The sequence below is a fragment of the Marmota flaviventris genome, chromosome 18, assembly GCF_047511675.1.
Source record: "Marmota flaviventris isolate mMarFla1 chromosome 18, mMarFla1.hap1, whole genome shotgun sequence".
In the NCBI taxonomy this organism is placed as follows: Eukaryota; Metazoa; Chordata; class Mammalia; order Rodentia; family Sciuridae; genus Marmota; species Marmota flaviventris.
Window position 1 is genome coordinate 1,892,030 of NC_092515.1, and position 134,179 is coordinate 2,026,208.

General features: G+C 55.4%; 12 protein-coding genes and 1 long non-coding RNA gene across 31 annotated transcripts in view; 5 read left to right on the top strand and 8 right to left on the bottom strand.

The window, feature by feature from the left end:
* Nucleotides 1–2,727: 2,727 nt before the first annotated feature.
* Epn1 (epsin 1) lies at nt 2,728–21,848 on the bottom strand. Of its 2 annotated transcripts, XM_027921069.2 has the most exons (11): nt 21,750–21,848; nt 18,518–18,840; nt 11,121–11,370; nt 8,255–8,379; nt 7,837–7,911; nt 7,240–7,323; nt 5,691–5,994; nt 5,053–5,163; nt 4,841–4,924; nt 3,471–3,728; nt 2,728–3,330 (listed from the first exon to the last, which is right to left on the bottom strand). In XM_027921069.2, the coding sequence occupies exons 2-11, from the start codon at nt 18,743–18,745 to the stop codon at nt 3,122–3,124; spliced, it is 1,728 nt and encodes a 575-aa protein (XP_027776870.1). In that variant the 5' UTR covers nt 18,746–18,840; nt 21,750–21,848; the 3' UTR covers nt 2,728–3,121. The 2 variants fall into 2 exon arrangements, with proteins under 2 accessions (XP_027776870.1, XP_027776871.1); XM_027921070.2 differs by lacking the exon at nt 7,837–7,911.
* Nucleotides 21,849–22,336: 488 nt separating this feature from the next.
* Nucleotides 22,337–38,773, bottom strand: U2af2 (U2 small nuclear RNA auxiliary factor 2). 4 transcript variants are annotated; one of them, XM_027921073.3, is made up of 12 exons: nt 38,586–38,773; nt 34,713–34,848; nt 33,893–33,937; nt 33,479–33,582; nt 32,969–33,120; nt 31,611–31,727; nt 30,621–30,759; nt 26,993–27,072; nt 26,789–26,911; nt 26,422–26,520; nt 25,918–26,166; nt 22,337–23,100 (listed from the first exon to the last, which is right to left on the bottom strand). In XM_027921073.3, exons 1-12 carry the CDS (start codon nt 38,632–38,634, stop codon nt 22,966–22,968), a joined length of 1,428 nt encoding a protein of 475 aa, XP_027776874.1. In that variant the 5' UTR covers nt 38,635–38,773; the 3' UTR covers nt 22,337–22,965. The 4 variants fall into 4 exon arrangements, with proteins under 4 accessions (XP_027776874.1, XP_027776875.1, XP_071460889.1 ...); XM_027921074.3 differs by having other exon boundaries at nt 26,434–26,520; nt 38,586–38,772; XM_071604788.1 differs by lacking the exon at nt 38,586–38,773 and adding an exon at nt 38,276–38,421 and having other exon boundaries at nt 26,434–26,520.
* Nucleotides 38,774–39,667: 894 nt separating this feature from the next.
* Ccdc106 (coiled-coil domain containing 106) lies at nt 39,668–45,351 on the bottom strand. Of its 3 annotated transcripts, none has more exons than XM_071604789.1 (6): nt 43,895–45,351; nt 43,174–43,430; nt 42,940–43,047; nt 42,672–42,848; nt 41,169–41,375; nt 39,668–40,645 (listed from the first exon to the last, which is right to left on the bottom strand). In XM_071604789.1, the coding sequence occupies exons 2-6, from the start codon at nt 43,202–43,204 to the stop codon at nt 40,329–40,331; spliced, it is 840 nt and encodes a 279-aa protein (XP_071460890.1). In that variant the 5' UTR covers nt 43,205–43,430; nt 43,895–45,351; the 3' UTR covers nt 39,668–40,328. The 3 variants fall into 3 exon arrangements, with proteins under 3 accessions (XP_071460890.1, XP_027777062.1, XP_027777061.1); XM_027921261.3 differs by having other exon boundaries at nt 43,186–43,430; nt 43,833–45,351; XM_027921260.3 differs by having other exon boundaries at nt 43,833–45,351.
* Nucleotides 45,352–45,457: 106 nt separating this feature from the next.
* On the bottom strand, nt 45,458–49,396 carry Znf581 (zinc finger protein 581). 2 transcript variants are annotated; one of them, XM_027921289.2, is made up of 2 exons: nt 49,319–49,396; nt 45,458–46,506 (listed from the first exon to the last, which is right to left on the bottom strand). In XM_027921289.2, exon 2 carries the CDS (start codon nt 46,485–46,487, stop codon nt 45,894–45,896), a length of 594 nt encoding a protein of 197 aa, XP_027777090.1. In that variant the 5' UTR covers nt 46,488–46,506; nt 49,319–49,396; the 3' UTR covers nt 45,458–45,893. The 2 variants fall into 2 exon arrangements, with proteins under 2 accessions (XP_027777090.1, XP_027777091.1); XM_027921290.2 differs by lacking the exon at nt 49,319–49,396 and adding an exon at nt 46,852–47,003.
* On the bottom strand, nt 47,375–49,404 carry Znf580 (zinc finger protein 580). Of its 4 annotated transcripts, none has more exons than XM_027921291.2 (2): nt 49,319–49,404; nt 47,375–48,345 (listed from the first exon to the last, which is right to left on the bottom strand). In XM_027921291.2, exon 2 carries the CDS (start codon nt 48,331–48,333, stop codon nt 47,815–47,817), a length of 519 nt encoding a protein of 172 aa, XP_027777092.1. In that variant the 5' UTR covers nt 48,334–48,345; nt 49,319–49,404; the 3' UTR covers nt 47,375–47,814. The 4 variants fall into 4 exon arrangements, with proteins under 4 accessions (XP_027777092.1, XP_027777093.1, XP_027777096.1 ...); XM_027921292.2 differs by having other exon boundaries at nt 47,375–48,403; nt 49,319–49,397; XM_027921295.2 differs by lacking the exon at nt 49,319–49,404 and adding an exon at nt 48,884–49,022.
* Nucleotides 49,405–67,197: 17,793 nt separating this feature from the next.
* Znf784 (zinc finger protein 784) lies at nt 67,198–70,163 on the top strand. The gene is made up of 2 exons (XM_027921301.2): nt 67,198–67,314; nt 68,517–70,163. The coding sequence occupies exons 1-2, from the start codon at nt 67,237–67,239 to the stop codon at nt 69,408–69,410; spliced, it is 972 nt and encodes a 323-aa protein (XP_027777102.1). The 5' UTR covers nt 67,198–67,236; the 3' UTR covers nt 69,411–70,163.
* Nucleotides 70,164–72,812: 2,649 nt separating this feature from the next.
* On the bottom strand, nt 72,813–82,280 carry Znf865 (zinc finger protein 865). 6 transcript variants are annotated; one of them, XM_071604657.1, is made up of 4 exons: nt 82,181–82,280; nt 79,205–79,275; nt 76,364–76,528; nt 72,813–76,189 (listed from the first exon to the last, which is right to left on the bottom strand). In XM_071604657.1, the coding sequence occupies exons 3-4, from the start codon at nt 76,373–76,375 to the stop codon at nt 72,983–72,985; spliced, it is 3,219 nt and encodes a 1,072-aa protein (XP_071460758.1). In that variant the 5' UTR covers nt 76,376–76,528; nt 79,205–79,275; nt 82,181–82,280; the 3' UTR covers nt 72,813–72,982. The 6 variants fall into 6 exon arrangements, with proteins under 6 accessions (XP_071460758.1, XP_027776877.2, XP_027776879.2 ...); XM_027921076.2 differs by lacking the exon at nt 79,205–79,275; XM_027921078.2 differs by lacking the exon at nt 76,364–76,528.
* Nucleotides 82,281–83,663: 1,383 nt separating this feature from the next.
* Znf524 (zinc finger protein 524) lies at nt 83,664–86,689 on the bottom strand. Of its 3 annotated transcripts, XM_027921272.3 has the most exons (3): nt 85,625–86,284; nt 84,037–84,931; nt 83,664–83,831 (listed from the first exon to the last, which is right to left on the bottom strand). In XM_027921272.3, exons 1-3 carry the CDS (start codon nt 85,650–85,652, stop codon nt 83,783–83,785), a joined length of 972 nt encoding a protein of 323 aa, XP_027777073.1. In that variant the 5' UTR covers nt 85,653–86,284; the 3' UTR covers nt 83,664–83,782. The 3 variants fall into 3 exon arrangements, with proteins under 3 accessions (XP_027777073.1, XP_027777074.1, XP_027777072.1); XM_027921273.2 differs by lacking the exon at nt 85,625–86,284 and adding an exon at nt 86,589–86,689 and having other exon boundaries at nt 83,664–84,931; XM_027921271.3 differs by having other exon boundaries at nt 83,664–84,931; nt 85,625–86,283.
* A 732-nt stretch (nt 86,690–87,421) lies between these two features.
* On the top strand, nt 87,422–94,808 carry Fiz1 (FLT3 interacting zinc finger 1). Its single transcript, XM_027921265.2, has 3 exons — nt 87,422–87,483; nt 88,950–89,301; nt 92,547–94,808. The coding sequence occupies exons 2-3, from the start codon at nt 88,984–88,986 to the stop codon at nt 93,735–93,737; spliced, it is 1,509 nt and encodes a 502-aa protein (XP_027777066.1). The 5' UTR covers nt 87,422–87,483; nt 88,950–88,983; the 3' UTR covers nt 93,738–94,808.
* A 6,440-nt stretch (nt 94,809–101,248) lies between these two features.
* Znf579 (zinc finger protein 579) lies at nt 101,249–104,757 on the top strand. Of its 2 annotated transcripts, none has more exons than XM_071604426.1 (2): nt 101,249–101,352; nt 102,688–104,757. In XM_071604426.1, exon 2 carries the CDS (start codon nt 102,690–102,692, stop codon nt 104,352–104,354), a length of 1,665 nt encoding a protein of 554 aa, XP_071460527.1. In that variant the 5' UTR covers nt 101,249–101,352; nt 102,688–102,689; the 3' UTR covers nt 104,355–104,757. The 2 variants fall into 2 exon arrangements, with proteins under 2 accessions (XP_071460527.1, XP_071460526.1); XM_071604425.1 differs by having other exon boundaries at nt 101,251–101,352; nt 102,645–104,757.
* LOC139702688 (uncharacterized) lies at nt 101,702–129,843 on the bottom strand. The gene is made up of 3 exons (XR_011705255.1): nt 129,767–129,843; nt 101,867–101,932; nt 101,702–101,775 (listed from the first exon to the last, which is right to left on the bottom strand). It is a non-coding gene; the product is annotated as an uncharacterized lncRNA (long non-coding RNA).
* Nucleotides 122,625–126,484, top strand: Sbk3 (SH3 domain binding kinase family member 3). Its single transcript, XM_071604879.1, has 4 exons — nt 122,625–122,669; nt 123,113–123,263; nt 123,705–123,907; nt 125,672–126,484. The coding sequence occupies exons 1-4, from the start codon at nt 122,625–122,627 to the stop codon at nt 126,482–126,484; spliced, it is 1,212 nt and encodes a 403-aa protein (XP_071460980.1).
* The window catches only part of Sbk2 (SH3 domain binding kinase family member 2), a 6,184-nt gene continuing 665 nt past the window's right edge, over nt 128,661–134,179 (top strand). The window contains exons 1-4 of the mRNA XM_027921308.2: nt 128,661–128,724; nt 130,300–130,554; nt 132,695–132,897; nt 133,971–134,179. The exon at nt 133,971–134,179 is cut by the window's right edge and continues 665 nt beyond it. Of these exons, the coding sequence (XP_027777109.2) occupies nt 130,302–130,554; nt 132,695–132,897; nt 133,971–134,179 (665 nt within the window). The 5' untranslated portion in view covers nt 128,661–128,724; nt 130,300–130,301. The remainder of the gene's footprint in view (nt 128,725–130,299; nt 130,555–132,694; nt 132,898–133,970) is intronic.

A 134,179-nucleotide genomic window follows, 5' to 3' on the forward strand; every position in this document is an offset into this window, starting at 1 on the left:
GGTGACTTTTAGGGAAATACTGTCAGCAAAATGCAGGCTGTAGTTAAGTGCACCCCACCGGGGAGACGGCCTTCATGGTGTTTCTCTAGCATGATCACTTGCCAATTCCCCGTGTCTCCGATCTCTCTTTACATAGAGTACCTCAGCACAGTATTTTCCTCAATGTAAACTGCTCTTAAAATAATCAGTTTTTTAATTTAGTGACCAGTCTTGTTAAATTTGTGTATTTACCAAAAACCACAGGATTGGAGTCTCACCTTGAGGGCCAGTCAGCGATGGCTGCTTCACAGTGAAGTATACTGGCCACCTGGCCGTTCAGCTGTTGTGGGCTTAAGATTGTTAAGGCACCTTCAAATGTCTCATTTTTTTCTAGGTTGTCAGTAATCACTGTTTGTCACATAACTTTTGAGGCAATGGAACACACCTGAACTAAGAATTATTTCATTCTACCCTTTATACTCACTTAAAATCAGGCATCCCATCTAAAACAAATAAGTACCTGGATTGAAACTCTTGTACTTCCCCCAACAAGGTCAGAAACAGGGAAGAGGGGGGAAAAAATTGACTAAGATATGGAGTTAGGAAAGTGAAAAAAGATCACTTTTTATGTAGACATTAGCTTTTTGTAAATATTGTAACTGGTGAGTATAAAATACAAAAGGTATAGTTAAAACATTTTCTCTATAAAACTGCTAATCTTTAAAAATATAACTGCTGCTAAAAATAAGAGCTCTTATTTCAGGAAAATTGGTGCTGTTTAGAAAACGAGATCTTGTGCCATAAATGCAGCTGAACTAAATATAAACATTAGTTCACACGTTAATGCTGTCGATGGAAGGAGTAAGGTAGAAAAACTTAACCAGTGACATCTTTTCCTAAACTATGTAGTATAACCATGTGATCATCCAGAATTTTTATTTTTCTTTGTTCAGATCACAAGTTCCTCAGCAACTTAGGGAGCCCCAGTCTTAAAATTTTAAAAGTGGGGGACTAAAGATATAGCTCAGTGATACAGTGTTTCTGGGTTCAGGAGTCAAATGCACTCTGCACGTGCATCCTGGACTGGGGACTCCCTCGTGCCACCCCATCTTGGAGGGCCAGCACACACCAAGGTGCTGAGCCTCAGAGGGCTCCCTTAAATGGTAGCTCCTACTAACTCTGGTAGCTGGAATACTCTGGGGAAAAGAATGAACAAACCAAGCTCGTTGGTGCTGCTTTTTACTTCATGCTGCAGCGACCAGAGCCTTACAACACTCCCGCTGGGCTGGCCATTCCTCTCACTGCCGTTTTCCCTGCTCCTAACTGAAGCACAGTGCCCACTCAGGCATCTATCCCAGAATACCCTGCATCAGGGCAGAGGGGCTGATGTGTGGCCACGCTGCTGCACCAGAGGACAACTCTGCAAGAGCCTTGGTCTTCCTGCCCTGCTGCCCCACCCACAACTGCCCTACCCTGACTAGAGTGGGTCTCAGGAAGCCCAGGTCCATTTCCTCCTGGGGAGTCCCCTCAGACCAACATATGCAGTCTAGGAATCCAGGTGCAAGAAGGGGGCTGTTTTCCTGGGTCAAGCCAGGGATACTGGCAAGCCAGCGGACCCACCTGCCCTCTTCTGCATGGCATGGCTGGCCAGCTCCTCCATCCCCATCCCCCTCCCAGCACCCTGGCCTGAGTGGGGAGAGAGAGGATGTCCCAGACACCAAGAGGTCAGGGCACACTTGGCAAAAAGTAGAAGACCCTAACTCATGTCACCACAAGACACTCTTATTCCACTCCAAGGCTCCAAGGTCACACACGCTTTCAGCAACATCCACATAAGGGAGACATCAGGGAGCAGGGGTGTCACAAGCCATCCTAGAGCTGCATCATGACCCCTATGAGTGGCCCTCGTGGAGACCCTGGCTGGCATGGATGCTGTAGCAAGCACCCATGACAGTCATCTGTCCCCTCAACCTGAGCCTCTCCAACAGAAGAGGCAAGAATGAAGTGTTACTAACGTCCCTGTGCCTGGCTTCCATCCAGACTTCACCTGATGGAGTTGTAGTCACCAAGAAAGAACCTAGTAGTCAGGACCTGACTTTACAGAGTAAGAGGAGATCCCACACAGAAGGGAACTCGTGGAGGACATGGGCCCCCATCACTGAGGACCTGGGCTACAGATGGCCAATGTTCATCTGTATGTACAGGTGACGGTGGCACCCACCTTGCTGGGCCAGTCCTCACCAGACAGGGTCCAGCACACAAGAACACACAAAAATGGCCAACAGGTGGCACCTGATGGTTCACCTGACTCAGCCAGCAGAGGCTGACTCCAGAGGTGCCAAGGGGTACTGGGGTGGGTCAGCAATGCTTGCAGCAGGCACAGGCAGCAACAAAGGCACAGACGCAAGGCACATGCCACCAGAGCGATTCTTGGTCTCACCACCACCAAGCTTTCCCTCAACAATGCTGACCTCAACACAGTGCCACTGACTGGAGCAGGCCTCATGCCTCAAGCCCAAGGACACCAGCTCCCCAGAGCACAGTCCCCCGAACCCTGAGTGTGTCTGGCAGACTCTCGGCTCTCAGCCAGCCTGCCCCAGGAACTAGCTCAGATAAATCAATGCTTCTGAGAGAGGGACAAGTTTCCAGCTGCCCCTAAGAGGGAAGACATTCCAAGCTCTGGATCCCCCAAGGAGAGAAGCTTCTGAGGGACACAGGAACTGTGAATGGAAATGTAGGAGCCACACCCGTGAGAATTGCCATTTATTCCCCAAGTTGCCCAAATCATCACCAAGGGTTCACCACGGGGTGCAAAGGGGGGAATGAGGAGGCTCAAACACTGACGGGGGTCAGGAATTTGGAGGGAGGGGGAATGGTGGGGGGACCCCAGCTGTCCCTCCCTCTTCTAATGCCACAGAAAGGGGTCCTCCTCTGGCTGGCTCCCCTCCCCATCCCCCATGTCCAGTTTCTCTGGGGGAAATGGGTTGGGGATGTGGGAAGAGGGCGTAGTGTGAGTGGGCCCCAGAAGGGGGAAGGGCGCTGGGGTGGGAGTGCCCCCATTTCACATGCACTCACAACACTGTCTCCCAGGGAACAGGAGTGGGGGGAAGTCGGCCAGGCCAGGTCCCCCTCCTGCCCTGGATTATAGGAGGAAGGGGTTAGTGTTGGGTGCTGGGGGACCTGGGGGCATCATTGGGGGCAGACCAGGGCCCCCACCAAGGGGAGAGATGTAGGTAGGTGGAGCTCCAGGGGCTGGGGGCACAGGGCTGAGACGGAGCTGGTTCAGGGTGAGCGTTGCAGGGGGCGCTGGCTGGAAGGGATTGGTGACAGAGGGGCCGGTGGCTGGGGCTCCTGTAGAGAGAAAAGGAGACAGGGTGCAGTCAGCAGGTGCTGGCTCCGCCAGTGTCTGCACACAGTTGGGGGGTGGAGGGAAGCATCCCTAGCCCATGAGGCACTGGCTCTGGCTGGCCTGCAGGGGGTGCCACACTCACCACTTGGCAAGAAGGGATTGGAAGCCTTGGCTCCTGGAGGAGTGGGGCCGGGTCGGCTCACCAAGGAGTCCAGATCGACGAGGGCTGCATTGGGCCCCAGGAAGGATTCTGGCGTCTTCCGTGTGGGAGGTGTGGGGGTTGGGGCAGTGGCAGGTGGGGAACTTCCCACAGCTTCAGCCAGAGACCCCCCAACCCCACTCATGTCAAATGCCCCAGGGCTGCGGGCGGGCACCTCTCCTGCAAGCAGCTCCAGCTCCCCTAGGAGATAAGCAGGGTCACACAGCTCTGAAAGGAGCCAGGCAGGCTGGGACTTCCTTGAGGACGTGAGGCCCAGAGGGATCATGATCTGTCCAAGGCGGGCAGCTCAAACTCCAGAGCCCAAAGTCAAAGCTACAGGGGCCTAATTCCAGGGAGCAAGCACAGAGGGAATGTGGTGTCCCTGACAACCAGGGCAGTGACTCTCAGGAAGCAGCCATCTAAGAAGGGCCAGGTGCTGAAAGCAGGATGGTGCTCACAGAGCACCTTCAGGCTCAACACAGGCTCCTCACAAGAAGCCCACCTAGGGGCTGGGGATGTGGCTCAAGCGGTAGTGCGCTCGCCTGGCGTGCGTGAGGCCCAGGTTCGATCCTCAGCACCACATACCAACAAAGATGTTGTGTCCGCGGAAAACTAAAAAATAAATATTAAAATTCTCCAAAAAAAAAAAAAAAAGAAGAAGCCCACCTAGCACGCGGGCCCCCCATGGGGATCTCACAGTGGAGGAGCCATGGCTGTCGCCATAAGCTGATGACCTCTATTGGCCTGAGGTCACTTAAAAAAAAAAAAAAAAATCTAAAAATTCTAATGTTAAAAACTACACAAATTTGTAAGGGGAGGAAAGGCTGAGAAGAATGCCAGCTGCAGACCAGCGGGCTGTCTAGGTCAGCGCCACCATAAGGGAGGAGGGGAGCTGGGGTCACTCTTTCCCTCCAGACCTCTTCAGTGGAAACGCTTCTACACCAGGGCTGGCACTTCAGCAGGAGTTTGCTTAATTCAAGAATTTTTTAAAAGTGGACAATGGCTGGGGACACACTCTGGTAAAGAGCCCTGCACTGGCCTGCTCCAGACGGATGCCTCGGGCAGAGAGGGACCAGAGGTGGGCGACCGGGTAGGCGATCACCAAAGGGAACTCTTTGTACTGCTTTGGCAACTTTTCCCCTCTGACATGACTCCCAACACAGCCACAGTGTCCTCTGTGAACAGGGTCTGGCTCATTCTATCTCACCAACTCTTCTGTCTTAAAGACATCCTGTCCTGCCTGGACGAGGAAAATGGGACAGGCAGAGACGGCGTGGGGAGCTTCTGGGGAACAAGGGGGGCAGGCAGCTCACCCGTGCTACTTCCAGAGGCTGGAAGGACTGTGCGGAGTCGGTCGAAGTCTGAGAATTCATCAGGTTCTGGGTCGAAGCCTCCAGCTGTTATGGGGGTCAGGGTGTTCCACTCAGCAAGCACCTGGAGGCCCTGCCTCTGCGCCCCGCACCCTCAGGACCCAGGAGGTGAACGTATTACACCAACATGCACATACAGCCCAGCTGCCCAATACCTGCAGTGCCATTGGTGCTGGGTTTGGCAGGTGACCCCCCCCAGGGGTCAGAGAACGCAGGTGCAGGAGCCCAGGGATCAGAAGCTGGGTGTCCACTGACCGGAGCCCCACCTAGGTGAGGAAGGAACAGCGGGGGGGAGGGTGGCCTCCCTGTTTGTGTGGCTGGGGGTTGCTTCCTCTGAGCCCGTAGCCACTGAAGCAATGACCCTAGCCCACGTCCATGCCTCCTCCAGGCATATACACCTGTACACCCATCGGGGTGCAGAGCCTGGGCCTAGCCTCACCAGACCTGCCACTCCTCCAAGCCTCCAGTCTTTGTCCAGACAGGCATCCAGCCCCTCCACACCCTAACCCAATCCAGCTTCACCCGCCACCCTCTCCAGGTACCCAAAACACACTCAGACTCTCCTGCGCAGTCCCTGTACAGCTGCCTCCTCCCCAGAGGCCCTCCCAAGTCCTCCAAGACTCAATCTCACTTGTCCTCCTCTGGGCCATCTCATCTGACACCCACAGTGTCCAGGGCACCCTCCACTGCCTGGAACCCCCTGACTGCATTTGTTCCCCCTCCTAAAGGCATGGTTGGCTAAGGGTTGTACACAGGGCTGAGGGGCTGTAGTGGAGTGGCCTGTGGCACTCACCATCAGAGCTTCCCCATGGGTCAGGCATGGGGCCCTCTCCAGCTGCAGGGGCTGGGGTCCCACCCCAAGGGTCAACAGAGGGTCCTGCAGGGGCAGCAGGCCTCCAGGGATCCCCAGAGGCTGGTGTGGGGGCTGGACCACCCCAAGGATCAGCAGCTGGAGGGACAACAGGTCCCCCCCAGGGGTCTGAGGCAGGGGCGGCCGTGGGGATGGGGCCAGCCATGGGTGCTGGGCCCCCCCATGGGTCTGAAGCCGGTGGAGGGGCCGGGGCCGTGAAGACATCAGCAAGATCCATGAGAGATGACTGCAAGAGAGAAAAGAGAAGAGCACACAGGTGCAGGAGGGACCGAGGGCAGAGGGTAGGGAAGGAGGGAAAAGGGTGGGGAGCCGGAGGAAAAGACGGTGAGGACCTGGAGGGAAGGAGTGTGGGACCCTAAGGGTGCAGAGAAAAGACGAAAGAAGGGCCATCTCAGATGCCCTGCAGTGCCTCACACCACTGGTCCTGCCCATCTCCATCCACCTCCACCTACCCACAGCCCAGTCACCAAAGGGCCTGGGCCTAGTCCCCCCACTCTGGGCCCCTCCACTACCTGCATGGCAGCAGGTGGCCATTCACAACCTCTGATCAGCCCCTCAACCTGCAGCAGCTCAGGCTGCCCCACATACTGCGCCACATCTGATCTCAGCAGACTTTGCCTACCCTCCTCGTGCCTCACCCTGGACACCCTCCCCAAGCCCTGTTGTCCTGCAGCGACCGTGGTACACTGGGCCTCCAGGCGCTACACGTGTGAGAACACTTGAGCAGTGTCCAGGTGTGTGGGGGTGGCAACTGGGGCCCCATCTCTCTGCAAGTGGAGGTGCCCCACATTCATACACATGCCGCAGGCAGCACCCACGAGGCAAACAGCCTCAGAGAGACAAAAGAGCCACGTCCTTCTTCCTGGTCAATCAAGAGTGGAAGGAACAGAGGGGGCAGCTGGGGCAGCTGGCGCAGCCAGATGAAGACCCTGTAGGCTGAGGCCGGCCTGAGCAGGCATTTTTGTCCATCAAATTGGCCCCGCTAGCTGACTACCCATGGCCACAGCTATTGCTCTGCATGTCCTCACATTTCAAGTCAGGACTGGCCTCAAGATTCCCTTGCCCGAAGGGTGGCAGTGGGGTCCAGAGAGTCATGGAGATGCTCAGGGCAGACCAGTGAGTGAAGAGAGGTCACCAGTGGAGACTGGACGAGAAGGTCAGTGTTGACCCTGCAGCCAGCCCTGAGGGACTCAGCCCCAACACCCAAATGAGCCCCATCCACCCAGAACCCTGATAGATGGAAGAGGAGCTTCTGGGAAGGTCTGGACACAGCTGCACAGCTCCGCCTTACCATGCGTTTCCCCAGAGAGGACACCCCAGGCAGGACATTCAACCCATGCCCTACACCCCACCCACAGCCGCGCAGGCTCTTGTAACATTCTGGGCCTTCTCTCTTCAGTACACCATGCCCAGAAATCACCTCCAACCACAGGAGAAGCCGGACGTCCCAGGGGAAGAGCACCCCACTCACTTCCTCCTTGCCTCCAGTCTCTCTCTTGCTCTCCTCTATTGCCATCTGCAGCCTTAGGTCGTCCCCACGACGGATTCGCTCTTCCTGTGGGGACAGAAGCACCAGCCAGAGCAGGAGTCAGAGCACAAGCACTGGGCAGACATGGCTTACCGCGGCCTGGAAGGCCCCACCACCCTTTCTCCTTTTGGAAAATTAAAATGGGATGTGGACAATGAATGAAATGGTGTGGGACACCTGGGCCAAAGGCGGGTGGGTGGCAGGGAAGCATGTGTGGTCCAAGATGTGAAGAGTGTGAGGTGCCCCAGGGGGGCAGGGGCCACCCCACTGCCCTGGCCTTCTGCCAGGGCATGTGACTTGGTGGTGCTGCCTGCACTGGGGGTCTGCCACGCCAGGACAACCCTAGCAGGTCTGCCTCACTTCCAGGGCATCTCTACCAGACCCTATGCTACCCGAGGTCCTGCAGCCAAAGACACTGAGAGCTCAGTGTGGACCAAGCCTGTGGGCTGGGGGCACTCCAGGAAGGGGTGAGGGGTGGGACCCAAGCACCTGAGTAGGGTGTGAGGGGACCCCTGGGCAGGGCAGGGAGGCCACTCTGACCTTATCGTGTTCCTCTCGGCTCAAACTAAGGGCCAGCTGGAGCTGGACGTCATCCTCGGGGCCGCAGGACGGGGGCTGGGGGAGAGAGAGTGTGAGGGGCAGAGGTGGGGAAGCCAGAGGCAGAGGCAGAAGGGAAGGTCAAGGAGGAGGACAGAAGACTGGAGAGGGTCAGAGAGGGGCACAAGACCCCCCAAGCCAGTGAGGGATGGGCAGAGGGAGATGCAGAGCACCAGATGGCGGAGATCCAGGACAGCTCCCAGAAAGGAAGGAAGGACAGAAACAGAGGACCAGGGCAAGCAGAGACTGAGCAAGGGCCAGGGAGGAGGGCTGGCAGGAGTGAGGGGAGCAGTGGAGAGTGAGGCATGGAGACAGGATGGCAGGATGAGATCGGCCCACGGCCCACAGCACCACCCAGTACCTGGTCAGCCTCCTCCTTGCTCATGGCCAGGGCCAGCTGGAGCTGCAGCTCCTCCTCCCCACTGCTCTGCGGCCAGGCCTGCTCTGCCTCAGGCGGGGGCCCGGAGCCCACTGCTGCTGAGGAGGCTGGGGGCAGGAAGAACACAAGACAGATGGACCAGGAACCAGGGACCTGGGAGTAAGAGATGGCAACCCCAGGGAGGGAAGGCGGGTGCTTCTGCTGCCAGATATCCACCACCAAGGCCTCTGCAGGCCAAGCCTGGGGCAGGGGTTGAGGAGCTAGGGTTGCAGAGAGAGGTGAAGGCAGACCCACCCACAGGAGGAACAAAGGGAGGACAGGAGCAAATTGCTGAGGAGGAGAGGGAGGGACGAGGGTGCTAAGGACACCTGAGCCCAGGCCTGTTTGCCTTGAGGTCTGCCCCAGAGCTGGGCAAGAGGTTCTTCTTCCCTGTCCCCTCTTAGCCCCCCACCAACCCTGGCAACCAGGGATGGAGGCCCAGAGCCTCAGTTTCCAGGGGCTCATGGAAGACTGTGGCTCTGGCAGGAACAGCTGGAATTCACAGGGAAGGACAGTGTCAGTTCAGGCTGTGGGACCCAAGGCTCAGTAAGAAGAGAGTAAGTAGACAAGGAGCTCTTGGTTCCGGGAGTAGAACAAGAAGGGACAGCTGGGGACACATGAAGCTGTCTCCGGGGCTGGCAGAAGTTGGAGAAGACAGTGGTAGGCCCCCAGGAGGGCTGACAGAGCCTCTGCAGTCAGCATCTCCTCACCACCCCTCCCTCCCCAGCGCCAAGTCTGCTAAACTCCCCTATGGGCACGGCCTCGGCAGCCCCCAGAGCAGACCCTGCACTCCCCTCTTCTCCCCACCCTAGCAAGTTGTCTCCTTCAGCTCTAGGTGCTGGGTCCTGTGCTCCTGGTCCCACCCACCCTGCATCCAGGCTCTCCTGCAAGTTGTCGGAGGGTCCACCGCACTCTATCAGGGCAGCCCGGAACCAGATCAGCGCAGTACTACAATGGGCCGCCAGGAGTCCCCATCCCACTGCCAAACCTTGGCCCCAGCCAAGGTGGGTGGGGAGCTTCAGGTCCACCTCATTCTGTCAACCACAGCATGGGGGGTTCACCCTCATTAGCCACCCTCCACAGGCGCCCTGTGGCTGCCAGCCCTGCCTGCTTCTACTCTCACCCTAGGGTGCTCCTGAGCTGCCTCCCACAGCTTGCTCCAGGGCAGGACCAGCAAACTGTGGCCTTTGGCCAAAGCTGGGCTTCTCACTTTCAACCAGCAGAAAAAACAAATGATAAAGAATACATTAAGACAGGGGCTGGGGCTGGGGGTCAGCGGTAGAGCACTTGCCTGCCATGTGTGAGGCACTGGGTTTGATTCTTAGCACCATTTACAGATAGATAAAATAAAGGTCTATCAACAACTAAAAATATATATTTAAAAAAATACATTAAGACATATGAAAATTACAGGAAATGCTGGGAAGTAAAACTGACCAAATTATAGTGTCATATTGTGTGTATGTACAAAGATATAATCCCACCAATATGTACAATGATAATAAACTAATTAAAAATGGAGGGGGAAAAAAAAAATAAGAAACTCAAATTTCAAGGTCCATGGTGGAGGTTTTGGGGACAGGGCCAGGCATGCTCACTTATGTGGACTGAGTAAAGTACATGCCATGAGATGGTTAAGGCCCCCAGTCTTTAGCCAATGCCCTGCCCAGCCCAGCCCTTCCCCACCAGCCACACTGGCCACTCCTGAGTCTCCCTGACTTCCTTTCCTCCCTGCTTTAAACTCCAGCTACAGGTTCATGGCCAAGGCTGGAGCCCTGGGCAGGTCTGTATACATGCTGCTCTGCCCTCACCTCTCCAAGTGGGAGCTAACAGAGAACTCAAACATGACACAACCAGACAGAAACACCCGCAGCTGGAACCCCCTGGCTCACAGGCTCCCTCCTGCTCCCTCTGCTCCAACAGGTCCAGCCAATCTCATTTCCAGGCAACACTCCATCTTCCCCATCCAGGAACAACCCCACTACCAACGGGGCTTTCCTAACCCAGGCATACGCGCACTACCCCGGAACAGCCAGTCTCCTGCACACCCTACTGGCCCTCCCTCCCCTGTGCGGCCAACTCCTCTCATAGCTGTGAGCATCCCCCCATCCAGAAAGAATGCATTACCCTGCACAATCCAGGGCCCACACGCCTGTCCATGCTTCAGGGAAGATCATGACCTTAGAATAGGGGATGAGCTCCAATTTCCTCTTTATTGTACTTCTACCTTTTTTAAAATGTTGGTCACTACCAATCAAGCTGAGTGTATCACTTATGAAGATCATCCTAAAGTCCCATGAAGCAGACACAAAGGCCTGTGGTGACCCTGGCTGATCCCCTCCTCCACAGCACTGGCCCTCCATCTCTGGTTCTCTCCGCCCACTCCAGAGCCTTTGCCCCACCTCATTTCTGCACAGGACAGCAGCACCCTTAAGTATGAGTCTGCATGACCTCCTAGCCCCATATCTGGAGGCCCTCTTACCTGGCACCAACCACTCCCCAGAGAGACCTGTGGGCACACCTGTCTGCACCTGCTCCAGGGACACTGCTGGCTGCCCTCAGGACCTAACGTACCTAGCCCTTAAAGAGGCACTGGGAGAATACTGTGGGAAAACTGAACAAATTTCAATTCTAGGGTTCCATGGCAACAGGCAAGGAGAGGCCTGAGGGGAAGGAAAGGACACAGGCCCACCAGACCAGGGTCCGGGTGAGGAAAGCCGGGCCCCTGATGGCTGGAAGGCAGGAACTCACAGGAGAAGACCCGATCCGAGGCTGTCAGGGGCTTCAAGGGAAAGGGAAGGGACCTCACCCGTGGCGGTCTGTGCAAGCTTCTCCTTGGTCTTGAGTGCGTGGGCACGTTCTTCCCGCAGCCGGTCCTCGTCACGCAGGAGGGCCACCAGCTGCTTGGCCTTCTCACGCACATTCACACCCTGGTCCTTGCCATCACGATCCACATACTGGAAGTCCTTCAGTGTTTGCACAGCATACATGTTCTCCTTGCACTGCTGGGACACACGCTCTGAGCCAGTCTTGATGAGGTACTCCATCAGTGTCATGGCCTACAGGGCAGGGACACACCAGTCACTCAGGTTGGGTATCCCAGCAGAGCCTGCAGAGAAGTACCCAGACACTCATGCAGCCTCCTGGGTGCAAGTCCCACGGCCCATGTCATCTCAGTGGTAGACATGTCCATCCGCACAGTAGGAGCATGAGGTGGTAGGAAGGGTGAAGTGACGACACATGCGCAGAAGGAGGCGAGACAGAGCGTGTTCAGAAAGTAGCCACGCGCAGCGGTCCAGAGTGGTCACCGAAACTGCCTGCAGCCTGCCAAGGGCTGGGGAGGCTGAGTAGGGAGGGCACCTTCAGTGGGGTGGGGGTCCTTTCAGCATGATGAGAAGTTCGGTCACCAGAAAGGGGTGGCTGCCCAACACCGAGTGCACCAGATGCCGCCAACTGTTTGCTGCAAAGGGGTGACCTGGAGATGCAGCTCTATCTACCTGAATGAAAACAGCAAAGAGGATAGGGCGGCCGCAGCCACTGGGTGGCCTGGGGTCATCTGCTGCCACCAAGCTTTCTCCACATCCTTCAAATCAGAATACGAGGAACAGGGCCAAACAAAAGTGCACCTGTCAAGGCACTCTAGAGGTGCCTTGGACAGCCTGCGCCTCGGTCTGTAAGTCTGAATGTGCCCTCACTCTTGAGAGCCCACGCTCTGCACACTGACAGGAGTCTGGGGTGACCAGGTGAAGTCCTCCAGGAAGGAGCCCACGCTCTCAGACAGAACACCAGGATGGCAGCTGGGGCTGGAGCTCAGTGGTAGGGCCTTGGCCTTGCACATTTGGGGCCCTGGGTTCAATCCTCAGCACCACATAAAATAAATAAAAACAAAATAAAGAAACTGTGTCCATCTATAACTAAAAAAAAAAAAAAAAATTTTAAATAGAAAGAAAGAACACCAGGATGAAGAGGTCAGGGCGGAGAAACACTGCTGTTGAACCTGCACCCTTTGGGCCTTCTATATTTTGTAACATATGAATAAGTTATCGTTCAATAAACTAAAACTGAATGGGGGATAAAACACATCCTTGGGCAAGGCCTGGACCCAAGACCCCATCTACAGAGCAAGGTTCCAGGTCCCTTTAATACTGGCGACCGTCCTCAGAAAAAGGCACATCCCAATTTTACAGGTGATTTTCAGGGGCTTCGTGGAGCCCCCAAAACCCATCCAGGCTCCCAGGTACACAGCAAAGTGGGGGGGAAACGGAGGGATAGGGCTTCAGTTGTAGCTCAGTGGTACTTGCCTAGCATGTGTGAGGCACTGGGTTCGAACCTCAGCACCACATACAAATAAACAAAGACATTGTGTCCATATAAAACAAACCAAAAAAAATTGGGGGGAAAAAAAAAAAGGAGGCAGCTGCTGCAGCCAAACTCTGTCTAAACTGTGAATTTGCCAGAAACTGCTGCTGTGGGCCATTAGCATCTGCCCAGCCTTCTGGGGGAGAGAGCCTAGGTTTGGCCAGGCTCTCTAAACACGTGTTAGGAGCACTTATGGATGAGACTGGAGACTAATCTTTAACTGGCCCTGGAAGTGTTTGCATGTAGCAGGGAAAGGAAAAAGCACAGTGATTTCTATCCAGCATCACTCCCTATCCTGAGAGGCAGAGGGGCAAGCTAGGTCCAGAACTCCTGGGGCCCAGCACTTTGGAATCCAGAATCTCCCTGATTTACAACAGGAAGACTGTGCACATGCCACCCTAAGAGAACTCTCAGAGGAGAGTCACGCCAACTCACAAAGTGAGACCAACACACACTCTATTAAAGGCCCCACCTTGGTCAGCATCAGACTTTGCACCAATGGATTATAACAAACTTTCACTTTCAGAGCTCTCTGGACTTCGGAGTTGCAGTTAGATTGTGAACCCAGGATCTAGCCCCAAAACCCAGCCACAGTGAAATGCGTACATCAATTGAAGTTAAGTTCACACAGTGGGGTAACCATATACACAAAAATAAAAGAAAAATGAACTGCTACATGCAACAATATGGGCCAAGCCCCTAGACCCGATAGTAAGCAAAGGTGGACCTCAAGCAGCCTTCTAGTGTTCTAGATCAGTCTTGGCAGGAAGCCACGGTGCCTCTGGGGCAGAGATGTTATGAGGGAGGCTACCAGCAGCTGGACACACCCTCTGCCTCCCTCTTGACAGGACACACAGGTGTGCAGGTAGGCAAAAGCAAATCACACTACACACTCATGATCTGTTTGGTATGCCACAACTCAGAAAATCTTAAAACTTTAATGTAAAAGCAGGCAACTGAACAACCCAACACTCCCTGCTAAACTTTGAAACAGCTTTATCAAAGATGTCCTACATCACAATGAACAAGGGGTCAGCACCTACTTTCTGTAAAGGGCAATGCATGGAATTTGGCCTAAGGCCTACAGCTTGCTCACCCCTGAGCTACTTCTGCCTTAGTTTACTGATCTGAAAAATCATTGAAAAGGAGGGAAGAACCTCCTTCACTGGGTAATTTGGAGGCTGTGCTGAGAACCTGTGTTTGACAGAGGACCATGCCTAAAAGTGGAGGATAAACACTGAACCTACTCATTCAAGATTCATCCCTGGGGCCACTCGGAGTGTTCTTTTTCTGCAGGGGCAGTTAGACCCCACGAAATGAGGCCAGGCAGGAGCATTCTGGCTTTGGAGAGATGAGCCCACGTCCCAGACCACTCCCCAAACTCTGAGCCTCAGTTTTCCCACCCATCCAAGGCGACAGAGGTGGGAATGAGAGGTCCTCCCCAAGCGGGCAGGAGTCAGCAAAGGGGCCCTGAGGGCAGAGGGTGTGCCCCAGGCTCCTGGCAGCTCAGGGACACTGGGTCTCTGGGATTCCATCTTTATCACACACACTTCCAGGAGGGAACTGTGAAGCCCAAAGGAGGTGCCAGTCAGATGCAGACAGTGGCCCCTGCTGAACCCTGGCCAAGTGTACACTTAGATCTCCACATGTGTGGCAGCAGCTAGAAGAGCAATTCATAATGACTTGCACGGCCACGTGCAGGTCAGCATGGGGATAGAACTGGCTCCAGACGCAGCAGGGTATCACAGATGCCATTAATTCTCTGGGGACTCCTGAGCACTCAAAGACTAACATCCACAGGCTCTGTCACAGGGAAAACAGAATCAGAAGCAGCTGCAGAATTGGAGAGCAGAGCAGGGGCATTTGGGCCAGGTCAGGGCATGGAGAAGGAAAGCCAAATGTCACCAGGGGCCAGGTGTGGTGGCACACACTTGTAATCCCAGCAGCTCAGGGGGCTGAGACAGGAGGATCACGAGTTCAAAGGCAGCCACAGCAACTTAACAAAGCCCTAAGCAACTCAGCAAGACCCTGTCTCTAAATAAAATATTTTTTAAAAGAGCTAGGGATGTGGCTCAGTAGTCAAGTGCTCCTGGGTTCAATTCCCAGTATACAAAAAAAGTCATGGGGGGCGGGGGGGCCTCAGCAGCAGAGGGCTTGCCTAGAATGTGCCAGCTGCTGGGTTCGATTCTCGGCACCACATAAAAATAAATAAATTAATAAGATAAAGGTATGGTGTCCAACTACAACTAAAAAAATTTTTTAAAAATATTTTTAAAGGGCTAGGGATGTGGCTCAAGCGGTAGCACGCTCGCCTGGCATGCGTGCAACCCGGGTTCAATCCTCAGCACCACATACAAACGAAGATGTTGTGTCCGCCGAAAACTAGAAAATAAATATAAAAAAATATATATATATATATATTTTTTTTTTAAAAAGTCATGGGGGACCTTCCCAGGGTGACAAAAATGTTGTGTCTTGACTTTGATGGTAATTTAAAATACACCCATCTATCAGAATCCCGAGAGTGGTATCTAAAAAGGTTTTACTATTTACAAAGTAGATCTCATTAAGTCCATCTTTTAAAAATTTTTTAAGGGGCTGGGGCTGTGGCTCAGTGGTAGAGTGCTCACTTAGCACGTGCAAGACCCTGGGTTTGATCCTCAGCACCACATAAAAATAAATAAAATAAAGGTATTGTGTCCAACTACAACTGAAAAATACATTTAGGGATGAGGATGTGGCTCAGTGGTAGAGCACTTGCCTAGCATGTGTGAGGTCATGTGTGAGGCCCTGGGTTCAATTTTCGCACCGCATATAAATAAGTAAAAATAAAGGTCCATTGACAATAAAAAAAGGAAAAGAAATGATACTTTAAAAAAAAAAAAAAAGCACCTTCAGTGTCCAGCCCTGCAGGAAGGATGAGGGGTGGGAATAGCAGTGCCTGAGGCCAGGGCTTGGGACTCTGAGCCTGTGGCTACATCTGGGTCCCCTACCAACATGGGCTTCTTTTCCTTTCCCTACCATTTGTGGGGGGACCCCTATACTGGGTTCAATTCTCAGCACCACATATAAATTAATAAAAATAAATAAGGGTCCATCAACAACTAAAAAAAAAAAAATCCACGGGCTGGGGTTGTGGCTCAAGCAGTAGCGCGGCTCGCCTGGCATGCGTGCGGCCCGGGTTCGATCCTCAGCACCACATACAAACAAAGATGTTGTGTCCGCCGAAAACTAAAAAATAAATATTAAAAAATTCTCTCTCTCTCTCTCTAAAAATAAATAAATAAATATAATCCATAATTTTTTTAAAAAATTAAAAAAAAAACAGGTTAGAAAAGTCAGGAAGGACCTGTGACTGGCCTGGCGGCCTCTTCAGAAGTCTTCCCCTATCACAACAGCTTCAGAGTCCTCCACCATCCCCACAAGCCCCTCTAACTTAGTTAGAGTTGACCACCTCTGTCCCGCAGCTGTTGGGGGGCCAGAGCAGGTCCTTAGCACCATCCAGCAAAAGGCCAACCCAACAGGATTCAAGACACAGCCTTGTGTGGACTCCCCACCACCCTCAAGAAGCACCCAGGCCTACCCGCCCATCTCTCCTGCCACTTCCCTGCCCTGTGTGCAGCCCACAGCCACCAGCCTGGAACATTCCCAAGACTTCCTGACCCTGCCCAAAAGCCACCTGCTGCATTTTGCCACCAGCAGCAATATACCAGCTACTGGTCAGGAAGGATCTGCTATCCAAGGCCTCCAGCCCCCCACCATGCACTCCTCTCTTCCAACCCCATCAGCCCATCCTTTCTCCCTGCCCCCACACAGACCTTGCCTATCCTCTGGGCCTTGCCCCAGTTCTCAGCAGGAGAAACGCCACTCAGTCCATCATTTACAGTCCATCACAATAAGTACCAATAACTGACTCCATCTATGATCTACCCAAGTCATGACCCAGCCTGGTGTGTCATGTAAGTGGGCCTCAATTCCCCATCCAATCCCTAGTGCTGCCCCTTCTCTGGGCCTCCGCCTTCTCACACTGGAGCAGGGGAACCATCCCTGCCTTGGTAGCAGTCCCTAAGGTCAGCCAGGACAGAGGGGCCTTGGACCTCATTGTGTCCACCAAGACACAGAGCAGACCTCCACAAACAGTCAGGGGAAAACACAGCAGCAGGGCCCTGCAATGCTCACCAGCCATGACCCAAGTTAGAAGAACAGCACTCCTTGGACCCTCCCACGAGGGAGGTTCAGCGATGGGCCTAAGGTCCCACCCACAGAAGTAACCCAGCCACCTGGCCTCAGTCCATGCCCTTGGTCTCTCTGCCAGAAGACAAGGAACAGAGTGACCTAAGGAGGGAATGCCAGGCTCTCAGCACCCAAAGCAGCGGTCGAACCAGAAACCCACTGACTGAGTCCTGCCCACAGACACAAAATTCCCTTCAGCCCAAAGCCGAGGCAGTGAGTCTGTCTCGGTTAGGGCAAGCACACTGGACCACATTTACCAAAATTACACGTGCACATGCCCTCCAACCAGCAACTCCAGCTCTAGAAAATAGCAAACATACAAGGACATTCTTGCTTGAAAAAGCAAAACACTGAAAACCACTTTGAAAGAAAAAAAAAAATCAACACAGAATTAAGGAATTAAGGCCAATCTGTACAGCAAAATATTCTGTAATTGTAAAAAGAAACACTCTCTCACTTTTTCTTTCTTAAATCAGGGTCTAATTTACATACAATTAAACCTACTCTTTTTTTCAGGGGACTGAGGCTTTAACTCAGGGGTGCTTTACCACGCAGCCCTTTTCATTTTTTGAGACAGGGCCTCACTAAGTGGCTGGTGCTGGCCTTGAACTTGTAATCCTCCTGTCTCAGCCTCCTGAGCCACTGGGATTAGAGGCACGCGCCACCCAGTCAAACCCACTCTTTCTAACATACAGTCCCAATTCTGACCAAGTGCCCCAGCACATAACCACCACTGCAACCAAGATACACAGCTGTTCTGTCACCCAAAACTTCCCTTTGCTGCCCCTCTCTCATCACCCTACCCTGACTCCTGGCAAGCACTCACCTGTTGTCTGTCTTGGGGTCTGCACATCAGACCCTAGTAGTTGCTGCACAGCAGCAATAAAGAGTATAGCCGAGAGGTCTGACCTCTTAAATCTCAAGAAAGGCAGCTGAGATTCCCCATGCTTCTCTGACATGCCCACAGCCCAGTGTCATCTGTGTAAAGGGGTCCCGTGCTTGGATGGGGACGCAGATGAGAATGTCCTTGGATGAGGGAACTATGGGCCCTCTTAAATCCTTAAATCTCTGAGCACACGAACCTTACCGATATTTCACTCATTCAAAAGTAGACTTACACAAGGGTCAAAACTCTTTAGAATGTTATAGATCTGCTACTCATGATCCACAGGTTCCACATTCCCAGATTCAACCAACCATGGACCAAAATATCTGGAGGTAAAAACTGTTTAAATGTGTACGGAGTTTTTCTGTTGTCATTATTCCCTAAAAAATATAGTATCAGAGTTACTCACATAACGTTAGCATTGTGTCAGAAATCAACAAGTGACCTAGAAGTGATAAACAGTACACAGAAGGATATGGGTAGGTTATTTGCAAATACCACTCCATCTGCAGAAGAGACTTATGCATCCTTGGATTAGGTAAATGCAGGGGACCCGGAACCAATGCCATAGGGATACCAAGGATCAACTGCATTTGTTGCTGTCATTAAACAAGAGACTTTACATACAAGCACAGCATTTCAACTCCTCTTGGGAACCAGAAGCTCCCCTGTAGGGCACACCCTGCTGTCCCAGTTTTCCAGCCCCAGGGGACAGACCAGGTGCTGACCTTGTAAACGTGCCGCCAGTTCTTGCCATGGTCATTGAGCCGCTTCCAGATCATGCTCATGATCTCCGAGAAGGCCACGACATTGTAGGTGAGGTCGGCAATCTCAGACATGAGAGAGCTAGACGGGCCCCAGGGATCATTGCTTGTGGCCTCACGGACCTTGATCTCCGCCTCCGAGTAGTTGTGGACAATGTTCTTCATCTGGCGCCGTAGGGACGAGGTCGACATGGTGCCCGGCGGTGGTGTCAGGGGCGTCAAGGGGCGTGGAGAGATGGGGCAACTCACAGAGGGAGGCTGCAGCAGATGCTGGCAGACTGCTGCATCTGAAGGGGGAAAGGATCTTTAAAAACACAAACCAGACACAGGCCAGCCAGAGCCCCCTCTCTCCGGCCTCTCCCTGAGGCTGCCTACTCCGCCCCTAACTGTGGCCTGCAAGGTTCTGTCCCTTGTTAACCTCTGTCTGAAAGTCACCCAAGCCATCTTTCAGTTCCTCAAATGTGCCCAGCTCTTTCCTGCTTAGGTCCCTGCTCAGTGAGGCAGAATATACAGCAGGTCACAGGCACAGAAGTCATACTGCCCTGGGCCACACCCCAACTCAGCCCCTTCTTAGCCAGGCTAACTTGGGCAGGCCTCAAACTCCTACCCTCTCTAAAACGGAGATCTGTGTGGCAGTCCAGAGAACGGAGAGGACCTGGTGAACAGAAGACCTCCGTAAAGACTGGACAGGCAGGTCACGAGACTATCACCCTGCCCTCATGCTCTCCTCCTTCACCAGACTCCCAGTCCCACACGTGCACCTGAACATCACGATCACGGTTTCCCAGGGGCCTCCCAGAAGACTCTGTAGCCCTCATGATGTTGAGTTCATTCAATTGATTCTGAGGCTGAGGTCAACCCACAAGCCCCACAGGGCAGAAACCATATACATGTGTTTGGACATGGCTTTTCCTACAAACTCTGAAAATCATAGAATAAATGGTGCAGGAAGGAAATGAAGAAAAGAGGGCAGGGAAGATCTCTGGATCTGGATAGAAGAAGCAGAGAATCCAGGGCAGAACAAGGACACAAGGGAGAGGAGGCTGGTGAGGGACTGAGGAGTTGGTAGGGAGACCAGAGTCACTCCAAGGCAGCAGGAAGTGGGGGATGCCTGGAAACCAGGCGTCCCTCCCAAGGGCTGGAAGGAAAACTCAAGGAAGGAGACATAAGGGATATAAGAGCCCCACTGATGGGCCCCAGCCATGTGTCAGGCCTCACTAAGCATAAGGCATACATTATCTCATCTAACACTGCATTAGACACTGCGCTCTGGAGGTTAAACAACTTGGCCACCGTCTTATCAGAAATGGCAAGGCAGGCTCAACCAAGGCCACCTGAGCTCTAAAACTTACACTTTTAAATTAACCTAAATTAAATGAACCTGTTGAGACCAACTGATGAGACCTGGACAGAAGGCAGAAATCAAGCTCACGAGAATAGTACCAGCAAGCATTTGCACAGCTCTCACCTCATGACAGCCACCTTCTAAGTGCTTCACACCCATTAACTCAACTAATCCTTACATCTCCATGCAACCCAGCCACCTCACATGGGAGGAAACAAACAGAGGCTAACTCCCTTGCCTAGGACACACCTCACACCTAAAGGAGCCTGGGTCCAGAAGAGGCTCTGACCACCAGTCTATGCCTCTCCAACAAACCATGGAGATTTACTGAACCCTACCATGACCTAAACCCAGGGGACACACTGGTGAATAAGAGTGGCTGCCTTGAACTCAGGCAGAGAACCTTGCCCACAACTAAGTGGAAAAGGCAGCCAGAGTCCCAAGATAAGCCAGGGACACGAAGATGAAGAGATAATGTGACAAATACAGACAGAGAAAAGGAATGACAAGGATACTGGGAGAGAAATATGGAGAAACTTGGGCAGAGGGGGCTGCCCTGAGGCATGTTGAGACAAAGACACAAGGATCATGCAAAAATATGAGAGGAGAGCAGGGCAGGAGGATAGGGAGAAAAGACAGGCCGGAAACAAAAGAAAGGCTTGGGACCGAGAAACAAGAGACAAAAAAAAAAAAAAAAAAAACAGGATATAATGGGAAAACAAACGAAATTGAGATTCAAATTCTGAAGCAACCAGCAAAGCAAGCCTCCTTGAGATTTAGTATGCTCAATTCTGAAACGAAAGAATTCCTACCTGGCATGGTTGTTGATTAAGTAAGATGGGTACACAAAGTGCTTGGCTCTGTGCCCCACAGATAGTAGTCGCTCAATAACATCGTCTGCAATCATTATCAGAGGAACACAGAACATTTCCAAAGGGTGGCATCCCAAGATAGGCTATCTTAATGCCATGTACTTACTTCAACACTCTTAGAAAACACACCTCTCGAGTCAAAGATCCATAGGCACCCTTAGAATGAAGCTGTTTTTCAAATCAAACTGATACAAAGGGAACTACTGAATTAAGCTGAATACAACTGCTATATCAGACAAACTTCGACAAGGGAACTCAAATGACCAATATAAAACATTTATTGAGACAAAAATTTCTAATTAAAAAATAAATAAACAGAGCTCCCAGCTAATCACACACTGTTCCAGACACACTGGGCACTTTTCAATACCACCTCAATGGAGAGGCACAGACCCCTGCGTGTACCAATCACACACACATTTAAGACTAGGAAACTAAGGTCTGGAGAGCGAAGTCGCCTGCCGGGTATCACAAGAGCACCAGGACCAGAGCGGGCGCTCTTCACACACCGAGCCCTGGCACCCCGAAAGGCGCAGGTCCCAGACCCAGCAGGAGCGCGCCGGAAGGACGTGAAGGAGACCGGCGAAGGGGACGGGAGCGGGGGAGGCTCGGGAGAGAAAACAGAACCCGGGAAGACGAGCACAGGAGCCTGACAGACAGACAGACACACACAGGCACTCCAGCTCCAGACGCTTCTGTAAAAACACCGACTCGGGCGACGAGAGAGCAACCCAGGCAGAGGGGCAGTGGAGACGGGGACGCTGACAGCCGGACCGAGAGAGGCACAGACAGCGGACAGACGAGCCCGTCCGGACGCGGAGGCACAAAGGCCGCCACGGACGACGGCGGACGAAACCCAGAGGAACCGGAGAGAGCAGAGGCCCGGCCGGAGCCCGCGCGCCGCGGCCGAGGCCCGAGCGCCCGGCACGGGGCGGGCAGAGAGAGGACTGGCGGCCCCGGGTACCCGGCCCGCGCTCACCTTGGCCCCTCACGCGGGGCTCCGGGGGGTCATGGCGGTCAGCCCCCTGCCCCCGCTCGGCCTCGGTGTCGCGGGGCGCGCGCCGGCTGCGGGCGGCGGAGGCTCACAGCGGCGCACACGCGGACGCACGGAGAGCCGCACGCCGACGGCCCCGCCGCCCCGGCGCCCGGGAGGGGCGCGGAGAGCCGGGCGGGGGAGGGGAGCCGCCGAGCGGACGGGAAGCAACCGAAGGAGCCGACGGACCGGAAGCGGAAGTGATCGCGCGCCCCGCCCTCTGCGCTACTCCCGGCTCCGGCGGCCCCCGCTTCCGCGACCAAAGCCTGCCCGGGCAGCATCATTTCCGGCACACGAACCCTCCAGGTTAGGCGCTCTTGCGCCACTTCCGCCCGTCACCGCCCCCTCCGCGAGGCCCCGGACCTGGCCACAACGCGCGGGAGCCCCCTGGCGAGGTAGGAGCCCACGTGGGACCCCTACACCCTCCCACCCAGCCCGGGTATCAGGAGAGAGACCCTCCCAAGGGCGAAATCTCCAGCCCGCACCCGCCGCGCAGGGCCGAAACACAGTGGACACAGATTATCTCCATAAAGTAAAATACAACAAAATGTTTAATGAGCAAATTCGTCTTAGCAAATATGAAACTGCCACAGAGAGGAGGAGAGGGACAGGGGTCACGGGACTAGGGTGGGAGCGAGTCAGGGAAGGCCATAGAGAACCAACTACTTCAGAAACCAGGGAGGGGACCAGGGAGGACCAGAGGACGGGAGCTGTGGTCCTGCAAAGGGAAGAGGGCAGGGCACTGAGGGCCGGACAACAAAATTCAAAATAGTTTGGCCATAAAATATAAACACGCTATGTTCCTACCATGGGGAAGGGGAGGAGAAAAGGGGTATAAGGGAGGAAAGGCTGTATTGGGAGGGGCCGTGGGGGTCCTACCCACCCTGCTGTGTGCCCGTCCCCATCCCAACCCCTTCCCTCTGTGTCTGTGTGGGTGCGTGTCTGTGTGGGCCTGTGTGCACTTCCCCAGTCCCTTCCCTGCCCTAACCTCCCAACCCCCCCACCCCCCACCCTTAATTGCTGCCATTCCAGTTGCTGCCGGCTGTCAGGCTGTCATTCGGCTGTCACTCCTCTGCCCATCATCTTCAGAGGGGGGAAAGGGGGGGACAGGCGGGGAGAGAAGCCTCCAGCCAGCCCTGCCCCCACCCTCCCCAGGCCACCTCTACCAGAAGTCCCGGCGGTGGTAAGAGTCGGGGTCACAATATTTTGTGACAACCACTCTGTTGGCGAATTTGCGACCCGTCAGGCCCTGCATGGCTTTCTGGCAGTCAAACACAGAGGTGAACTCCACAAAGATCTGTGGGGAACAAGAGGCAGGTCTGTGAACAAGGCTGGCCTCCCAGTAACCTACCAACATCCATCCAAGCCCATGACTGATACAGCGAGAAGGGAAAGAAAAAGAGCCTCTTCACAGCTTTCTGAAAAATTGCAACTATAGGTACAGTTTCATAAAACAAGGGAACACAGATCAGATACTTCACAGGCATGGAAAGAACAGAGGCATGCCTGAGAGTCACCTGAATCACACAGGGCAGCTGGGAAGGTAACCAAATGCCCAGAGAAGTCACTAACTCTGTCTACTCTGCACCAGCCACCTTGTGGAGAGCATCCAGAGCCACCGACGGCCATGCTTTTTTCCCCAGATAAGTAAGGGATGAAGTAAGGGAAGCCAGAAGTTAGAATTCAAATCCAGGATGATAAAAACTTGAATCTATTCAAACTTCTAATTGTGTTTCAACAACCAGTTTAGAGAAAATGGAGCATATAAAGAGCCTAAATTCTATACAACCAATGACCCTATTTCTTCAACACATAAAACAGCTTGACTTCAAAAGTGGGAGCGAGATATGGGGATAAAACTGATGAGAAACTTGGTAAGAGGGGATCTTGATTGAATCCTTAATTCAAAACACATTTTTTAGACAGTAATAAATTTGAACATAGGTAGATACCAAGAAATTAATGTTTACTTTGTTATTGTAATGAGTATATTATGATTTTGTTAATCCCACCCCCACCCCATACTGGAGCCTGAACCCAGATCTACCTACGACTGAGCTACCCAGGCTGGACTCAAACTTGTGATTCTACTGCCTCAGCCTCACAAGTAAATAGGATTATAAGCATGTACCACACCAAACTAAAAAAAAAACATTTTAAGGTTATTTGGTTAGATCAACGGTTCTCAATTAGGGGGAGACATGTCCCCAGGACATACTGAGCAATCTTCAGATGTAGGAGTTGTCACAAAAAAGGGAAGTAGCACTGCTGGCCATCTAGTAGGTACAGGCTGGGGATGTAGCTAAGCGCCTAGGATGCACAAAACACCCAAAGCAGAGCTAACTAGCCCGATATTAACTGAGAAAAAGTTTATTATCTCAGGCAAAAGACATCTAAACTATGTTTGAAATAAACCTCAAGGCTAGCTGTCCCAACACTGGCTGCTGAACCCTTACATACCAGCTCATCAACCTTCCTTCTCACCTGCCACTCCCAGCATCTCCTGGACCTCCTCCTTCCCTGTCCCAACATACCCAAACCAATCACCAAGAACTGGAAATTTAAAGGCTTAACTCTCTCACAAACCCATCAATTTGCAGGTGTAATGGCTCAGCCTGTTAATCCCAGCAGCTCTGAAGGCTGAGGCCCTAAGCAACTCAGACCCTGTCTCTATATAAAATACAAAAAAAGGGCTGGTGATGTGGCTCAGTGTTTAAGTACCCCTGAGCTCTACCCAGTACCCCCCACCCCAAAAAAATTTAACTCAAACCCATCAGCTTCCCTCCACCCCCTGCAACTAGTTGGTCCATTTCACTACTGTGACAAACTGTGTTGGCTACCCTATCAGCAAATAATATCACGGAAATAGAGTCTTAACAGAACCATGGCTCTTTATGCAGTCTGTCACAGAAGGAAGTCACTGCATAGTACATGACTACACCAGAACAGCCAATATATTTCACACAGATTACTGCAGGAAACTCTTCCTCCATCACCCTACTCTTGTTGGATCCTTTCTACTTCACTTTCCAAACTGCAGTAGACATCACCAAAAACATGAACATTGCCTTCTCTCTTCTTAAAAACCCACCACGACCAGGAAAATCCCAAGCTTCTTCCACAATTTCATGAGTCCTCCCTGACAGAGCTGTAGAGCCAGACTCCTGACAATTGTAGTTTTGCTCACTGCGACCTCAATGAACCTCAGTGAACCCCAAGGACTCCACCACACTTCTATCCTGCAGGGCAGGGCAGATGCCTGCTTAGTACCCATTATAATAGTCATCTCTACCTGCCAGGTTCCCAGCAGCTACCTTCCCCTTTCACTCAAAACCACAACCCAGGGTCTACCAGGATCCACCTGGCCACCTGCTCTTTGAGCTCATCTCCCACTGCTCTCCTTGGCTACACTGGCCTCCTCACTGTCCCCAAACACGTCCAGTCGTCTCTGCTTGCTGTGCATTCTACCTACGGTGAGGGTACTGAACCTCACTGTTGTCTTCTTAATGCCACCTCTCGATTTCAATGACCCCTTCTAAAAAGGGCATCTGGGCCACCCCATTTCCCACCCAACATGGCATACATTCCCTGACAACAGTGCCCAGGACTTCAGGTACTTGAGGGCAGGAGTTTTCTGCTTAGACAAGAGTTTGGTGTAAGAATTCCACTGACATACTGAATACATCAGTGAGTACAGTGACCTGAGGCAGAGAGCAGGGGTGACATGACTGTGGGCTCTTAAGTCAGACTACAGGGACCTGGACCTGTTTGTGTGGCATGTCACCTCTGTGCTTTGTCCCCTCCCATGAGAGTGCCCTAGTCTCAGAGCATCTGGCACACCAGAGGCACAGCATAATCGGGAGCTGGAATACCCTCACAGCCTTTCTCTCCATCTCATAGACAAGGCAAAACACGGCACCCGACAAGGGAGATACAGAGCCAGGCTCCAGACCAAAGGTGCTTCCACAGAGCCTAAGTTCTCGGCCCCAACAGCTCATCTCCATCAGAGGACCCTGATCCTCTGGGTCACCAGCATCTCCCCTGGCCAGGCCAGAGGGACACTCGGTAAGGGTGCAGGGGAGGGAGGGCATAAGCTGAGCCAGGATGCTCTGACCTTTCCGCAGCCAGGCACCTCGACGCCATCCACAGGCCGGGGGATCTCGATGGACTTGACAAGCCCGTACTTGCTGCACTCATCCCGCACATCCTCCACAATCTCCTCGTACTCCTCATCATCCAGCAGCTCCTCTGGCAGCACCATGTTCATGAGGCACAGGACCTCAGTAGGGTGGCCGCCCATCTGTACCTGTGAGCTCATCAGGCCCGGCACCTGCAGCGTCACTGGTGTCTGATTGATGGTGCTCTGTGGGAGGAGGGGCAGGCGAGGTGTCACAGGGGATTCAGACTAGCCTCCCTCCACTCAAGGCCATGCCCTTCAGAAACCAACTCAGAGGAAGGCCACTCCTCCGCCTGAACACATATATGCCTTACTCCCCAATACTGGTTCTGATGATCCCCCAAATCCCCTCCCGCTAAAGCTGGGCAGAGCTAAAGAGAACCTGTCCCCTACCAGCCCTTCCCACCCCCAGGGTCCCTCTAGCCAATGAAGATGACGTGCCGGGGGGCTCACCAGCGTGGCGTTCTTGGCTCCTACGCTTGCCCTTTGGACAAGCAGTTTTTTATCCCCCAGCTGCATCCCATTCAGCCCAGCAATGGCCTGCAGTCAGAAGGTGAGGGGTGGGAAGGGTGCAGGAGATATGTGGGTCAGGGCCCAGGAGCCCAGCACCTCCCCAAAAACCGGGGCATTGGTGGGCAGAGGGGAAAGCAAAGGGGGTTGAATTTGGAAGGAGCCAAAATCAAAGGAAAGGTGGAGAGTCCCATTCAGGGCCCCAAGCTCCCACCCTATGCCCTGAGGAGAGACCTCAGCTTGGAAACTGAGCAGGGCTGGGAAAGACAGAAGAAGCAAAACAGCTGCCAGGGCTCACCTGATCCGTGACGTTGATGTCCACGTACTCACAGAAGGCATAGCCCTTGGAGAGCCCTGTGGCACTGTCCTTGACCAGGTTGAAGGCCTTAAGAGGCCCAAACGATGTCAGTAGCTCTTTTACCTACAGCAGTTCAAGAATCCATCAGGGCTCAAGTCAGGCCAGGCAGGGGGAGGAGGAGAGGGAAGGGAGCAAGGGGTTTACCTGGTCATCATTCAGGTAGTTAGGTAAGCCCCCAATGAATAGCTTGTGGGCAGAGTCAGGGACCACAGTGGACACAACTCCTAAGGAGAGAAAAGGATTTCAATTGCAGTAGGAGGTCATCTCCCAGATGACAAGATGAGCCCTTCAGAGGCTTCACCCTGATAAAGGTGGAAGTATCACTCTCATCTCCACTCGAGCCTGAGAAGGACACAAGCAAGGAAGCACAGCACTCCCCATGTGAGAACACAGGGTGTCTCCCAAACTGGTCCAGTCTCAGAGGAACCTCAAGCTAGCAGCATCCCCCCACCCCCGCCCCCAGAACAGCCTCCTGGCACCTAGACCCACATGCTGGCACACACATGCTGCTGTGTGACACCGAAAAGTCACCTTAACTCTGGACATACTGCTGGGACACACACCAAACCCCTCCTTCACCCCTCAGGTCCCAACTGACAATTGCCCAGGAACATCTTCCCCATTAAATCATTCAATCCTTTGCTTTCAGGGACCTATCCTCAGAAGAGTGAGTTGTCTCTGGGCCCCAGTTCATCTGGGACACCACAGAGGTGGCCTGCTCTCAGGCTGCTCAAGTAATCTGTGTCAGCTATTCCAACCTCAGTGGAAACTGCTGACTCAAGATGGGGTGCTATATTCAGGGTCCATTAGGATTGAAATGTCACAGCCCATGGTGACACGAGCTAAGTGAATTCGACAGCCCTCAGTCCTGCCCTCTACTCTAGACTCAGACAAGTGTCTGACCGATGTTTCAATATGGCTTCCAACACACTTGGCCAACTTTATCACTCCATTCTTGGAACTACCCTGTCAGACAAGAGCTGTAAGGCTCCAGCAGCCATCCACCCTGACCGCCCAGTTCAAAGCCTGGCCACATAGCCTCCCATTCCTTAGCAGTCCCCCCACACCAACTACTAGTGGCCCATCCCACCTCCATCCTGATCCCAGGGAACATCAGGAAAGGCAGAAAATGGAGAAAGGCCCCATAACTTGAGCCCCTGGGCCCCACCTACCCTCTGGGCTAATGTACTCTTTCTTTCTCTCCCTGCCCTTTTGGCACCCACAGAATTGTAGGCACCAACCCAGCTGGCTCTGTCCCCTAGAGCTGAGCCCCAGCAGATTGAGGGAGACCACAGGGAACCCAGCTTGGATGCCTCTATGACAAGCAGAAACATCCTGGAAGCAACAACACATTTAAATGCTGGCCACAAGCCAGGCATGGCCCAATCTCTTTCAATCTTAGCTCAATGTGTGCAAAAGCCCCATTTACAATACAAAAATGAGTAAACTGAGTATGGGGCAAAGCCCCAAAGGCAGGAAAAGGGTGGCCTCCAGGTCTGTCCACAGGCCATTTTTTGGCCACACACACTCAGAGGCAGTCCCCTGCAGTTTTTTCTGACACGTTCTCCTTTCTGCCATCTATCCCATCCTTTCCCCCACATCCCTCCCATGGTCGCTGTTCTTTTATTTTTGATTGCCCTGACCTCCCCCCACCTTCCCCACCGCTCCTCTCCCCTGCCCAGGGGAGTCTGGCAGGTGATTAAAAAAGAGGGTCATGTGTCCCCAGGCTCCAAATCCAAGCTTAATGACTGTGCTGCACCTCAGGGAGACAGCAGTGAGGGCAGGAGAGCTGGGCTCCCTGGGGTCAAGCGGTAGTTGCCAAGGGCCCAGCACCTTCACCTACAGAACGGGAGGACGCCAGTGCACACAGACAAGCACAATTCATGCTACTGCCAAAGGTGAGCTTAACCCTGGGTGAGCTGGGGCCCACTGTGGGAAGCTTCGCCTGGGCTGGACCATCTTGCACAGCACCCCTTCAGGTGATATCAAATACCCCTTCATCAAGGTGAGAAAATTGTCTTCCAGTTTCCAACCTGTCTAATCAAGAGATCTGTTCATTTTATCAAATACTTTCTCTTCTTTAGTGTCTTTATAGAGTAATGTCCTTCTCTGCAGCACTAAAAGGGGAGATCAAAATACAAGCTGTATCAGAAGGAAAGCTACACTGGAAAATACTTAGCCTACAGACAGAATCACATTTCCTAACTCATCAGTCCAACCACAGGTAAGAACTGGACAAACAGGCCCCCCAAGGTGCACATCCCAGACAGACTAACGAGTGATCTCCCCAGTTTATATAGTAATGGCCACGTCTGGAAAAGCCTGCCACAAAGGAAGCATAATCAAAAGCAACTGTCCCCCTGCACACCTCTGCTTTCAGAAGAAGAGTAACAAGTATGTAGGAGGCAGTGCATAGAATGGCTGTTCATGGATCGCAGGGTCAAGCTGAGAGAGGGAGACACAGAGCGTAAGTAGTAGCCCAAGACACTGGTTTCAGGACATTTGGCAGATTATCAATCACCCCTTGCCTCACTTCTGTCCTATGTAAAATGAGAGTCACATCTAATATAGGAGTAGTCAGCGAACTTTCAGAGTAAATAGCTATGCAAAAGGTATTTTTGATTTTGTAGTCCATTCAGCCTGTGCAACAATTATTCAGCTTGGCTACTACCAGCACATAAGCAATGCGCAACAAGACTCTGTGCCCATAAATCTTCATCTATAGAAACAGGGAGTGACCAGATGTGTCCCTCAGGTCTAAACTGGTAACACTATACCTGACTGTTGTGAAGGTTTCAAGAAGAGCTGGACAGTGCATTTGTGCCAGTACCTGGCACACAGCAAGCACCAGCAGTTGGCAGGCTATTTACATAAGTAGAAATGAACTTAAGCACACTGAGTTCACTGGTGGAGACCCAAGGGAGATGCTCTGTAGCTGTCTGGGAGAAGTACCCACACACAGTCACCAGGTGGTGCGCTTAGGTAGAGCTGTTTCTACAGGATCAGCTAGCAGAACCCCACATTCTCAACATTCCAACATGCCTGAGACAGGCACCTCACTCACTGGGACTCCAGCAGCACTGGCCCCTCCCAGGATCAGAGTGCTTTCACACCCCAATGGGCCTCAAACAAGCTTCAATCCTCATTGATACCTACTGTCAATACAGGATGAGAGTGGTCCAAGGCCTCTACCTCCAAAGCCCATAAGCTTTCTTAAAAAACTTCAGTGTGCCTACCTCAACAATCACAGATGCTAGGGTACAATGGAACACAGGCACCAGATCACTTAGGTCCCACACACAAATATTTGCCAAGCCCTGGTTGTCTTTAACTACCCATCAGAAGTGAGACCAAGCACAAGGTAAAAAATCCACAGCACAGATTCAAAGCAGAGATTAGAAAACCATAAATGAGTGAATACTGAGGTGTCGGACCCCACATGAGGAGCTTTACCGAGGTCTTCTGATGTGCACCAGAGTGGCGCACACGAGCACTCTGAGACCCTGCAGTCAAGAGACCCTGGGGCAGAGACAAGTCAAGTAACAGATTATAAGCCCTGTGCTTTCCAGAGCACCTCTGGTTTGGTCCTGACCTGCCAACTTACAAGCTGTGTGTCTGCAAGGAGCTCACAGCTCACAATCTGGGCCCCAGAGACCACACTTGCCATGCTGAGAGAAGACTTGCACATCCAAAGCAGCACACTACTTCCTGAGTAGCTCTAGCTACGCTGGCGACGGGAAGGGTAGACACAAAAACTGGGCTCCTCACTCACCAGGCACATAGACAGACGGATTCTCTGACATGCCAGGCAGTGGCTGGTAGTCATGAGGCCTACGGATCTTCAGTGACTGTCCCTGGAAGATGATGCCATCAAAGGCCATGGCCTGGGTAGTCTCATCCACTGAGCGGAACTGAAGGGAAGAGAAGGGGTGGTAAGGGGCAAGGGTCAAGGACTAGACCAGGCCTCAGCCCCCAAGGCTCTGTGATAGGCTATGATTTTCTTTCTTTTCACTCATATGAGCAGACACCACTGTGCCCGCCCTGTGCTGGACAATAGAACATCCCTGGTCCTAGAGGCTCTCTCCCCTAAGTGCAGTCACCAACACCCAACACAGATGCAGAGGCAAACACACAGCTGCAAGTCTGATGCGACCGAAGGGGAACAGAGTGTTGAGAGGACAGAGTGGGGATGTTAAATACATAAGGAAGTGAAGGCACTGCAGGCTGGTAAGTAGCACTTAAGCTAGAACCTGGAACTGTGGAGTTCAAAATGAACTGCAGCGAGGCCAATGTGGAGAGTCAGAGGCAGCACCTAGAAGCTTTCCCAGCAACCTGGTGTTGCTGCAATGCCTGGTTTTTGTAAGAACACTGGCCCACCCAAAATCAAAATTTAAAAACCAAGGTCCTCTACCAGACAGGTTGAGAAACAATGACAAAGAAACATGGTTAGAAACACGGTTAGCCAGGCAGGATGAACCACCTCAGTCCAGGCCCTGGTGGGGGCCTGGTAGGTCCTGGAAAAGGTCAGTATGGCCAGAGCAAAGTATGGCATCAAACTGGTCTGGAAGAGGTCTGCAGGCCTCCCAAGCCACATAAAGAACAAGGTCAGGCAGGAAGGAGGATGGGATTTGCCAGAGTTTTTTAGCTCACTTTGGCAACCAGAAGAGACAGCAGAGGGCCAGTGGTAATGGGCAGCACAGGGAAGCACAACATGCCAAGGGACCACACATTCCCCTCCCACCCCATCACTTGCCCAGCTCACCTCCAAAAAGGCAAAATTCTTGTCTTGGTTAATCTGCACAGCCAAGACCGGGTTGCCAGGGGCCTGGGTTAGCCCCCCCAAGCGCATCTGGGCGTTGAAGAAATCCATCATGGCCTCCTGCAGAGGGAATAGGAGACAGGGAGGGGCGGGGAGGGAGGTGGAGAGAGGAGGGGAAGGGTGAGAGAGGGAGACACAGAGGGGTTTGGGGTAAGGGGAGAGGGACAAGGGAAGGGAGAAGGGGAAGGGAGGGAATGGTGGAATATGGGTGGGGCGTAGAGGTCAATAGTAGGAACAAAAGCAGGAGAAAAATGAGAAAATAAAGAAAAAGAAGTAGCAAAAGGCAGTGAAGGACAAGAGATGGATACAAACAGGGCAGTCAGGACAGGTGCAGGGGGAGAGCCCCAGGGGCCCCCCCCAAACAAATCAAGAAAAAGAAGGAAAATCATTCAAGAAAAAAAATGACAACAAGGAAAGGAAGAGAAAACAAACCGAAGGCAAGAAGACAAGGAGGAACGCAGTGCAGACGAGACGACAGGGACGGCCAGAGAGCGGCAAGCAGGAAGGAGAGAGACCAGCACAGAGCAGGGAGGCGGAGTGCAGGGTGGGAGGGGGGCGGGAGGGGAGGAGAAAAGAGTGATGTGGAGGGACCTGGCCCTGGAGTCCGGGGGCTGGTTTATCAAATGTAGCAAAGTGCAGGTTGAGAAAGTCAGAATGGACCTTACTTGCCTTCGACGATGGTAGCAAACTTTTTGTTGCTACGAGGGATCTCAGCCCCACAATATTTCACTTTAAAGAGAAATGGAAACAACTCTTTGATCTCGGGATTCTCAGGGGGTGCCACGGGAGGGGGTGGGGGAGAGGGGCAGGGGAGAGGAGCGGTGGGGAAGGTGGGGGGAGGTCAGGGCAATCAAAAATAAAAGAACAGCGACCATGGGAGGGATGTGGGGGAAAGGATGGGATAGATGGCAGAAAGGAGAACGTGTCAGAAAAAACTGCAGGGGGCGTGCGTCTGAGTGTGTGTCCGAGTGTGTCCGAGTGTGTGTGTCCGAGTCTCCCTCTCTGTCTCTCTCCGAGGTACGAGGTATGATATATATAGGTTCATCGTGTGTGCACGTGATCCCTGGGTTGCTGAAGGAGGTTGGGGGGAAGGGAGAGGGGAGAGGGGAAGAGGGAGGGAGGGAGGGGCCACCCCCAGCCCGGCCCCTGGCTGGCTCAACTCCATCGGTCCGTCTGGGAGGGGGCCGGGGGGTCTTGCAGGAACAGAGTCTGACCCGTGCAGGGTGTGGGGAGGGAATGGAGGGGAGGGGAGGAACAGGGTGGGGGAACAGGGGAGAGGATGGGGCAGGGGAGGGCAGTACCTCAGTGATGCCAAAAGGGATGTTGCCCACGTAGAGGCGCCGGGCTTGTCTGGTCATCTGGCTCCCAACCACAGGCACTGGCGTTGGGGTCACAGCCAGACCATCAGGGGTCATGGTGGGGAGAAGGGCGGTAGCTGGAATCTGACCCGCAGCTTCAAGAGGGGTGGAAACAAAGTAAAATTACATTAAGGCAACCTCGAACCTGAGCTTTGGGACCACCCAGCACTCTTAAACTCCCCCACCCCCAGGGTTTCCATTACCAGACCCCAAAACCCAATAATGGATGCTCCTCAGAAGCCATGTTTCCTAACAGCATCGGGTGGAAGCCTCAACCCAACTCCGCTACAGGTACCTCAGATCATCTCCTCCAGCAGAAGCCAGAAGCCCAGGGATGTGACCCTTCATCTGGTTTAACTCAACCCCCCAAAACACACACAGAAAGACAAATGGAGACAATTGCCCCTCACCTCCATGCTTCACCCTCCAGAGCAGACCACTCAGGGGTCCTACCTTGCATGGCCTTGTACTGCATTGGGGTGATGTGCTCAAAGCCAGGTGGTGGCACGTCCCAGTATTTACGAACCTTCTTCTTCTTCTCATGGCGGGGGGAACGACTGAGGGAGGGGAAGGGAGAGTGGGGCAGGGCAACCTCAGTCTGACCAAGAGTGGGCCTGCAGGCCCCACCCAGGAACCCCTCCCAGGCTCCCCCTCAATTCCCCACCACATAGGCTCAGCTCTCTCCAGGAGGGAGAGGATCCGGGTCAGGGCAGGGCCCGGGACTGGGGAGGGGCGCTGGTTTCAAGGCAGGCAGACTCTTCCCCAGTGCTTGGGCCAGGGTGGACACAGGCCGGGCAGGGTGCACAGGACGTGAGGAAGGTGAAGGGAGTGGACTTCAGGGTGGAAGGGGCAGGAAGAGAAGCTCACATCAATCCACCGTGCTCCTCTTTAGCGCCTCTGGTCAAAGGTTTGCTGGGGGTGGGAGGGAAAGGTATGGGGAGGGGTGACTGGGGACCCTCATCTTCCCCACGTGCCACACCCCCCCAAGAGCACTAAGCCCCAGGGCTGGGGCAGGGCCGAGATGAAGAGTGGCATGCAGGCCCCCCTCGGCCCTGCCAGTCCACATTCCCCAAGACACTCCCACTCCCACTCCCAGGAAAGAGGAAGTAAGGGGAGAAAGGGGCCAAGGAAAACCACACTATGAAGATACTGAGATGGGAAGGCAGAAGAACCTCCACATACCCCACTCTCTCTCATCTAATAGAGGCAAAGAACAGAGAGAACACCTGAGAGAAGAGCCCTTCAAATATAACTGACAGCCCCGAGCTTGAAATTAAGCCCAGGCTGGGAGTACTGTCCCACTCCAAGAACACCCTTATTCCTGGGAAACAAAGAAACAGAGACCAACCCTTTTGAAGACAGTCCCCAAAAGAAAAGGAAGAATATGAAAGAAGAATTTAGTCCCTCAGCATCAGGGACAGAGAGCAGCCTTTCAGAAACGGGGATCCCCGTCTCCAGACAACCAAACCACTGCACCCCCAACAATCCATCAATATCCCCAACACAGAACACAGAAATAAACCTGAGAAGTGAGGAGAAAACTGAATTCAAAACAAACCAAGCAGCAGACAACTCTCCCAAGGCATAACAAAATGACCCAGACACACCCCTGATCAGATCACAGCCTGGGGCTGCAAACACCCCCACTCCCAAGCAGGCCCAGCCAGGGGTTCCTGAGCCCCTATACCTTCGTCGTCGCCGGTCCCGAGAGGCACTGCGCTGGTCCCGGTTGCGACGATCCCGACTCCGGCTCCTGCGTTTGCGGTCCCGGCTACGAGAGCGGCTGTGGCTGCGCTTCCGATGACGGTTCTCCTTGTCCCGTTCTGGACAGAGGTGAAAACAATGGGATGGGATAAGCAGAGGAAGGATGCAAGCCCAGCCCACCCTGCACACTGGTGCTAAGTCCCAAGCCCCAGGGAGGCCACCCCCAAAGGGAAAGGAGATAGCAGGCCTCCTGGGTCCACACACAAGTCCCCAAGGACTCTGAGGGGACCAGGGGGGGCAGGGCCTGAAAATGCCCCCGGGGTGTAAGATACCTGAGGATGCTCAAGAGGAGCGGAGGAGCCAGAGAAGACAGAGGAGGCTGGCTCCTGGTCCCCCTCGAGGGCTGAGGGGCCTGACCCCAGGGTCGTCCCTGAGAGGGGCAGGGCTAGAGGCTGGGGAATCAAGAGACCCAATGATGTTTTCCTGAAGGAACCCAGCAATCCCTCAGGAAAGACCTCCGCAACCAACTGGCACCCACAGCCCCACCATCAGGCCCAGGGGCCAGATGCCAGGCAGGATAGGCTAACCCCAGGAAGGAAGGAAACTCAACTCCATCCCTTCCCAACCAGGTGAATAATGCAGGAGCACCCTCCCCCAGGGGAGGGGCCTCTTTCTGAATGTGCAGACTGAAGAGGAAAGAAGCCCCAGCAGGTGGAGAAAAGCCACCTAATCCAGACTGGAAGCCCAAACCACCCAACCTTCCCTGCCTCACACCCTCATAGCCACAAAGGAAGGTCTAGAGTGAGACCTGTGTCCCTGCCAGGACTCAATCTGCTTTCTCAGCTTCATCTGCCTCTGAGTTGGTGGCTAAAACGCAGCACAACCTTGCCAGCAATACCACAGAAAGCTCTGCTCCCACCAGATCCTTCACCTTCTGAAGGAGGAAGAGGGCCCTTCAAGGTGGAGTAGGAGCACCACCACATACTATTCCCTTAATTCACAGGCACCGTTGATATCTGCACAACAACCCCTCAAGCACAACAAAAGATGAACACATCAAAAAACTCCTAGTTCACACGTATGCCTTGTGAGTGCTGTGTTCTGGGGGCAGCAAGAGGGAAAGGCAATGAGAAGAGCCTGTCAGGTTAGATTTCTGGGCCTTACAGCCTGCCCATCTTAGGTGTCGTCTAACACATCTTTCCAATGTGATTAAACACAAACTCCTTGTAAATTCTTCTCAATTCCAGAACCACCAACGCTCAGGGGAAAAAGGGCACCCAGAAAGATTCCCTTTTGGTAACACTGAGATGCTTCTTACAATCAGAATCCACACTACATAGTTTTACTCTCATTACTGCTTTGAAAACACACTGGTGGAGATTTCACATAACAAATGAGGAAACTGAGGCCCAGGGAGATCATGACTTGTTCAAGAATTAACAGCTAGGAAATGATGAAACCTGCACCAGGCCATATTCCTTAATGAGCGCCAGGCACCAGTCCTCTCAGAATTTTCTCTTCAGAGGCCAAAACTAAATTTAAGACTGGAATTGGGAGAGGAGAGAGTTGGGGACAGACCACCACTGTGGAGTATTAGGGCAAACACAAAGGCACAATACCCAGCACAAGGTACAGTTCTGTGAGCCCCAAGAGCAGTTCCTGCTGAAGTTCAGAAACAGACAAAGAAATTCCCTGTACACCTAGGTAGCTGAAGGGCCCTGAAGCTCAGAGATGTTAGGAGGATAACCCACAAAGAAAAGAAGCATGCGCAGAGCTTCCCCTAGGGGAAGAACTCTCCCCCACACTGATGCTGGACAGCTAAGAACAGAAAGGAAGCTTCTTCCTTTGCTAAAATGCTGTGCTGTAGGAGGCTGTGGGACCTTGTGGGAGCAGGTCCAACAATCCAGAAGTGCCCAGGTCTCAGGCCCTGGTGATCCTGCACCAGCAGGGACACCCCAGGAGAACGGAAGTAGTCCATTTTCAACAGCCTCCAACACCCTCTAAAGCAGCTCCACTTGGCAGTCCAAAAGAGTGAAACAGCTCTGCATAAAACCTTACAACATAGTGTTTATAGTACTGAGAATTAACCCTGCCACTGAACTACACCCCCAACCAACAACCTCAAGAACTTCAAACACTTTGTTTTCTTTTAAGTTAATGTCAAGTATAACACTACCCCAGTGTTACAAGGACTTGGCAGAATATTTGGAAAGCGTATTTCCCAGCCCTTCCCTAACCCTGATACCATGTCTATGTGAAGACATGCCTTTCTACTTCCTTTCTAAGAATGCGACTTCACAATGATAAACACCACTTATTAAGTGCTTAACATATAACCAGCCACATGCTGTGCACTTTACACATTACCCCATTTAAACTTAGCGCTCCTGACCACCTGGAACCCTGGAAAGTTTTTAAGCTTTTGAGCTTCAGTCTCCTTTCCACTATAAAAGAAGTAATTATTTTATCCTCGGAAGGCTGTTACAAGGATTCAGTTAGATAAACTATGCAAATTGCCTGACACGTGGTAAGCTCTCAGAGTCTAATTCCAACTACCAACATCATTCTCATGAACCCTCTCAAATCTCAACGGCAAAATAGTGATGTCAGTGTACAGATTAAAAAAAAAAAAAAACCCAAAGAGCAAAAGTATTCAAATCAAATAGATACCAAACAACGAAGAAGGTATTCGGACTCATAAGCAGTACACCACCTAGACAGGACCAGAGTAGGCAGGGCACTCCCTAGGCACCTCTTCGAGCACTGTTTTCACTCCCGCATCAACTCCAGCTTGGGTTCCACGGAGAACTGAGTCACATTCCGTCCTCCAAACTCCAGCTAGGAACACAGCTCAGGCCTGAAGTCGCCAACCTCCCCTACGCCTCGGTCCCTTCACTCACACCAAACCTGGACACATGAGAAACCTGAGGACTACCCAAGGGCTCTGGGCCTTCTTGGAGTCCCTAACTCGAGCTGCGCCAGCATGGCCCGAGCTCGGTGCTGCCAGCCTCTGTGAGGGGCACTTCCCCACGAGCGCCCGCAGGGGCAGCGCCTCGTCGCGCTGCCCAGGGCCTCAGTTCTCTCGTCCCTCCACAGATCATTTACAAGCCTGAGGCTAGGCGTCCGGGTTTGGGCTCGGACAGGCGGGGGGTGTCTCGACTGAGGATAAGGGACACAAACGCTCCACAGATCGTGAACGTCGGGCCCGCAGAAAGGCCCCGGACGCGCCGGGTGCACGTGCGAGGCACAAAGAGAGCAGATGCTTCCCGCTTCCGCGAGAAAACAGGTGTCCCACACGTTTTCCGAGGCCCCAGCGCCCCGATACGGAGTTCCCAAGAAGCCGGGAAGGGACCGGCACGAGAAAGGCCGCGGCCTGCAGAGGGGGCCGTCCACGTGAAGGAGGGAAGGAGGCCCCCCCCAGTCCCCGCCACCGCCATTTTGGAAACAAAGGGGGCGTGGAGTCACGGCCGAGAGCTTGGCCGGAAGCGGAAGTCCTTAGCAGCGGGTGAAAAAGATGGGATTACAGGATTTAAAATCGTCTCCTACCCAAAGGGAAAAAGCGAACTTTTGCGTCTAAGACCTTGGCGCGCTGGCACCGCTTCCCCCGCGAAACCTCCGCCAGGACCACGTGGGACCAGGACGGCGCGGCGCGCATGCGCCACAAGCCGCGCCCGCCGCCCCTTCCCTTGCCGCGCGCGACGGAACACGGCGGTCACGTGAACGAGGCGCGCGCCGAAAGCGGGGGGGGGGCCCACGGCGCGGCCCTGAGGAGGGGGCCGCGAGGGGAAAATGGCGGGGGTCAAGGAGCGAAGCCTGAGACGGTCCCGCCACCGCCCTGCGAACCCGGCGCCCTCACCTTGTTTATTCTCGTTGAGCTGCCGCTCGAACTCGTCGAAGTCCGACATGCTGAGGCGGCCGCGTAGGGCCCTGTGCAGCTCTCGCCTCGCCTTGCCGCCCGCCCGCTCTGGCCGCTTCGGCTACTTCCGCCGCTGGCTTCGGCTACTTCCGGCGCCGCCGGCGCTTCGTCGCCTACCTAATCAAGCCCCCAGCGCCCCGCCCCGCCCTGGCTCCGCCCCCTCTCCCTGCCCGCCACCCCCCCGCCGCAAGCGGCCCCTCTCCACCGAGCCTGGCTCCGAAACGCGTCGGCTATTTCCGGACTGCAGATCAAAGGATAGGCTGGCAGCGGCTTCGGCCACTTCCGAAAACACCCGAAGCGACAGTTCTCCCGCTTCCTAGGTTTCGGTAACTTTTCGGAGATTAGGGTCTCAACATTCGGAGGTTTCCGTGGGTCTCGGTTTCCTCAGCGCCCAGCCCCCTCTAAGAATTCGGCTTCTTCCAACAATTCAAACCGTCTCAGTCTTTGGCTTTGTCCAAAGATTCACCCCGATCTTTTTCGCCGACTCTGTCCAAGCCGTCGGTCACTTCCGACAATCCTAACCGTCCCAGACTTCGGCCCTTTTCGAAGGTTTCCGGCGCTCGCCCACGGGCCCCTACAGAGATTAAACTGGATTTCAAGCTTCGGCTCTTTCCGGAGGTTCTACTCGCTCGCTCCACCCCTTCCGGAGAACTTCGGCTCCTTCCGACCGCTTCGGGAAGGTCTCACTCTCGGGAAACACCTTCGGCTTTTTCCGTCGTCACTTCGGCTCCTTCCGGCGTCGAGAATCGAAAAGGGGAAGGAGGACGGAGACAAGTAGGGTCTGGGAAGGGATGCAGAAAAGGGGGCGGGGTCCCGGCTCTCGGCACCTGGCTCTCCCTGTGGGGAGAGCAGAAGAAAAGAAAGCTCAACCTCAGGGGGGCTTTGAGTAGGAGCGCGAGACAAAAGCAGCCAGCCAGGTGAAAGGAGCGCACGGCCGCTGCAGAGGTTGCCAGCGCGCCTTTCTGCGCCTGCGCACGATGGCAGAGGCGGGGGGGGGCGAGACAGGCGTCTGCGCCTGCGTAGAAATCCGTCCGAGGTGAGATTTCTGGCTGCTCCGAAAGCGAGACGGGTTCCAAGGTCCACAGTGCGCATGCGCGAAGTTTTTACCCTCCCACTCCCAGAATAAAAGTGCTGAATTCCCGACCGTTAAGCTAGACATCCCTCTCCTCGATGCCTTAGCTAGCGCGTGAGCACCTCTCCGCGGAAGCGCGGGAGACAGTGGGAATGCCACTTCCGGGAGAAGGACCAATTCGCATGCTGCCCCCTGGCGGACTAGCAGCAGTATAAACCCACACATCCCGGTCCCCCAGGTGGCCGCTCCCGCCGCACCTCTGCCCAGGTAGCCCAGGGGTCCGTGTCACGCCTATTTTCTGGAGCCTCATCCTTCGAGTTTCTTGAGCAACAGCTCCTGCCCTCCACTCCTACGTCTCCGGGGCTAATTACACCCTGTCCTCCCCAACCTCCCGGCTCCGCCTGGCCGTCCCCGTCTCCGTGGCAACGGTCGCCCCCCTCCTAAGAAGAGCTGGGCCCAGTTTATTCCAAATTTTTTACGCCTCTTTAATTTAAATTCTCTGAATAACTCTGACTCCGTGGAGTGCGGTGGCAGCCCTGGGGGAGCGGGCCGCCGCAGGTGGGGTGGGGTGGGGTGGGGCGGGGCGGCGGGAGGGCCGCGCCAGCCGGGCATCACCGCTTGAAGCGGTAAGTAATGGGCAGCAACAGCTTGCTCTTCTTGAGGGCCTGAACCTTCTTGAGCGTCTCGTCGTCCAGTGCCAGGAAGCAGCGGCGCGAGTACTCAAGCAGGCGCTCCTTGGACGGGTCGAACTCGCCCACCTCGGCCAGCTTCTCCGGGGCCACGATGAGCAGCTCTGCGATGGGCGTGGTCAGCGCCACTGTGTTACGGTCCACGCGGTGGTGCTCGAAGGCCCGCGACATGCTCTTTAGCTTCTGGAAGGTACCCAGGATCTTCTTATAGCGGCAGAGAACCCCATCAGCGTCCTTCACTGCGAAGCCAAGGAGGGCAGACAAACGGACAGGGGCAGGGAGAAATATAGGGAAAGCGGAATAGGAAACAGGAGGGCAGACATGGGAAGGGGTGAGGGACACACAGGAAAGGAAATGGAGGCAGGGAAGAGAAGATCAAGAAGGCAGAGCCGGTGAGGGCAATGGAGAAAGACGAGGGAGCACAGACGGAAAGCCGGAGGAAGAGAGCGCACGGGAGAAGATTGGGCCAGGGGGAAGTTGGAGAGGGCAGGCCAGAGACAGAAGCAGAGAGGGCTGTCAGCCACGCGTTTCCAGACCCGCCCACACTCCTCCCACTTAAGTGAATCCGCTTTTGAGCACCCTATGAGAAAGGAGCTCCTCTTTCTGAGGAAGACACCAAGGTCATGAAGTTGGGGAGAAGGCTGCGGGATGCACCCAGGTCTGGTCTTTTTACACACGGAGAGGCTAGCTAGGTCGGGGCTCTGCGGAAGTCACAGCGCAAGTCTGGGGCCCAGACCTCTAGGACACCTGCATCCTGCTCACCCCGCTGTCTCTCCCGAGCCTTGGGCTTCCCGAAGCGTCTCCGGCCTGCATTTCCCTTCTGGTTCCGCCTCTTCCTCTCGCCGGCACTGCCTTCTTCAGACACCCCGCTGAGTGAGGAGGCTGCTGATTCAGGGTCTGAGGCCTCGCCACCAGCCCTGCTGTCCCCCTCAACCCTCCGGGGCCCAGGCTTCACCCGGCAGTGGTCCTCTGGGGAGACAGAGACACATGAACTGGGACTGCAGACCTCACATCACTGGTCCCAGGGGAAAGAGAAAGGGCCTGAGCACCTGGAGATCATATCCCACAGTGAGAGACTGGACCCCCCAACCAGGGTGCCCCCACCAAGACAGACAGACAAGGAGTGCATTGCACATGGTGGTGACAATGCTGAGTAGAGTAGGCCAGCTGGAACTTAAGAAGAGGTGGGCATGGATGGACCCCTTTCCCAAGCTCCTAAAGTTGGAGACCTGGATGAGGGCTGTTCCAGAGGTCTGGGGACCTGGACTTCAGGCAGATCTTAACCATGTGGGGTTCTCATGAGGAGAACAGGCTTTCCAGGGACCCAGAGGAACCTCCAGAGTGTTAAGTATTGAAACTCAGAAGCCAGATAAGGCCTTGGTCCTGCCTGGTGGGTGGTGTGAGACCCCTAAAAACCAAGTTTCTGGCTAAGGATACCCAGACAGCAGCCGAGACCCAGAGAGTCCTGTCATCCAAGGCAGTCACCCAGGATGAAACCCTCAGTGTAGAGAGACAGGAAAGTACAGATCCATAATCCTATGGTCACTAGTAACAGACCTCAAACACCACAGGACCCTTGCCCAGGCTTTGGAGGCAGTTACCAGCTAGGAAGTTTGCAAGGAACCCAGTTGAGGTTGGGAGGTGCACAGTGTTGAGTTCTCCAAGATGGGCTCAAGATCTGGCAAAGGGAAGCCCTGACTCTCTAGGGAAGGGGCTGGAATAGTGGTCAGAACATTGCCAACAGGGCAATCACAAACTGGCCTTGGGAGGCTGCTGCTGGCCATGAATTACAGCAGAGTTAATCCCCAGGTTAGAGGCTGACTCCACTTGCAGAGAGTTGAAGCTCTTTGAAGAGGAAGGAGCATTAGCCAAGATAGGGGACAGGGTAGGTAGGAAGACAAGTCACTTTGGGGCACAGAAGGCTGGAGGCCTGGATGCTTGAAAAGACAGCTGGGATGCAGGGCAAGATCCCCTGAAGAACCCAAAGAACTGCAGTGGTCCTCTAGGGAAAAGGAAGAGGAACCTGGACTCAGGTTCCAGATTACCCTAGGACACAGGGGCTGGGGGCTGATGGGGTGTGGGGCAGTCCACTGGAAAGGAAGAGATCCTAGGGGATGGGAGGTCCTGGATTTCAAGCAAGATGGAAGCTGAGCAGTAAATTAGCAGACAGGACCGAGATGCCAGGACCCCACCAAGCCAACCATACAGTGGGGCCTCAGCCTGTGGGTGGGACGGATTGGGGGCAACTGTGTCAGTGCCCCCCACCTGTGTCCATCCGGGCAGAGGAGATGAACTTGTCCAGCTGACACCGCAAGAAATCCCTCTCTTCTTCCAGGTCCTCAATGCGCTTCTGCAGCCAGGAGTTCCTCTCCAAGGCCATGTGCAGCTGGGCCTTGACGCCATTCATCAGGGCCAGTGTGGGGGATGCAGCCTCTGGAGGCTCTAGGGACAGCAGGGAGGGAAAAGGGTCCCCAGTCACACACCACTACAGGGCAGCACCCCAGCTAACCAAACCTCCAAGCCCTTAGCTCACCGTCGAAGTTCCCCCGGGAGGGGCTGAGGCTGTAAAAGATCTGTGAGTCTAGGCGCTGTGCCTCATCAAAGGGGATGGAGATCTCCAAAGACTCCTCGTCCTTCTTCACTGTAGAGGAGAGGCCCGTGGTGGTCCCCTAGGGATGACTCAGGGCCTCTCACCACCCCCAACCACAGCAGCCCGGGAAGGAGGGACAGGGATGATGGGCCAAGTTGGGGAAGGGAGGCTCCTCACTTGTCCACCTACGGATGTTTCGGTCATTCATAACGAAGCTTCCTGCAGACCCAGCAGCTGAGCGCCTCAGGGGCACTGGACAGAAACAGCAGCCACAAGTGGGGTCAGTCCTGGCTTCACTGCTCGGAAATGAGAAAGGACCCGGACTCCCAGGTCTGAGGGAGGAAGGAACCTATACTCCAGACTCCTCTTGAATGAAGGTGCTGAGGACCCAGACACGTAGGTTCTGGGGAGAAGTTAGCTGGAGCCGTGGACCCCTGTTACATAGGGAGAATTGCTGGGTTCCCTCTGGGATCCACACAGCAGGGTCACACTGGCCTGAATGTGAAGGACTCCCACCACGGACCATTTTCCGCTCCAAAAAAGCCTTAGGTACAGTGAAGGGAGACCACCCCAACTTCCAAGCATGGGGTGGCAGTCCAGCCCACACCGCTGCCTCCTCCCTCAGGCACCCCACGCCCCTCCCCCGCACTCGCGTGGGCAAGCAGGGCCTTTTCCCCGTGGCGGGGGACACGTGCACAGTGTGGGAGAAGGTCACGCGTGGGGATGCGCTCCCCCCCCCGCCCCCGCCCTTTGTCCCGCGAGTGGGAGGGGACAGTCATAGAAAAGGGTCCCAGCAGGGCGCGCTCAGGCCAGGGGTGCGAATTCGGCCACCATACCCCACCAATGGCTTCCCGGGGTCCGAGGAGCCGGGGGTGGGGGGCTCCCCGCGCTCACCCACCCGCGCGCGGAATCCGGCCCAGGGACCGACGGTGGAAGCGGCGACCCTGCCTGGCGCCGGGGAACGTCTGCAAAGTGTCACAGGGAGCGGAGAGAAGCGCCCACCCGCGAGCACGCAGGGGGTCGTCTCGGAACTGGGCAGCGTAGCCGGCAGGGACGCGGGGACTTGCCCCGTCCAGCCTGCCTGGCGCGCCTCCTCTAGAAGTCCCAGCGCCCAGGTGAGGCCCGCCGTTTGCGCGGAGGCTAAGGCCGCACTTGCGCGATGGCCCCTTGAAGTACTCCCCGCTCCGCCTTCCCCCATAGAACAGGCAGGGAACGTCAAGAAATTCCCATCCTGAAGAGCTGGCGCAGCTCCGGGGGTCCCCCAGTGTCTAGTCGACTGGGGAAGTCGCAGGGAGAAGGGAGAAGCAAGCCAGGAAAACTGAAGAGAGGAGAATCCGCTCTTAGCGATTCTCCAGGAACTGGCTGGTATGATCCCATCTCTCTCAGCCAGAACCCAAGGTTTCCAGGGATGTCGGGCCAGGATGGCAAATGGAGTGAGAGTTACCCCTCACCTGGAAATGAGGTCCAAAAACAGTCACCACCAACCCCATAAAGGTGACCAGGAGCTTGCTGTGGAACAGTTGGAGTCCAGTCCCCAGCCTCCATGTACTCACCTGTTAAGTGGGGAGATTACAATCCCAACTAGGTTCCTTGTGAGAATGCTGAGATGACACACAAAAACTCAGCCTAATACCTGGCCACACACAGGGCTCAAGATCTCAGCGCTGTTGGTTTTATCTAAGGTCAGACAGAGGGGTGTGAACAGTCCCTGGGACGTTCTTTCCCACTCTGGGGAGTGCATACGGGACATTAGTTTTTCTGCCCCAAGAGGTCGGAACAGGAAAGTAAGCCCAGCACAGTGCCTGGCACAAAATAGGCAAGGAAGATGCGCTAAGAAGGCAGATATTTATTAAGCTCAAAGCTCAATTCCACCTCCTCTCCTCCCATTCACCAGCAGTATCTGTGCTCTGGGACCATGAAGCCCTTAAGAGAGCAAGGTTTCAACCCTTCGAAGAGAGTCTGAATGTCTGCTCCAAGCAAGAGAACTGCAACCATCCCCCTCCTGCTTCACTTACAGATAAATTGCAGCCTGGATCAGAAGGTCCAGGGGGAGCCATCTGCCCTAGATCAGTGTTTTCCAAACTGCAGGTTCATGGGCAGAGAATTTAATATAGTAGGGTGGACTCTACATTTAAAATAAAAATAGTAAAAAAAGAAAAGAAAAAAAAATCAAGGGGCCCTGCACATACTAAAGATGGCTATTGTTGAAGAAACTCGTTTTACATACATTTTGTGTATCTGTATATTGGGCTTCATATAAAACATGTATGTTACAGTGGGTTATGTTTAAAGAAAGTTTTAAAACACTCTTCCAGATGACACAAGTCTTCAGGAGCTGAGATGAGCCTGACCCTAGGGCAGGCCAACAGTCCTATTCCCTAACCAGGACAGCCAAGGCCCACAGGAGGCAGGTTCTACTAGAACAAAGAAGGTCCAAGATGCAGTCTCCAAGAACAAGTGCTCAGAATGGGAAGCTGTTTATTGGGTGTCCAGCCTCAAGTCCTGGTTGGGAAAAGAAGGCAGGTCTGGACCCTGCCCAGTGTCAGCATAGTGGCCTCAGGAAGACAGTGAGGCCTCCCAAGGGCTGCTTTCTTGAAGGGGCAAGTTTTCAGGCACAACATTTTCTCCCTTGGCCCCTCCAGTCAGGGCTCTATCATGGACCACCCCAGGTCTTCAGAGCCAAAGGACCCCATTCTGTGTGAGGGCTCACTTGTGCCCATCACAGCTCTAAAGCACGGAGCTCGCAGCAATGGCTTAGGGATTCCTCCTCCAGGAAGGGAATCACTTCCAGAGGAGGCCAGTTTCATCTGTGTCCAGGGCCCTGAGAGCAGGCCTGCACCTCCACAAGTGTCTCAGGGCTTCAGTAGTCCTACGACCCTGGGATGCCTGATACCAGATCATGGATGCTTCCACCGGGCATGCTTCTGCAGCGTGTTCTGCTCCATAAAGCGGCGCGGGCAGTGTGGGCACTGAAACGGGCGCTCGCCCGAGTGCACGCGGCTGTGCTGGGCTAGCTCCCCCGCATCCCGGAAGCGGCGAGGGCAGAGCGGGCAGCCGTGGGGTCGCCCACCCCCGGCTCTGTGAATGGAGTGGTGCCGTGCCAGGTGGCTGGCCCGCTTGAATGCCTTCCCGCAGGTGTCACACTCGAATGGCTTCACCTCTGAGTGGGTGATGCTGTGTCGCTGAAGGTAAGACATGTACTCGAAGACCCTGGAGCACACAGGACAGCTGTAGCACTTTTTCTGCGCCGAAGCCCCATCAGCCCCAGGCTCCCTCTGCGACTCCTCGTCCACCAGCACTGTGTAGGGGACACCCTGGGTGTCAATGAGAAGGTAGTGGTTGGGCCTTGGAGGGGACGAAGTCTGGGGAGATCCAGTGGAGGAGGAAGGTCCAGGTTCAGGGGACCTGCCTGTCCGAGGGGGAGGGGCCTCCATGGCCTCAACAGAGGGAAGCGCCAGGGGCTGGGGGCAAGGGGACGGCAGCACCAGCATCCGGAGGGGTGGCTGAGGCCTGGTGGATGGGAGAGAGGATGAGAAGTTTGCACAGCACAGAGGAGCACGGAACCATGGGTTCAGTTCTTTCCCCTCTATGTGCCCTACCAGGACCTCTGCATTTTGCTGCCCCTCAGTCTCTCTACCCAGTACTGTACTCTGTGACCCTCTGCAAGGCGGGCGAGGTCTCCTGTCCTCTGGTCTCCACTGCCCACCGTACTCATAGGCGCTCTCTCTTTGATGCACAACCGGGACCTTGCTCCCCTTTCCCCCCTCTGCCCTTCTCAGGTAACTGCCCCTCTATGGCTCCGGCCTCTCCCAGGCTACGGCCCGACCCGGGTCTAGGTGAGGGTCCATCCTGTACCTCCAGGCTCCCTCTAGTTCGCGCCTCTCCACCCCACACCTCTTCCTAGGCCCTGGAGCTCTCCACCGGCCCGCCCCGGTCCACGGTCCTCGCCTGCCGCCTGCAGAGCCTTTTGGCGCCACCAGCCGGATTGGGACGCCGCGGGCCGGGCCTCCCAGCCCAGCACAGGTGCCGGGCACGGCCCCGCCCCCGCTCGGCTCCCTCCCGCCCCGCCCCGTACCCGGTGCAGCAGCCTCTAATGTCCGGGCGGCTCCAGACGACCCCGAGCTGCCTTCGCAGCTTCAGGCGGCGGCGGGACGGGGACCTCTGGATATCCCCAGGAGCTGGCGGCACTGGGTGAGGGGAACGAGGGTCGGGGGAAAAAGATGAGGGTCCAGGGGAGGACGGTGGAGGCGGGGCACCTGAGAGCTAGGGAATGGGCGCCGGCTGGAAACACACACCGAGAAGAAGGTTCCTGGGTGCCCAAGGTCCGGTCTTAACCCCCTGCCCTGTCCCAGTACACACGCAAGTAGGAGCCTGAAAGTGGAGTGAGGAATGTTTATTGAGCAACGAATTGGGGAGGGGGGGTCATGGGCAGAAGGGGGAGGTACTGAGACGAATCAGACCGTGCCGGTGCTCTTTTCTCTGCCTTCTATGCAGACAACAACCATTCACCACTTGAGAGAGCCGGAAAAACAAGGCTCAGAGAGATCGCGTCGTTTGCAAAGGCTCACAAAGCACAGCCAGACAGGAGCCCAACTCCTACTGGCTCCCAGGCCCAGGGAGGGGCAACAACTTTGGTCTACATCACACAGCTAGGGGGGAGGGGGAGGAAGGAATGCTGTTTTTTCCTTTGGGTACACGGGGAAACCGAGGCACAGGGTAAGGCAGTAACCTCGGCAGAACCGGGGAGTGTATGTGGGAGTGGCGCTGTGTGGGTCAGACGTGGTGGCCCAGAGAGGGCAGGGCGGCGCAGGTTCGGGCTCAGTGCAGGCGCACGTGCTGCGCCAGCTCCGCGGCGTCCTGGAAGCGGCGCGGGCAGAGCGGGCAGGCGTGCGGAGTGCCCGCGCGGGCGCGGTGCGTGGCCCGGTGCCGCGACAGGTGGCTGGAGCGCTTGAAGGCCTTGCCGCAGGCGCCGCAGGTAAAGGGCTTGAGGTCCGAGTGCGACACACGGTGGCTTTGCAGCCGAAGCGGGCTGGCAAAGACACGGGCGCACTCCGGGCAGCTGTAGCCCTTACGGGGGCCGGGCTCTCCCGGGGGCGCCTCGCGCTGGGGCGGTCCCCGGGGCTCCTCCTCCAGCTGCACCGTGTACATGTAGGGGACCCCGTTGGCGTCGATGAGCAGGTGGCGGCCCAGCCGCGGGGGCCTGGGCCCCGCCGCCGAGGAAGGCGTGGATGAGGGGCCTTCCGCCTTGGGGAATGGGGGAGCCTTGGGGGGCGGTGGGTCCATGACCTCCGGAGAGGAGGACCGAGCGTGGGGTGGCCGCGGCGGCAGCAGCAGCATCTGGAGCGGCAGCTGGGAGCGGCGGAGGGGAGAGAAGTTAAGATCGCCTCTTCCTTTCAGGAAAAGCTGCCTAAAAGGGAAGGCGTCCCCATTCTCGCGGCCTGTCACCCTTTCCGCGCCACTGACCTACCGCTCTATAAAATAAGAACGCACTCCAGCCCAGATCTCCAGCCTCCCTCCATCTGCTCCGGGCCACTCCAACCGGGCTTACCAAGTCCTGCTCCACCCTGCCCTTCCTCCTGGCTCTCCCTCTGCAGGCATCGCCCTCCCGTTCCCCACGTGGGAACCAATGTCCGAGCAGGGGTGTCTCCTACCTCACCCCCCTAGCCCTGTGGCCTCCAGGACGTCCCCACCTGTCCATTCCTGTCCCCACCGCTCAGCTGCAGCTGAGCCCGGGCTGCGTCTTTCCCTCAGGGTCCCCACCTACTAGATGCCCTCGGGGCCTCCCCATCTCGGCCACCCCGCGCCTCCCCGGGTACTTCCCCAGAGTCCTACTAACCCAATTCCCCACTTTCACTCAAGGCTCCTCTGCTGTCCCCACGAGTCGCACCTCAAGGCCTCACCCTGCTCTCTCCACTTGGCCTCTCTTCATCGACAGCCCCTAGGACGCCTCACCCGCTTCTTTTGTACATCCAGCCCCCCACCTTGCTACCTGCTCCGTTCCCCCGAGGGTGCCCCCGCCGCTATCGATGACACCGACATCTTTATTTCCTCTCCCCCGGGCCGCCGCCCTCTCCCGCAGGCCCCTCCCGAGCCCCGCGTCCCTTCTTCGGGGTGCAGCTGGCACGCCTCCCCTCCCCGCCCCTCCCGCCTCTCGCCCCGGCGGCCCGGCGCCGGGCGCCCCCAGCCCCGCCCCGCCCCCGCGGCCCCCGACTCCTCGCCCCGCGGGGCGCCCTGCCCCGGAGCCCCTCGGCGGCGGCGTCCCCGCCCCACCGCCCAGCCCGTCGGCCCCAAAGCCGGCTCCTCCCCCATCCCTGCCCCGTACCCGGTGCAGCGGCCTCTCGGGTCCGGGAGCGGGCCGAGGTCCCGGCGGCCCGGGCTTGCCCTGGTGAGCGCCGCGGTGGGACCGAGCTTCCGGGCAACTCCGGGCCGGCGGCGCCGGGTACGCGGGACTGGGGCGCGGGGGCGCGGGGGGCGGCGGCGTCCCTGGGAAAGGGCGCCGGCGGGGAACACGCGCGCCCCGCACGAAGGTTCCGCCGCCGGAGTCGGCCCCTCACCGGGGGACAGCCGCGGAGCTTCGAGGGGCCTGGAGGACCTGCCAAAGGCCGGGCCCGGCCCGGCTCCCCTGCTCCGATCCACCTCCCTGGCTGAGCAGTTCCGTCGTTCTGAAGGCCCTCAGGGATATTTCTGTCGATGGAGCAAATGGGGAGACAGCGGTCGAGGCCAGCCGTTTGCTCTGATGTGAATAGCCACGATTCTTCCGTCCGCAAATGGGGAAACAGAGGCCCAGGAGGCCAGTTGCCAGATGTGCGGGTGGGAACATGTGATATTTTGGGTGGGCACATGGGGAAACTGGGCCTGGGGTTCGCTAGATTTATTGGTGGGGAGGTGTGATACTTTCTTGTGGACGCGCGGGGACCTGAAGCCCAGAGTAGGCCAGTCACTGCTGTGTACAGAGGTGTGAAGTTGTGCGCTTCCCACCGAACACGCGGGAAAACCGAGGCCCAGAGACGGCCAGGCAGTGCGGGATATGCAGGGGGGAAGGGCGGGCCTCCCCACCCGGCAGGTGGGGAAGTGGCCGCCCTGCAGCAAGCCTAGCGCCCATGTGCTTACTGCCAGCCGGCTGTGATCTGGAAGGGCGTCGGCAGAGCGTGGGATGGGGCCCCGGGTGCGCCTCCCTGGCACAGAAGCACTGGGAGGCCCCGGGGTCAGCAGTGCATGCGGGGACCCTCTCGGGCTGCTGGAGCCCTGGCCCAGGCGTACGTTGAGAAATTGCAGGGTGTGCAGAGAAGTGATGAGTAGGTAGGCGCTTCACACAGAGCGCGGCCACGGAGCCACGCATCACCGACACAGGAGTGGGGGCAGAGCGGCAGTAGCAGCTGGAAGCGGCAGAGGAAAAGAAGGGAACCCTTCTCTCGTGCCCAACTCGAGGACCAGAACCTGAACCCCAGCTCTCCTCTTCTAGGGAGCTGTCCAGCACATCTCTAATGGCAGTAATGCTCTGTCTACTCTGTGAGGTCATAGCCCCTAGCCACGTCGGGCTCTTGCTCACCTCAAATGAGGTTAATGCCTCTAAGGATAAGTACAAATTTGACTTCAGTCCTCAGTTTAAATCTATATAGCCACAGTGGGTACTAGCTACCTATCCTATGGGGTCACTACATATTCCACCCTCAACCAGTTCAAACTTGAAGCCTGAGGGCCAAAATGGGATCATTATGTTTGATTTGATTACAAAGGGTATTGTGGTGGTGGTGGTGGTGGTGGTGGTGGTGATGGTGGTGGTTGTAGTTTTGGTTTGGGGCTTTTTATTCCACTATTTCAAATGCCAGATATTTCAAATTTCAAATGCCAGAAAGTGCACAGATTCGAATTCCCAGGCACACATGGAAATAAACATCCCCAGATGTGGCAACAATCAGCTGGAACTGAAAAAGTCTCCTATCTTCTCCAGAAACCCTCAAGTGATCCAAACAATTTTATATTAAGCTAAAATTAAAGTTCCCTTAACCTTGTGCTGTCTAGAACAGCCATCCCTGGCACTGAGCACCTGACACATCTAATCTGCAATAAAATGTGCTTAAGTGCAGAATTCCCTACAGACTCCAAAGATTTAGTGTTGGGGGGGGTAAACTATCATGTGAATAATTTATATATATATATATATATTTTTTTTTTTTTTTTTTCTTTTTGGTACCAGGGATTTAACTCAGGGGCACTTGGCCACTGAGCCCCAACCCCAGCTCTATTTTGTATTTTATTTACAGACAGTTTCTCACTGAGTTGCTTAGCACCTCGCTTTTGCTGAGACTGTCTTTGAACTCACAATCTTCCTGTCTCAGCCTCCCAAGCCACTGGGATCACAGGCTTGTGCCATTGCGCTCAATCTAATTTTTATATTGAATATTCTGAAATACAATTTTGGATACATACTGGTTTACATGAGGTATGTATTAAAATTAATGTTGCATGCTCCTTTTCCTTTTTAGCATAACTACTAGAAAATTTAAAATTTCATATGTGGTTCATTCTACCTCTACTGTACATCATTGTCTTAGATGTCCTCCTGCTTTGGTAATTTTATGTCTAGAACAGCCATCTCTGACACTGAACACCTGACACATCTAGGGGAAAGGGAAGTAGTAGGGACATTGGAGACAGGTAAACTAAGGGCCTGCCTGGTCTAAAGGGCTCCACCCCTGCTCTGGTCACCTGACCCACCTCACCCACCTGTTCACTTGCTTGCACATTGGAGACACTTGAGTTTGTTACCCTTTCTGCTTTCTGGGTCACCATTCCCACAAACTTCAACTGTTCCCTCTGTCTAACCAGGCTTCTCGACTTCAGCAGTGACATTTTGGGCTGGATCATTCATTCTGGGCCCATCCTGTACACTACAGGATGTGGAGCACAATCCCCCGAGCTCTAGTGGTGACAACTCAGAAGTCTCTCCACATTGCCCAGTGTTCTCTAGGGGCGATACTACTCCTGGTTGAGAATGACTGGTCAACAGGAACAGCTACCCAATCTGAGTCTCCCACCCTGATCCTGCTCTCAAGTTTCCATTAACTAGTTGCACCCATGAGAGCTATACTCGCCCCACCCCAGTATCAGAAAATAGCAACAATGACCAATATTTATTAAGCCCTTATTCAGGGACAGTCATTGCTAATGTGCAGAACACTCAAAGCAGACTCACCAATTAAATGCCACGAGGATCCCTATTTTACAGAAGATATCACACAGTGGTTGAAGATCACACATCTGAAGGTGAGACGGCACCTGCATCTGCCTGGTCCCAGGTTAGGAAAGGCCATCCTATTGGCTGGCACCTCACACTTCTCCCCAACCCACCCCATCAACATTGACTCCCAGCTCATAGCAACACTGTCTCCATCACCAGTCCCTTCCTCTAGACCCTGTTCTCCGTGGCAGTACCCAGGTGGTATCCTTTAAGCCCATGGAATCTTATCATAACCTGACTTGAAACCTGAGCTTACAATCAACCCCAAAGCCCTTGCAGGCTGTGCAGACTGGCTGGCTTTCCTTTCCTGGCTCTATCACCACGGTTGTGCCATTGTTCAACCTGACAGCCTTTCCCACTTTGAGGGCCTCTGTTGCTATTGTCTCTGGAATGTTCCTTTCTGCCACTCAGAAGGGTAGATTCTTTCTGGCCATTCAGGTCTCAGCTAAAGTAACATTTTGCACTGAAACCTTTGGTGGGGGTGTCAGTTCACATAGGCAATAACTTATCTCATCACTTTACTTCATGTGCACCCCACATCAGGATCCAGCATGGCTTTGAACACTTATGGATCTGCTGTTTCACTGTCTGCCTTTCTCATACTTCAAGAAGGCAGGCCAGCTCTGTCCTGACATGCTAGCATGATAGCATCACCAAAGGCACCTGGAGAAGGTAGGGGAATAGTAGTAAATAGTAGTTGAATAAATGAACGAATGAGTGAATGAATACATTTGAGCATCCCCTCCAAAAGTCAAAATTTTTAATATTTTTCTTCTCCCTTAAAAATTTTTTTATATTTCTCTTCACCCTTAAAAAGTATCACTGTCACCCTCATGGGACAGGATCTTGATGAAGCCTCACATCTGCATAAGTCCAAACCCTTGAATATCTTCATTCCCTCACTTCCCAAAGCCAGACAGCCACCAAGTTCTAGTGTGTCCACACCCTAATAGGTTCTTTGAGCCATAATCTTCTGTTTGTTCTCTAAGCCCCATTGCTGGCCCCTCCCTCCTTCATCTGGACCCCAGAGCCAGACTTCTTCCCGGTTCCTTGGCTGCCAGTTCCCTTCCCACACTGGCCTAGCATAGTCTTCTCATAACCATGTGGAATGTGACTTATGTGCCACTCACAGCTCCCAGTGGCCTCAGGACCAAGTTCAAGTTCCTCAGCCTGGAAGCTGAGACCCTTCATGAAATGATGCGGCCACTTCTCTGCCTTGTCTCTCAGTGGTGCTCCAGACACACTTGGCACTTCACAGCCCGCTGGGCAGACAGTGAATTCACAAGGCTCCAGGTGCAAAGCCTTGTTTGTCTCTGCCAGGGAATTCTGCCTCTGCCTCTGCTGGCACCCTTACTCCATAGCCTTCAGGAATGCTGAGGACTCTGACCTTCCGAGCTGCTAGACATATTCAGCATGCCCAGACCACCAGTCTTCCAGAACCGGAAGGACCTTTCTAACACCCTCTCTGCTTAAAACCCTCCCATGGACCTACCCCTCCACCTGGCATTCAAGGCCTCTCACAACCTAGCATCAGCCTCCTTTCCCACCTCTGCCATCACCCAACCTTGACCAGACAGCCCAGTCAATCACTTGACGACTTCACTGTCCACACCTCCAATTTTGGGCCAGTATATCTGGGCTTATGCTCAGTCCGAGATTCCCCTCCCAGGCTCCAATGTCATCACATAAACTCCTTTTCCCTCAGCAATCACTCTCTCTCCAGCCTCACCCATGACCAATTATCCATTCCCCCAAACTTCATGTCTAGCATAAACCTCAGCACTCCAGACAGGCAGACAGGGATACTCCATGTCCTCAAAAGGAATAAGCTCACTTCAGCCCTGCAGCCCCAGAGGCCAGTGACACCCAGCCCAGCACCTTCACCTTGCTCTAGCTGCCCAACCCCTCCCAGCCTGCAGCCTGGGCCCTGCCTCCTTCAGGAACCTCTCCCAGACCATCCCTTTTTCTCAGTGTCTGTGTCTCCCATGTTATCTTGCCTCAGAGGAGGAGAGTGATTTCCAATCCACTCCTCTGGTTCCAACAAAACTCTCCCAGGCTTTCTGCCTTCTCTATACAGGCCCCGGTCTTCCCTCGCAGGACTTCAGTCTCCAAAGCCCACTGTCTGGGAGCCACCTCCATTGCCAAGACCCTCATTGCGCCGCCTAGCAGGACACTAAGGACACTCCTGACCCGATAGGCCTTGGTCCAGCAGCACAGCCAACTTCCAGGCCCTGATATGGCTGCAGGAATGCCTTCCAGGGATACTCTGACCCCGGGAAAAGGGGAGGGACCACCTTAGGGATGCGGGAGTGTCAGGACAGCACTCTGGTCAGAAACTCCCCGCAAAAGAGAGGTTCACAAGGTATTGGGGTTCCACTCTACACCAACAATTAAATAAGAATCAAAAGTAATAAAAATAAAAACTTATTTAGTATACATAAGCAATAGAGCATTAAATGCTACCTTTGTACAGTAGGTGATATTTGTACACCACCTAACCACAACTTATATTCAGCCATCTCCCATTCATCCTATGCATCCTGGAGAGAGAATCATGTCCTATTTTACAGACAGGAGAAAATGGGTCCATGGCCTCCACAGAGAGGATCAGGCACAAGGTATATAGTACTTGAGATCCTGAGCCTGAAAGAAAGGGAGGGGGGGTGAAACGAGGTTCTCTCCAAAATTCAACAGTTCCAACTCACTCCAACCCATGTCCCAAGACATGCACATCCCCTGTATAACCATGTTTCCCTTGGCTGATGCACCTTGAGACCCTCACTCTCTTCTTCATTCCCGACACTTGTAGAATTCCAGCATGCCCTGAAGTTGGAGGTCATTCAGCCTCCAACATGAAAGTTAGGAAAAGATGGGCTGGGGATGTGGCTCAAGTGGAGCACGCTTGCCTGGCAAGCTCGAGGCACTGGGTTCGATCCTCAGCACCACATAAAAATAAAGTAAAAAGATACTGTGTCCATCTAAAACTAAAAAATAAATAAGAAAAAAAAAAAAAGGAAAGAGTTCTGCTTTGCCCCTTATAACACCAGAGCCAAGCTCTTCAGTTGACATCTCCCAAGTTGAGATCTGGAAACCGAGGGATACTGATTGCTAAAGGCAACAGTTCCATGCCCAAGTCAATGATAGATTCAGTCTTGCCTAATGCACGAGGACATGCTGAGCCAGGTCTCTGGTACTCCTGAGCAACTTGGGACAGAAGAACAGGTATAAGAAGCCCAGTGGATGGGCAGGTTGTCCTGCTGCTTCCCTGTGCACAGTGTGTCCATGCAGGCGTATGCACAACCAGTGACCAAGGGTCACCCTTGAGTCAGGACAGGCCATGAGCCTGGAGGCCCAGGGAGGGCAAAAGGTGAAGCCTAACTTAGGGAAGAGGTTCATGGTGGAGGCCAGGAGAATCTATGGTTGATGAAGATACAGTCAAGGTCATCTTTGAATTCAAAGGAGCAACAAAAGGAATGGGGGTGAATTCATTAACTCAGGAAGAGGTAAACTAAGAGCTCAGGTGGCACAAGAACTTTTCTGTATCCCCCGATTTGTTCTATTTCATCCTGCATCCCCTCAAGTTCCACTGTCATGCATCTTAGGCATTCTTTCAATAAATGAAAGAATGGTGTACTTGGTACACCAGCTTCTTGGCATGAATGAGAGTCTCTGTCTCTGTCCCTGCGACTACATTTATGGACTAGTTTTTATTGGGTACCTGCTGTGACTAGAAACTCTCTCGGGCCTTATGGGGGCGACAAAGACCAAAATATCAAAATGTTTCCTCTGGTTTACAGATCAGGAAATTCAAATTCAAAGACTATTCAGGATGCCTTCAGAGTTACTAAGGGATCTTTTATAAGCAAAGACTAGGTTTTCAAGGGAGATGGTCATTTCATTTCTCATTCAGCCTTAGCATTTTCCAAATGAGGAAACCGAGGCCCAGAAAAGTGAAAAGTTGACCTTCACACTGCAGGTAGACAGCAGAAGCTGCATCAGATGCAGTGCTGGGAAGGTCTTTGCACTCTCCCACCCCAACACACTCACTGCATGGGGAGTTGTTGCATGACCCCTCAGGCATAAGAGGGGTGTGGTGTGGCAGAAAGCTTAGGTGGGAATGATACACAACTTCCTTAGGGAAAAGTCACCCGAGTGAAAGAGGTCTCAGCAGAGGTGGATCTCCCAGCCCTCAAGGTGGTGGCTTGAGGCTGGCTAACCACAGGTAGATGTGGGTGCTGGAAAGGAAAAGGAAGGAGAAACCTAGTGGGGCCTTTGAGTTTTGTCTCCAAGAGACCTGTGAGTTCATGAAGATACTGCCTTTTTCCTCGTACATATATAAAACTAGTTCTATGAATTCTATCTAGCTGTATGGATTCAGCTGCATGTAGTCACAACCGTCTTAAGACACAGCTGCCATCAGTGTCCCCAGGCCCTGGCACCAAGGATGTGATTTTTTGATATTAGCATAAGATAAACTAGGTACATTCCAGCCAGAATGAAGTCACTTTTGTCCTAACCAGTATATACACCCTTCCTCCTAACACATATTTCAAGAATCCACTTGATCTTCCGCTGTCCATGACCATGCTTCTGTCAGTAAACCTCCCAATAAATGGGATTCTGTGCAATCCTGGATCACTCTGCCTCTTTTCTTCAGTCTCAGGGCCCCTTGCAGCTGGTTCTCATACACTAGAATGGGACACACACACACACACACACACACACACAATCTTTGGAAATCTGGTTTGGATTTTTACACATGAAACACAACTTGGCCTAATTCAAGTGCCTAGCAACTACACGTGGCCAGGTACTACCATACTGGGCAGCTGTGTCTACAGGAGAAGACAGGTCAAGAAGCAACTGTGATGCAACATTAGTTCCAAGAGGCCAGAGAAGAAGGTGCTCCGACTGAGTGAGGGTCACAGAACTGGGAAGGCTTTCCAGAGGAGATGTCCAAGTTCAGTCTTGCAGTCACAGGAGAATTAGCCAGATTGGGGAACAACAAGTGTAGTTTCAGGCAAAGTGAGTGGAGAATGCAAAAGCCAGAACTGGAAAAGCGCAGATCACTGTTCATCTTTCATCGCTCACCATGCATGATACTGGCTGGAGACATCCACATTATCTAGCTGAGGAACTTGAATTTGTGCTGCTGGCACTAGAGCATAATAGGGCACTCAAAGACACTATTAGAAGTGTTCCTCTGAAACCAGTGGTCTTGTGCAGTGCAGGAGAAGCAGAGGGACTCCTCACTCCACCTGGGGGCTGGAGTGAGAAAGGAGTCAAGATGGCATTCTGGAGGAAATGAGTTGCCCCAGATGGACAGGTTACATACACACAGTCTTTGGAAGTCTGGTTTGCATTATTACAAATAAAACACAAGTAATTCCATGACAACCCAAGACACACCTGTAGGTATGAACAGTGCTCAGGAAGGTGTGGTGTTGAATTTGGCCAGAGCACAAAGTGGTGAGAGTTTGGCAGGCAGGCAGGCAGGCACTGCCTCCTGAAGAGCTTTCTCTCACATACACCCCAGGTTGAAGAGCTGCATTTCTCATATTGCCTCTGGAAGGAGCTGTGGAGGATTTCTAGCTTGTGGAAGATCTCCATCTGCTTGTTTTGATGGTGGTACAGAATTGAGAGGTGAGTCCCCCTCCCCCAGGAAGCTGGTGCTGCTGTTACCACTGTTGACCAGCGCTTCCTCAATGTTGAAGATTAACACCAGAGAAGCACATCGAGGCAAGGTCAGAGTGGAAAATTGGAAGTTTATTAAAGGACAGCAGAAAAGACTTCTCCCAGAGGAAGAAGGGGACCCAAGAGGTGGAATCCGTTGAAGGGCGAATGTGTTCCCCTTTTTATAGTTTTTGGTGATGGAATGTAGCTGGGAAGGCCTGAAGCGAAGCGTTGGGACACAGGTGGGCCAAAGAAGTAATCTGGGCACTTTAAGTCAAGTTTGCTGTTCATTAACATTTCTTTGGGATGGGCTATCTTCAAATCTGTTGGGGGCTGTTTCCTGGGCTTCATTAACATTCCGAGAGTTGCTCAACTTTTCCGGAAATTCATTCTCAACATGGCCTCCATTTCAGATTTCACTCGATATTAGACCCCATTTACCTAACTACACTGACGACCTAATTTTAAATCTGGCTTCACTGCCACCCAGGAGACAAAGAGTTAAGTTCCGAGGTTGGGGAGGGGTGTGGGAGAATGGGAGACCCCGAGAATAAGTTCAGACGTGCAGAAACGATTTCAAGAGGCGAAAATGTAACCTGCACTCGTCCCCACGTGTTCCACAGCATCCGTGCAAAGGCACTGTGCTTGTTTCTTTCCCTTGAACGGTAACTGAATCATTTCTGTTTCACGAGTGACAACAGGATGCGAAGAGGGAGTTCCCAGCTCCAGGACACACAGGTAGCGATGGACAGAGATGGAAGCCGCCAACGCCAAGGCCTGCATCCAACGAGCCTGGGCTTGGGTTCCCGCCTTCGGAGCCCATGCCCTCCCTCACCTCCTCTCGCCCTGCGCAGGGTGGCCCTTCTAGCCGCGCCCTGCCTCTCCAGGGTCCTCGCCCCTACGCGTCCTCTCGTGGCCTCCCGCCCCGTCCCTGCTACCTGCCGCCGACCCGCCGACCTCCCCCGCTTATGACATCTGCTCCCCTCCGAGCTCTTGGGTTTGGGAGCGGTCGGCCCCCTGCGCCCCTCAGACCCGTTATCGGGGCCGCCCCTCTGGGCCGCCCGACAGAAAGGAGCCGGCGAGGGCGGGGCCGAACCTTCTGCGGAGGAAACGGCGAGCGTTTGGGCCCTTCGCCCCGTGCTCCGGCGGGAAACCGGCGGCGCAGAGGACGGGCCGCTGTGCCTGGCGCTGCACCTCCACTCCCCAGTGGGTCTCAGTGATGGCTGCCAGAGGCGTCTCCTGCCTGTCCCTTCGTGCCTGGGCCGGGAAGCCTCCCTCCCTCCCACAGACCGGGGAAATGAGGGCCCGGCTTGGCGTCTGGACGGCCATCGTCAGGGGAGAGCTGCGCCTTCCCGCCCCGGGGCCTTTGAGGAAGGCGCACCGGCCTCCTGCCGGCCGCACCCTCAGCCCGCTCTGCCTCCGGGGCCCACGCCCGGTGGCCTCTCTCGGCCACAGAGGCAGGGCCTTCCCTTGTCAGCGCTGAGGAACAGACTCCGTGGGGAACTGCTGCTCTCCCGCCTCCGTCCTCGCCGCCCGCCCTCGCTCCGCGCCTTCCCTTCAAGGCCTGAGGGCTCTCGGCCCCCTGAGCCCGAGCCCGGTCCTGGGCGCTCGGTTCTCGGCCTCGGCGCCCTCCTGTCTGAGGACAGGCGCAGAGTTAGGACGGGGACAGCGCCGGCCACAGGGCCCTGCGCTGGGGGCAGCCCGAGCCCGGCCTGCCCTGGCGCACGCCTGTGGTCCCAGTGGCCCAGGACGCTGAGGCAGGAGGGTCGCCTGCAGAGCCAGCCCGTGCAAGGGCAGGCGCTCGGCAACCGTGAGGCCCTGCCGGTAGATAAAACAGCAAGTAGGGCTGGGCTCAGAGGCCCAGGCCCGCGAGTCCCATCCCCGGTACCCCAAACAACCACCTGAGCCCCGCTAATTCATACATGAGAGAACCTTGATCAGGATGTCCCCCAACTTGACAGCAGCGCCGAAACTACAAGTTATGAGCCTGACATAAGAATTTTACTACATTATCCAAAATAAATGTGTGTGTATAAAATAAATTTAAAACAAAACATTTTAAAACATTGAAAAAATAAATAAATAAAACATACCCGTAGACAGTGATAGGGATAGAACCCAGAATTTCATGCACAGGGGGGGCTGGGGTTGTGGCTCAGAGGTAGAGCGCTCGCCTCCTATGTGCAAGGCTCTGGGTTCGATCCTCAGCACCACATGAAAATAAAAGTTATTATGTACAACTACTAAAAAATATTAAGAAAAATTTGAGTTTTGTGGGCTGGGTTTGTACCTCAGCGGTAGAGCGCTTGCCTTGCATGTGTGAGACCCCGAGTTTGATCCCCAGTGTAAGGGTCCCGCGAAACGTCGGAGAAAGAGACCACCAAGTGACCACTCATGCAATTGGCAGAAGGGGATTTATTGAACCAGCATGCTGGGGCTCCGTGCCCACTCAAGAAGGGAAAGCAGCCCAGAGCCCCGAGCAGGGGCTGAGCACTGCTTAAGTACACTTTTTGGGGAGGGCGGGGGTTTTACATACATCACAGTCTCCTTTAACAAATCATTATACACCGCGGGAAAATCAAACAACAACTCCTAAACATGATTAGTTCATTCATTGGCAGGAACAGGTCAGGCTGGAGTGATAGGTCATTTCTAAACGGGGCACACATTCAAACTGATTGGTTTTAGGGCCTAAAGGACTACGTGACCAGTTACACAGAGTACCTAGTTATTGGACAACCAGGGAGTCAGTGGGAATATTTACTGGGCAATTCCAGTATTGTCCTAACAGCTACAGGGATTTCAGGTTTTGCAGGTAACATAGAAACCTAACAATACCTAATCCTTTACATTTTAACTCAGACCTTGCAGCTTAGAAACTTTACAACACCCGGTCTTTTACCCTTTAACTTTTACGCTTTAACTTCAATTTCTTTTACCCTTACACCAGCACCACAAAAAATAAATAAATAAAAATAAAGATATTGTGTCCATCTACAAATAAAAAAAATTGGGGTTTGCGTATAATTATTGTCCTTTAATCAATTGGGATTTCTTTTCTCATACTGAGTGCTCATGGGTATGTGTTGTTTTGTACTTTTTCTTAATCTATCTCTTCATTCCTGTCTTTCAGGGGCAGTCAGGTTTTGCTGACTGACTGGTTTTCAGTGAGCTCCTTCCCTGTGCTGGGCCTCATTTCCCCCATCTGTGTAACTGGGTTTTCTTGCTCTCCTGTCTGTCCCTAGAAATGTCAGAATGAAAGTTGAGAGACAAGATATTCCTTTGTGGTAAGCAAACCCTGATCTGCCTCTGGTGCTCACAATAAACCTCAGTTAGCCTCATTGACAGGCCACTCAGAGACCCAAACAGGAAGGCCTGAGGGTGACCTCCTGGAGGCTTACTACTGGCTCAGGCCTTGAGGCTGCCATCATCACGGGCTACTGATTCCCGCATCTGTTCTCTTCACAGTCAGTGCACTTATGTCTTTTTCACAGTTAGACATTTACATTTATGTATTAATTAATTAAAATATGTATATTGAACATTCTACTGTCATGAAATTACAAAAATAAAAAATAAAAAAATTCAATAAAAAATGTTTATTGAATACCTGAAATACCCAGACACTCGTGTGTGTGTGTGTGTGTGTGTGTGTGTGTGTGTGCTGTAGCTACAGAAGGAATGATAAAGATGTGGTCTCTGACTTCAAAGAATTTGCACTCTGACATGAATGAGCCATGAATTGGGGGTTTTAAAAAATCAGATTTTAAATATTGACTACAGTCTCACAATACCAACATTTTATTATGAGAATGTTCAGAGAACAGATGAAAGACTTGCACAGTGAATACCCATATACATACCTTGGAGGTTGTTTGTTGTGCTGTGGGTTTTGGTTCCAGCCCAGGGCCTTGCACAAGCTAGGCAGCACTCCACCACAGAAGTACAGTCCAGGTCTTTTTATGTTATGTGGAGACAGGGTCTGGCTAGGTTTTCCCAGGGTAGCTTCAAACCTGCCTTCCTCCTGCCTCAGTTTCTGAAGTAGCTGGGATAATGTGTAAGTTTATAACTTTTAAATATCATCTACACTTTAATCCTGAAAGCCAGTCATATTAAAAAGCATCTTTATCGATGTATGATCCACATACCATAGAGTTAATCCATTTTTTAAAAATATTTATTTTTAGTTGTATATAGACAGCATGCCTTTATTTCACTTATTTATTTTTATGTGGTGCTGAGGATCGAACCCAGTGCTTCATGTTTGTGAGGCAAGCACGCTACCACTTGAGTCAAATCCCAGCCCCGAGTTAATCCATCTTAATCCCACAATTCCATGGTTATGAGTGTATTCATCACCATAACCATTCTCACCACAACCCTGCCACAATGGTATTGTGGTGCCCAATTTGAAGATGTCAGGTGGACCCTAGAGGAAACACCACTTTCCCCAAGTTGCCGATATGTGCATGTATCACCATGTTCAGTCTAGAACATGTTCATCCCCTGCACACCCTCCCTCCCTCCATCCCTCCCTCCCTCCAGTCACTCACAACCTGGTCCTAAGGAAACTAATCTGTTTTGTTCCTGTAGATTTCCATGTCTAGAAGATGTGTGGTGTGAATGGAATCATATACTATATGACCTTTTCTGTCTGGCTTATTTCATTTAATGTGTTTTTTTGTTTTGTTTTTGTTTTTGGTACCAGGGAATAAGCTAAACCAAGGGGCCTTAGCCACTAAGCCACATCCTCTGCCCTTTTTATTTTTATTTAGAAACAGGGTCTCACTGAGTTGCTTAGGAGCTTGTAAGTTGCTGAGGCTGGCTTTGAACTCATGATCCTCCTGCCTCAGCCTCCCCACCTGTTAGGATCACAGGTGTGGGCCACCTTGCCCAGCTCACTTAAGGTCTTCAATCTCATCCATAATATAGCAGGTATCAGTACTTCATTTATTTTTTTTAATTTTCTTATATATTTTTTTTTAGTTGTAGTTGGACACAATACCTTTGTTTTATTTACTTATTTTTATGTGGTTCTGAGGAGCAAACCCAGGGCCTTGCACATGCTAAGCGAGCACTTTATGGCTGAGCCACAGTACTTCAGCCCCAGTACTTCATTTCTTTTCATGGTCAAATAGTATTTTATGTATGGATATACTACATTTTGTTCATTCATTTGTCAGTGCGATGGACATTTGAGTTGTTCCTGCACTTTGACTGTTATGAAAAATGCAGTTATAAGCTTCTGATTATGAAACTGTTGTGGAAACCTGTGCATTTATTTCTTGGACACATGACTGGGAGTGGGACCTGTGGGCCATATGGTTGTAAGAGACAAGCCAGGCACAGTAGTGCATGCCTATAATCCCAGTGGCTGAGGAGGCTGAGGCAAGAGGATGGTGAGGTTGAATCAGCCTTAGCAACTCAGAGAAACTCTGACTCAAAGTTAAATAAAATACAAAGGGTTGTGGATATAGCCCAAGTGTGGAGCATCCCTGGGTTCAATCCCCAGTACCAAAAAAAAAAAAAAAAAAAAAAGTTTTTGAGGCAAGGAGTCCAGAACCAGTGAGGAGAGGTGACAGGCACCGTATTTCACAGTCAGAAAGTGAGACAAAGAAGCAAGACAGGACCCCACACCTCTGATCCCAAAACAGGACTCTTTATTCCATGTTCTAGTGATTCCATGTAGCGTCAGGTTGTGCAGCAGGCTGTCAGTGCCATGCCAGCCCCAACAGCCTCGCAGACAGGCAACAGGAAGGAAGGAAGAAACCCAAAATTATTCAGCACCAGCTGCCTCCAGGATTTAGGCTGGACCTTGGTGTTCCCGGTCTGTGGTGCGCTTACCATAAACCCTGCCAAAGGGTGTTCAGTGTTCACTCTGCAAAGTCAGTTGGACACTGAGAGGAAACCCACGCGCCCAAAGTCGCACAGCAAATGAATCCACAGATCCGGACCTAGGTTTGCCATCTTTGAAAACTTACGGTCATTCCATTGAACCATGCTTTGCTCTTCTCATATTTAGTGACCTCAAGGTCCAGTAAACAAATCTTTATTGCAAAAATCCATTCACTCAGTAACACACACTGGGGCATCTATACGCCTTCTCTGTGGACGCAGAAATGAAATCATTCTGGCTCTCAAGAATAGGAAAGCAGAGAACAATTCTCATTTGACAAAGAGATTCTCAATGAGGAACCACTTAACACCACAGAATGGCAAACATTTAAAAGTTTGTTCAACTAGTCGTTGGTATGGATGTCCACAAAGGGGGGGCCTCCAGGCATGGCCAGTGAGAATGTAAATTGGTAGAAATAATTCTAGCTTAATCCTAGCTAACACATGGCACCTACTTTGTATTATACACTATGCCAAACATGTTAAAGATTTCTTCATCATTGTAGCAACCATGTAATGTATAACCTTATCTTTGTAAATTAGGAAACTGAGAGAAAGGGCTACTTATCTATTAGACTCAACAGGTACACAAAGTGCCTAGAGCCTATCATACTCTCTTAGGGACTCAAAACATGTTTTTGTTTGTTTGTTTGTTTGTTTGGTTGGTTGGTTTGGTTTTGGTTTTGGTACCAGGAATCGAACTCAGGGGCATCTGACCACTGAGCCACATCCCCAGCCCTATTTGGTATTTTATTTAGAGACAGGGTCTCACTGAATTGCTTAGTGCCTCCCTTCTGCTGAGGCTGGCTTTGAACTCAAGGTCCTCCTGCCTAGCCTCCCAAGCCACTGGGATTGCAAGTATGCAACACTGCACCAGGCTCACAAACATGGTTTAATTTATTTTTATGTTACAAGAAAATCAGGCATGATGGTGCACATCTGTAGTTCCTGCTACTTGGGAGACTGAGGTCAGGGATCTCTTGAACCCAGAAGTTTGAGACAGGACCAGGCAATATATTGATACCCCATTTCAAAAGCACTCAAAAGAAAAACATAATCCTTTCTCAGTTATGTTCATCTGCATACCAATGTACTCATGAAATTAAATTTGTAATGTATTTTAGGATCAAAAGGACCAAAAAGACAGTTTCCAGGGCCCATGAAAGTCATAATGCAACCATGGTATTATTAAATGTCTTACCTAAGATTTCCCGACACTGAGTCATGGACTCATTATATCTCCACCAGTGATTCAAATTTCTCGATCCAGCAATTCAGCTCCCAGGTGTATAATCTGTATCTTGCAAATTTGGTTGTTGTTGTTTGTGGCACTGTTGTTTGTGATAGAACACAGGGTCTGGGCGTGCTAGGCATGCACTTTACCACTGAGCTACAACTGCAATCCCCAGGAGTATTATTAGAGAAAACTCCCTTTGGGTTCAAGAAGACATGAGCAACAACAGTGTGGCAGTGTTGTTTGTAATAATAAAAATTTGGACCAACCCAATGTTCACCAACAGGGACTAGATGAAGGTAATGTAGATGATGTAGGTAAACTAGATGAAGATAATATAACTGTCAGTGGGTGTTGCCAATGAGCAATTAAACTGCACGTATTAATGTAGACACGAAAACAATGCCAAGGCTGGGGGAGTTAGAGTTTGCACTGAAGTTACATGATTTATTATAAAATTTTAAAACATGTAGAACAATTTCATATCTTTGCATACCTGTAGCAAAAATTTTAAAAATACATGCATGAACCTGGTGTGGTGGCACCCACCTGTCATCTCAGCAGCATGGGAGGCTGAGACAGGAGGATCACAAGTTCAAGACCAGCCTCAGCAATTTAGTGAGGCCCTAAGCAACTTAGTGAGATTGTCTCAAAATTACAACAACAAAAAAACCCAATCATGCATGAGAATGATGAACAGTAGATGCAAAATCTAATAACCCCAGGCAAGGCAAGAGAAAGAATGAATGTTGAGGTACACAGAGACCTCAGGCTGTATGTGTTTTGTATATTTTAAATGTTGTTTTGTTGAGTATGAAGAATTATATTATTCTGTATTCTTTCCTATGCAGAAGTAGTTCATAACAAAATAAATATAAAAGACTTTATGTATCAGTTGAGATAGGTTATGCTGCAGCAATAAATAAGCCCAAAGATCAAAGAAATTAATAAAAGTTTATTTTAAAGGTTACCTATCTGGGACTGTGGTAGAATGTGTGCTTATCATCTTGAGGACCTGGATCAAGGCAGAGTTCGCTACAGGACCATCTTAAAATTCAGTGGCTTAACACAACACATGCTTGCTGTAAACATTATATATCCAAGGCACCAGCTTTGTGTTCATTAGTCACTCTGGAGCCCGGGCTGATGCAAACTTGACTTTGACCAACAATCTCTGCCCAAACCAGTAAGAATGGAAGACTGTGGGTCGCTCTATGGTTCTTCATGTGTACTGAAGGGGTCACGCAACACTTTCACCTACAAGTCAACGACTACATTTAACTTCAAAGAAAAATGTAACCCTGGGCTGGGGCTAGTGGCAGAGCGCTCGCCTAGCACGCAGGAGGCACTGGGTTCCATCCTTAGCACCACATTAAGGAAATAAATAAAGACATCGTGTCCACCTAAAAAACTAATAAATATATATATATTTTTTTTTCTTTTTGTTTTTTAAAAAGCAACCTTATCATGTTCCCCGAAGGAACTGCAAACTTGGGAGCGACGGTCATGTTTTGGGTCTCCTGCCCTGCCAAGGAAACACTTGAGCGTCTCACGGTTCTTCTACGTCTCTTTTCTCCCAGGGCTGCAGTCCCGTCCAGGAGAAAGGGGAGTGTCCAGAGAAGTGCAGTGACGAACTCGGACCGCAGCCAGGAGGCTGGAGGACCGCAGGCGGCGCGAGGAGCCCTGTCCTTGGTGCTGCCGTCGCCCTGCCCCCGAGCGCGGCTCCCACACAGGCCGGCTTCCTCTCGGCACCGGCGAGGCTGCGGTTCACCGAGACTCGTTCTCGACACCGACTTTGAGAACGCCTTCGATTCACAAACTCCGCACCCGGCGTCCTCACGCCCCGCAGAGAGGGCGACCGCGACAACGACACGAGTTCTTCACCTGCGAGGCTCCCGAGCAAGCCCGGCTCGGCCAGCGCAGTGGAAAGGCCCGTCTGGACGCCTCGCCTGCGCGAGCAAGGACCCCGGCCGCCCTCCGCGCCACCCGGCCGCCCTCCGCGCCACGCCGCCTCTCTCCACCCAGCCGCCTGTCTCCGCGCCGGCCCCGACCCGCAAGCAGAAGAGCGGCCCGAGCCCCGCCCCAGCCACGCCCCTCTCCACCGTGCAGTGCGCCGGCGCAGAACCTCTGACGCCGGCCCAAGCCCCACCCCCTTGGAGAGCGACCATTGGCCTCGGGGACGGGGCTTGGGCACAAGATGGCCGCTGCGCGCCCGGAGCACCCGAGTCCGAGCTCACCGATCCCAGAGTCGCGATCCCTGGAGCCGCCGGACCTGGTGGGCTCGATGAATGGGCCTGGGCGGGGTGCCTCGAGGCGGGGGAGGTCGCAGGGTAGGGGGCGGGGCCTATGAAGGTTGGCGGGGGTGGAATCAGGGCCTGGGGGCGGGGCTTTTGGGGTTTCGCTGGGGCGGGGCCTAGGGAGGCGCCTATGGGATTCGAGGGAGTGGCCTAGAGGAGGCGGGGCCTGGCGACAGGGGTTGTCTGTGGTGCAGGATTGGGTCATGGTGAGGAATCCCAGGGATTCGTTTGCATAATTAGGGTGGTACCTTCATAGGGGTGGGGTCTTCGGGAAATTCTAGGGCTAGTCAACTTGGCTGGAAGGTTGAAAAGGTGACCCTGAAAGAGGGGTAATGACCAGGTCACTATGTAGGGGTGAAAGGATGATTCTGCAAGTGATGCCTCTCAATGCCCATGGGAAGATTTGTGGGGAGAAATGGGTGTCCCAGATGACTTTGGAACCTCCTCCTTGTTCCCCCCTCATTCAGGACTGGAGAGTAACTGGGGACATTCATTAATTCAACAAACATTTACTGAGCTGCTTGTTCAGGGTCTATAACAGAGGTGACCAAGACAGACAAGGATTGTGTTCTCTTGTAGCTTGCCATCCTATGAGAGGAGAGAGACTATAAATGAGATTTTTTTTTTTTTTGGTGATACATTCTATAAAGGAAATAAAAAGTGAGCTGATAGAGTGGGAGTTGGGGAGCTAAATTTAGATGACAGAAGTCAGCTGGGTGCCGGCTTCTGTTTACATTGGGGTCAGAGAGATAAGCAGGAGTCAGATCAGGGTGGCTACTATAGCAAGGATTGGGGGTTTTAATTGCATTTGGAGCCATGGGAGGGTTTTGAGTGGAAAGTGGCTTTATCTGATTTACATTTTCAAGAGCCCATTCAGGCTGCTCAAGAGAGGTGGATTATAAGGGGAAGAAGTGGGAACAGATTCCCTCTAGGAGGCTCTTTCAGCTATGGAAGTAGGACAGGGGTTTGAGCTTGGGTGGAGGAGAGGTGGCTGGGTCCTTGATATATTTTAGGCAAGAGGGAAGAGCTGAGGGCATGGGGTGGCATCCTGGGACTTGGTAATGACCTAGAAGGAGAGGGAGCCGTGGCCTGCAGTGAAGCAGACATTTAAGTAAGTGGGGGCTTCTGGGGCGGTCTCCAGGCAGGGTCCACAGGCTCCTTGTTCTTCTCCCCCTACCAGGTCCTGGCACCTGATGATGGCCGCCCCGCCACACCCGCAAGTGACCTCATCGAGATCCAGGTGGTGAAGGTCACAGATACCTCCCTGGTACCAGAGCCACCAGAGCCAGGTTCTTTCCACTGTGCCTTGTGTCCAGCTGCCTTCCGACTGGTCTCCGAGCTGCTGTTCCATGAACATGGCCACCTGGCAGGCGCGGATGGGGGCGGGCAGGGTGGGGACCCAAGCCGGTGTCACGTGTGTGGTCACAGTTGCCCAGGTCCTGCCAGCCTCCGTGCTCACTACAGCTTACACACGGGGGAGCGGCCCTACCGCTGCCCGCTGTGCCCGCGGGCCTTCAAGGCCTTAGCGCCACTGCTCCGGCACCAGCACCGACATGGGCTGGAGCCAGGCACCTCCCGCAGGCCTCCGCAAGCCGCAGCAGCTGGAGAGCCAAGCCCAGGGGTGCCGCAGGAGAGGTCAGAGGTGGTGATGGCCGCTGCGGCTGCTGGCGCGGCGGTGGGGAAGCCCTTCGCTTGCAGGTTCTGTGCCAAACCGTTCCGCCGCTCCTCAGACATGCGAGACCACGAGAGGGTGCACACCGGCGAGCGCCCGTATCACTGCGGCATCTGCGGCAAGGGTTTCACGCAGTCCTCGGTGCTCAGCGGCCACGCCCGCATCCACACTGGCGAGCGCCCTTTCCGCTGCACCCTCTGCGATCGCACTTTCAACAACTCCTCCAACTTCCGCAAGCACCAGCGCACCCACTTCCATGGGCCGGGGCCTGGGTTGGGAGACTCTGGGAGCCAGTTGGGCTCACTGGTGGCTGAAGGGTCAGGGAGTGGGTGCGGGACAGATAGCACTCTGGAAGAGGGGCATGGGGAAATGGTGAAGGTGAAGGTGGAAGTTGACCAGTAGGCTGGGAGAGCAGGACTGGGGGTGATAATTCTGGAAGTAGAAGGCAGATTGCAGGGGAGGGTGTGGGCAGAAAGAGACAGGGGCAGAGCAGGGAGGTAGTGAGCTGCTGGTGTTGGAGCAGAAGGAGAGTACCAAGGTTGTGGACTCCCAGAGATCCACACTGCACCTAGGTGAGAGGCCACAGGAGGGGTAGTGCAGCCCTGTGTGTGCCCAGGTGAACATGATACCGTGGGAAGCATTTCACTGCCCTGTTTGCATTCTTGTTAGGTTGTCCTTGGGCAAAACGTAGCCTGTAACAGAACCTGGACTCTAAAAAAGGGGAGCCAGGGTCAAGTGGAAGGTGGGAAAATCTCATCCACCATACTGTTCCTGGTCTAGGCCTTCTGCAGAGTGCTGGACTATTTGGGGCTCCCTAAGGTGGATGGTGGTGGAATCTTTTCCTACCTCACTGTATTGCACTGGACTTGAGTTGCCTACAAACCCCCAGGCAGAAGATGTCCACCACTTACTGGCCCCTTTCTGAAGCTTTAGGCTTAGAGCCTGTGGTCCAACATGTCTGCAAAGAAGCCTCAGGCTTCTCTACTTTCCTCCACTCTGAATTTGAAGCAGTTTATTGCCTAGTCCCAGGCAGTCCCAAGGAAGGACTAGCTAATGGCAGCATGGCCTTCTGGCGGCACTGTGGAATAAGAGGACTTGGAAGCTGGAGGTGGGAAACCTCCAGTCTATTCCTATTAAAGGACTTGATGAAGGGTTTCTCTTTGTCAGTCTTGTATTTGGGTTGTCTTCTTTGAGGAAGTGGGGGAGCAGGGCCATGTTGTGGTCTTCTATAAACATTTAAGTTGCACTGTACCACTTTCCAAGCCTGTGTTCTCACCTTTAGAATATGATTGAATAGGTACTGGCTGTTCAGACCTTTTATTTCTGTGTGGGAGAAGGGTTCAGGAAGGCTGGCATAATGTAGGGATCCTGCAGCTGGCACACTTGCTTACTCCCTGATATGCTCAGGAGATAATAAACCACTAGTGTCAGTCCCAATCAGCCAGCACAAGACTGCCTGCAGATGAGTTAACAAAACTGACCCATTTCCCCAGGAAAACACTTGTTCTCCCCATCTCAGGAACCTGGACAGGTTCCTGTGGTCTTCCTCCGTCACCTAATCCCTTATCAGTCTCCCCATGTTGCACATTTAAGTGTCTTTGACATCTGAATACTTCATCATCACTATTCTTGTAGACCAAGACAACAGTGACCTCACATCTGGATAACTGCACAGCAGCCCAGCTGAGGCCCTACCTTCTCCATTCTCCAACACTGGAGACACTTGTATACTTGACACCAATCCACGGCTCCTTGTGACTTTTGAGAAGGGATCACAAATGTAAATACCTACCAGAGCTGCTTGGCCAGATTTAAAGGCAAAAGTATCTGTGAGGTGAAACATGGCAACTGACACTTGGGCTCAGTGTTGGCATTCAGCAAGGAGTGGTGGGATTGAGAGTAAATGGAGCATTTACATTCACACCTCAGGAGAAGGTAATGGCACTCAGTGCCAACAGGGATGCAGATTGGGTTTGATAGATTCTTCAGATTTTCAGACGTTCCATTAGTTAACATTATGTAAAATCAAAGGATTTTACATAAAATCCTTAGATTCCACAATGTTGCTAACTAAGCCAAACCCAGGGCCTTGAGCATGCTATCCAAGGGGTCTACCACTGAGCTACATCCCAACCATTCAAAGTTTTTGTTTTTTAATGCACAAACTAAATGGTTTGAATTGCTTCCAGACTGGCTGCTGATAGTTTTCAGCCTTTAGCCTAAAAAACTTCCCAACTGTACAATTTAGAATTGAAGCCCCTTCAGGATCCAGCCACACACCCACTCCGACCTCCAGTTATACTACATTTTAAATTCTCTAGAATGGCTGGATTTAGTTGGATACACCCCATCCTCTTCCTGGGATTATTTGCCCATGTTTTTACCTGGCAAGCTCTTGTTGCTTTATGCCGCTGTTCAGGTCTCACCCTCCTTTCGAGGAAGCTTTTCTAACACTTGCCCCAGTCTGGTAAGGTGACTACTCCATGCTCTCTCAGTCTTCAGTGACACTTCCACTTCCAGTTGACCTTGGAGCCCTGGAGCTCTGCTGTAGGCTGTTTCATGGTAGGTCTGCAGCATGAGAACTTGGCACACTGGGTTGCTGCCTTCTTGTGGGTCACACTAGACCTGCCCAGACAGTGTCCCCTGTTTCATCTTCAAGTTTCAGTATTAAAGTACCCTGAGATGAGTCCCAATTCTACCATGAATTTGCCAGGTGTCCTTGGAGCTCTTTTGTTCTCCAGGACCCCATGCTCCTCTTCTGACAAGTGGGATGACTATATAAACTTGTACTGCAGGACATATATCACACAGTTCTGTGATGTATGAAAATGAGAGTTGCATAAGTTTTTTTTTGTTTGTTTGTTTGTTTTTTGGTACTGGGGGTTGACAAACCCAGAGGTACTTTACCATTGAACTACATCCCCATCCCTTTTTATATTTTGTTGAGACAGGTCTCACTAAGTTGCCCAGGCCAGACTTGAACTTGTCATCCTCCTGCCTCAGACTCCCAAGTTGCTGGAATTACAGGCATGTACCACCATGGTTCTCTGAAAGGGCTTTTGAAACCCCAAATCATTATCCTGGAGAGGCAGGTGCTACGAGTGAGCTGTAAATTGAGTCCACATGAGGCTGTGATATGCCTGACAGGAGTTCTCTTGTCTTCTGAAGGGTGAGGGCCATGTCTAACTCACCCAGTGCCCCAGCTTGGGACCTGAAAGACGGGCTTCAGGAAATGGTGGCAAGTGAGCAAACACTGAAAGTGCCATGCAGGGCAGTCTGTACCCCCAGCCAGCTCTTGACAGGAGAAACCTACCTGTTTTGCTTACTTTCATTGGCCCAACCAGTGGGCCAATGCTTGGAATGTGGCCAAACCTTAGTGAATACCAGCTGAAACACAGCTTGTGAGGCAGAGGGTGCCTGGGAATCACAATCCCCAAGGAAACAAAAGTTCTCAGCCTTGCATCTCACCAACACTTAACCCCCACTCTCCCTGAGATCTGAAGATAAACTTCATCCACCCTGTTGATAAGATTTATTGTCCTCTGCTCTGTACAAGCTTCGTCTGCCACCCCACCCCCACCCCACCATCCAAGAGCACCCAGACCCCCCCTTGTGCCCTCCCAACTCAGCTCATATCTGCTGTCCAGCCAGATTCCAAAGGGGAGGCAGTTCAGATTAATCTCCACCAAAGAGCTCCCAGGGCAGAATGCTGCTGGGGGTGGCTAGTGAGGGTTACAAGAGAGGGTTGGACAGAGGGTTCAGTTCAGTGTCTGACAGAATGAGGGGAGGTCCAGAGATCCAGGATGGGAGTGATTCAGTCTTGATTTGTAGGGCATGTGCCCTGAAGGAGACTCAAACATCTGAAGTTCAGAAGGACAGGTGACAGCAAGGAGGGGGAAGAGTCTGATCAGCAGCCCTAGGAGGGAGGAGTCAAGAAGGGACATCTGACTGGAGTGGCAGACAAAACTCTGGGGTCAGGCGTCCTTCCCCAGGGCTCCTGCCCCTGCTCCAGGGCCCCCCAGGCCCTCGGCCTTGTGCACCAGACGGTGTTTCTTCAGGCCATAGGTGTTGGCGAAGCCCTCCCCACAGGAGGAGCAGCGAAAGGGCCTGCCACCCTGGTGGGCCGCCAAGTGCTTACGGAAGTAGCCGGGATCCTTGAAGGCCTTGAGGCAAGCGGGACAGCGTAGCTCGGGCCGCGGGGGCTCATGGGCGCGCTGGTGGCGCAGCACAGAGCTCAAGTAAAAGAAGCCCTTGCCACAGTGCTCACAGCGGTAGGCGCGCTCGCCCAAGTGTAGCCGCTGGTGCTCCAGCAGGTTGGAGCGGTAGCGGAAGGTCTTGCCACAGGCACCGCAGCGCTGGGGCCGAGCCACTGCGTGCAGCCGCCGATGCTCTGCCAGACTAGACGATTGTGCAAAGCGCTTGGCGCACACGCCACATTTGAAAGCCCGCTCACCGGTGTGCACCACGCGATGCTGCCGCAGGTACCATGAGCGCAGGAAACCTCTGCCACACACACCACAGCGATAGGGCCGCTGCTCTGTGTGGCATCGCTGGTGGCGCATCAGCAAAGCTGCCTCCCAGAAGCGCTTCCCACACACCGGACAGCGGAAACCCCGCTTCTGCCGATGGCTGCGGCGGTGCAGGAGCAAGTCATAGGCGCCCGCGAAGCTCTGGCCACAGAGGCCACAGCCCAGGGTCCGCCGCACCAGGTGCACATACTTATGAGTCACTAGGCCCAGGAAATGCTTGAAGCTCTGGCCGCACGTGGCACAGCTAAAGCGTTCAGGACCCGAACTGGCACCTCCACCGGCCCCGGCTACTGCAGCCCCACCAGCGTCCTCGCCCCCAGACACTCCTGCTAGCGCTGCCACAGCCGCCCCTACTTCTCCCGCCAGCCCGTTGTCCAGCACGCTGGCTGCATCAGTGGCGCTGGAGCCATCAGGGGGTTGGGAGCCACCCGGCGTGGGTGCGAGCAGGCGTTCTGGGGCAGCCTGGTGGACCAGCTTGTGCCACATGAGGTTTTCGATGAAGCCAAAGGTCTTGCCGCAGGCATCGCAGCCGTAAGGCTTCTCTGACATGTGGGCTTCCTTGTGGCTCATGACGTGGAAGAGATCTGGGAAGTGTTCTCCGCAGTCTGAGCAGGCGTAGCTTAGCCCATCCGAGGGCCCCCCAGACGCGGCGGAAGCCCCAGGCCCACAGGCTCCTGTCGCACCCTGGGTGGTGGGGAGGCCAGTGGCCCCGGCCAGGGCACAGGGCAGCTGCAGCCGGTGAACCTGGCGGTGACGGGTAAGGCTCTGTGGGTAGCCGAAGACTTTGCCGCAGAGCTCACACTTGTAGGGCCGCTCGCGGGTGTGCACCACGTGATGCTTGCTCAGGTGGAAGGACTCGCGGAACCTCTTCCCGCACACGGGGCACTGGTGGGGCTTCTCTCCAGTGTGAATGCGCTCATGGCGCTTCAGGGTCTCCCGGCGCCCAAAGCCACGCCCGCAGATGCCGCAGCAGAAAGTCTTTCCTGGGACACTGGTGCCAGAGCTTCCAGCCCCGCTGGTCCCTGCCCCACCAAGCAACAGCGGATGGGCACCCAGGAGTGGGACTGGCACGGCGCCATATACCACTGCGGCTGCAGCCGCTGCTGCCTTTTCGCTGTCTGTGGTGGGTGGGTCCGGGGGCAGGAGGTAGGGGCCAGGGGGAAAGGTGGGTGGGGGCTGCGGGACAGAGGCAGCACCGTCCTTGGATGCCTCCGAAGCCGCAGGCTGGGCATGGGCAGCCTTGTGCCGAAGTAGGCTCTGCGGCGCTGAGTAGGACTTGCCACACAGGTCGCAAGGGTACACCGGCCGAGGGCTCCCCGCCCCCGCGTGGGCCGCCTGGTGCTTGAGGAGGTAGGAGGCATCCCGGAAGGCCTTGCCGCAAATGCCGCAGGGGAGGCGCAGGAGGTCTGCGGAGTGTGTCTTCACGTGCCGCTTGAGGCTCTCTCTCCGGTTGAAGCTCTTGCTGCACACGGAGCAGGAGAAGGGCTTCTCGCCCGTATGGATGATCTGGTGCTGGTGAAGGTGGCTGGGCTTCTTGAACACCTTCCAGCAGAGTGGGCAGGCAAACGGGCCCTCACCACCCGCAGTGGACGGAGGGGGCACGCCAACGCCTGCAGGGGCAGTGGGGGCGGTGTTGGCATCCCCAGAGGTGGCAGGCGCGGAAGGTGTGGCTGGGGGGCCAGAGGAAACCGTGGTGGGGACAGCAGCCGCTGCACTGGCTGTGGGGACTGGGAGACCCAGTTGAGGGAGTGGGGGTCCGGGCTGTGGTGGACCCCCGGCAGCTGGTGGCACATCCTTGTGACAGCGGCGGTGGCGTATGAGGCTGGAGACATGGTTGTAGGTGCGGCCACAGACGCCGCATTCGTAAGGCCTCTCCCCGGAGTGGACTAGCATGTGCTGCACCAGGTGCGAGGACTGCTTGAAGGACTTCTGGCACACACCGCAGGGGAAGCGCCTCTCCATCAGGTACTTCAGCCTCCGGAAGTAGCCCTTGTCATCCTTGGTTGGGTCGCAGGCCGCCCCTGCGGCGGGTCCTGGTGGGGTCTGCGAGGGGGCTGGAAGTGGCCCGGGTGCACCTGCTGGAGCACCCAGCCCAGGTGCTACCCCCGGCCCAGAAGCAGGCCCTCCTCGTTTCAGGTTTCCAAACAGGTGCTGGTGCCCCGAGAGGTCAACGATGCCCCACTGTGGGGCAGGGAAGGCAGCGTCAAAGAGCGGAGGCGGAGGGGCCCCAAAAGCGGGTGGCAGGGGCGGATCTGGCTTCTTGGCTTGAGAAGAGGACGACGAGGAGGAGGAGGACGACGAGGAGGAGGAGGAAGAGGACGAGGAGGAGGAGGAGGAGGAGGAGGAGGAAGGAGCCTCCGCCTTGGGTTTGAAAGTAGATTGGGGTGGGTAGTCATATTGGGGAGGTGGGGGCTGGGGCGGAGGCTGAGGTAGGGGCCCGGGGGCACAGGGCAGGGCTGCCACGGCCTTGGCATGCTCCCCGTACAGTTCCATGGGCTCGAAGCGCTGGTGGTTGAGGAATTCCAAGAAGTCAAATGGGTAGCTCTGGAAATGAACCCCGTCCTCGCCCCCGATGCCGCTGCTCCCACCACCCCCGGCGCTGCTGCCTGCCGGGTTTGCCTCCATTTCTGGCAGATGGGGAGAAGGGAGACCCTGTAAAGAGGAGGATTGGGCTGAGGAAAGGCAGCAGGCCCCTGGCCAGCAAAGGGAGCTGTGTATCCAGCCTCTTGTCCCCCAACTTTCCCTCTCACTGCACCAGCCCCGGCCCTCCCCTCCCTTTCCCACTTCCCTCCATCTCTCCCCAGCTTTTCCAGGGACCTCACATACCTCCCAGTCCATCTCCAGATCCTCCCCCTCACCACCTGCAAGTCCATTCTCTCCTTCTCAGTCTAGCTCCCCTGGCACTGGGGGAGCCTCTGATCTCAGTTCTAAGACTCTCTGTCACCTCGGGTTCCACTTTCTGTTCTCAGTCCCCTCAGGACTTGCTTGCCTCTGTAAAATGAGGGTAACAGCAGCTCTGTCAGAGTGATTCAGAGAGTGGGCTCCGGAGCGAGAATGCCAAGTTCAAATCTAAGCCCTGCCACTTTCTAACTAAGCGACCACCTCATCTCCAAAGGGGGAAGAAGAGCATATCCCTAGGCCACAGGGCTGTTACGAGGACGCAGTGTTGGCACGTGGAAGCTCTCGAGGTAAAGTGCTGCTGGCATGAATGGAAAGTATCACCACGTGTCGTTACCGCTACTGCTTCTAGGAGTAGAAAAGGGAAGTCAGGAGAAGGCAAGAGAACAGGAAGAGGCGGTCCTGGGGAAGGGGCTCTCCAGGAATTCAAGGTGGGAAGAAGCGTCTGCTTGCAAGGGTGCTGGTGTTTCTGGAGGACAGCCTGATCCAGACAGCACCTCACAGGCCCTGCGACTGGGAAGACATGGGGTCTAATGCCATCTGCTGGGGTCCACACTTTCTCCATGTTTAAAACAGGGCTGGAAGTCCTGAACTGCAGGGGGACTGAAGAGGCTGACACAGCACATAATGGAACACATCTGTCCCCTGAGCTTTGCACACAGCCCTGATGACATCACACACCTGGGGGAGCTCAAGCAAGCACTCCCAGCATCTGCCTAGGAGTACTTAACGTCCCAGACTGCAGCTGTCCTGTCTGAACAGTCGCCCCAGCACTGGCTCCTGCAGTGGCTCTGAGTTCTCAGGACCCAGCCAGCCTTTGAGCCAATAAGAGAGGTGCCCATGGGGTCTGCTACATGCCCATCATCCCTACCCTTGAGGCCTGGCTCAGTGTCCAGCCCACTTTAGGAACCTAGGGGCCTCCCAAGACACAGACCCTCATCCTTTGTCAGCATGGCAGGTTCTCTCCTCCCACAGGTAAAAGGTGAGTGCCTCCTCCAACCCCTGTCCACCGGTATTTTTATCTCCAGCTCTGAGTGTCCTTGTCCTTGGACAAGGCTTGACATTCCATGCCCTTCATACTTTCTCCATTTAATCTCTCTCCAGAAGGAGCAAAGGCAGAACCTAGGTCGGGCCCCAGGGGTTAGGAGAAAACACTCAGTGCAGGAATGCTGGGCTTAGGGGAGCAACTTGGGGTGGTGGGAAGGTGGACATTACCTGTTACTAACAGCTGTGGCTGGCTGGCATTTCCACAGGCTGCCCACCTTTCTGAGCACATTATCCCGTTAAATCACTGAATCCCACCAAAACTGAGATGGGATATTTGTTCTCTCCATTGTAAAGGTGAGAAAATAGAGGCACAGAGGGGCCAAGTGACTTGCTCAAGGTCATAGAGCAACAGTCTATAAGGGAGCAACTGGCCTGAGCAGCTAGAAGCTGTGTCCTGGGAGTGGAGGCAGGAGTCTTATTCCCTCTTATTCCACATCCTTCTGGGTATGAGGGAGGTCTGCACAAGGAACCTGGTAGGAGGGGGTGTTGGCTACTATCTTGGAAAAAAAAAATCAACATGGATCTTTCCTTCTGCCTGGAATGTTCTTCCTCAGAGCCTCCTTCTGGTGGCATTCCCAGGCCACCATCCCACTCTTCTCTACATCCCAGTCACTGCCACTGGCTGGTGATGTCCTCCTCGCTGTGTGTTTACTGTCTACTCTCACTGAGAGCACAGACCTGGCCTACCTTGTTCCCTAATGTGACCCCAGGACCCAGCACAGCACTCATGGACACTGGGTCGGCACCTGACAAATACTTGCCGATATGTAGAAATTAAACCCCTTCCTAAATCTCCAAAGGGTCCGTGAAGAAATCACAAGGGAAATTTGAAAATGCTTTTTGCAGTGAAAGAAAACAAAACCACAACACACCAAAGCTGAAGAAATGCAGCCAAAGCAGTGCCCAGAGGGACAGGACCGCCGTGAGCGCCCGAGCTGATGAAGCTCTGTGGAGCGAGCAGGTGCAGGACAAGCTGACTGCTCCCCAGGGAGCAGACAGCAGGCTCTGGGAACAGTGCTGTGGCACAGAGGGCAAGGTGGGCAGTGCGGGGGGTGGTTAGTGGGGAGAGAACGGTCAGTCTCAAGATGACTTCCAGTGGGAAATAAGATACTTCCTCTTTCTGAGGACTCAGTGAGCTTCACATTGTCTCTCTGAGGGGAAATGTGTCACAGAAGGGCTTTATGCAGAGAGGCATAGTGGGGAGAGAGGTCCCACAGTGAAAGCTGTGACCGCTCACATCTACATTGGCCCAGTTTGATGTGTACCATGTCCTTAGTGCCTCACAACAGTCTCGCCATTCTTGGTCCCATCTGCTAAGTGGGGAACTGAGGAGCTGAGTTATTCCCCCAAGGTCACATAGCCAGGAAGAGGGAAGCCAGGTTCTTGATTCTAGTTCTTTCTGATGTCAGGACCTGTGAGCTATTCAGCTGCAACACAGCGCTCATGATGAAATTCCAGCCTGTTGTTATCTAACAGTGATGCACAGAGGCACGGAGCCCTGGGTAAGAGCCTCCCACCAGCCAAGCACTCTTCTAAACCCTCCTCCCAAACACCCTATGAGACAAGTTAAATTAATTTGGTGGTTTTTTCCTTCTGGTACTGGGAAATGAACCCGGGGGACTCTACCAACGAGCTGCATCCCCATCCTCCCCCACCACTTCCACTTTTAAATTTTGAGACAGAGTCTAAGTTGCCCGGGCTGGCCCAGAATTTGGGACCTACTGCCTCATCATCCAGGGTTGCTGGGATTACAGGTGTGCGCCTCCATGCCCAGATGGTTACACATATTGACTCTGAAATACAAAGGAAGTAACTAAGAAAGTAACCAAGAGGTAAATTAGTCTCCCAACATCACACAGCAGGTGTGACTCCCTACATATGCCTTCAGTATTTTACCTTCCCGAGACAACGGTGGAGCCCCCATTCCATTGTATACTGGAGACATGATCTGCTTCACCCACCTCCCTGCCACCTAATCTCAATCTCTTGGGTGGACCCAATCCATGGTAAGCCACTGACATTTGTTAACTCTATTATTTGTTGACTCGTGACTTGTCTCAACTTCACAACAAACTCATAAACATTACTATTCCCATTTAAAGATAGGACTAGAGTCAAACCATGACCTTCTTCTAATCAAAACCCTACAGTGACTCTACTCAGAGCACAACTGAGACCTTAGGATGACCTCCACCTCCCCCACAGGCCCCCACAGACACCAGTGTGTCCACTCCACCCATGCCCAGGGCTGCTGCCTTGCCCAAAGTGCTCTGACTCCTTCTCTCACCTCCTTCCTGTCTGCTCCACTTTGTCTTCTCAAATTGGCTCTTGGTGACCACTGTAGCCCACGGCCAGGCCCACATCCCCACTGCTTCATCTCCCTCCATCACCATCACCTAATGCTCCACACGTTCTGCCAGCCTGTCTTGTTTTGCTGGTCTCCCTCTCCAGAGAGAGTGGTTTTTGTTTTTGTTTGGTTTTTTTTCAATATTTTGTTGTTGTTGTTTTCAGTACTGGGAATTGAACCCAGGGCCTTGCGCATGTAAGGAAACTGCTCTAACCGCCTGTTACAACCCTAGCCCTTTTAAAAAAACGTTTTTTGTATAGAGGCAGGATCTGGCTAAGTTGCTCACATGGTCTCAAACTAAAATCCTCCTGCCTCAGCCTTCCAAGTAGCTGGGATCATAAGCTGGTGCCACTGCAGAGGCGGAAAAAAAAAAAAAAAACAACGGGGGTGGCAGATACTGGAAAATGAACCCTGGGGTGCTTTACCACTGAACTACAACCCCAGTCCTTTTTAATTTTTGAGACAGGTTCTCACCAAGTTGCTTAGAACCTTGCTAAGTTGCTGAGGCTGGCCTTGAACTTGCAATCCTCCTGCTTCAGCCTCCTAAGTCACTGAGATAATAGGCACCAAACCCAGCTCAGAAGCAATGTTTACATTTTGTTCACTACTCTGTTCTCAGGACCAACAAGAGTGCCTGGCTTGATAAGTACTCATTGATTAAATTAATGAAGGAGGGGAAGAGAGAAAGTGATTGAAGAGAGAAAGTGCTTTAAGTTATGAGCCCTAGTAGCCCCTCTTAATCATTTGCTCCTGGGGAGAGGGTGTTAAAAGCAGCCCTGTGGTGGGCTACAATTGTCCAGAGGAGTGGAATTTACACCCAAATCTAACTTTTTGTCCTATGGCTTACTGGAGAGTGAGGGAATCTTGGGTGAGGTCTTCCTAAAACCCCAGCCCTATAACTCTGTCTCCTTAGCCCACTATATGACTTTGTATTTCTATGGATTTTGATTTTTAGTTGTCTGCCCTCTTGACAGCATATCCAGTCCACATGGACTGGGATTTTTGCCTGTTTTGTTCTTGTGGCATTTCTAGGGTGAAGTGGGCACTCATAAAATAGCTGCAAATGTGTGTGTGAACAAATGAATGATGTGCCTTCCGGGCTTGGGCCAGAAGAGGTGTCCTAGGCTCTCTGCCATCAGCCTTCCCTGCAACACTCTTCCCTTCAATTTTCATGCTCCACCCTCACTAGCCTCCTCCACTGCTCCTCTACTCACCATGGTCACAGTGCCCTGTCCCCCCTGGCTGTTTACCAAGATCTTTGCCTTGCTAAATTACCTCTCATGATTCAGGTTTCACTTCTGAAGAGGCTCACCAGCCTCCTGGAGAGCCAGCATTATACTGCTTATTGTTTTTTTGTTTCTGATCTGCCTTAATTAAACTTTAAAACTTCATAAGACGAAAAACTCTCTGCACCTCTCTCCTTCCCAACTATATGCCCTGGACCTGGAAGGGTGAATAGTCACTCCATGAACAACAAATGTCTACAGAAAGAGGTGTGTTGCACCCTGGTGGAGCCAGGGAACCTTCCCTAGGAAGTCCAGGGAAGTGTCATGCAAGCTGGCTGCAAGTGACTACAGAACTGGCTAAGGCTAGGGGAAGGAGAGCATTCTAAGAACGTCCCACTGCCGTGCTCTGTTCTAGAGCAGAAGTACTGAAGGCAGAGGAAGCCAGGATGAATGCAGGAGCAGAGTCTGGTGCTAAGCAGACAGGTTTTTCTGCTGGGGGCCTGGGAGGGGGGTGGCAGGAGGGAAGATGTGGGTATTAAAGGAGAACGCTAGAGGGAGCTGTTCGTTGAGGGGTGTGTTTGAAAGGGGTATTCTTGAGCGGAATTAAGGAGGGGTTACATGGGTAAATAGCATTTTGATCCGAATAGAAAACATTTTTACGACAAAAGGGGCTCTGGGAGTGGAATGTATGTAATCATCGTTAGTGGGGGGCAGTTATGTCGCAAAGCACGAATGCAGCCCTCTTCGGAGGCAGTCCTTTAGGGTTCACGAGCCACCTGCACTAGAAGAGGAGCAATGCTGGTGGCATCGGGGGACTGCCCTGCAAAAGAAGCAATGACGGGGAACTCTGTGAAAGAGATCCTAGAGAAAGCATTGGTGGGGGGCCTGGCAGGTGAGGGGACCGTCACGAATGAAGGCGCTCTGGCAGCCGTCCGAGCAGGGGGCGTTCATGCGGGACACATCTGGAGCGGCCTTTTGGAGAGCAGTGTGTGTGGGGGGGCCCTGGCTAGCGCCCGGCACAGAAGCACTGACGTTCTGGGGGGGCGTCCTGAGGACCGCTGCAGTCCAGGGCGGAGCCCCCCGCCCCCGCCGCCCGGGCCCCCGGGCCGCGCGCCCGTCACTCACCGGCGCCGGGGTCTCCGCCGGGAGGAGGCCGAGAAGGCGGAGGAGGCTCCGCCGCTCCGGGGAGACCCGAGGGCCCTACCGGAAGTGCCGCCCCCTCCCCCTCCCCCTCCCCGGCAGCCCCGCGCCGCCCGCCCGGAAGCGGAAGTCGCGCCCGTTCCCGAGGCGCCGGCGTGGAGGACGGAAGGAGGCGGTAGCGGCGGCGGCGGCGGCGCGGGGAGGGGCAATGCGCCTGCGCACTATCGCGGGGATAAGGGCGGGGAAGGCCTAGGCGGCTTCCGGTGGGTCAGCGGAGTCAGGTGCGCCTGCGCTGTGTGTGCCCGCTTCTTCCTCCGGCACCGCCCACGTGCTGCGGACATCCGGTTAAGGCACACCCTGAGCTCCGGTCCCACGCTTTGGCCACGCCCCCGGACTTTGAGCCACGCCTACCTTGCTGCAATCTTTATAGGCTCCGCCCTCGCCCCAAACCTGTACCTTTCGCCCCACCTCCACCAAGTTTCTCCGTCTTTCCTCTCTCCAAGACTCTATGCTCTGGAGCTCCACCCTCCCTCCCAAGCCCTGCCACGCCCCTTCGAAGCCCTGACCGGGGGGGGGGGGGGGGGGGGGGGGGGCTCTTAAACTGTGTCTGCCCCTTGGATTTAAGTTCTGTCCTTTTTCCCACAGCTGCGCGACCCTCATAACTTGTATGTATGGTTATGCCTCACACTTAAAGCATCTCCTTGAACCAGTGGTTCTTGAGTAGCAAGGATCCGTCTCCAGCTCCTTGCCCCAAACCTCTCAGTAGAAGAGACCTATGTGGTGGGGCCTAGCGTCTGTGTTTGAAAATACCCTTCAGGAGGGTCTCTTGAGCTCAACCACAGCTTTACCACACTTGACACTGCTCCCCTCACATAACTCCATAAACCTCCCAACTCAGCCCTACCTCAAGTAGGGAAGCCCAGATCTATTCAGCTCCCCCTCTCTCAGGTACCTCCTTCTCCTTAGTCATGTCCACCCCCCAGCACTTTCTAACAGTTAAGTCATACTTCTAATACTTTGTCTTTCAAAAGCTCTCTCTCTAGTCCCATCCCTCAGGTAAACTCTAGCCCATTCTCTGAAAGTCATTCTCTTTCTTCTGGCCAACCTTAACCTCTTTAAACCATCCCCAGCCTTTGCACCTTCTAAGACCCGCCCTAATGCCCCCTAACTGCCCAATAAGGCTTGCACTTCGGCCAAGCCCCCCCCCCCCCTTCTTTTGATAAACCCTACCGAAATTCAGTCCTCTTATCTTCAAGTTTTGTGGGTTTTTTTTTCCCCTTTTTAGTGCTGGAGGTTGAACCCAGGGGCTTGCATATATGCAAGGCACACAGTCTCAGACTGAGTTCTATCCCAGCCCTCAACTCAGTGTTTCATTGCAAACTGTGGGTCCACCGAGGCAGGACCTACATGTCAGGAATTTGGCAAGGATGAGGGGAGCCTAGAGTCACATTTGCATAGAAGATCACTGTTTTACTTAGTCTGGCTTTTTATTGGTAGTACTTTGGGGTCCGGTGGAAATGGGAGAGGAGCAAAGGCTTCTTCTGAGCCATTCTTTGGCGCCATGCTAGCGAGGCACGTGACGTGGGGTTATTTGGAATCCCACGCACTTCTGTCAGGGCGGTGCAGCCGCTGAACACTGCAACGGAGAAGAGGCATCATCATGGAACACACACAGGAAGCCAGTAGGCAGGGATTTATTGCCACAGCCCCTGCCTCCAGGGGCCTGTTAGTCCGTAGGAAGGTGCCACAAGGCAGCAGGACCTGGAGGTGTAGGTCCCTAGCCTCGACCCCCTCCCAAGACAGGAAGACCACCAGAAGCGAGGGTGTCCTGGCCCACTTGCCTGGGCCCGGTGCCAGCTGAGCTCCTGGCTGTAAGCCAGGACCGGGAAGCAGAGGCCGAGGGTGCAGGACAGGCGGGCTCGTTCCCCTCAGGCCCCTCCTCGCACACCCCAGCTGTGGCCGGGATGCCTTCTTCTTCGTCCCACGGCGACTCGGGCCTTGGGTCAGGGGGACACAGGGGCATTCCCAAGGCCTCTGGGTGCTTGCGTTTGGAATGGCGCCGCAGGGTGTTGGCCTCGGTGAAGCGCAGCCAGCACACTGGGCACTGGTATGGGCGCTCACCGGAGTGCACGCGGTGGTGATGTGCCAGCTCGCCTGCCTCGCGGAAGCGGCGCGGGCACAGCTGGCAGCAGAAGGGCCGCAGGCCCGCATGGATGTTGCAGTGCCGCCGCAGGTGGCTGGACCGCTTGAAGGTCTTGCCGCAATCCTTGCACTCATGCGGCTTCAGCTCAGAGTGTGAGATGCTGTGGCGCTCCAGGTCGGAGAGGTAGGGGAAGGCGCGCAGACACACAGGGCAGAAGTGCGGGGCCCTTCTGGAGACAGAGCCCTGGGGCCCACCTGCAGCCGACCTTTCTGAGACTGTATAGGGTACACCCTGATCATCGATCAACAGGAGGTCGCTGCCACCACCACTGCCCACCTGTGAGGTCAGCTCCTGCGCCAGCGGGGGCTCTTGCCCTGACTTGGGGGGGCGGCCCCGCTTGCGAGGGAAGGAGGCCTTGAGGGTCCGATTTGAGGAGGCGGCTCCCCCGGGAGGTCTGCCTCTGCGGCCCCGGGGAACAGGAGGAAGTAAGGCCAGAGGTTTCTCTTCCTCCCCAGTCAAAGTCGAAGGCAACGGGTCTGGGCTGGGGGTGTCCATTGAGCAGTGAGGGGCTTGGGTCTGGGCACTGGAGCCGGCTAAGAGGAGAGAGGGGCAGCGTCAGTGTGGGGAGGGTCTCCAGCACCCCGTGTACCCCAACATGTCACCCAACCCTGGCTCCAAGTCTCTTGACCTGAATATGATTGACCTTACCCAGACAATTATAGCCATGCTGGTGGGTAAAACAATAAGATAATTTAGTACTGGTTCATAAACGGGCACTGCCCTGATTTCCACAAATGTCCCCCATGCCCCACAATCTGTTCCCTTGACCAGGGAATTCAAGATCAACATTAGCTAAATAAAGAAAAATAAGGGTTCAACTGAGAGTGCAAGCCTCAAAATAGCCCATCAAATTCCAGAGCCATAGAGGTTTCAGAGATTTCCTTCCTGATTAGCAGAAGAAGGGAAGGGTTCAGGACTAGAAGAAAGGAATCAGTCCTAGGTGAAGTTTGACCCTAATTCGTGCAAGAGGAAATATATCCACATTGCTAAGTTTGGCCTCTGGAGTCAGATATCCCAAGTTCAAATTCAGAGTCTGTCACTTCCTCTCTCTGTGGCCTTGGGCAAGGTGTTCACTTCTCCCAGCTCAATTAAGTCTTTCACAAAATGGGATTCTGTTCTACTTGCCCGCCCAGACATGCCATAGGACAATATTTTACACAGAAGAGCCCTCATTAGCATCATGCCCTCTTCATTAGCATCATGCCGCAGCTAAGTCTCACACCAACCTTCTGAATGAGGATGCACCTTCCCCATTTTGCAAATGGGGTAACTGAGATACAGGAAAGCCAAGTCAGCTAAGTTCCCTCTGATAGTTAGTGCAAGGCCAAGACTCCAATCCGGTGTTGCTGACCACAGTGGCTCAGGGAATGAGAAGAAATGGACCCAAGGAGATAGAGGACAGTATGAAGTCTCTCAGACCCAGGTTTAAATCCAGCTCTACCCATAATAAGCAAGTGGTTGTACGTCTCTGAACCAGTTTCCTTCTCCGTAAAATGCTATATCTGGTTTGTGGGAGAGTAATAAGGAATAAGGAAGGGGCTTTAAAATGCCCCAACCTACTGGTGCACAGTGAAACGACAACCAACATCACCATCTTCCCGGAGCCAACTATAACCTGGGAGCATGGGATCGGGGTATAACTGGAGGAGTAGCACGAGTGCGCCGCGCCCACGTTTAGACTTGTTTTTTTGTGGTGCTGGGGATGGAACCCAGGGCCTTGACTATGGTAAGCAAGTGCTCTACCACCCGCAGCCCCCAACCCCCTTTAATGGACACACAGCGGCCTGAAATCCAAAGCGCGACAATCTCTCAACGACCATATGGTTCGCTCCCGTGGGGTAACCCGGACGGGGAGGTGGACCTCTGAAACACGGGAGGAGAGCACCTGGTCCCTCGACCCTCCCCCATTTCCCATTCCTTGCGGGCGCGCGCCCGTCGGACCGGAGCGGTGGAGCCCGCGCGCGGGGCGGGCCCTGCGGGGGCGGCGGCCAATGAGCGGCGCGGGGGCCGCAAGCAGCGAGAGCTGCCAGGAGGGGGTCTGCGCGCGCGAGCCCGGCGGCTCCGCGGGGCGCGAGGTCGGCGCGCGCAAGGGCGAGCGCGGGAGCAGGTGTTGGGCCGCGCTCCTGCGCGCTCCCGGCCACCTATCCCCCATCCCCCTCCCCCCTCCCGGGTCCCCCGCCTCCCGGGTACCTCATTTGCATGCCGCCTTGGGCTCGCGTGTGTGCACGCGCGCGGGGGGCGACGGGCCGGCGCGTGGGAAGGGGCGGGGGCGAGGGGGCCCTGCCCCTCGGCGGCGGCGGGGAGGGGGCGGGGGCGCGCGGGCCCGGCCCCGCCCCTCGGAGCGGACGCCAGCGGCCCCTCCCCTCGCCGCCCGCGGGGAACAAAGGGTACTCGCTGGGTCCTAAGGACCGGTCACGTCCGTGCCGGCAGAGGCGCACAAGTCGCCGGATTTGCCCCAGTGGGAATGAGCCCATCACCACATCCCTGACCACATCAAAATGCCTTTCCTCCCAGAAAGCACCCAACCGGGTGATCCAATCAAAGATGGGTCGGAAAGATGAGAAGCGGGAAATGTCTACTTAGTGCCCGCAGCTAACATGGCGCCTGATAGCTTCAAGGCCCCATGGAGGATTAAATAGAAAAGATGGTGCCTGGTGTTTTCTATCTGTATTGCACTTGGCACAATTCAGTTTCTCTCTTCCTTCCAGATGCAACTCGGCATCCTGTAAAGAAGTAGTGCGAGACTGGGGAAAAGGAATCATAACTGTCTATGTTAGCACCAGTTAGCGTCATTGTAGACTGCAGGAATCCGCAGGCTGAGCTTATTGCCCTGACGCTATGCAGCGCCGGGGATGATCATAGGCCCCGCCCCTCTGCCCTCAACCAAGATGGCGCCGATATGGCTTCTCTAACTTTCAAGCCCAGGAAAGGGAAAGAAGGAGAAGGGCGGGGTGGAGTGGAAAGGGGGAGTCGAGGGGGCGGGAGAAGGGGGGGGGAGAAGGGAGCCGAGGCGGAAGTTGAGGGGCCCCCCGGGTGGAAGTGACGCTACCCCCGCTGCCCAAAATGTCGGCGCCCAGAGGGAGGTGTAAGTAATTAAAGAGGAAAGCGGACTGATTTCCCTGGCCTCTCGAGGCCTCATCAAGCTTCCAGGACCTCCGCCCTGTTTGAGCGAGGTGGACCTGCTCGGTCCCGGCTCGCCTGACCTGCCCCCGCCCCGAGTGCCCGGGGCCGAACCTTCTAGGGCCAGGGGGAGGGGCACAAAGGGCCGTTTTTCGGGCCTGGGTCTCTGAGCCGACTGTGCTGGGGGGGGCCGATTCTGCTAGCCGTGGGGAGCACGAGGGGGCGGGGCCTAGTGGTGATGTGGGCGGAACAGGGACCGGAGGAGCCGAGGGGCGGGGCTTGTTGTGGGTGGGGCTTCGTACATTTTAAGGGTCTGTGGATAGAAACTGGGAGGAGCTTAGGTAAGGGGTGGGGCTTTAATACTGTGGTGGGTGGGGCCTATATTGAAAGGCAGAAGGAACTCTGTTTAAGGCCTGCTGGGAAAATAGGGTCCAGGAAGAGGGCTGGAGGAGCTTAGGGTAGAAGGGGTAGAGTTTGTCTGGGGTGGGGTTTGGTGCTGAGAGGGGGCCCAGGTTTAGGTGTGTAATTTGGTGAGTTCCAAAGAACTATCAAGTCTTTATAATAAAAGTGAAAGAATTTGGAGAGGATGGAGAGGGCTCAGTAGCCAACTAAGAAAGGGTGGAGGAAGTTATAGGAGTGGAGTGGGGATTGATCTTGGAAAGGATGGGGGCTATTTGAAGGAAAAAATGTATGGTATTGGAAGTCAGATCTTGTTAAAGTACAAAGATTGGAGAAGTCGGATGACTTGGAAAGCATGGGGGTGCTAAACTAAGAAAGTAGGAGGGCCCTTACAGATAGGGGTAGTCAACAGCACACTTGCTGAGTCTCGACTGTGCGCTGGCTCACGTGAGCACAAGCATACTTGCCTGGCTGTGGCTCAGTGCCTGCCACCATTCCATGAGGTAGATACTAGAATCTTTCCCTTCTTACAGAGGACCAGAGTTTTGACTGGTTTTATCTAGGTTGCACAGCTAGTTTTGGTCTTCCTGGAAGCATGACACTGGTGTGCTTAGCTGCAAATCCTTGTCCTCCTGTTCACTAAGCAGTCATCTTCAAAGAAGTGTAGGAGAGGCTTTTGGAGGGAAAGTGGCATGGCCAGGGATACGTGATGTTTAAGGAATAGAACTAGTGTCTCCAAAGGAGTGGTGGGACCTGCATCAGAGTGGGAGGGGTTTAGAGAGGATCCAGAGAGGCTTAACACGGTGACTTGAGTAGAAGTGACACGGTAGTGGTTATGAAGATTGGCAGATGAATGAAGAAGAGGGAGAAAGGTTTGTAAGAAGAATCTTAAGAACAGTGGGTGTGGTTAGTGTGGTGGGCGTCGCTTAGCAGTAGGAAGGTCTCCAAGGGGTCTGGTGTGGGACCTGTGAGCCTAAGGGGCCAACAGGGAGGTGATCCCTTCAACTGCTCTGTGTTTCCTCCCTACTCTAGAAAGCCCCCAGCCACCATTGTGCCACCTGTCACCATGGATGAAGCCCGGCTGCCGGCACCCCCGGCTCCTGCCCCTGCACCTGCTACAGCACAGGCAACACCCGCTGCAGCCCCCCGCGTCCCATTTCACTGCAGCGAATGTGGCAAGAGCTTCCGCTACCGTTCGGACCTGCGGCGTCACTTCGCTCGGCACACAGCTCTCAAGCCCCATGCGTGTCCACGCTGTGGCAAGGGCTTCAAGCACAGCTTCAACCTGGCCAACCACCTGCGCTCCCACACGGGGGAGCGGCCCTACCGCTGCTCTGCCTGTCCCAAGGGTTTCCGCGACTCCACAGGCCTGCTGCACCACCAGGTGAGTCTGCAGGCCCATACAGCCCGCACAGGGTTGAGAGGCAGCAGATCGAGGCTCGTGCACTTGTTTCCTCCCATAGAGAATTTCTCCTTTCCTCCCTCCGCCCATCACACACACACAACATGCTAGTAAGTTGCCCCTCCCATGTGGCCCTCGCTCTGCCCCCTGCCAGGGCCTGCCCTGTGCATCCCTTCCCTATCGTAAAATAGTTTTATCACATGTACATATAATTTCTTTATTTCACAACTACCAATTGAGGGCTTTGCCTGGGCCCAACACTGAGGTGGCCAGGATAAAATCAATTAAATATCAGCTTTCAGAGAATTTATGTTCCTTTGGAGAAGGACAGTGGCCAGGAAAGTGATAAGAAAGCAGTTCCACAGATAAGAATGTTCTGGGAAAGGAGAAGTGTTGGGAAGGATGTTTTTAATAAATAAGTAAAATTGACATGGGGAGTGCAGGAGGGGAGATGGAGAAAGGTCAGGCCAAGGCCATGTTTGAGCTGGACCTGAGTCTGAGAAGGAGTCCATGTGGGAACAGCATTCCAACAGGAGGGATGCCCGCACAGAGGCCCCAGGTGGGAAGAAGCTTGGTGTGTTCAAGGACTGATTGGAGACTGTGGTTGGGCAGAGTGGAGGCAGGCGGGGCAGACCCACATCCACCCGGAAAACCATGTCTGAGGGCCAGACACCCTGCTAGGGCCAGGCAGACCTGGTTGACAGTGGTCTTCCACATCCCCATCTCTGTCCCCTGGCATCTCTCTTGGTTCAGAACATCATGTCCTTGATGTTGGCCCCAACTCTAGTGGTGTCCCCTCCTCCTGTTTCCCTCTCTCATGTCCAGTGTTTTCATCCATCAAAGAGACCAAGTACCCACTGCTTACAGTCCTTAATGCTCAGGCAACAAGTCCCTCCACTCATGGACATCTGCCCACTCCCACCAGAAGGTTATGGTCCGACGGAACCCTTCAGTGAGCCCGACTCTAAGTCAGGTTCTTCAGGGAAAACACAGTCCCCCTTCAAAGCCCCCACATCCAACAGTCCAGGGAGGGGGACATTGATTGACACCAGGTTAGTAACCGTTAGACTGCTGCCAGAACGTTTTGGGGGGTGAGGAGAGCCGGTAAAGTGGGTTGGGCGGGGTCGAGGATGCTGCTTCTGAGAATGATACCTCTGCTCAACAGGCAGGAGAGGGCTGCCCAAGCCCAGGAAGTGCACGTGTTCATGGAAGCAGGATAGGCATTTCAGGAGCCGGATGTGTGGCCAGGGACAGTGTGGCCAGGGGGCCAGGGACAGCATGGTACCAGAGAAGGCTGCAGAGTCCACTGGTCCTGGGGCATCCAGTAAGCACAGGACCCTGGAACCACAGCAGTAAGCAGACTGATCTGGTTCCTCTTTCCTCTTTGCTTACGTGCTGGGGAGACAACAATACCCAGATGGGTTGTAGAAACTCAGAAGGGAGAGGATGGATGCCAGGAGGGAGCTGAGGGCAAGGGAGCTGACAGATACACTGACACTCTCCCCAGTAAGGGAGGAGCCTGTCATGGAAAAGAGCCTTCCAGGCAATGAAAACAACATGTGCAAAGGTCCTGAGGCCAGCACAAGCTTGTGTGTTAGAAAGGCAGGTGGACAGAGAATAAATCTAGCAAGAAGAGAGAGTTCCATGCACCCCATTGTACTGCAGACATCACCATGTCTGGAGCCAGAATGGCAGATCGGCACCACTTCTGGTTCTTCCTTTAGGTCCTTGCCCCTGGTAGACATTTCAATTACACCGAACTCTCATCAACCCTCACAGGCCTCAAGGCAAATATTACCAATCAGTAGGACTCTACTCTCAGAAAGCTCTTATCCATAAAGGTGAATGATGTTTCAGATTTCTGGTTTCTCCCTGTCTGCAGGCCGAGCTGAGCCTCAGAAAAACACATTTCTGGGAGAATCTGATTTCCTAAATCTAGAAGTGATTCCCTGGATCAATATTTGTTTAAAAAAAAAAAAAAAATTAGGTGGGACTCTGAAAAGCAGCCAGATTTGGTTCAAATCACAGCTCTGCCTTGATAGACCTGAGGGCCATTAGTGACCAGCTGGTGACAGCAGGCTTGACACTGGGTGAGGCCCCTCCCAGGCTGGCCTCTGGGACTCCGGAACCATTAGCTGCAGTGAAGGGGGGGCAGCAGGTGTGGCCTGTGCTGCAGCAGGGGCAGGGTCGGTGATGCCGGCTGCCGGGCTTCACGCATGGTGACAGGTGGCACAGTGATGGGTGGGGGCTTTCTAGAGTAGGGAAGAGACTGGAGTGGGTGAGGGGGTCACCTCCCTGTCTGTGAATGTGGCTAGCGCTTCCACTGCCCTTCAGGCCTGCGCTTCACCTCTCCAGGCACACGGCCAGGCCCTCACTGGCACCAGCCACATTCCAATGCTCAGTAGTAGCACATGTGCTCGTGACTAGTTTATCGGGCAGTATGAATGTAGGACATTTCCATCATCACACAAGTCTGTTGGACTCAGAAGGTTCCCCGTGTACCTTGAAACGCCACCTCCCACCTAGGCATATGTAAGAGCCCTGTCCACCTGTCCCATTGTATGCTGGTTTAGAGAACACGGAGAGGGTCGTTAGCCATGGTAGCATGCCGACCTAGTAATTATCTTGTGGCCATTTCCCTGTGTCCTCACAGCAGCACTGTGAGATGGCTAGTCTCATTCTGCCCATTTACAGAAGGGAAAAGCAGAGGTCAAGAGATTCAAAGCTGGGGCTGGGGCTCAGCATAGAGCGCTCACCTAGCACATAGGAGGTCCTGGTTCGACCCTCAGCACACATAAAAAATAGATAAAATGAAGGTATTGTGTACAATAAAGAATAAGTATTTTTAAAAAGAGAGATTCAAAGCCACTTGCTTCCGTATGCACAGAATAGAAGACCCCAGGGATTTGACCCCAGGCCTGGACCACTCTCCCAGGGAGTCACACCCCTAAGTAGGCCCATTGGAGAGGATTAGGACTTAGCCAGGAAGAGTGGCAGGAAGTGTGTCCACCCCCCACCCCCCACGCGCCCTGGGCACAGCATCTGCAGAGGTCTTAGGTGGAAGGGACTTGGTCTTGAGCACTGAAACATGCCTGCGTGGCCCAAAGTAGAGAGTGGGCTTGCGCGTGTGGAATCCGGGTGGGAAAGCTTGGGCCTCCTCCTTCTCGGTGTCCCGGAATCTGCCACACGGAAAGCCCCTCTGTGCTGACACTGTGTTCCACTCCCAGGTCGTCCACACTGGTGAGAAGCCGTACTGCTGCCTGGTCTGCGAGCTCCGCTTCTCCTCGCGTTCCAGCCTGGGCCGCCACCTCAAGCGCCAGCACCGCGGGGTGCTCCCAGCACCGCTGCAGCCTGGCCCGGGCCTGCCCGCCCTGAGCGCACCCTGCTCCGTCTGCTGCAACGTGGGGCCCTGCTCGGTGTGCGGGGGCGCGGGGACCGGCAGTGGAGAGGGCCTGGAGGGCGCGGGCGCGGGCAGCTGGGGGCTGGCAGAGGCGGCAGCTGCAGCCGCAGCCTCCTTGCCTCCGTTTGCTTGCGGCGCCTGCGCACGGCGCTTCGACCACGGCCGCGAGCTGGCAGCCCACTGGGCCGCGCACACAGACGTGAAGCCCTTCAAGTGCCCGCGCTGCGAGCGCGACTTCAACGCGCCCGCGCTGCTGGAGCGGCACAAGCTGACCCACGACCTGCAGGGTGCTGGCGCACCCCCTGTGCAGGTCTGGGTCCCGGGGGCCAGCAGTGGGCTGGAGACAGCCCGCGAGGGCGGCTCAGCCGAGGCAGGCGACGCTCGATCAGCTTGGGACGGCGGGCTACTCCTGGGCCCCACCGGGGGTGGCGTGCCCGAGCTCGGGGGGCTGCTTCCGGAGGGCGGCGGTGAGGCCCCAGCGCGGGGTGCAGCGGCCGAGCCGTCGGAAGACACCCTGTACCAATGCGACTGCGGGACGTTCTTCGCGTCGGCTGCGGCGCTGGCCAGCCACCTGGAGGCTCACTCGGGTCCAGCCACCTACGGCTGTGGCCACTGCGGGGCGCTGTACGCGGCGCTGGCGGCCCTGGAGGAGCACCGGCGGGTCAGCCATGGCGAGGGCGGCGGGGAGGAGGCGGCAGCGGCGGCTCCTGGGGGGCAGCCGGCATCCGGGGAGCCTGCGTCGGGCTCCGGCCGCGGCAAGAAGATCTTTGGCTGCTCTGAGTGCGAGAAGCTGTTCCGCTCTCCCCGCGACCTGGAGCGGCACGTGCTGGTGCACACCGGCGAGAAGCCGTTCCCGTGCCTCGAGTGCGGCAAGTTCTTCCGGCACGAGTGCTACCTCAAGCGCCACCGGCTGCTGCATGGCACCGAGCGGCCCTTCCCCTGCCACATCTGCGGCAAGGGCTTCATCACGCTCAGCAACCTCTCTAGGCACCTGAAGCTGCACCGGGGCATGGACTGAACCGCGAGGCCGCGCAGCCCTCAACCCAACCAACCCAGGGACTGGACTTGGCCCTGCCAGGGACCTCAGGACTGTGTGCAGGTGAGGCCCCGGCCCTTCAAGTCCAGAGCCAAGGCCCTAAGATGAGGCCCCGACCTGGCGATGGGGCCACCCAGAGCCCACACAGGCCCCTGAGCTGGGGGACCACAAAGAAAGAGACCTCTTCCAACGAAGGGGTCGGAGAACATATTCATTGGGGGACCTAAACCTACGGAGAGACTCCTGAGCTTGAGACCCCAGGAATGCGTGTGGGCAACCCCAATCAATAGGCCTCTAAGATGTGGGGACCTACAAATGAGAAATGGGTCTCCACCAGCACCTCTCAGCTAATTAAGTGTGGGTATCTCCAAGGGAAGACTGCCCGCTCCCAGACAGCCATCGTTCTCCATGACCTTGATCTGGGGAATGCAGGGACCGTGTTCCCAAATCTTCCAGGATCCCCTCCAAATACTACCCACCAGTCACTGGTGACCCCAGAAAATGAATATAGCCGAAATCTGCCTTTCCCCCATTTCATTCCCAATACTGAAAGAGGACCAGGGTAGATGACCTTGCCTTCAACTCCCCCACCTTCCAATTAGGTCCCTTTCTTTACCACTGAATGGATCGACCCTAAGGATCTTCCCCCACCCCCAAACACTAGGATAGACTGGTCCGAAATCCCCCTAGCCAGTAGGATGGACTGACCCAAATGCACTGGGCTGGTCCACATAGTGGTCTGGCCCCATCCTTCTTAGAGTGAATAGGACAGACACTCCCTTATCCTGTAGAGTGTGGCTGGGTCCACGTTACTCCACATCCTGTGACCTCATCCAGGTGGAGGTGGTGGGCTTCGGGGTTTTCCTCCCCAGCTCCTGTAGCACTAGTCCATCTTTCTCTCCATCTCTGTTGGTTTGTCTCTGTGTTCCTCCTAACCCCAAGGGGAAGGGGGGAAATTGGCTAGGGGATTCCCCCCTTGTGAGCCTTGACTTTGCCCCCTTCTCCCACTCCCCAGTGTCTCCAGGACCCCAATAAACCTTGTCCTGTCAATCACTACTGTCTCATTTTCTGATTGGGGGCTTAGAGACAGCCCAGGAAAAGACTCTGCCCCTCAGACAGCCATCTGGCAAGATCCTTAGATCCTAAGAAAGACCTCTAGATCATCAGGATAGGTGGTACCAGTAGCCCGGTCACATTCACACCCACAACTCTGGGAGTCAGGCCTTGTACCCCCTCTGGGACCCCACGGTAAGCAAATAGCTGATCCCGGCTCTGGTACGTTTACATTCTAGTGAGTGGGCGACAGGGTAGGAGCAAGAGGAACCAACAGTGCAGGTAATTTCAGGTGGTCCTGAGCACTCTGAAGGCAACAGGAAATGGCGAGTGGCTAGGCTATGCCACCTCCCATGAGCAGTTAGGGTGGCCTTCCCTGCCATTCCTCCACTTCGGAGTCCTGAAAGATGAGGAGTGGCTGGCCAGGAGGAGAGTGAACTCAGGAAAAGAGGGAGGAGATGAGGTGGAGAGGTAGGCAGAGGTCAGACCACGCAGGGCCAGGGAACTCAAGATGAGCATTTGACCGACCAGACGGTTACGCGGTGCAGATGGCCAGCTCTCTGGCTCAGGGGAGAAGGAGCCGGAGCCTGCAAAGGGAAAGAAGTAGAGGACTAGTCAGTCTGCCAGGAGGGAGTAGTGAGAGAAATAGTGGGAGGGATTTGGTGTGAAGGCTGGAGGTAGAATGCAGAGGCTGGGTTGTGTGCATGTGTGGCTTACCTGTGTGTCCAAGGTGGGAGGAGCGTGCACTGGAAAGGGAGGAATCAGAAGTAAGTGGGTGGGTGGTGGCACTTGGAATCAGGACCAGAGGACAAGTTAAGGTCAGGGCTTGAGGAATCAGAGCTCTTCTATGTAAACTGAAGATGCCCGGTAGATTGGCATTCTCTAAGATTGAATGCCAATATGCATTCCCTGCGATGCAGTGATTCTGCCAGCCATAAACCCTGGAGTCAGTCATGTTCACCGGCACTAGGAGACCCAGGAGAATGTTCACAGCAGCAATGTCTATATACCTAAATTCAGAACCACCAAAATGTCCATCAAGAACACAGTAGAGGACTGGGGATGTGGCTCAAGCCGGTAGCGGGCTCACCTGGCAGCCCGGGTTCAATCCTCAGCACCACATACAAAGATGTTGTGTCCGCCGAAAACTAAAAAAAAATAAATAAATATTAAAATTCTCTCTCTCTCTCTCTCTCTAAAAAAAAAAAGAAAGAACACAGTAGATTGGGCCTAGGGGTAGCTCAGTGGTAGGTAGAGCACTTGCCTAGTGCGTTAGAGCCCTGGGTTCCATCCCTAGCACCCCCCAACACACACACTCATGAGTACAGTGGCTAAATGGTGATGGTGCATTAGGCCATGGAATACTGAGCAGCACTGAGGGTGGACAAGAGCACACACAGGTACTTGTGTGAAAGCACGACTCCATGCACACGGCATTCCAAGGCAAGCTGCTGCAGTGTTCAGGATGCATCATGGGTAGTAACTGGTACAGAAAAACTCTTCTCTATAAAACTCAGAGTAGTGGGCTAGACAGCTAAGCTCAGGCGGAGGCCAGAAGGTTTCTGCAGTTGCTGATGGACCGTGATGTCCTGTTTCTTCATCTGAGGATCATCTTAAAATTTTTGTTCAATTATTCGTTTGTGTTGTGCAGTTTCCCTAAGTTTTAGTTTGCAAGGGGAGACCATGTTAAGGAGGGAGATGTGGGGGCGGAAACAAGTAACAGTTTGAAGCTCAAGGAAGACTGGCTGAGATCCACAATTACCAGTTTGAAAAGGCTCCACCTCTTGGGAACAAGGTCAGCCCCGCCTGGGGGAGGGGACGCTAGACCTTGGACATACTCCTCTCTACACCACCAGACTGATCCCTGCGTGTTGCCGTGGGATGCGGTGGTCCCTGTTGGAGAAGCAGGGCCACCACCTTAGGTACAGGCACCGCCCCCAGGGACAAGACAGCCTCCTCTCCAGTCCTGCCTGGAGACAGCTGTCCAGGGGTCTAGGCCTGGACCCACGCCAGGGTTGTCATGGAGATTGCAGCGGGCTGCGGAGTTAAAAACAGGACCCTGCAAAGCCTGAGGCTCCCACCCACCTCAACCTCTCCCACAATCCTGGTGCTTCCCAGGTGCAACAAGAGCCTCTTTTCATTTCCTGAGTGCCTCCCAAATGCGCGCGCTGAATTGCCCTCTGCTGGTCTCACTGTGGCCGGGTTTCATAGATGTGCTAATTTAAGAGAGGCTGGCAGCTCCGGGCCACCTGATCTCTGCAACTCCCCTCCCCTTATTGCTCCCTTTACACAACACCCGAGTTTTCCTCTTTCCTCCTCACCTCTGTGTTTGCCACAAATATTTGGTGCTATGGGTAGAGTGGTTTGGCAAATGGGCAAGATAATCCCTTGCCCTCGTGGAGTTTCTGATCTAGTGGGAGGGGAGGCCGAGCACAGGTGGTCCAGGGTCGGCCGCAGTAAGGATGATTGATACCCAGAGCTTGGCCTTGTCTCCATGCCAATCCAATAAGAAGGACAAGGTTTCGAGAAAAAGGGAAAAGAAGTCTTTGCTAGCAAAGGAGAAGCCAGGGGACTCCTGTCCCCGAGGCTGTGCTTCTGTCAGGGGAACAGAGGCGTTTAAAGAGGCAGTTCAAAGGCCACACGGCAGCTGCGCCCTGTGGGCAGTCGTGATTCATCTGCAGCCTTGCCAGCTGTTTCTTAGGTCCTCAGGGGCCCACTGCAAAGTCTGGGCTCCATTCTTGTCCTCTGTGAACCAAAGGACAGATAACTCGGCCTAGGATGGGAAAAGGTTAATCTTTCTTCCGCCATGGTTATGGAGAGAGAAAGGGGAAAGCGGGTGGGGTGTCAGTTTAAAAATAAACCACAGCGACACGGCAGTGATATGTTCAAGGGCGAGGTGGGCCTGTGGCACAGTGCTGAAGACGGAAGGCAGTTTTAGCTAGGGAGGACAGGGCAGGAGGCTGGGCTCCGCGCGGAGTGCCGGGAGCAGGGGAAACTCTACCAAGTGGCACGTGCAAATGCCCTGAGCCCAGGAAGAGAAGAGAGGGTGTTGGCGGGGCCGAAGAAGCCGGAGAGCCGTCCTCTAGGGGGAGAGGGGCATGCAGAGCCTTGTGGCCGGGGGTTCGTGTGCCTGTTAGGGTCAGCGGGGGGAGGCCTGGGTTTATTCCGGAGGACGTGAGGAGCCACCTGGGCGGCTTTGGAGGCAGGGGACTGGACACCGGCGACGACGTGAAGCGGAAGAGCCAACGAGGCGGCGGTAGCCCCGGACCGGCAGCCCCGCCTGTCCCTGGGCGCCAGGCCCCGCCCCTGCCCGGGCCGCCTCCCGCGGGCCCAGCGCACCTGCGCCCGGGCCTCCTCCCCGCCCGCCCGGTCTCCCAGGCATCCGGCCTGGCCTCCACGGGTCCCGCAGGGATTTTTCCAACACACTAATCAGATCATGTGACTCTCCTTAAAACTTTTCAGTGCTTCTCAGTGCACTCGGAACGACTCCAAGCGCAGCCTGCACCCGGAGGCCCCGCACTTCCCGGCGCAGGGCGCTGGCCTCCAAGCCGCCTTTGCTGCCCAAACCAAGCCATCAAATCCCTCGCAAGCCACAGCCCCCTTACCGTCTTCTGCTTCAGTTTCTTTTCTAGCATGCCCATTCCTGAATTCTTATTTTTTAAAGAAAGAATCCTGGCCTTTGCAATGGATGACAAAATGACATAGGTACATACCCCAGGGAATTCAGAACAGCTAGCTCTCCAACAAAAATGTTCACAGTGATGTTTACAACAGCACTATTCCCCATGGCAAAAGATGGAAGCGGCCCAAACGTTCACCAACAGATAAATAAAATATAGTTTATTCGTGTAATGGAATATTATTCAGCCACAAAAAGGAATGATTCGCCTCTTCACCTACAACATGGGTGTTTCTGGAAAACATGAGGCTAGGGGCCGCAGTTGTGGCTCAGTGGTAGAGTGCTTGCCTAGCATGCATGAGGCACTGGGTTCAATCCCCAACACCACATTAAAAATAAATAATAAAAATAAAGGTATTGTGTCCATCTACAACTTAAAAAAAAAGAGGCTAAGTGGAAGCAGCTGCTGCAAAAGACCACAGGTTTTATAATGTCATTTATATTAGACACACACAGTAGGCGAATCCGGAGCCGGCAGACGGGAACCAGGCGTGACTGCTTAGACCATGGGCCTGGACAGCATGGATGGTTGCGCCACATTGTGAATATACTTGCTACTATGACCACTAAATCGTACACTTTGAAAGAGTTAAAATTGTCAGTTTTATGTTCTATGTATTTTACCAAATAAAAAAGTTAGAACACATACACACACATACACTACCAGCTTTGAAATATTAGAGATACATCTGATTGCCTCTTCCTTCTCAAATGGAACCCCACCCCCAATTGATTATATTTTCCATAGATGTTTTTAGATTTTTACTCCTTATGTATATATTCTTTAAAATATAGTATTACTGACCAGATTTTTTTTTTTAAATCATGCTTCTGATCCACTATCATTTCTCCTCTTTGTGAAGTCAAAAACCTTAGTGAGACTCACTAGCTTTGAAACTAGTGTCTCATTTTCATCTTCTGTAGAAGGGGAAAATAATGTTATCTATTTCAAAAGGTAAGGAGAAATATGGGCTCATTTTAATTTTTTTTAGTTGTTGATGGATCTTTATTTTCTTTATTAATATGTGGTGCTGAGACTCGAACCCAGTGCCCCCCACATGCTAGGCAAACACTCTACCACTGAGCCACAACCCCAGCCCTAGGCTCATATTTTTAAAGCACTTAGAAGAATCAGCTATTTTCATTAAGCCAGGCAGAGTGGCACATGCCTGTAATCCCTGAGACTCGGGAGGCTGAGGCAGGAAGATCCTAAGTCTGAGGCCAGTCTGGGCAACTTAGCAAGTCCTTGTCTCAAAATAAATGAAAAGGACTGGGGATGTAGCTCAGTGGTAAAGTGCCCCCTGAGTTCAATCCCCAGGGCCAAAAAATATAAATAAGCTTTATAATATTCGTTTTATTGTCAGTATCCCCACTTAATTCATTTCCCCTTTACTTTTTTTTTTTTTTTAATATAGAACACATTCGAAGGTTTCAAACTCGGAAATTACAAAAGGATGAAGTGTAGTGTAGTTAAGTTTCAGTCCTGGGAACAGGACTTTGTTGCCAGATTCTTCTCTGGTCCTCCAGTTCTTCAGCGCGGCCAGAGCGCACAGAGCAGGCCAGGCTGTTCTTCACCCTGCCCGCCCGCTGCCCCCATCACTGCTTGGATACTTTCCACATCTTTACACAGTGGGCATCTTCAGTCTGTTTATGAAGGCTAGGACTCCACTGGCTAGATCAGTCATGGATTTGTCACTCACACCTCCTGGATGGGCATCTAGATTGTTTTGAGCCATTTGCAGAGATGTGCCATACTAGCGAGTAACCTGGTACAGACATAATTTTGCATGTTTCTGATCTCTCTTAAGGAGAAATTCCTGGAATTGCTGGCTTGTGCTTGTACATAGCTCATCCCAGCTAAGTATAAAAGGAACTGTTCGCCCACTCACTTGCCAACAATGTTTGGCATGAATGGAACCTACAAGAAACAGAGTCAAGCACAGGTATACACCTGCAACATGCCTTTTCTGTGGAACGTGAGGTTTCTGGGATGTGGTCATGCTGTTCCATCCTGCAGGTTTCCACCGAAGCACTCGCCTCCTAGAAGACTTCATGAATCACCCCAACTCCCAGTGTGAGCTCAGCCCAGAGCCCCTCTCTTCCTGCATTCCTATAGCATCCAACTTCCTGCATCAGAGCAGTCCCGCACCCCCACTGGCTGGTTTGTCTGCCAGTGGATGGTGATCTCCTGGGACAGGGTGCAGTGGCCTCTGTTTTGGACACTGTCCTTCCAGTACCAAGGACAGAGCTAGCCCATAGTAGGTGCTCAGTAAATACTGGCCACTTTCGATGAAATGAATATATGCAAGGGCTTATCACAGAGAAGGAAACGAGGCCTGGAGAATAGATTCGCTTGCCCAGACTGCCAAAGGAAGGCTGGAGCCAGGTTCAAATCCAGCATGCCAGTACTTTCTGAAGACTGTCGCTGCATTCAACACCCTCCCCCACCTGCCCTCTGGCCCAGCACAGTGCCTGGCACAGACAGGGCTTGATCAATGAGTATTTGTTGAAAGAATGAATGAATACGTGCATCTGCTGGGGAGTGGGGGATGGCTGCATTCAGCCTCCCGGGCCCGAAGCCCCCTCCGTCTCCTAGCGGCCGTCTCCCCCGCACAGGTCCCAGGAGCCACAGCTGCCCTGCCTCCCGGCTCCCGGTCCCCGGTCCTCCGCTTCCGGCTTCCCAGACAGTCTTTCCTCTTCCAGGCTCCGACCAAAGGCCGAGTTTCCGGGGGGAAGGCTTAGGCGGTGACACCGAGCCCAGCCTCCTCCTCCACCCCCCACCACGCTCGGCCCCCTCCCTCCCCGCCACCACCGTCCGCGTTCGGCCGGCCGCGGGGAAGGAAGAAAGGAGCGAAGGAGGCGGAGGTAAGACCCGGCGCCCAGCAGCCAGAGCAAGCCCCAGGCCCCGGGCTGAGAAACCCGCAAGGCCGCCACCCGCCGCCCAATTCTGCAGATCATGCTTGCGGGGAGCCGCAGGCTGGGCCCTGAGCGGATCGCCCCCTCCGGGACCTAGGGCCCGTGTCGCGGCAGCCTCCGCCCCCCGGACCCGTCGACCGGTCCAGGGTCGGGCCCTCAGCCTCCTCCTCCCTGGGGATCTCCAGCATCCAGGCTCCCAGACCCCTCCTCCCCTTGCTCTCGAGCCCGACCCCCTCCCCCAACCCCCTCCTCCACCTGGATCCCGGAACTCTGTGTCCTACCTACCAGGCGGTTAGACCCCCCATCCCATCCAGTCCACACCCAGAAGTCCAGACCCCAGGTCCTTCCTCCCCCAGACCCAGAAGTCCAGACCTCAGCTTCAGACCCAGGGTCCAGGCCCAGCCTCCTCCTTCAGACCCCGGGGTCCAGGCCCAGCCTCCTCCTTCAGACCCAGGGTCCAGACCTCAGCTTCAGACCCAGGGGTCCAGGCCCAGCCTCCTCCTTCAGACCCAGGGGTCCAGATTACAGCCTCCTCCCTCAGACCCAGGGTCCAGACCCCAACCCCCTCCCCCAGACCCAGGGTCCAGCCCCCAGCCTCCTCCCTCAGACCCAGGGTCCAGACCCCAACCCCCTCCCCCAGACCCAGGGTCCAGCCCCCAGCCTCCTCCCTCAGATTCAGGGGTCCAGCCCCAGCCCTCTGCCCTCAGACTGGGAGTCTGAGCTCTCCAATTCCCTGGCGTCTGCAAGCCCCTGCCTCTGGGTGCAGACACTCCATTTCCTGGGCCTCAAGACTTGAAATCCCACCCCCTCCATTTTGGCCCCTTGGGGGCTAGTTTCTGGCCTCTCCCCAAAATCCCACCGTAGGGCCCTTGAGCAAAAGCAGCTGGCTGACTCTCTGTCTCCTCTCCTGTCTCCCGTTGTCCCTTCGGTCCCTGCCTCGACCCTCCCACTGGCCTGGTCTGCTTGCACTTTCTGCCCCTGGGTCTCTAAACCTCTCCCTTTCCCTTTCCCTTTCCCTCTCCTGGATGCTCTCTCCATTTGTGCTTCTTTGCTCCTCTTGTTTCTGATTTTCCTGTCTCTGTCCCATCTCTGCTTCTGATCTGGGTCTGTCTGCCCATCTCTCACCTCTGCCCACCTTCCTGCCTTCCTCCTCCGTCCCTCCCGTCTCCCTGGGTGAGCGCTGACCCGCTGTCCCGCCTTTGCCTGTCTCTGTGGCTGCCCCTCTCTGCCACACCCCACAGACCTCCCTTCACCTCTGCCCGCCTCTCCCCTTTTTCCCCACAGACATGGATCCGCAGCCCCCTCCACCTGCCCAGGGCAGCCCACCACACCGTGGCCGGGGCCGGGGCCGAGGCCGGGGCCGGGGCCGGGGTCGTGGTCGTGGCAGGGGAGGCGCTGGAGCCCCTCGGGCGCCCCTGCCCTGCCCCACATGTGGCCGCCTCTTCCGCTTCCCTTACTACCTCTCCCGGCACCGGCTGAGCCACTCAGGCCTCCGTCCCCACGCCTGTCCCCTGTGCCCGAAGGCCTTCCGCAGGCCTGCCCATCTCTCCCGCCACCTGCGAGGCCACGGGCCCCAGCCCCCGCTGCGCTGCGCCGCCTGCCCTCGCACCTTCCCGGAGCCCGCCCAGCTCAGGCGCCACCTGGCCCAGGAGCACGCGGGCGGCGAGGTTGAGCTGGCCATGGAGAGGGCAGCCAAGGAGGCGGCCGAGTCCAGCTGGAGCCCTCAGGAGGAGGGCGCGGAGCAGCCAGCCACTGCAGTGGCCGGGGCCGCGGAGGAGGAGACAGCGTGGCCGGAGTCGTGGCCTGCCGGGGATCCAGCCCCACTGGCCGCCCCCGAGAGCGTCGAGCCCCGGGAGGCGGAGGCGGAGGAGGCCGAGGCTGGGGCAGCCGAGCTGAGAGCCGAGTTGGCGCTGGCGGCCGGGCGGCAGGAGGAGAAGCAGGTCCTGCTCCAGGCCGACTGGACGCTGCTGTGCCTCCGCTGCCGCGAAGCCTTTGCCACCAAGGGCGAGCTCAAAGCGCACCCGTGTCTGCGCCCCGAGGGCGAACAGGAGGGTGAAGGGGGGCCCCCGCCACGCCCCAAGCGACACCAGTGCTCCATCTGCCTCAAGGCCTTCGCCAGGCCCTGGTCCCTGTCGCGCCACCGGCTGGTCCACTCCACGGACCGCCCTTTTGTGTGCCCAGACTGCGGCCTAGCCTTCCGCCTCGCCTCCTACCTCCGCCAGCACCGCCGCGTCCACGGAGCGCTCAGCCTGCTGGCCCCGCTGCCCGGGGCGGGCAAGAAGGACGACAAGGCCTCAGGTGGACGGAACTCAGGGAAAGGGCCCGAGGGGGGCGACGGGGCCGAGTGCGGGGGTGCCCCCGAAGGGGGAGAAGGCGGGCAGAACGGAGGAGACACCGCCCCAGCCCGGCCCCCAGCGGGGGAGCCCCGCTTCTGGTGTCCCGAGTGCGGCAAAGGTTTCCGACGCCGGGCACACCTGCGGCAGCACGGTGTGACCCACTCGGGGGCGCGCCCCTTCCAGTGCGTGCGTTGCCAGCGGGAGTTCAAGCGGCTGGCGGACCTGGCCCGCCACGCGCAGGTCCACGCTGGCGGCCCGGCCCCGCACCCGTGCCCCCGCTGCCCACGGCGCTTCTCGCGAGCCTACAGCCTCCTTCGCCACCAGCGCTGCCACCGCGCAGAGCTGGAGAGGGCGGCAGCGCTGCAGGCGCTCCAGGCCCAGGCCGCGCCTTCGCCCCAGCCACCTGAGCAGGATGCGGAAGGGCTCCCTCTGCCCCTCTCACACATCAAGGAAGAGCCACCCTCCCCCGGGACCCCACCCCGGTCCCCTCCCGCTCCCCCCGTCTTCCTCAGCGCCTCCTGTTTCGACAGCCAAGACCACTCGGCCTTTGAGATGGAGGAAGAAGAGGTAGACAGCAAAGCGCATCTGCGCGGCCTGGGGGGCCTGGCCTCCTGACCCTCGTACCCACCCTCCGCCCCTCCGTTCGAGCTCTGGGTTCGCAGTATGGAGGAGGGAAGTTGAAGGAGAGGCACCTCCTGTCTACCCTGCCCCAAGCCCTTGACACTAAGGAGAGGAGGCCCTGGGCCACCCACCGTCCCCATTGCCCATCCCTAGACCCCTGATGCCGGTTAGGAACCGATCGCCCCGACCCATGTCTTAAGGCAGAACGACTTGGAAAAGGAGGCGGAGGACATTTGGCCAGAGGGACTCAGACTGGTGGGTTTGCCCCAGCCTGCCTGTTCCCTGTGACATACACTGGACACCATCACCTCTTTGGAACTGCCAGACCCTGGGGGTTTCCAGTGATCAAAGGTCTGTCCCTGTTCCTCTGTCTGTGAATAAATGTGAGTTCGTGAAACCCAGGAGTGAGGCTGTGTGTGCAGGTGGGGGTGGGGTGTGCTTGGGTTCTGAGCAGGAGAGACCCTGTGCCCAAGCACCTTGGCCTGAGAAGAAGCAGGGGTGCAGCACCATGGACCACCAATATGGTAGCCCTGTGGGTCCTTGCACTCCTCTTGCAGCCAAGCTTGCCCTACGTTTCCTCTGCGCCAGACCCGTGCTGAGCCCGGCAGGAACTGAGGAGGAAGGAGCTAAGTCCCCTTCTTTGAAGAGCTGGAGTCCCAGGGCTGCTCTGCCCACTAGACTTTTTTGTGGTGCTGGAATGTTCTAGACCTTTGCTGTCCAATAGGGTGTCTAGTAATGGGTACTATTTTAGTTAAATTTAGAATAAGTAAGTTTAATTCAAATGAAATATAATTAAAAGTTCAGTTCCTCACCAAATATAGCTGGTGGCTGCCATATTGTACAGCACAGATCTAGAATATCCCATCATTGTGAAGAGTTGTAGCGGACAGCACTGCTCTAGGTAATCCGTATGCATCATGGTGTCGGTATTGATGAGGTCCGCTGAAGGTCACTGTGGAGGGCACTGGAAGGTGGGGCCTCTCTGGGGAGGTGGTGGTTGGCCTGAATTAAGATGGAAGGAACCAGATGTGAGAAGGCACTGTCTGGAAGGAGCCGGGCGCGGAGGGACAGCCAGGGCCAGGCTGTGAGGCGGGCAGGTTTGACATGTTGAAGAAAATACTCTCAGGGGTGGGTGGGATGTTTAGAATTGACTCAGGTATTAGACCCTGGAGTGGAGGGGAGGGTACCTGCCAGTCAGCCTTCTGCTGGCATCCTGCCCCTCCCCCTTCCAAGGCTGTCTCGAGCCCTGGGCAAATGATAGCAGCATCACTACTTTAGGTGTCTTCCTACCTGCAAGAAAAGGCCAGACTGTCCCCACTGTCCAGGGGGACTAACTGAGGTTCTGCAGGGAAGCTGGTTTCCCTGGTGAGCCCTAGAACAGCTGGCCTGTCGCCCATCTTGGCTAAGCCTCAGAGCAGGGTCTGTTGATCACCACTGTGTGGGAGCCAGTGGTTGGCATTAGCATTCAGTGTTGGGTGAGACCACCTGGGTGCCTGTCTCTGTGGGCCTGACAGTTCAGCTCAGGACAGTGGTGATAATCAGGCACAAATAAATTAGGGTAATCAAACAAGGCTGGTTCCCTAGAGAACCAGGTCTTCGAGAGTTGTCTCTACCCCTCAGTGCTGGAGAAATGGAGGGATTTGTTACATCAAATCCACTCCCTCCTTGGAACCTCCTGGGCTCCCAGTCACCATATGTCAATGCAGGCCACTGTTTAGTGACTACCTTCTGAGGCTAGCCCCGTGGTCAGCACAAAGTCAGGGGAAGAGATCATAGGTCACTTTCAGAAGGGACAAGTTGAGGCTTGAGGCAAATGTCATCTGTACTGCTTCAGTCATGCCGACGGCAAGGGACCCTTGCATTAAATGGGCTACTTGGTGGAAAGGGCTGGACACGATGCCCGGCACGTGCAGGAAGAGCTGTTGGCTTCCTCGTGACCCTTCCAGGTGGATGTGAACCATGGGGGCCCCAGGACATTTGCGACCTCCCCACTTGCCAGAGATGGTGACTGCCCGGGAAGGCCCTTGCCCAGACCTCACAGCTGTGAGGATTCAAACCCAGGTCCACGAAACCCTCCGCATCGGCTCCCACACAACCCCACTCAGGTCCCATTTCGTCCCTTCCTGGCCCTGAGGGCCCACTCCTGCTCTCTGGTGGGCCCACCTTCCCCTCAAACACTGCCCCCAGAGAGGAACACGCCCAGAGCAAACCACGTAGCTCGGGGAGAAAAGGACCAAGAAGGAGTCCAGCTCCCCCATGCAGGTGGGAACCTGGACCCAGAACCCTGGGACAGACCAGCAAGTGGCAAAGCCACGGCTGAGCACACAGAGGTCCCAGCAGTGGCGCTTGGGCCCTTCGGAGCCTGTGCTCTGAGCCCTGTCACCCAGCATGTTCACTCGGGACCTCGGCACGTTGGCTGGTGAAGTCCGGGCACGCGTCTTGTGGGCCGCAGAAGTGGGCTCACTTACCCCTCACGACGGCGGGGGGACAGGGCGCCGGGGAGGGCTCTGTCCTTTCATACACGTCTCTGCTTTGTCTCTTGAACAGCTTAATGCAATGTCACTTCCAGGCCTCAGAATTCACCCACTTCACGTTTCACTCACTGATTTTTAATAAATTTAACCAGTGCCACAATCCAGTTTTAGAGCATATTGACACCCCCCAAACAGCTCTCCGCCCATGGAAGTCCCTCTCGCCCCACCTCTACCCAGCAGCCCCGACCCACTGTCCCTCAACTTTGCCTACTCTGGACATCTGAGACAGTGGATTTGTAGATGGTGGCTTGGCGCCTGCTCTTTGACCCAGCACAACGCCTCCAAGGCCCTTCCAGGGTGTGAATTTCAGACCTTCATCCCTTCCTCCGGCTCAGTCATGTTCTGTGTGCCGACAGACCATGCCGTTGACCCTCCTCGGCCAGCGGGTGTGGGGCTGTTTCTGCTCCTGGGCTGCGGAGGAGCACTGCTCTAAACATGTGCGGACACGTCTGTGTGTGGACGCTTACTTTCATTTCTCTTGGGCAGAATCACGAGGCTGAATGAGAAGTCCGCAGTTTACCTTTCGAGAAAGTGCCAGGTTGCTCTCCAAAGTGACTGTACTATCTACAGCCTCCCTGGTGATCGTGGGGGTTTCCCACAGGGACCATTTCCTGAGAAGGAAACTCGGGAACAGAGACGCGAACTGGCTTAGCCAAGGCAGGAAGCAGCAAGGCCAGTGGGACCCTGGGCGCTGCAGCTCCAGACCCTTACACAAGGATTCATCCCCATCCTGCCCACTCATCACTCTCCCAAAGTCTTTATTGAGCCCCTACTGTGTGCTGGGCACCAGCCTAGGTGCTGCTTATCCTTCAGTTAATGAAACACAAATACCTCCTTCTCTGGGGCTTCCATTCTAGGGGGAGGAGAGGGTCAGTGGTGGGCAGTGGCCACACCTGTGATCCCTGCAAATCGGGAGGCTGAGGCAAGAGAATCACAAATTCAAGGCCAGCCTCAGCATCTTAGCCAGGCTCTGTCTCAAAAAAAAAAAAAAAAAAGTGGCTAGAAATGTGGCTCAGTAGTGGAGCACCCCCAGGTGCAATCCCAGTACCAAAAAAGAAAAAGAGGGAAAAAGGAAAGAAGACAGCGATCAAGTAAATGATACAGCGTCTTAGTAGGGGCTAGATGCAATGGGGAAAGATGATGCAGGCCAGGGGCACAGGAATCACAGGCCGTGGAAGCAGGAGCCGGAGGACAGAGCCATGGGAAATGAGGATGTGTCCCCAGGGAGTGCATAGCTGGGGCAAACTTCTGAGGAAGAGTCAGACTGGCTGCTCACGGGGCACAGAGGCCAGTGTGAAGGGACGGAGAAGGAGAGTGTGAGGAGGGGGGCAGGGGCCGCAGGGGCAGCAGATCAGGTAGGGGCTCAGAAGGACCGTCTTCCACTCAAAGTGAGGTGAGGAACATCAGAGAGGTTCACCCAGACGCTGGAAGGATTTGACTTTCTTTTTGTCATGTCACTGTGAGACCATAAAAATTGAAAATAGAAAACAATCATATACTAACCCCCAGAGTCTAAAATTAGCATTTTATTATATTTTCTATTTAATGAATCTGTCTATGCATCCATTCACCTATCCATCATGCATTCATCTATCCATCATGCATTCATCTATCCATCATCCATCCACTCATCTACTATCATCCATCATCCATCTTTCCATCTACCATCATCCATCCATCCATCATTCATCCATCACTCATCCATCCATCCATCATCCATTCATCCATCTACCCATCATCCATCCATCATCCATCTATCCATCATTCCTCCATCATCCATCATCCATCCTTCCATCTACCATCATCCATCCATCCATCCATCATCCATTCATCCATCTATCCACCATGCATCTATATCCATCTATCATCCACCTTTCCATGTATCCATCATCCATCCATCCATCATCTATCAATCCATCCATCCATCATCCATCCATCCATCCATCATCCATTCATCATCCATCCTTCCATCTACTATCATCCATCCATCCATCCATCATCAATTCATCTATCTACCCATCATGCATCTATCATCCATCCATCATCCATCCTTTCATCTACCCATGCATCAATTCATCATCCACCCATCTATTCATCCATCCATCATATTTTTTTACTCAGTAAACTTTATTTTTCAGAGAAGTGTTAGGTTCACATCAAAACTGAACAGAAGTGACAGGATTCTCATGCATCCTTAAAAATTTATTTTTCTTTTGTTGTAGATGGACACAATACCTTTATTTCATTTTTAAATTTTTTAATGCAGTGCTGAAGATCAAACCCAGTGCCTCATGTGTGCTAGGCAAGCACTAAGCCCCAACCCCCACCTCCGTATACATCCCTTTAAAAAGAAATCATTTCAAAGCAGTTTGCAAGTATCAATTCACTCCAAACATTTGAACATGCACATAATAACAAGATATCGGATACCTGAGCTTCTTGTCCTCAGCACATTTTAAATACAGCCAGCCATGGTGGTGCACAGCTGGAACCCCAGTGACTTGGGAGGCTGAGGCAGGAGAATTGCAAGTTCAAGGACAGCCTGGGCAACTTAGTGAGACCCTGTCTCAAAGTAAAAAAATAAAAAGGGCTGGGGATTCAGCTCAATGGTAAAACATCGCTGGCTTCAATCCCTAGTACCACAAAAATAAATACAGAAAAATTACATTTAATGAATTTTTATGAATGCAATTTATAGCACAAATTCCTCTCCTGACTTAATAGATTCTGCCTTCTGCTTGAATGATGGTTGTGAGCTGGACAGAGGTACTCATAAGCCTGGTTTTCCTTTTTAATAACCTTTTTTAAAAAAATCTTAGAAACTTTGAGATTTATAGAGAATTTGCAGTGATTCTAGATTCCCTTTGACCCCTCAACCAAATATCATCATCTGCCATTACCGGCCCTAGTATATCTGTCAAGATCAAGAACCTGGGGCTAGGGTTGTGGCTCAATGGGAGAGCACCTGCCTGGCATGTGTGAGGCACTGGGTGCGATCCTCAGCACCACATAAAAATGAATAAATAAGATAAAGGTATGTGTCCATCGACAACTAAAAATAAATAAGTAAATATAAAAATAAAGAATCCAAGAGGGGCTGGGGTGGTGGCTCAGTGGTAGAGTCCTCGCCTAGCACACAGGAGGCACTGGGTTCGATCCTCAGCACCACATAAAAAAAAAGTGAAATAAAGGACTTGGAAAATGAAAGAGAGAGAGGGGGGGGAGGGGGGAGAGAGGGGGGAGGGGAGAGAGGGGAGGGGGGGAGAGAGGGGGGAGGGGGGGAGAGAGGGGGGAGGGGGGGAGAGAGGGGGGAGGGGGGGAGAGAGGGGGGAGGGGGGGAGAGAGAGAGAGAGAGAGAGAGAGAGAGGAAGGCGGGCACATTACTATTAAGGAAACGACCCTCTATTGGGATGTCACAAATGTCCCTCAGTGGCCCAGGATGCCACCCAGGAAGTCACATGGCTTCCCCACTGGGCCCCTCCATCTCCTGTGGGCTTGGGTGCTGGGCATCACACCCAGGGCCTCAAGCTGAGCCTGCTCTGTCCCCAGCTGACCAGGGATGGCCTGGGTGGTTTTGAGGAGCCTTGGGGGGAAGAGTCTCAAAGGCCCTTGTCACCGAGTCCACCACCGCCAGGCAGGCCAGGAGTTGCCCACGTGACTTGTCGCCCCTGACCGGGCCACTGGAGGGGCTCTGCATCGCGAAGTCCGCCTCTCTCGGAAGGCTTCAGCTGACCTTCTGGAGGAGGAGCTATCTAGGAAATTCTTTCGTGTGTGTCGGAAATCGAGCCCGGGGTGCTCTACCACGAGCCACATCCCCAGCCGGGTTTGCAAGAGGCAGAGGTTGGCCTCGAACCTTCGGTGCTCCTGATCAGTCTCTGGGGTCACCGGGAGGCGGCATGCCCCCTCCTCCCGGGTCTGTGCTGGGCCATCCCTTCGCAGGGGCGTGGCCGGCTGGGGGTGTCTGTGCTTTGCTGGCCGTCCGGTCCCACCTGTGTTCGCCCCAGCTGCTAACCGGAACAGCTTGGAGCCAGGAAGCAGGAGCTGGTCCCCAGAGAAGGGAGATGTGGCCTCGGCTGGGCTGGAGGAGGGGCCGGGTGCGGGTGGACGGAGCGAGAGCCGAGCCGGGTACCCCACTTTCCACGTGCGGCCCTGCACCCGGGGGACCGGCAGGCCTTCCTGCGGAATGCGCCCCCGGCCCCGCCCAGTCCCTGCGCTTATCTCGCCACGCCCAGCCCGTGCCGGGCAGACCCCGCTCCGTAAATATTTGCTGCGGGTCAGAGGCGCCTCCCGCCTGCCCAGCGCCCGCCGCCCGCTCCCTCCGCGGGGCCTTTGCGGAAGGAGAGAAGGGGGCGTGGTGGACGGGGGCTGGAAGCCAGGGAGAGGGCAGCAGCCCACCAGGCCACGGGACACGGGGTGGTCAGGGAGAGAGGGAGGAGAGGGCGGAGGAGCTGGGCTGCCTGGACTTCCAGGACCCGGTCATCGGGTCGGCCCGCGGCTAATCTAAGGTCCTGCCCACTGGCCGTGCCAGGCGCTCCCGCTGTTTCTACCTTGGGTGTTCTCCGCGGCTCTGTGGGCTCCTGGCACAGCGCCTCCCTTGTGTCCGCCTTGGCCAAGCCGTTCTCTTGGCCTGGAGCGACTCCGGCCCTTCCTTTCTGTTCTCCCTGTAGATTCCCTGCAGGAAGCCTTGTGTGCCCCTCTCCTACACCCCACCTCCCTCTGGATCCAAGGCGACCCCGGGGTCCTTGCTCTCAGTTATTCCATCTGATGCTTTCCTAGGCACAGCTGTGGAGGGATGTTGCAGGTGGATTTAAGGTTCCTAATCAGCTGACTTCAGGGTAGGCAGATGATGGCCCTCGGTGGGCCTGGCCTAATCGGAGGAACCCTTAAAAGGAACAAGGCTCTTCCTGAAGCCAAGGGGATCCCACTCAGGGGAGGTTCTCCTTGCGGCCTTGAAGGTGGAAGTCACCCGACGGCCAGGAACACAGGCAGCCTCCTCAAGCCAAAGGCAGGTCGTGGCCCCAGCCGGCAAGGGACAGGGTGGCAGGAACCCGAAACCTCTGTGCCCCCACCAGGGGAACTGAGTCACAGCCCCGCCCAGGGGCACCTCGATTCCAGACTTGTGAGACCTGGAGCAGAGAGCCCCACCAGGCCTCCGGACACCTGGTCCACAACCGCAGGCTGCCGCACAGACAGTGAACGCAAGCCCACTGTGTCTCTCCTGGCGATGGCCCCTGAGGCCAGGCAGCGCGTCTCTGTCTCTCCCTCCCACTCCCCGCCTCCAAAGACCGCACACACAGAGCCCTCTCACTGCACCCTGAGCCCCATCAGGGCTGGTGCGACCCACATGACTTCCCCTCCTGGATGCCACGTGGACAGGCCTGGGAGGGGTCTGCACGGCAGCCTCCCTCTCCAAGCTGCACTTTGGAGACGGGGCACTAAGCGGGCCCACATGTGGACCTGGAGGGAGGGGATTCTTCTTGATTGCCGGAGTCTCTGCACCTGTTTGTTTCCCAGGGCTGTTGTGACCTGGTCCCATAAACCCGGGGCTTAAAACAACATGAATAAACTATCTCCCGGTCCTGGAGGATGGGGGAGATCAAGGGCCCTCCCGGCCTTGCCCCAGGCCTTGGCACCCGTTGGCGCTCTACCCGCGTTGTACCACTGACTCCATGTGGCCTTCCTTGGGGACACCTGCCACAGGCGATTGGGAGCCCCTCCACTCCAGCACGACTGGACCGTGGGCCGCATTTTGAGGTGCTGAGGATTGGACTTCAGTGTGTCTTACCTCCGGCTGCATGTGCAGTGTGCGGGTGCCGACCTCAGCTGGCCTCCATGTCTGGCACGCAGTAGGTGCTCAGGAAAAGCACTGCTAGTTCACCTGAATTAGTTATCTGGCCTCTTTCCTTGTCTGTCTGAAACCACTTTCTTCGCCGTTTTCTTCCCATTTGTCATGGGGTCTAGTTGACTCAGGGGTGGTCGACCGCCACCCCCCTGGAACGCCAGCACCACATCCTCAGTGCACACTCCCGGTCCCAGCACCACATCCTCAGTGCACACATCAGTGAGCGCAAAGAGGACAGTCCTATCCCACCCCCGTGTTCCCGAGGAGGAATCGGAGGTTCAGAAAGGTCTGGAGACTTGTTCAAGTTCACAAAGGGAGGGAGTAGCAGAGAGGGTCTGGGGGCTCTTGCCTGTTAACATGGGTGCCTGTCCCAATAGGAACAGTGACCACAGCCCAAGCTAGCCCCTGCCTCCTGGGGCACCCTCCCGGTGAATCCCCACCCCTCAAAGGGCCCAGGTTTACGCCTTCTGATAGAAAGATCAGGGAGAGCAAGGGTGTCCTTGTCAGCAGTGGGCGAGGAAGACGCCTCCTGTCTGGCTGGCCATCTCTCCCCACTTTCCTCTCTGAGGAACCAGTTGCTGCGCCCTGGGGAGCCCACCTGGCAGAGCTGCAGGCAGCGCTAGCCAACAGTCCCACCCAGGGGACACTGAGTCCAGCCACAAGCACTGGGTGAGCTGGGTGCAGATCCTCTCCCCAGCCTTCAGCTGAGACCTCAGCCCAGTGACCCCTTGAGGGCAGGTTTGTGAGTCCTTGAAACAGAGGAACTGAGAAAGGGGGGCGCATGGGGTCTGAGCCCAGAGTGTTCTGCACCTGAGCCCTTTTTTACTTTTACTTTTGAGTCAGGGTCTGGCTAAGTTGCCCAGAGGGGCCTTGAATTTGAGACCCTCCTGCCTCAGGCTCCTGAGAAGCTGGGATCACAGGGTTCGCTGTGGAGCCTGGTGTGGTGCTGCTCGGAGTCCCTGAGGACTGCTCTCCAGAGTTAGAAGCAGATAGGCATCTATTAACACCGAGTTTCCCTGTCGGCCGGTGACACATGTGCAAGCATCCCTGTTTCACAGATGGGGAAACCGAGGCACAGGGTGGCGCTGCTGTCTGCTTTGGCTGGGATGTGAAATCACAGTCCAGCCACTACTCGACCGTGGCGGCCAACTTGTTCCATAATGGTGCGTCTGTCGACAGCCCTCTGCCACACTCCACCCTGGGCCCAGTCTTCATGCCGCCCACAGTGATGTCTCGGCCACTGCAGTGCTTGGTCCTTGTCCCCTGCAAGCTGCAGTCTGGCCGGGGGTGGATGGACACCCTCCCTGACCTTCGGCCACTCCTGCCTCTCCATCCCCTGCAGGAGCTTCCAGCCAATGACCCTGCAGCAGGGCCACCTGGAGAGAGAGAGAGGAGACGGACAGACTGTCCCTGCTGCCCTGAACGCCTGGGGAAGGGGTCCTCCTTTCACCCTCGAGACTCGTGGGGAGCTCCTGGAGCTGTTCCCCCCAGGGGCGTCCTCTGTCGCAGGCCGTCAGGAGGACCACACTCCCTCCAGTGGCCCCGCAGCGTCCGGCTCCTGTCCCCCACCACTTCTTTGTTTCCGACAGTTGGATGGGCGTACAGTTCTCCCCTTGGGGACTCAGGCAGCCGTGTGCCTGCAGGGGAGGTGGATGTGCAGGGACACTCACAGGCTCAGTCCTGGTGCCTTCCATCACTCATCCTTTAACAAGCACAGCGCTGCCCCGGGAAGCTGATTCAGAGAGCCTCATTTCTGCAGTTGGCCCCCTACTCCGACCCCACTACACGCGCTAATGTGGATTGAACCCAGGGGCACTCGGCCACCGAGCCTCATCCCCCGCCCTATTTTGTATTTTATTTAGAGACAGGGTCTCACTGAGTTGCTCAGCGCCTGGCCCTTGCTGAGGCTGGATTTGAAATCCTCCTGCCTCAGCCTCCCACGCCGCAGGGATTACAGGCCTGCGCTGCCTGCCGGCTCACATGTTCATTTTGGGAATATGCTCGCGGGGGGCCGGGAGCCCTCAGATTCCCGGTGCTGGCCATTCGTGTCTCCAGCTCCTGCAGCACACATCCCTGTCCCTGCTGGGTAGGACGGTCCTGACAAATAGATAGGAACAGGCGGAACAGCCTGAGTGACTGCCCTGCCGTCGGCTGTGTGAGCACGGAGCTTGTATTTGTGCACAGAGTTTGATCCTGTTTGTTGATGTTCATATTGACAGTGCAGCGGATTGAGCCCAGGGGTGTTTTACCGCTGAGCCACATCCCCAGCCCTTTTTATTTTGAGACAGGGTCTGGCTAAGTTGCTGAGTCTGGCCTTGAACTTGGGACTTGGGACATGGGGGAACTTTAAATGCATGTGGTCAAGTGAAAGAAGCCGGGCAGCGGGGGAGCCTGCCTGACCCCCTACTTGAGCTCTGGAGAAGGAAGAACCACAGAGCCTGTGGGCATCAGGGGTGCCAAGGGTTGGGGCAGGGAGGCGGAGGGCAGAGGGTGTGGAAACCACCCCGAACTGTAAGGGCCGACCCCCCCAGCACACCTCTGTCCAAGCCCACCCTGCACCGGGGTCTCCAGAGTGAACCCTGAGAACCCTGGGCTCTGGAGATGACCTGTCACCGGATTCATAGACCAGAGAAGGGCCGCCCAGATGGAGGTGTTGGTAACAAGGGGGGCCCCCGCAGCGGGGCAGGGAGTCTTCTGGAGATCTCTGTGCAATGCGCTCCCCTTTTCTGTGAACCTAAAACTGCTCTAAGGGATGAAGTCCATTAATTTTTTTTAACGAGGAAAGAAAATTACCAATCAAGAGGAAGATTCGGAGGACCACTACTGGAAAGAGTTGTGTACGGGCGGAGGAGGTCAAAGTTCACAGGACTTGGGTGTCCCAGGTCAGCTTCCCTGGGGCCTCCCCCAGGCCAGGCTGGTGGCTTTGCTGCCATGTCATGCACACGCCATGCCATCCACCCACGGGAGGTTGGCAGGGGGTGGCATGGCCACCGGGTACAGCCGTGGCCACCGTGGGTCTTGGGTGCTGTCACCCATCCCCAGCCTTGCCCCAGCACCCCCTCCGCCCCATGCCCCCCGGTCGGGCCTGGGAGAGCAGGGCATGCCTTGCCCTCCGCTGCAGCTCCAGAACCTGCCCGCTTGCTGCCCGGCAGTGGGCGTGGGGCTCAGCATAACTGAATGGCTCTCCTTGCTCTACCTGGAATCCCAGGAGACTGGGTGGCCTCTCCTGTCCTCGTTTGGCTCTCTCTCCCCCACCCGGGTCCCATCGGGACTGGTGGGAGGCACTCCTGGGCTCCCTCTGCCCCACAACTACAACAGGAGCACCTGTTTCATAACCGCCTGCAGAGCCCCTACACGCACCCGGAGGTGACAGACCGTCTGCTGCCAGCCGCTGCTCGGGGCTCAGCAAGTGCCAGGCCCCAGGAAGTGAGTGGGGAGGCTGAAGGCCACCAGAGAACTCCACAACCTTGACCTACACGTGCCCCTAGCTCCCTAGCTCCCGGCAGCCAGAGGCCAGGGTGTGAAATGCAGGCTGCTCCACTTGACCTGCAGCAGGACACGGGCAGGGGACTTAATCTCTGTGAGTCGCTCTTTCCTCAACTATCAAACACAGCTAAGAATAGTGCCTATCTCCCCAGGGCCGCTGCGAGGCTTAGCACAGGGGCTGGTAAGATGCAGAGTTCAGTAAATACAAGCTAGAATCATTGCTAATCGCAGAGGATTTACGAAGCCATTACGAAGCCACTGCGCTTGGCCTCCGCCGCTCTCCTGACTGCACACTCGCTTCCTGAGACCAGGGAGAGAAGCCAGCTTGCCCTGCGCACTCTGAGTCCTTCTTAGGACTCGGGTGGGGGTGAGATGGGCGCAGCAGGAGATAAGGGGCAGGTGCCGGCTCCAGAGGGCTCCGGTCCTGGGGAGGTTGGACTGCATCCCTAGGGCAGAGGGCTGCGTGGAGGTTACTGTGAGGGGGGGGATGGGTCTGAGGGAGCATTGGAAAGCTGCCTTGGGTGGGGGGTGAGGCACCCCGGGAGAGGCTGGAGGTGGGAAGAGGCTGCCGCAGTGGGCCACGTGGCAGGGACGAGGTCTGGAGAGCGGCCACTGGGGATGGAGACGCCCCTATTCTTGGCCAGTGGTCTCCTTGGTGGATTGCAGTGGGGGCTTCAGTCCCCAATAAATTGGGTGAAAATGATCTCGATGACGCTGACTTCCACCGGGTGCGAGGATTCTCTTGGCTCAGAGCTGTCTGTGAACTTGCAGACAACACCCCTCCGGCAACTCTGAGTCAAGCGGGGAGAGAGGGTCAGGTTTCCTGACAACTTTCCCATCGATGATGGACACAGAGCCTTGCTCCAGCATGCACTTCTGTTTAAAGACACCTTTTAAACACGTTGTGGAGCCCCCGAGTTCACAGCCACAGCACTGCAGCTGGTGCCTGAAGGAGGCTGACCGGACACGGGGCTTCCTGAGCCCTTGAGCGAGAGTGGATGCCTCTCAGCCTACACATGTGGGCCTGGCAACCCCAGTCACCAGCAAAAAGTGCAAAAATGTGGGAATCGCAGCACAACCAGCTCCCGAGGACACCTGCTCGCAGGATGAGCTGAGAGCGAGACCCAGACCAGCACCGGGCTCCCGTCATGTGAGGCTCCATGGCACCCTGCAAAGGCAGTGTGAGCTTTTAGGGTTCCTTCCCCCCTTTATTATTTTTTTTAACTTTTATTATTGACCAATAAAAATTGCTTGCATTTATGGTGGGCAACCTGATGTTTTGAAATATGCACACATCGTGGGGTGGCTAATCACAGGGACCACGACGCACTTTTCATTGGTGCCTCACAATCACACATAACAGTGAGATTCCCTGCTACCCATTTGTACCTCCACACAACCCGGCTCAGAGCAGCCGGGTCTCAGGGCTGAAGAGCCCCAGGTGGCTAGCCGCTGTTAAGGCCGCTGTCACCTGCTTTCTCAGATCCTCCAGGGACTCCATGGACCCAAGATACAGACATCAGTAACGGTGAGCAGCCTGGAGAGCGGAAGGCATTGTCTGGGAGAGCAGCGCAGGCTCGACCCGTTTCCCCGTAGGAGCAATGGCTGCACCACTGCGGGAAAGAGTACAGGGCTGGAGAGACCCCTGTGTCCACCGTCCGAAGAAGGGGTGCCCCCAAGACAGCAGGGCAGCTCTGGGCTCTTGAACAGCTCCGCAGAGGGAACAGGGAACCTTACCAATGTGCTGAGCTGTTGGAGCCAAAGCCAGCCAAGAAGCTCCCACACATGACACTATTTATGTGGCATCTGACAACTAGCAAGGCGACACAGTGATGGGCCAGTACCCACGTAACTCAGAGTTTTTTTAAAAAAACCAGATCATAGCAAGCACTTCACTTGGCCTGGTGTCCCGTCTGGGAGGGAAGGCAAGGATCTGTACAAGAGGGGTCCAGCTCCATTTGGAAAGTCCTGTTTCCTAATCGGGAGGCCGACCTGGCGCTGGTTACATGCTGAGAGGCACCTCGCGGTGGTCATGTCCAAGACATTTTTCTAGGTGGGGAATCGTAACCAGGTTGGGGCTGGGTGCACACTGCTGGCGCTGGAGGCGTTAAGGACTGGGTGTGGCCTGTCTGGGCTTCAGGAAGTAAGAGTTCCTGTGCCACAGGGATGATGAGGGTGGACCTGCAGATGGCCCTGCAGGCCCACGACCCCCCAGCAGGGGCTGGCCTGCAGCGGAGACACAGTGGAGAGCGATCATGATCCCTATCTGGGGCTGAGGTCCGTGTTTTCTCCCGTCTGCATTCAGTGAAAGGGACATCGCATCGCCCTGAAGAGGAAAGAGCACCGGAGGCCGCGCTCTCCTTGCAGAGCCTGGGCGGGCAGCAGGGAGAGGGTGGGAGGCCAAGGTCTGTTTGCTAGTTCACAGCCTCATCTGCTCCAGACAAGGCAAATCAGTGTGCAGTTACGGTTTCTTTTCTGTCTCTTTTGACCCAAGGATGAGATGGGAGGGAGGCTGGGGGGTTAAGTTGTCAACAGTGCAGTCTTTGAGGGTGAATCATCATCATCATCATGATTTGTTATTATTGTTGTTGTTATTATTATTATTTTTGTGGTGGTGGTGGGATGGCAACCAGGGCCTTGTGCATGCTAGGCAAGTGCTCTTCCACTGAGCTGCACCCCCGGCCCTAAACTAATTTTTGTGGGCTCTTTCAGTATGTTTTATTCATTAAATTTGATTGAAAAAAGTGGTATATGATAAATAGTCGGTATCATCCATAAAACACATACCTCGGTTTACTGAGTTTCACATACAATGTGTGCAGCATATACAGTCTCCAACATGATCGCATCGGGTACTTTATTCGAGGCGTGGTGCATCATAGCTATCCAGGGTTTCTCTAACAGTCCAGCTCTGGTGGGAGCGCGAGGGCCGGGTGCCATGGGGAGCAAGCTGAGGCGGGAGGCAGTGGGCATGCTCACTCAGCCAGGAGGAGACAAAGTCAGGGGAGGGTGGCAGGGAGCCCTTGGGAGCTGTGGGTCGCCTGACTGGAGGGGGGAGGCCCGACACCCAGAGGCCAGATTTAAAAAGGGGTGTGCCCTGGGGCCAGGCCTGGAACCTCCCCCAGCCACACCTGCGTGCTGAGGTCACTCGGGGTGACCCCTTGGAGTGGTGGAGTGGGTTGCTAAATGGGGAGGTGCAAAGCTCCCTGGATCATCAGTGAGCCTCTGGGGGAGGGCTGGAGGCCCAAGTGTCCCTCTCCCACTCCTCCCGGGGGCCCAGGTGGCCAGCTCTGCAGACTGACCTTTCGGCTCTAGCACGGCAGCTGCCCCGGGAGCCCAGTAGCCCCAGCTCCAGGGCAGCCGACACAAACCCTGCGTGGGGACCTGGAGTCTGTCCTCAGATGCTGTCCAGGCAGGGACGAGAGCAGCCAGGAGACTCCAAGCCTCCTGTTCCGGCTCTGCCCCTTGCTGGCTGCATCTTTGTGGCCAGTGACTGCTTCTCCAGGGCCCCCTGGAGTCTTACTGGGGGGACTCCGCCAAGTCTTGGATGAGTAAGAAAAAGGGAGCAGGGTCTCGGCCTGGCCTGTTATCAAGAGCGTCAGTCACCACCCTATTGTTCTGCACTTTTCAGCAGCCACACAAGCTCAGGGAAAAACAAACACCACAAAAACTCCCTGAAAGCCGTAGGACAGGACTTCCGAGTAACTCACCCAAGTCAAGGTCTTTGGGGGCAAACTGGGAGAAATCCACCTGACCCGCTGCTGGCTGATTATACAGACCTGCTGTCCGGTGCTGAGGTGTGATCATCATAATCTATGTGCACCTGGTGCCTGGGCACCATTTCTCCTGACATTTGTAGTTTATTTTATAACTTTTAGCTTCTTTTTTATTTATTTATTTATTTTACTTTTAGCTTCTTATGAAGGAAAATTCTAAGTATAAGCAAAAATAGAAAAGAAAGGAGTCACACGAGACCCCCTCCAGCAGCATGCCCTGTCTCCCCCCCCCCCACCACTGGGAGGGGGGCTTAAATAATCTGCTACAGGATTTATTTGTCTGTTTGTTTGTTTGTTTTTACCAGGGATTGAACCCAGGAGCACTTAACCACTGAGCCACATCATCAGCCCTTTTTAATTGACAAGGTCTTGCCAAGTGGCTTAGGGCCTGGCTCAGTAGCTGAGGCTAGCCTGTAACTTGCCATCCTCCTGCCTCATCCTCTGGAGCCCTGGGATGATAGGTGTGCACTTGCTGTAGTGTTTTAAAACAGATCTCAAGCGGTGAGTTCTTTTCACCCAGATTTCCACATGTTGTTTGCTTGAATGCAATCTGTGTCCCCCCAGGAAAAGGAGACCAAGTGGCTGTGGCAGAACCGCAACACACGTGAAGCCGGGTCGGCAGCCGGGGCTCTTGGTGGCCGCATTCCCACTGCTTCCCAAGGGCACCACTTCCTGTCAGAGAGCAAAGGTGGTCTTCCTCAGCCCACCAGGCCCGCCGGGCTCCCTGGGGCCATGGCCACAGCCAGGTTTCCGGGGCTCCTTCCAGAGCCTCGGGCCACACGGCTGGTCTTATTAATAGCAGGCTGTAGTAGTAGCAGAAACCCGAGCGGAGCGTTAGGGAGGTGAGTCACACAGGCGGGCCCAGGTCTGGCTGGAGCTGACCAGTGTAAGGCAACCTGCCACTCAGAACCTCAGTTTCCTACTCCATAAACTGGGAATAAATCCGGGCACTCTGGGGGCTGGGAGGGTCCAGGACACACCCTTCTAAACAGGGCCAGGGTGAGGCAAAGCTTCAGGACACGAGAGGACCTCTCTCCCCAGTGCATCTCCCAGCCCAGAGAGGAGCTGGTCAGGACCCTGGGTCTGAGGGAGGAGGCTGGGCCTGGACCCCTGGGTCTGAGGGAGGAGGCTGGGGGATGGACCCTGGGTCTGAGGGAGGAGGCTGGGCCTGGACCCTGGGTCTGGGGGAGGAGGCTGGGCCTGGACCCTGGGTCTGAGGGAGGAGGCTGGGCCTGGACCCTGGGTCTGGGGGAGGAGACTGGGGCTGGACCCTGGGTCTGGGGGAGGGGGCTGGGCCTGGACCCTGGGTCTGGGGGAGGGGGCTGGGCCTGGACCCCTGGGTCTGGGGGAGGGGGCTGGGCCTGGACCCTGGGTCTGAGGGAGGAGGCTGGGCCTGGACCCTGGGTCTGAGGGAGGAGGCTGGGGGATGGACCCTGGGTCTGGGGGAGGGGGCTGGGCCTGGACCCTGGGTCTGGGGGAGGGGGCTGGGCCTGGACCCCTGGGTCTGGGGGAGGGGGCTGGGCCTGGACCCTGGGTCTGAGGGAGGAGGCTGTGAGTCTAGATCTTGGGTCTGAGGGAGGAGGCTGGGCCTGGACCCTGGGTCTGAGGGAGGAGGCTGGGGGATGGACCCTGGGTCTGGGGGAGGGGGCTGGGCCTGGACCCTGGGTCTGGGGGAGGGGGCTGGGCCTGGACCCTGGGTCTGGGGGAGGGGGCTGGGCCTGGACCCCTGGGTCTGGGGGAGGGGGCTGGGCCTGGACCCTGGGTCTGAGGGAGGAGGCTGTGAGTCTAGATCTTGGGTCTGAGGGAGGAGGCCGGGGCCTGGACTCTAGGCATCACGGAGCAGAGCTTTGGTTGGGGTCTCCTGTGATCTGACCACCAGGACTCCCAGCACCTAGTAGAAACTGGAAAGCACTGAGTTCCGGCCTCTTGGCCTCTGGCCCAAGCAAAGGCTGTGAATGGGCCTCTCCCTCCCTTGTCCTCTGCCCTCAGGCCTGGCCCTTGGGGGTTCACAATATGTTTTGTCCCCTCTGTCCTGGGACCAGCGCCCAGAGTCCAAGCTGGTCTAAGTTTGGAAGGGGGAGGGAGGGGGCAGCGGGTCAGGGGGGTGAGGGAGGGGTGTGGGGGACAGGATGTCTCTGTCTCTGTGCTGTCACACACACCTCTGCCTAGAGAAAGGGAGGGACAAAGGCTCTCTGAGAATCTGAACAAAGAGAGGAGGAGAGAGAGGCAGAGTCTCCTGAGAGGGCAGAGTGGGCGCAGCAGGGGACCTGGTGGCCAACAGGGCAGAGTGTGGACCAAGGCAGAGGGCTGGGGCAGAGGCAGTGAGGGAGGCGACTCCAGAGACCCCGGAGTGTCAGGGGGAGCCGAGGGACCCCGAGAGACAGAGAGAGGAGGGGAGAGGGCGGGCGGGCTGTTCACGGGAAGGAGAGGCTGCCAGGGGGCCCAAGGAGTGGAGGCTGGGAGGGGGCCAAGGAAAGAGGCTGGACCACGAGAGGGTGACAGGAAGAGGGAGCCGCCAGGAGACCTCAGGCCCACGGGGGGCCGGCACCAGGTGCTGGTCGCCCTCTGGGGAGTGCAGACAGGGGTGTCTGTCTGCCCAGGTCAGCCATCACCAGGCGGCCCCGAGATGGAGCTCAGGGCCCCTGAGACCCCCGTGGATGGGGACCCAGAGGTGAGATGGGAGAGACAGGAGGTGACAGAGGGACAGAAAATCACAAGAGAGACCGCCACCCCGAGGGAGGGAGAGTAACCCAGACCCAAGCAGACCCAGAGAAAGGGCCTGAGGGACAGCGGGGTCACACAGGCAGTCAGGCAGAGAGAAGGTGGACGTGGGGTCCTGCGGGCTGAGGGCACAGCCCCAGGTGGGGCTGGGGGCTCCTGCTGCCTCCCACAGATGGGGACAGGCAGGGCCTTGAGACAATGACCCCTAACCCACCAGGACACAAAAACAGGTGGCCTGAGTCTGGGTGAGTCATTGTGACTCACCCTCCTCTCTGGGGACAGTGACCCCGGTCCCCTGTCCCCAAGTGCAGTCCTGGGCTGGGCCTCCAGCTCCCTGCTGGGCTGTTCTCCTGGGACCCCAACTCACCCCCCAACCCTGCCCCTCTCTGGCAGGAGGACACGGCTGCAGCTCTCCAGCGGCTGGTGGAGCTGACCGCTACTAGGGTGACCCCAGTGAGAAGCCTGCGTGTCCAGTATCGCCTCATCCGAAAGCTGGGCTCCGGCTCCTACGGCCGGGTGCTGCTTGCCCAGCCTCGCCAAGGGGGTGAGTCCAGCCACCGAGGGCAGGCTCCACACTCCCCCATGATTCCAGCCTCGGGAAGCCAGCATTCAGGTGGGGCTGAGGGGGTCTCAGAAAGTTCAGAGTTCTGTGGTCTTCTGAGAAGGAGGTGGCCCAGCGAGGCCAAGTGGCCCACTCAAGGTCCCACAGCAAGGCAGGAGTGCAGCTTGATTGGCAATCAAGCCACTGCCATGTCCCTTTATGCAAGAGAAAACAGAGGCCACTCTCAGAGAGGGTGAGGCCATGAAGCCCCACACAGCAGGCCAAGGCCGAGCAGGAAGGGTCCTCGGGAAGGCCTCTCCATCACGCTTCACAGGTGGAGAAACACGACAGGAAGTCTGGGGCTCGGAGAGGCTGCGGGTCCTGCCCAGGTCCCTCCCCAGGACCAGTGCCCTGAGCGCCCCTCGGGCCCTGTCTCCCTGGCAGGCCCTGCGGTGGCTCTCAAGCTCCTCCGTCGGGACTCCGTCCTGAGAGCCACTTTCCTGAGGGAGTTCTGCGTGGGGCGCTGCGTGTCCTCCCACCCCGGCCTGCTGCAGACCCTGGGCGGGCCCCTGCAGACGCCTCGGTTTTTCGCCTTCGCCCAGGAGTACGCTCCCTGCGGGGATCTCAGCAGGATGCTGCAGGAAAAGGTGAGGCAGGCGAGGGGGGCTGTTTGTCCCACGTCCCAGCCCGCCCCCAGCCCCTCCTCTGTCTCCAGTGCTGATCCCAGGTCAGTGCTCAAGCCAGGTCCATCCTGAGTCAAACCACCTCCCCATTTCTAACTCTCCATGCAAGTTCCATGCCCAGCCCCAGGGCGGATCCTTCCAGCCATCCCAGCCCTGTGTGGAGGGGCAGGAGCTGGGTGGGGGCTGAGGATGCCCTGGGACTGCTGAAGGGCTGGGACAGAGACAGCCTGGGGATCCTGGTTGGCGCTGGGATTATGTGGGGGTGAGGCAGTCAAGGTAGGGCTGGCTGCAGACTGGCCACGGAGAGAAGGAAGGGTGGGCATGGTGGGGTGGCCCCGGCAGGCAGAGGCGGCTCAAGATGTGTCCATGATGGAGTTGGGTGTGGGTTGTAATGGGGCCTCTAGAATGAGACCAGGTCAGGACTGCCCTCCTGAGTTTGAGGACTAGAGGGCAGGGATATTTCTAGGACTTTGGATTTGAGAGATAAATGGAAGGAAGGTGGGGGGAGAAAGAGACGGAGGATAGGTGTTGGATGTACACACTCTTGAGGGAAGGATTGGTGGATGGGTGGATGGATGGATGGGTGGAATGGTGGACAGAAGTAACAAGGATGCAAATATGAATGAATAGACAGATGGATGGAAAGATGGATGGGTAGGTGGATGGATGGATGGACGGGTGGGTGGACAGATGGGTGGATGGATGCATGGATGGATGCATGGATGGATGCATTGATAGATGGCTGAGTGGCTGGTTGGCTGGCTGGATGATGGATGGATGGAAGAATGGATGGGTGGGTGGACAGATGGATGGATGGGTGGGTGGACAGATGGGTGGATGGATGGATGGATGGACAGATGGGTGGATGGATGCATGGATGGATGCATTGATAGATGGCTGAGTGGCTGGTTGGCTGGCTGGATGATGTATGGATGAAAGGATGGATGGGTGGGTGGACAGATGGGTGGATGGGTAGGTGGATGTACGTATGGATGGGTGGGTGGATGGATGGATGGATGGATGGGTGGGTAGACAGATGGGTGGATGCATGGATGGATGCTTTGATAGATGGCTGAGTGGCTGGTTGGCTGGATGGATGATGGATGGATGAATGGATGGATGGATGAAAGGAAGCAAGGATGAATGGGTGGTATTGGATATTAAATAATTGAACTATTGGATCGTTGGCTGGATGTGGAATGGACACATTGTTCAACACTGTTGGATGGAGGGATGGTTTCATGGATAGGTGGCTGGCTTTGCTGACTTGCCTCTGCCTATCTGGGAGCAAAGATTAACCAATCAATTGAAGCAATCTGGAGGGTAAGAATAGGATCTGGGTTGGAGATAGGGTGGAGATTAGCATTGAACTAAGATCAGGGGTAGGTAGGAGTTTCGGGTTCCCCCTGGGGAAGAACTGGGTAGTCAGAGGAGACATAAGAAATCCTCAGAGTGGGTTTGAGTGTTAGGAGGATTTTCAAAGGAAGCTAAAGGAAAGGGCTTCTGGTTAGAATTGGGGCTCTAGTGGGGAAAATGTCCGGGGGCTGGTGGAGGCCAAGTCCAGATAAGGGTGTGCTGGAGGATGGCAGGACCTTGGGGGATGTTGTGGGGACACTGAGGTGGCTGTGGTCCCAGGATTCCCCACCCCTTCAGAACAGTCCAGAACCATTTTGAGCTGGAGGAAGAAGGACCCAGGCAGCCTGACTCTCCTCCTCTGCCTGGCCACAGGGCCTCCCGGAGCTGATGGTGAAGCGGGTGGTGGCCCAGCTGGCTGGGGCCCTGGACTTCCTCCACGGCCGTGGGCTGGTGCACGCAGACGTCAAGCCGGACAACGTGCTGGTCTTCGATCCTCTCTGCAGCCGCGTGGCCCTAGGCGACCTGGGTCTGACCCGGCCAGAGGGCAGCCCAACCCCGGCCCCACCAGTGCCCCTACCCACTGCGCCTCCTGAACTGTGCCTCCTGCTGCCACCCGACACCCTGCCCCTGCGGCCATCTGTGGACTCGTGGGCCCTGGGGGTGCTTCTCTTCTGCGCTGCCACTGCTTGTTTCCCCTGGGATGTGGCACTGGCTCCTGACCCTGAGTTTGAAGCCTTTGCCGGCTGGATGACCACCAGGCCCCAGCCCCCACGGCCACCAGCACCTTGGGACCAGTTTGCACCCCCAGCTCTGACCTTGCTCCAGGGCCTTCTGGACCTGGACCCCGATACCAGGAGCCCCCCGCTGGCTGTTCTGGACGTCCTGGGCGATGACTGGGGGTTGGAGGGGGATGCAGAGGGACCCAGAGACCTGGGGAGGCTGTCCTTTGAGGAGGTGGCAGAAGGGGAGGAGGGAGGGTCAAGCCTGGAGGAGTGCACAGACGAGGAGGAGGAGGGAGGCAGAGTCGGCAGAAGCATGGGGACAGATGGGGAGCTCCCCGACCAGGTGACTGAGGCAGGTGGCCCAACGTGGGCCAAAGGCCCCCCCCTGTGCCCATGGCCACCTGGAAGGCAAGACAGCTGCTCGGGGGAGGACAGAAGAGAAACACATTGCACCTTCCCCTAGTGAAGGCCAGTCCCCATCCCAATGGGGGACCAGGGTCCAGGCCAGTCCCCACCCGAACGGAGGACCAGGGTCCAGGCCAGCCTCCTCCCTCAGGCCCGGGGTCCAGGCCCAGCCTCCTCCCTCAGGCCCGGGGTCCAGGCCAGCCTCCTCCCTCAGACCCAGGATCTGGACCCCAGCCTCCTCTCTCAGGCCCAGGAGTCCCAGCTCTGTCCTCCCACAAGGATCCTTCCTTTGTCCTAGGTGTGTCTTCTCCGAGGACGTCCTGTCTGCTCTATAGATATGTTTCTGTACTCTGGGGACATGTTGAAAGCTTGTCATGGGTTCTTGTGGGACCACTCCTCTCTGAAGACTGTAGGTGTCACCCAGTGTCCATGGTACCAAATCTGAACTTGGAGGATCCGACCTGACGTCTCTGGCTTCCACCTCTCCCCTTCCTCTGGCTCTGAGTGAGGTGGTGGAAGTCGCTCATCCATTCTGGACCTAATCTACTCCCTCTCCCCCTCCCCCTCGCCGCCCCTGCCCCCTCTTGCTCCGGGTCCACAGCACCCCACCCCAGGCTTCTCTGGACTTGGTGACAGAGCCATCTGTGTCTGTCTTTTCTTTGCCTCCCATCTTACACTGTCCAGGGTGGACTTGATCTTTCATTTTCAGATCCTTCCGGATTCTCCTCCCATAGAGCACTGAGCACCAAGGCTAGTATTGTCCAGCTGTCTTCCAGAGACCCGTCCATTCCACGAGCCAGGCTCCCCTCCTCCCCCACAGCGCCTCCCTAGGAGGACAGCTCTGCCTGCAGCACCAGCCAGGCCCATCCTGTCCCCGCAGAGGGTCAGGGGCCTGACACTGCCCCTGCACAGGAACTCACGCTCTCTGGATGCAAAAGTGAGTCCACTGAACAGGACCCTGGGACAGGAAAAAGCCCCTGGTGGCAGCCCTGGCGAAAGGATCCTGTGGAGCTTTAAGGGACGTTGGGAGAGCTGGCTGGGTGACGGGCACACAGGCACTGCCACTGTTCCACGAATCTAGAACTACAGCAAAATAAAATGCTCATTAAAAAAATAAAGCAGGGCTGGGCTGCGGCTCCGTGGTAGAGCGCTCTCCTAGCAGGTGCCTTGGAGGCCTGGGTTCGATCCTCAGCACCACATGAAAATAACTAAATAAAGGTACTGCGTCCATCTACAACTAATAAATAAACTTAAAAAAACAAAGTAACTCCCATTATCCCAAGGCCATATCCCCAAGAGAAGGGAGCAGCTGTCCCAGAGGCCGGAGGGACCTGCCCTCCCAGTGGCTCTGCCACCTGCTCCCCCCGGCGCTGAGGTCATGTCTCACTGCATCGTTCTGGAATCCTGTTGTCTCATCCTTTCCCCAAGCGGGACCCCGACCCAGGACACGTCCTCAGAACACTTGTGTCTGGCCTGTCAATAGAGGATGGAAGGTCACAGCTGGGGGTGGTGTGTCATGCGGGGTCAGATTTAAAAGATTTCATCCTCAAAGAATAACTGGGTCCCTGGGCTGAGGAACTGGGGCTGGGGTCCGTTCTGCAGCATCTGAGGGGGGAGGCTGGGCCCAGACCCCGGGCCTGAGGGAGGAGGCTGGGCCCGGACCCCGGGCCTGAGGGAGGAGGCTGGGCCCGGACCCTGGGCCTGAGGGAGGAGGCTGGGCCCGGACCCTGGGCCTGAGGGAGGAGGCTGGGCCCGGACCCTGGGCCTGAGGGAGGAGGCTGGGCCCGGACCCTGGGTCTGAGGGAGGGGTCTGGGCCTGGACCCTGGGTCTGAGGGAGGAGGCTGGGCCCAAACACCCGGGTCTGAGGGAGGGGGCTGGGCCTGGACCCCGGGTCTGGGGGAGGAAGCTGGGGGATGGACACTGGGGTCTGAGGGAGGAGGCTGGCCCTGATACCAGGTCTGAGGGAGGAGGCTGGGCTGGACCCTGGGTCTGAGGGAGGAGGCTGGGCCTGGACTCCTGAGTTTAGGGAGGTAGATGGGGCCTGGAAACTTGGGTCAGAGGAACCCACTGAGCCCCATGGGTCTGACTTTTGTCTGACCACAGCCAGTTCTGGGATTCAACGCATGATGTCGCTCTGGCCCAATGGGTGCAGAAGGGGCGGGGCTGGGGGTGGGGCCTTGCGACCCCCAAGTTGGGGGCGGATCCTGCTCCCTGTGCAGGCAGCTGCTGGCATGGGCTCTAAGTACTGGGCACTCACCACTGCAGGCTACGGAAGGGTCTGGCAAACCTCGGAGAAGGTGAGGTCCATGGGCTCTGAACCCAGGTCAGGGGGAGGCAAGGTTAAATGGCCTAGGGGGGCAGCACCTGAACAGGAAGGGAGTCTGTGGCCAAAGTCCTGTGGCCCTCAGCAGAGCACAGGCTGCACCTTGAGGCTGCAGAGCGAATGAGAGCTGGAGGCTAGATTTGAGGGTCACTATTTGTGTGACTTGTATAAGGTCCCAGAAGAGGAGTGGGCTGGGCCTGGACCCTGGACCCTGGACCCTGGACCCTGGACCCTGGGTTTGAGGGAGGAGGCTGGGCCTGGACCCTGGACCCTGGACCCTGGGTCTGAGGGAGGAGGCTGGGCCTGGACCCTGGGTCTGAGGGAGGAGGCTGGGCCTGGACCCTGGGTCTGAGGGAGGAGGCTGGGCCTGGACCCCTGGGTCTGAGGGAGGAGGCTGGGCCCGGACCCTGGGTCTGAGGGAGGAAGCTGGGCCCGGACCCTGGGTCTGAGGGAGGAGGCTGGGCCCGGACCCTGGGTCTGAGGGAGGAGGCTGGGCCTGGACCCTGGGTCTGAGGGAGGAGGCTGGGCCCACCGTGGGTCTGGGGAGCGAGGTGGGCTGTAGGAGCTGCTCTGCAGCTGTGCAGGGCAAGGGGATCCACTGTCCTGCAGGCTGGCTCCCAGGCCCTCTGTGAGCCCCACCCATTCTGCCTCTGGGGGCTCAAACCACCTGTTTGCTCTTAGGAGGCTGAGGCTGCTCATCCACCCCCAGGGCCCAAGTCTGTTTGCTTTGGAAACTAGGTGGGGGCGTCTCAAGTTATCTGGTTCATCTTTCACCCTCAGGCCATAGGGTGGCAGGGAGGGTGTGGGGGCAGAGGACATTTGTGACCTGTCACTTGACCTCACCTTGCAGCAGCAACTCCTCTCTGCAGTCCTTTCATAAGGATGGACACTGTCCACACTGGGAAGTGACAGTAACCCTCCAGTCAAGACCCCTAGGGTCCAGACCCAGCTTCTCCCCTAAGACCCAGGGGTCCAGGCCCAGCCTCCTCCCTCAGACTCAGGGGTCCAGGCCCAGCCTCCTCCCTCAGACCCAGGGTCCAGGCCCAGCCTCCTCCCTCAGACCCAGGGTCCAGGCCCAGCCTCCTCCCTCAGACCCAGGGTCCTGGCCCAGCCTCCTCCCTCAGATCTAGGGTCCAGGCCCAGCCTCCTCCCTCAGACCCAGGGTCCAGGCCCAGCCTCCTCCCTCAGACCCAGGGTCCAGGGTCCAGGGTCCAGGCCCAGCCTCCTCCCTCAGACCCAGGGTCCAGGGTCCAGGGTCCAGGGTCCAGGCCCAGCCTCCTCCCTCAGACCCAGGGTCCAGGCCCAGCCCCCTCCCCCAGACCCGGGGTCCAGGCCCAGCCCCCTCCCTCAGACCCGGGTGTTTGGGCCCAGCCTCCTCCCTCAGACCCGGGGTCCAGGCCCAGCCCCCTCCGTCAGACCCGGGGTGCCCCCTCCCTCAGACCCGGGGTCCAGGCCCAGCCTCCTCCCTCAGACCCGGGTGTTTGGGCCCAGCCTCTCCACTGGCCCTCATGGCGGCTGCGGCTTGGTCTCTCTGTGTCTCTTGTTGCAGAAATGCCAGGCGAGCAGCCTGTAGCGGGGCCAGTGGAGGCTGGGGCTGCAGAAGATGGGACTGAGGAAGGCCTCGGGGGCCTCACCCCAGAGGAACTCCAGCAGGGCCGGCAGGCCGCCCTGGCCCTAGAGGACATGATGGCACTGAGCGCCCAGACCCTGGTCCATGCTGAGGTGGACCAGCTCTACCAGGAGGTGCGTCCCCTGGGCCAGGGCCGTTTTGGTCGCGTCTTACTGGTCACCCATCGTCAGAAAGGTATGGGGATGGGTCAGGATCATAGGGACGGACAGCATCATGGGGACGGGCGGGGGAGCCACCTCGGCTGCGGAGTTGGGTGACCGAGTTAGGTCTCCCTCCGCCTGGTCCAATGTGGGCATCCCAGGAGCTCCTTTGGAAAGAGGAATGTGTGCTGCCCTCTGACCTCGGGCAACGCCCCCCTCCTGGCCCCAGTGGATGCCCAGAACCCTGAGCGGTCCTGCGCCCGTGCATGCGATGCTCTTTCCTGTGCATGCAGACTGTGATCGGGTGGTTTGTCATGTCGGCACAGTCAGGAGACCAGTAGTAACTGGCAGCAGTTGTCGGGGCATTCTCTGACTGTCGGCATCACACTCGTCAATAAACAGTGTTACGCGAACACAGCGGCAGCCATGTTAGTCTATCTGATGCCCGAGATGGCCACCAAGTGTCGGGTGGATGGGGGAGTACGCGGTGTGCACCTGCAGATGATGTGCCGTGGGGACTCAGTGCACGATCTAAAACCCTTGAAGTTTCATTTATTTGCTTTGTGGTCCTGGGGATGGCTCCAGGGCCTGTACGCGCAGCACTGGGCCATCCCCCACACCCTCGATTTGCTGACCTCTGGGTCACCCACTGGGTGTATTTGGAATAAAGTTGAACACAGTCAGCTGGATCTTTGGGAAGGGAACTGCAGTTGAGAGGGATCACCGTATAGCCACTGCTCCTGTCGCTGGGGACACTGGTGACTAGGACAGTCCCCACCATCGTGAGTTGCTCACAGGCTGGCGTAGAGAAGACTGGGATGCTGCAGAGCCCAGGCACTTAGTGCAGCCACCACATACTGGGGACAGGGACCACGGGTCCCCTGCCCTGTGCTCTCCTGCCAAGCATACAGAGCCTCTGCCCCTCCCACAAAACAGGGGCCCTGGGCTGAGCCTCAGAGTCCATCTCAGTTCAGGGTACACCTCTGGAGCCTGCCTGGGGCTCCGGCCCGAGCTGGGGGTCCTGAGGTCTCCGAGATGCATCTGAACTTGTCCCTGCTTCAGGAAGCTCCCAGTGAGCCCGGCAGAGCGGGTGAGTGTGCAGGTCACCGTGTGACGGCAGAGTGCATGTGCTGGGGACTCTGCTGCAAAGCTCTCTGGCCGTGGAGGGTTATTCCCTTGGCTTTTGGAGGCTGAAAGCCTGAGACCGAGGGGTCGCCAGGACTGGTGTCTTTCTTTGGCTTGCAGATGGCTCTCCCGTGTCCTCACAGGTCCCGCCTCTGTGCGTGCGTCTTCACTCTCCACCATTACACGACACCGGTCATGTTGGGTCTGGACTCACCCTAATGACCACCAGATACAGGCACATGGTGCAAACGCTCGAATGGGCAGGGGACTCGTCCAGCCCGTAAGAGGGCGGCAGACAGAGGCAGCCACCCTGGGTGCTTTTAAAAGCATGAACTACAGGGGAACAGACGCTGCGCCTGGGGCTGTCCACTGGGTTTCACTGAAGGCAGGCCTTGAGGCCCCTGACTCCCGGCTGAGCCAGGTGACCCTGCAAGTGTGGGGATGGAGCTCAGGTAGGCAGAGGCCATTGGCACAGAGGGTGGCGTGTGCTCCTGACCCGAATCCCCAGGACCAGCTGGGGCGTGCATGGGGAGTGGTGGTGCTTATCCCAGGAGGTGACCACCCATCACACAGCCCACGGCCAGCAAGATGGGGACCTGGCAGCAGGGCCAGAACAGCGAAGAGGCCAGAACTTTCTGCCCTTGGGGAGCGCAGGGACTGGAAGTGTCCATGCAGGACAGGATCCATGAGTCCTTAACTGGTTCTCTACCGGTGGTGGTCACCTTTCCCCCGCTGCCCCTCACTGGCCTGATAGCCTCACATATGCATGTAGTGCCATGGGGAGCCGATGCGGGCCCCCGAGACTCTGGGCCAGCGTCCATCTGCTCTAGGACAGAGAGGGCAGTGTGGACACTCGGCCAGTGCTGTCATTTCTGCTGGCATCTGTAGCCACGTGGTTAGGGGGTGCTGGATATGGAGAGAGGAATGGGGGCAAGGACATACGGGAAAGAATCCAGGCTGTGGCCAGCAATGATGGCTGCAGGGCAGGACAGCTTGCCTGAGTGACCTCAGCCTCCTGCTGCCCCCACATCCACCCCTGTTGTCCTCAGGCACGCCCTTGGCACTGAAGCAGCTCCCGAAGCCCTCCACGTCCCTCCGTGGCTTCCTGTATGAGTTCTGTGTGGGCCTGTCCCTGGGCGCCCACCCAGCCATTGTGGCTGCCTATGGCATCGGCATCGAGTCAGCCCACTCCTACAGCTTCCTGACGGAGCCGGTTCTGCACGGGGACCTCATTACCTTCATCCAGCCCAAGGTGGGTAGGCGGCTCTGAGCGTGCCTTCCAGGGCCCCCAGGCCTCACAGGAATACCCTGGATCCCAGAAATCACATTCCCTGCCCGGAGCCTCCCTGCACCTTACCCGGCCCCCGGCAGCCCTCCACATGCCAACAGGATTTCTGGGTTGTTAGGCCTCCGTGTCTTCACAGAACTGCACTCCACAGTCCTCACAAGGTCGCCGTTGGCCCACTGTGGCTGGCAGGCTTCCCAGCTGCCACTTAGACCCATCTAGGGTAAGTGCCCCCAGTGGGACACAGGAAGCCACACAGGCCTCAGAAGTTCAGCCAAGACTCAGAGCGCCACAGGCCTCTCCAGCTCACACCAGCTCACACCAGGTCACACCAGGCCTCTCCAGCTCACACCAGGCCACACTAGGCCTCTCCAGCTCACACCAGGCCACACCAGCTCACACCAGGTCACACCAGGCCTCTCCAGCTCACACCAGGCCACACCAGGCCTCTCCAGCTCACACCAGGCCTCACCAGGCCTCTCCAGCTCACACCAGGCCTCTCCAGGCCTCTCCAGCTCACACCAGGCCACACCAGGCCTCTCCAGCTCACACCAGGTCACACCAGGCCTCACCAGCTCACACCAGGTCACACCAGGCCTCTCCAGCTCTCACCAGGCCTCTCCAGCTCACACCAGGTCACACTAGGCCTCTCCAGCTCACACCAGGCCACACTAGGCCTCTCCAGCTCACACCAGGCCACACTAGGCCTCTCCAGCTCACACCAGGCCACACCAGGCCACACCAGGCCTCTCCAGCTCACACCAGGCCACACCAGGCCTCTCCAGCTCACACCAGGCCTCACCAGGCCTCTCCAGCTCACACCAGGCCTCTCCAGGCCTCTCCAGCTCACACCAGGCCTCTCCAGCTCACACCAGCTCACACCAGGCCTCATGCTCACAGGGCCCTCCTGGCCATCCCACCTGCAGCCCTTGCTGGCTCCTCAGTGCTGCCTGGGCCTGCTCCGTGCTGCAGAGAAGCCTCAGGTCTCCATCCCCTCAGCAGCTCCAGAGGGCAGTGGACCCATCATCTTTTCCCTGCAGGTGGGCCTCCCTCAGCCCGCGGCCCAGCGCTGTGCGGCCCAGCTGGCCTCGGCCCTGGAGCACATCCACTCCCGCGGCCTGGTGTACCGGGACCTCAAGCCAGAGAACGTGCTGGTGTGCGACCCAGCCTGCCGTCGCGTCAAGCTGGCCGACTTTGGCCACACACGGCCCCGCGGGACCCTGCTCCGCCTAGCCGGGCCACCCATCCC

What these genes read in the sequence shown, in the direction of transcription:
- Ccdc106 (XM_071604789.1), bottom strand. Translation starts at nt 43,204, where the DNA reads ATGAATGACCGAAACATCCGTAGGTGGACAA. An exon ending in CTCCCGGGGGAACTTCGACG is followed by an intron (nt 42,849 to 42,939) that starts GTGAGCTAAGGG and finishes TGCTGTCCCTAG; the next exon opens with AGCCTCCAGAGGCTGCATCC. An exon ending in CTCTGCCCGGATGGACACAG is followed by an intron (nt 41,376 to 42,671) that starts GTGGGGGGCACT and finishes CTGTCTCCCCAG; the next exon opens with AGGACCACTGCCGGGTGAAG.
- U2af2 (XM_071604787.1), bottom strand. Translation starts at nt 38,384, where the DNA reads ATGCGCGCCGCGCCGTCCTGGTCCCACGTGGTCCTGGCGGAGGTTTCG. An exon ending in AGTTCGCTTTTTCCCTTTGG is followed by an intron (nt 34,849 to 38,275) that starts GTAGGAGACGAT and finishes ACCTCTGTCCAG; the next exon opens with AACGGGACAAGGAGAACCGT. An exon ending in TCCCTTTTGGCATCACTGAG is followed by an intron (nt 31,728 to 32,968) that starts GTACTGCCCTCC and finishes TTCCCTCTGCAG; the next exon opens with GAGGCCATGATGGATTTCTT.
- Znf579 (XM_071604426.1), top strand. Translation starts at nt 102,690, where the DNA reads ATGGATCCGCAGCCCCCTCCACCTGCCCAGGGCAGCCCACCACACCGT.
- Znf581 (XM_027921289.2), bottom strand. Translation starts at nt 46,487, where the DNA reads ATGCTGGTGCTGCCGTCCCCTTGCCCCCAGCCCCTGGCGCTTCCCTCT.
- Znf784 (XM_027921301.2), top strand. Translation starts at nt 67,237, where the DNA reads ATGGCCGCTGCGCGCCCGGAGCACCCGAGTCCGAGCTCACCGATCCCA. An exon ending in CCCTGGAGCCGCCGGACCTG is followed by an intron (nt 67,315 to 68,516) that starts GTGGGCTCGATG and finishes TCCCCCTACCAG; the next exon opens with GTCCTGGCACCTGATGATGG.
- Fiz1 (XM_027921265.2), top strand. Translation starts at nt 88,984, where the DNA reads ATGGATGAAGCCCGGCTGCCGGCACCCCCGGCTCCTGCCCCTGCACCT. An exon ending in CAGGCCTGCTGCACCACCAG is followed by an intron (nt 89,302 to 92,546) that starts GTGAGTCTGCAG and finishes TTCCACTCCCAG; the next exon opens with GTCGTCCACACTGGTGAGAA.
- Znf580 (XM_027921291.2), bottom strand. Translation starts at nt 48,333, where the DNA reads ATGCTGCTGCTGCCGCCGCGGCCACCCCACGCTCGGTCCTCCTCTCCG.
- Znf865 (XM_027921075.3), bottom strand. Translation starts at nt 79,875, where the DNA reads ATGGTGATGGAGGGAGATGAAGCAGTGGGGATGTGGGCCTGGCCGTGG. An exon ending in GTGGAGCAGACAGGAAGGAG is followed by an intron (nt 79,276 to 79,769) that starts GTGAGAGAAGGA and finishes TTTGTATTTCAG; the next exon opens with AGTCAATATGTGTAACCATC. An exon ending in CAACCCTGGATGATGAGGCA is followed by an intron (nt 76,190 to 79,204) that starts GTAGGTCCCAAA and finishes TCCTCTTTACAG; the next exon opens with GGTCTCCCTTCTCCCCATCT.
- Sbk3 (XM_071604879.1), top strand. Translation starts at nt 122,625, where the DNA reads ATGGAGCTCAGGGCCCCTGAGACCCCCGTGGATGGGGACCCAGAG. An exon ending in TGCCCAGCCTCGCCAAGGGG is followed by an intron (nt 123,264 to 123,704) that starts GTGAGTCCAGCC and finishes TCTCCCTGGCAG; the next exon opens with GCCCTGCGGTGGCTCTCAAG. An exon ending in GCAGGATGCTGCAGGAAAAG is followed by an intron (nt 123,908 to 125,671) that starts GTGAGGCAGGCG and finishes GCCTGGCCACAG; the next exon opens with GGCCTCCCGGAGCTGATGGT.
- Epn1 (XM_027921069.2), bottom strand. Translation starts at nt 18,745, where the DNA reads ATGTCGACCTCGTCCCTACGGCGCCAGATGAAGAACATTGTCCACAAC. An exon ending in ACTGGCGGCACGTTTACAAG is followed by an intron (nt 11,371 to 18,517) that starts GTCAGCACCTGG and finishes CCTGCCCTGTAG; the next exon opens with GCCATGACACTGATGGAGTA. An exon ending in GCTTGCACAGACCGCCACGG is followed by an intron (nt 8,380 to 11,120) that starts GTGAGGTCCCTT and finishes TCCTGCCCCCAG; the next exon opens with CCTCCTCAGCAGCAGTGGGC.
- Znf524 (XM_027921271.3), bottom strand. Translation starts at nt 85,652, where the DNA reads ATGGGGAAGGTGCATCCTCATTCAGAAG. An exon ending in GGTGCATCCTCATTCAGAAG is followed by an intron (nt 84,932 to 85,624) that starts GTTGGTGTGAGA and finishes CTCTCCTCTTAG; the next exon opens with CCGGCTCCAGTGCCCAGACC.